General features: G+C 36.4%; 1 protein-coding gene and 3 non-coding genes across 9 annotated transcripts; all 4 read right to left on the bottom strand.

Annotated features, from left to right (window-relative positions):
• Positions 1–28065: 28065 nt before the first annotated feature.
• Trnat-agu (transfer RNA threonine (anticodon AGU)) lies at positions 28066–28139 on the bottom strand. The gene has a single exon. It is a non-coding gene; the product is annotated as a tRNA-Thr (tRNA).
• Positions 28140–46697: 18558 nt separating this feature from the next.
• On the bottom strand, positions 46698–141433 carry Ptbp3 (polypyrimidine tract binding protein 3). 6 transcript variants are annotated; one of them, XM_047524221.1, is made up of 16 exons: positions 141223–141433; positions 138340–138373; positions 105546–105630; positions 101959–101997; positions 91481–91650; positions 86138–86284; positions 77811–77975; positions 66336–66446; positions 64642–64816; positions 58060–58137; positions 55115–55254; positions 54653–54686; positions 51323–51415; positions 50289–50505; positions 47106–47183; positions 46698–46970 (listed from the first exon to the last, which is right to left on the bottom strand). In XM_047524221.1, exons 1-16 carry the CDS (start codon positions 141228–141230, stop codon positions 46838–46840), a joined length of 1707 nt encoding a protein of 568 aa, XP_047380177.1. In that variant the 5' UTR covers positions 141231–141433; the 3' UTR covers positions 46698–46837. The 6 variants fall into 6 exon arrangements, with proteins under 6 accessions (XP_047380177.1, XP_047380179.1, XP_047380180.1 ...); XM_047524223.1 differs by lacking the exon at positions 101959–101997; XM_047524224.1 differs by lacking the exon at positions 138340–138373.
• Positions 80935–81040, bottom strand: LOC124965083 (U6 spliceosomal RNA). Its single transcript, XR_007105091.1, has one exon. It is a non-coding gene; the product is annotated as a U6 spliceosomal RNA (small nuclear RNA).
• On the bottom strand, positions 100753–100831 carry Trnaa-ugc (transfer RNA alanine (anticodon UGC)). Its single transcript has one exon. It is a non-coding gene; the product is annotated as a tRNA-Ala (tRNA).
• Positions 141434–144179: the final 2746 nt, after the last annotated feature.

Raw genomic sequence — 144179 nt, 5'->3', positions numbered from 1 at the left:
GACGGGCCCATGGAATCGGGAATGTGCTGGGTCTTGTTCTCTTTCCTGTGAGCTCCAGGTGGTCAGCTAACTAGAAGTTCTTTGAACACAATCCTTCTCGTTTTTTATGGAGACTTCATTGCATGGTTACTAAAAGACTGGGTGGGCTCTGGGGGCCGGGGAGATACCTCAGTCAGTAGAGTGCTTGCCTTGTAAGCACAAGGCCCTGGGTTTGATCCCCAGTACCCAAAAAAAAAGACTGGGCGTGGAAACCTGCAAAGCCTGTCAGCTCAGATTCTTCAGCCCTCCTGGTGCATAGGGTGCAGGCACCCTCTGGAATGAGGAAGGTCTTGTGACCTACTATTGAAGGCAGGTTAGAGAAAGTGTTTATGTCTAGCTAAAGGCAGGGGAAATTAGAATTTCTTTGACTCATCTTGGGGAAGATAATTTTTTTTTCCAGTACTGGGAATTGAACCCAGGGGTGTTTTACCACTAAGCTACACCCCAGTCCTTTTTTATTTTTTATTTTGATACAGGGTCTAAGTTGCTGAGGCTGGCCTCGAACTTGCAATTCTCCTGCCTCAGCCTCCTGAGGCAACTATGAATTTTTACATACATACACACCACCTGTGCCAAGATACATAACATTTCATGCTCCCAAAAGCATCCTTTAATATTTTACCAGTCAGTCCCCTAATAGTAATCAAGGTTCTAACCTATATTGCTTTAGTTTTGCCTGCTTTTGAATTTCTCATAAAAGAAATTATATACTATTTACTTTTTTAAAAAAAATTTTAGTTGTAAATGAACATAATATTTTTATTCTACTTATTCATTTTTATGTGGTGCTGAGGATCCAACCCAGTGCCTGAGCCACAACCCCAGCCCAACAGTATTTACTTTCTTTTTTTTTTTAATTTATTTTTATTGTAAACAAATGGGATACATGTTGTTTCTGATTGTACATGGAATAACAGCATACCATTTGCATATTCATACATTTACATAGAGTAATGATGTTTGATTCATTCTGTTATTTTTTCCTTCCCCCCCAATCCTCCCACCTCTCTTTTCCCTCTATACAGTCCCTCCTTCCACCCCCCTCCCATCCCCCATTATGTGTCATCATTCACTTATCAGTGAGATCATTGGTCTTTTGGATTTTTGAGATTGGCTTATCTCACTTAGCATGATATTCTCCAATTTCATCCATTTGCCTGCAAATGCCATAATTTTATTTTTCTCTATAGCTTAGTAATATTCCATTGTATAATATATACCACAGTTTCTTTATCCATTCATCAATTGAAGGACATCTAGGTTGATTTCACAATCTGGCTATTGTGAATTGAGCAGCTATGAACATTGATGTGGCTGTATCTCTGTAGTATGCTGATTTAAGTCCTTTGGATATAGGCCAAGGAGTGGGATAGCTGGGTCAAATGGTGGTTCCATTCCAAGTTTTCTAAGGAATCTCCACACTGCTTTCCAGAGTGGCTGCACTAATTTGCAGCCCCACCAGCAATGTATGAGTGTACATTTTTCCCCACATCCTCTCCAACACCTATTGTTGCTTGTATTCTTGATAATCACCATTCTAATTGGGGTGAGATAGAATCTTAGTGTAGTTTTGATTTGCATTTCTCTTATTAATAAAGATGGTGAACATTTTTTCATATGTTTGTTGATTGCTTGTAGATCTTCTTCTGTGAAGCGTCTGTTCATATCCTTAACCCATTTGTTGATTGGGTTATTTGTATTCTTGGTGTAGAGTTTTTTGAGTTCTTTATATATTCTGGAAATTAGTGCTCTATCTGAAGTATGAGTGGCAAAGATATTCTCCCACTCTGTAGACTCTCTCTTCACATTACTGATAGTTTCCTTTGCTGAGAGAAAGCTATTTAGTTTGAATCTATCCCAGTTGTTGATTCTTGCTTTTATTTCTTGTGCTATGGGAGTCCTGTTAAGGAAGTCTGATCCTAAGCCAACAAGTTGAAGATTTGGACCTACTTTTTCTTCTATAAGATGCAAGGTCTCTGGTCTGATTTCGAGGTCCTTGATCCATTGTGAGTTGAGTTTTGTGCAGGGTGAGAGATAGGGATTTAGTTTCATTCTGTTGCATATGGATTTCCAGTTTTCCCAGCACCATTTGTTGAAGAGGCTATCTTTTCTCCATTGCGTATTTTTGGCACCTTTGTCTAGTATGAGAAAATTGTATTTATTTGGGTTTGTGTCCGTGTCCTCTATTCTGTACCATTGATCTACCTGTCTATTTTGGTGCCAATACCATGCCGTTTTTGTTATTATTGCTTTGTAGTATAGTTGAAGTTCTGGTATTGCAATACCCTCTGCTTCATTCTTCCTGCTAAGGATTTTTTTTAGCTATTCTGGGTTTCTTATTCTTCCAGATGAATTTCATGATTGCTTGCTCTATTTCTGTAAGGTACATCATTGGGATTTTAATTGGAATTGCATTGATGAATCTGTATAGCACTTTTGGTAGTATGGCCATTTTGACAATATTAATTCTGCCTATCCAAGAACATGGAAGATCTTTCCATCTTCTAAGGTCTTCCTCAATTTCTTTCTTAAATGTTTTGTAGTTTTCATTGTAGAGATCTTTTACCTCTTTGGTTAGATTGATGCCCAAGTATTTTATTTTTTTTGAGGCTATTGCAAATGGAGTTTTTTTCCTCATTTCCCTTTCAGCTGTTTCGTTGCTTGCGTATAAAAATGCTTTAGATTTATGCGTGTTGATTTTATAGCCTGCTATTTTGCTGAATTAATTGATGAGGTCTAGAAGTTTTCTGGAGGAGTTTTTTGGATCCTCTAAATATAGAATCATGTCATCAGCAAATAGTGACAGCTTAAGTTTCTCTTTTCCTATTCACATCCCTTTAATTTCGTTAGTCTGCCTAATTGCTCTGGCTAGAGTTTTGAGGACAATGTTGAATAGAAGTGGTGAAAGAGGACATCCCTGTCTTGTTCCCGTTTTTAAAGGAAATGGTTTCAGTTTTTCTCCATTAAGAATGATGTTGGCCATGGGCTTAGCATAAATAGCCTTTACAATGTTCAGGTATGTTCCTACTATCCCTATTTTTTCTAGTGTTTTGAGCATGAAAGGGTGTTGTATTTTGTTGAATGCTTTTTCTGCGTCAATTGAAATAACCATATGATTCTTATCCTTAAGTCTATTGACATGATGGATTATGTTTATTGATTTACAGATGTTAAACCATCCTTGCTTTCCAGGGATGAACCCCACTTGATCATGGTGCACGATTTTCTTAATATGCTTTTGGATACGGTTTGCCAATATTTTCTTAAGGATCTTTGCATCTATATTCATCAAGGATATTGGTCTAAAATTTTCTTTCCTTGATGTGTCTTTTCCTGGTTTGGGTATGAGGGTGATGTTAGCTTCATAGAATGAGTTTGGTAGGGTACACTCTTTTTCTATTTCCTGGAATACTTTGAGAAGTATTGGAATGAGATCTTCTTTGAAGGTCTTGTAGAACTCAGCTGAGAATCCGTCTGGTCCTGGGCTTTTCTTGGATGGTAGGTTTTTAATGGCTTCTTCTATTTCATTGCTTGATATTGATCTGTTAAAATTGTGTATGTCCTCCTGGTTCAGTTTGGGAAGAGCATATGTCTCTAGAAATTTGTCAATGTCTTCGGTAGATTCTATTTTGTTAGAATACAGATTTTCAAAGTAACTTCTAATTATGTTATGTATCTCAGTGGTGTCTGTCGTGATATTTCCTTTTTCATCACGAATTTTAGTAATTTGAGTCTTATCTCTCCTTCTCTTTGTTAGCGTGGCTAAGGGTTTGTCTATTTTGTTTACTTTCTTAACAAACTTTTAGTTTTGTCAATTTTTTAATTGTTTCTTTTGTTTCAATTTCACTGATTTCAGCTCTGATTTTAATTATTTCCTGTCTTCTACTACTTTTGCTGTTATTCTGTTCTTCTTTTTCTAGGGCTTTGAGCTGTAATGTTAGGTCATTTAGTTATTGACTTTTCATTCTTTTCTGGAATGCACTCCATGCAATGAATTTTCCTCGTAGTACCGCTTTCATAATGTCCCAGAGATTTTGATATGTTGTATTGTCATTCTCATTGACCTCTAAGAATTATTTTATCTCCTCCTTGATGTTTTCTGTTATCCATGTTTCATTCAATAGCATATTATTTAGTCTCCAGGTGTTGGAGTAATTTCTGTTTTTTATTTTGTCATTGATTTCTACTCTCAGTCCATTATGATCTGATAGAACACAAGGCAGTATCTCTATTTTTTTGCATTTCCTAAGGGCTGCTTTGTGGCATAACATATGGTCTATTTTCGAGAAGGTTCCATGTGCTGCTGAGAAGAAAGTGAATCCCCTCGTTGATGGATGGAATATTCTATATATGTCTATTAAGCCTAGGTTATTGATTGTGTTATTGAGTTCTATGGTTTCTTTGTTCAATTTTTGTTTGGAAGATCTATCTAGTGGTGACAGCGGTGTGTTAAAGTCACCCAGAATTATTGTGTTGTTGTCTATGTGATTCCTGAAATTGAGAAGGATTTGTTTGATGTACAGGGATGTACCATTGTTTGGGGCATAAATATTTACTATCGTTATGTCTTCCTGATTTATGGTTCCCTTAAGCAGTATAAAATGTCCTTCTTTATCCCTTCTGACTAACTTTGGCTTGAAGTCCACTTTATCTGATATAAGGATGGAAACCCCTGCTTTTTTACTGAGTCCACATGCGTGGTAGGTTTTTTCCCATCCTTTCACCTTTAGTCTGTCAATGTCTTTTTCTATGAGATGAGTCTCTTGCAGGCAGCATATTGTTGGGTCTTTCTTTTTAATCCATTCTGCCAGTCTATGTCTTTTGATTGATGAGTTTAGGCCATTAACGTTCAGGGTTATTATTGAGATATGATTTGTATTCCCAGTCATTTGGCTTATTTTTGTTTTTTAAGTTGGCTCGGTTTCTCCTTTGAGTGGTTTTTCTCTAAGGTAATTCCTCCCTTTGCTCCCTTTTCATTTCCTCCTCAAGGAATATTTTGTTGAGAACATTCTGTAGTGCAGGCTTTCTATTTGTAAATTCTTTTAACTTTTGTTTATCATGGAAGGATTTTATTTCATCTTCAAATCTGAAGGTGAGTTTTGCTGGGTATGGGATTCTTGGTTGGCAACCATGTTCTTTCAGAGTTTGAAATATATTGTTCCAGGCCCTTCTAGCTTTTAGAGTCTGGGTTGAGAAGTCTGCTGCTATCCGTATTGGTCTCCCCCTATATGTAATCTGATGCTTTTCTCTCGCACCCTTCAAAATCCTATCTTTATTTTGAATGTTAGGCATTTTCATTATAATGTACCTTGGTGTGGATCTGTTGTGATTTTGTGCATTTGGTGTTCTGCAAGCCTCTTGTATTTGATTTTCCATTTCATTCTTCAGGTTTGGGAAATTTTCTGATATTATTTCATTGAATAGGTTGTTCATTCCTTTGGTTTGTGTCTCTGTGCCTTCCTCAATCCCAATAATCCTTAAATTTGGTCTTTTCATGATGTCCCATAGTTCTTGGAGATTCTGTTCATGATTTCTTACCATCTTCTCTGTTTGGGCAACTTTATTTTCAAGATTAAATATTTTGTCTTCATTGTCTGAGGTTCTGTCTTCCAAGTGGTCTAGTCATTTGGTGATGCTTTCCATTGAGTTTTTTATTTGGTTTATTGTTTCCTTCATTTCAAGGATTTCTGTTTTTTTGTTTGTTTGTTTGTTTTTGTTTGTTTGTTTTTTGAGAATCTCTATCTCTTTGTTGAAATGATCTTCTGCTTCCTGCAGGTGCTCTTTCAGCTTATTGGTATTATCATTCATTGCCTGCATTTGCTCTCTTATCTCATCCTTTGCTTCGTGAATCATCTTAATCATGTATAATCTAAAGTCCTTTTCTGACATTTCTTCTAACATACTGTCATTGGATTCTATTACTATAGAATCTAGATTTGTTTGGATCATTTTCTTCCCTTGTTTTTTCATGTTGTTCATGTATCTTCCCCTCTAGCAGTGCCGATCTGGGGTATTGCAGATTTCCCCCTATAGGCTTATAGTGGCCCTATAGGTTTCCAAAGCCCTTTCTTTAAGGGGAGATCAATATTAGCAGTGCCCAATTCAGACACTATGCAATCCTAGGCCAAATAGCCCCTATGAGGACAATAACAAAATTGTCGTAATAAACAGAATGAGTTCAAATATTATCTTCAGTATAACAAACAGATTTGCAATAGGTCTGCAGTTTCTAATGGAGGACAAAGAGGATGCAGAGGAATGTAGAATGTGACTGTTAATGGGATAAGAAAAGATTATACAGAAGTTCTAGATAATAGAAAGGGTGAGAGTGTAATCAAAAGAAATTGGATGTTAGCATGCAAAAAAGGGAGAAAGAGACTCTGAGGGAACAGGTAAACAAAAGGAAAAGAGAGCAAGAAAAGTAAAGAAATAAAAACAAATTTTTTCTATAAGGAGAAAACAGAAAATCTACAGTATAACAGTCATAAAGTAATGAAACCTCCCAGAGTTCAGTAGCCTGATGCATGAGAGGTACCTGACAATGAGCTTCAAGCCTCCAGCAGGCGTCTCAGGATGGGATTTGCCCCACCTAAAGATCAGAGCTATGGCTTCCAGGATTATCCAAGATGGTCGCTCTGGCTTTGAAATGTGTTGGCAAATGGGGAGCTGCAGCTCAGGGTGTGGCCGTGGCCAGCTGGAGGTCCTGGAGATGGGATGCAGTTGGTCAGGCAGGGGTCCTGGAGGTCCAGTGTGTTTTGTGTGGTTGCAGGATCCTGGAGGCCGGGTGCAATCAGTCGGTCTGAGGCCCCGGTGATAGGGCGCAGTCAGTTGGTCTGGGGGTCCTGGCGGCAGGGAGTAGTCAGTTGATGAGGGCCCCCGAGGCAGGGAGAGATCAGTCGGGCTGAGGGATCCTGGAGACGGGGCTCGGTCAGTCCGGCCAGGGGTCCTACAGTGCCTGATTGTTGTCTCAAAATGGCAGTAGCCATGTGTAATCAAACCTGCAGGTACTGTGACAGAGAACTTCCAGGCAACAGCAGGCAGCTGGTGCTCCACTGGCGGTTGGCAATCAGTTTGCTGACTGTTGTCCGACGATGGGGAGGTGAACCTCATGCGTTGGGTGATGGATAGGTGTAAGGCAGGCGATGGACCGGCCAGAGGCAGGGAAATGGCAGATGATAGGCACCTGGCAGTGAGCAATCTGCACTCAAAAAAGGCGTCAATATGCTGGCAGACTGCAGGTGGTCACAGCAGACAAATGGGGTAAACAGCAGGGAATGGATAAGCAGCAAAAACTGCCTCACCAAGAAACAGATATCCTCTGCTTGAAACCGGAGTTACAGAGTGACAAGGAACGCAGCCTCCCTCTAGTCCACCACCTTGGATCCCCCAGTATTTACTTTCTTGATTGTGACTTTTTTAAACTCAGCATTATGTCCAGAAGAGTTATCTATGTTGTTACAACTTGAAGTTTATTTTCTTCTTTGATTCAAAATACTCCATTGTGTGAATATGCAACCATTTCCTTACCTATTTTATTGTGGATGAACATGTGGACCATTGTCAGGTTTTAACCCCAAATATAACTGCCATGAACATTCTTGTACATATTCTGGGGGGTTTTCATGGTGTTCATTCTGTTGGGTAAATAAATATCCAAGATCATGAGATTTATATATAGCTAGCTTCAGAAGTTCAGGTTTCCAAAGTGGTTTCCATTACTTCCATGACTGATGCCTGAGTCACTTCATATCCTTGTCAACACTTGGTTCTATCAGTCATTTTAATTTTAGCAATTCTGATGGGTGTGCAGGAGCATCTCATTGTGGTTTCAATGTTCAGTCTTAACATTATTGAAGGTATGACCCAAGTCCCCAAGGCAGACTCCCTTATCAGGCAGAACATTCCAAGGGCATAAAAATTAACTCCCAAAAGTCAACAACAAAAACTAGATCTTCTCTTTGGGGAAGGCCAAATTTCCTACATATTTCACTGTATGAATAGGCCACCTTTTATTTATCTGTTCATTTGTTGGTGAACACTTGGGTTGTTTCAACTTTTTGGTATTAATAAATAATTCTGCTGTGAACCTTCATGTAGAAGTTTTTATATGAATAGCATTTCTCAATTTTCACTAGTTTGTTATGCAACTGCCTCTTATTTTTATATTTTTCTGTCATTGCAATAAGAATTAGAAAGGGGGAGAGGTAAACACGTGTCCAATCATCCTTCTTAAGCTGGAAGTACTTAGCGATTTGCCTAATATATGAACCTGCTAATAAATCTTTTATTGCAAATATAGGCATCCCACTTGAACTAAATTAAGCAAAAGAAAGAATTCTTTATAAGAGGTTTTCATGAAACCTAAGGAAAGAAATACAGGACTCAGGGATAGATTGCAATATGGAATTGGAACACCATTAGGGCTGTCTTCTATCACTTTTTCCATTACATCTGTTTTATTCTTCTCTCTCTGTAAGTTCCTGGGTTTCCTATGCTTTACCCCTGCACCTGGCTGAAAAATATGGTCACCAGCAGCCTGTAAGATTTCCTATTGCAGACCCAGATACCTGGAAAAGACTGGTCTTTTTTTCACCATCTTTTTTTTTTTTTTTTTGCGGGGGGGGGATTGAACCCAGGGCTGCTCTACCACTGAGCTATATCACTAGCCTTTTTATTTTTTATTTTGACTCAGGTTTCACTAAATTGCTGAGACTAGCCTCAAACTTTCAAGCCCCCTGCCTCAACCTCCTGCATGGCTGGGATTACAGGTATGCACCTTTCTTGACCATCTTAACATGCTTATCCTTGACCAGGAGTAGACTGGGAGAGGGTCTTGTGAGGTCAGCTTTGATCAAATGAATATTAGAGAAGCATGAGTGACACAGAGTGACTGATGGGGACTCATCACTCCTGTAATGTAATTGGCAGGGAGGGCTCTCGGAGAGAGGGGGGTAAACCAACTGATAAACATCCTCTCCATTACATTTTGTTAAGCACTCCCCACCCCCCTTAATTTTTCCTGTGCTGAGAACTGAACCTGTAACGTTGCACATGCTAGGCAAGTGCTGAGCTACATACACCCCAGTCCTGCTACAACCCTTCTAGGACTCCTTTTACCCACCACCTACATTTCATCATCTCTAACAAGCCATACGAGACCCTTTGTGGTCTGCTCTCTGCTAAACTATCCACACAGTTCCTCCTTCCAAAGTCCCTTTTCAGTCACTTTTAGCACTATCTATACTGAATGTCCCTTCTTTGTCTATCTTTTGCATTAGAGTGTAAGTTTCACAAGGAGTATGCCATATTAACTAGCTATCCCTGCATCTGGCCAATTTCCTGGCACTCGGTAAATGTTCTACATACTAGGGGAAGGGAGAATTGGAGTCAGTTACTGTCAGTCCTGGGTTGCTAGCAGGTGTTCATATTCATCTGAGCTGTGCATGGTTGGAGCAAGCCCTGCTGAAAAGCTTAAGATTAGTCATCTCCCTACATGTCTCATTTCCTGTTCATTCAAAGACTCTGTGCTTCTCAGATGATATATCCCCAGGTGACTGGCTCCCACAGAACTGTCTCTAGGACTCAGATCAGTCCCACATTGTACCAACTTGCTCACACCCTTGTTTTACAATGGATATGAGTGAGAAACTTTGAATCTGTGCCAAAGTAGGTAATGGAAAAGGAAGCACATATTAGCCAGTTCAAAAGACTTCTTATGCTTTGATTTTCTCTGGCAGGTTTGTGGAATAAACCCTAAGTACTCACAGGAAATTTTAAAATCAAATTATTCTTTTGCATCATGGTAGCTACTTCATGAATACAATTTGCTAATATTGGCCACAATATTGGGATGGCAAGCCACAAAGCTTAGATCCTCACATCAAACATAGGTTGTCATGTGCTATTTAAATCAGTCACCTGCACCTGTCCAAACAGGCCTGCTCTCCATATTACCAACTTGCCAGGTGCTGTCAAAGTTCCTCTTTCCTGGATCCCTCTCCATCATTGCTCTGTTGGGCACTGCTCAGGGGAATTTTGGATCAAGTGACATAAAACAAGATCTGAAATCTTGAAATAAAACCTGGGGTTTATTGGTCCCCCTACCTCAAAATTTCAGTGACAGATTGAACTTGACCAGAGATTCAAAGCCACTAGAATCCAGTTCTTCCTCCCATTCCCAGGTTCTCCTTTCTAGATCATAAAATGGTTTCAGCAGCAGTTCTTACATCCTCTCAGCTTCAAATCCAGTGAACAGAGAAAGAGTGACACAAAAGCTTTGTAGCCTACCTCTCCCTGGGGCAAGTGTCCACGGTTAAACTAACACCACTATACTATATAACAGGAACAATAGTTAGCCTACCCCACCAGGGCACAACCTGTATGGGGGCAGCCTCCTCCAAACCGCCAGATTGGGCTGGGGAGAAGCAGTTCCTGATAGAAATTTGGGGTAATATTTCATCTGACAGGTAAAGGGTGCTAGACCGCAAATCAGCAGATCTCACTGTAGCTGTGAGCTTGCTGGCTCTTTAGGATCTCTCCCTTCCCAGTTTAACTAAGGTGCATTTTCATAAAGAATAACTTACTTGAATGGAAAGTGTTTAACCTCCTCTCTATGTGGTATTCTAGGACTTGGCTTTGGGTCTCTTCACATCATTCTAGGTAACTCCTTTTTGTTTGACCGGTACCATTGTTGTTTTTAACTACATCTACCAAAAGTTTATTTGTACCCCAAACTAAACACAACACTCTGGGAATAGTCTGGTCAGTGTGGAATCAAGTGGATCTTTTCCCACAGGTCCTGATATGTAAGCTCTAGAAATACACTCATTTTGTTATTGTTTAATTCAAGTACAGATCCTTAATGGCTACTGATTACGTTTTACATTATTTGATTGAATATAGTGCATCTTTCCTCTTTGAGCACACAATTATTCCAGAGTATACTTTAAATGGCTTTCTGGAGATCAATTCTGCACCTCAGTCAGGAATTATGACTTAATGCCACCACAAGCGAGCTTCCATGATCTTTCTGGGGCATCTCCATGTGAGAGGAAATGTTCTGGATGAGGTGATCCATAGCTCGCTGAAACCATGCACTACATTTATAACCTCTGCAAACATACAGGAAGGACTTTGCCTTCTAGGTCAATCTAGTTTCTCAGAAGCATTCCTGTCTGACTCAAATAAATGCCTGTGGAGCCTCGGAAAAAGGAAAGACCCTTTCAGTTCCTCTGCCTAGGAAGATGGGATTAAGGAGGAAGGCTTCAATTTTCAGTGAGTGAAATGGGAATCAGGAGAGAAACCAAGATAGAAAGAAAAGAATTTTTCTCTGAAATAACTGCATATGAAGACATTTTAGAGGAAGGATTTGTCATGGATACATAGAGAAAAAAATAGAGCTGAGGTTGTACCTTAGTGGTAGAGCACTTGCCTAGCATGTGTGAGGCACTGGGTTCTATCCTCAGCACCACATAAAATAAATAAATCATACATTTATTAATGCACAAAAATAGCACTTTCGGCTCATCATCTGACTCAAAAACAATGCAAGTGAATCATGGAACATTTTAATAGGAAAAAAAACATTTAAGAAAGATGACATAAACATAAAAAATTAATTTATCAAAAATCATATGAGCACCTTGTCACTCAAGATCTTATTCTTAGCATTCATGTATCCCTCCCATAACTGTAAATATCCACCCACATTACAGCCCCACCCCAGCCCAGGAAGTGCTTCTTCATGTCTCCTGCCCCACATTCTTAAAAAGTGATGGATTCCAAATGCCTAGAAAGTTTCTCATGGAATCACTGCCAACATTGGAAAGAAAGAAAGAGATGCTTCAAAGTGTAGGGAGGATGGAAAAGTAAAAATACATTAAAAAACAAGAGACAGGTTAATTAAATTATTCAACCCTTCTCTGACCCAGCAGGGATGTAACAGATTCTGGCATGATAAAATATTGGCTCCTGGTAGTGTTGGGTGTCTTCTTTTTCTTCCTCTTTGCATTCTAATTGGTGGCTCCAGAGGTACTCACAACTTGGCATAGTATTTGCAATTCTTGTTCTAGAACAGGCTGAGGAATTTTTGTAACAATAATTAGTTTTAATTTGCAATTTTATAGAATATATTCAAATTTTGTACTCTGTGAATAATACAATCACATTTTATTTTAAATCCTGAAAACCAAATCTAGTCAGTTACCTCTGTTTTTCTTTTCCTTTTCTTTTTTTCTTTTTTTTTTCTTTGTGATGTTGGGGATTGAACATCACAAATTAGCACTTACTTTATCATTGTGTTACATTCCCCAACATTTTTTAATTTTAATTTTTATGTGTAAGTTTGGTGCTGGGGATTGAACCCAGGGCCTTGTGCATTCGAGCTGAGCACTCTACCAACTGAGCTATCTCCCCAGCCCCTGTTTTTATTTTTTATCTTGAGACAGGGTCTCACTAAGTTGCCCAGGTTGACTTTGGATCTGTGATCCTCCTGCTTCAGCCTTCGAGTAACTAGTGTGTGCATCACCATGTCCAGATCCAGGTATGTTTTTGCAAATAAATTTTATTGGGAAACAGCTATGATGCTGCTCATTCATTTACATCTTATCTACAGATGTTTTCAAGTCCTGCTGGCAGAGTCGAATGACTTTCACAGAAAGCATACGGCTCACAAAATATAAAACTTCCTATCTGATGCTTTATAGAAAAGTTCGCCAACCTGTTTTTAGATGATTACTGCCAATAGAACACAAATTATGTGAGAACCCTTAGTTGTATCAACATAATTTTGCTGTAAGGAACACAGGAAAAACTAATTTTATGGAATACACATGTAATAGTTTATAATTTGTGTTTTTACCCATCCAAACATTCTCTGGCTTTTCAACAGAACACCCAGACATGTGCAAAGATAATTAAATTCCATCTTCTTTAATAGCCTGCCAACTTTTAGCCGTGTGAAAGTCAGAGTTTGCACATATTTTTCAATCTTGTATTTGTGAAGACGCAGTTTTCAATACAGGGTATGTTTAATTTACTCTTGTGCTAGGCTCTGAAAATCTGGAGGAGGCCTGCCAGAGTCTGCTCTGGAACATGCCACCTTCTGCTGCAGTGAGAGTGGGCTTGGTGCCGGAACTGAGCTGGTCATTTGTGAGCAGGGTACAGTCCAGAACAGTAACACACCTCCCTCTGTTTCAGCTTTGCTGGCCATCAGGACACAGACGCCATGCCTGGAAGGACTCCTCTACCTTCCTGTGACTAAGGAACAGCTGTGACCTCAGAAGTCCAGATGCATGGCTCTCTGGCCCTGGGAAAGGGCTACTCAGGCCAGAGACTACAATCCTGGTCACACCAGCAACCCTCCATGTCCTCTAACAGCTGTGGCCTATGTAATCATTATAGTTTAAAGAAATAAAGACTTGCTTGTCTGAAGTTCAAATTTAACAGGGAAGCCTACATTTTATCTGGCAACAATCATTTCAGATCAACTGGTCATACCGAGATGAGCTTAATCTATGCAGAAGTTTCAAGAATATGGTAAAGACATCCTCTATGGCCCACCTTAGCCCCATAGACACCTCTTCTGTCTTGTTGTAATTATCTGTGCTGTCAGTGAGTCCATCTCCCCACATGTCTGTGAGCTGCTAGGGAGCAGGACAATAGTGGAATCATATCTGGGCAGCTTAATGTGGCCCATTGTTCCCCTGTGGGCACTACTGATACTTGGGACTGAATAATTCCAAACATGTTCTGTGGGTGCTGATACTGTAGTGGGTAACTGATCGGAGCCTGTATATAAAGTAAACTAAGGTCACTGTCTGTAAGAATTAGTGTCCAGGAAAGGGAGAGTTCCCCTCCTGTTCCCGTCAGCTGGTTTTCAGGGAACCTAATTAGCACCATTCACTCCCAGCTTTTGGATTGTAAAGGATTTTCCCCAGCATCTAACCACGGCCCTTTGAAGTGTAAACGCCGCTGTGAAGGCTCCAGACCTCAAGGCTGGAGATTTACCGAAGGCCTTGTAAGAGGAGCCAGTCTCCCTTATCACGCTCTGTTAACACACCTCCCGCTTGAAAACCCCTACATACACTCATATATCGTGTTTTTTTTTTTTTAAACGTCGTGCCCAATTATGTATCATTTTAGACTAGAAAATTTATGACACTAGATAGCTTATAAATGTTGTGAAAACTGGTAAGGGGCGCTCAGAATTTGGAGTGCTGATCTCCTCTGGGCCCGCCATGTGTGAAATTAAGCGTGGTTTTTGCAGGTGCTTGTTTGATTCCCACAACAATACTATGGTCTAAAATTTTATGAATGGAACTTTTTTGTGTTGCCATCAGATGCACATTTGATCTCAGAAGACCAGGATCTGGGGCACTTTCTGTATGCCGAACACGTTACACATGTTAACTCATTTAATCTATATAACCATTTCATAATAGCTACTCTTGTCCTGATCTCCTAGTGGAGTAAACTAACAAGGAAGGAGGGTAACTTGCCCACACTCTCACTGGAAGCTGCAGAACTAGCATTATATCTGGGGCACCCCAAGCCCAGAATCAATTTTTCAACCACTCTGCTCTGACAGTTATCAGAAAGAGAAAGAGAGAGAACAGGCAGAGTCTAGAGACCAGGGACAGCTCAAAATGAGTCTTGCTGAAGGTCTACAGTGGCCCTGTGTTAGGAATGAGGACAGAAAGGGCCACGACAAAAGCTACTCATTGCTTGGGAGCAGTTCCAGAAGGTGAAGGCCTCATTTCTTGGTGTGGCTTTGCCTTGGCCAACTTCACCACCCCCAGTTCCCTCTTGAGGTCCAACCATTCTCTAACGTCCTACCTAGCATCTCTTCGTGGCTGCTGCCCAAGCCTCCCGCGCCCTTATTTCTCTTCCTTGACATATTTGGTCCCCCACCCCCATCCTCTTTAAGGTGAATTCCAACTTATCATCTGTATCACCAAACATTTGCTATTCCCCTCCTCCCCAGCCTCTCTAGACGTTAGGTTAGGGTTGGTGGACCTTGAGCAAAAGTAACATGTGCTACTTCTCAGACAAGGTATTTAAAAAGTGGAGGAATGAACCACTGCTACTGAGCGCAGTGGCCCATGTCTGTGACTCCAGCTACTCAGAAAACTGAGGCAGGAGGATCAAAAATTCAAGGCCAGGGGTTGGGGTTGTGGCTCAGTGGCAGAGCACTTGCCTAGCACATGTGAGGCACTGGGTTCAATTCTCAGCACCACATAAAAATAAATAAACAAATAAAGGTTAAACAACAAAAAAGAAGGCTTTAAAATATAAAATTCAAGGCCAGCCTCAGCGAATTAGCAAGACTGTCTCAAAATACAAAGTAAAATGAAACTGGGGATCGAATCCAGAGGCATTTCACCCTTGAGCTACATCCCCAGTTCTTTTTGTTTACTTGTTTGTTTGTTTTGAGATGCTCTCACTAACTTGCCAAGGCTGGCCTCAAACTTACAGCTCCTCCTGCCTCCACCTCCCAAATCAGGCACAGCAGTATATACTTGTAATCCTAGACTTGGGAGGCTGAAACAGGAGGATCACAAGACCCTTTCCAGACTCTTCTCTGGTTTCTTCCCCTTCCATTGAGTTCTGATGCTTAATAAACCCATTACACCTATTATATTTTATGTAGATTACAGATATATATATATATATATATACAGATATATATATATATATATATACTATAATGCCAACCCATCTCCAATTAGTTATCTTTCTTCCATTAACTAGGGCTCAGGAGCCTTGTCTTATTTGACTTTATGACCACAGGAAGTTACACAGTACTTTAGCTACTTTAGAGTGTGCTAAATGAATGAATGACCAATAATTTCCTGAGTCTAGAACCAGGAGTTATTTTGAAATTATTTCAAATCTAAAGATATTTGGCTACCCCTAAGTATGTTACCTCCCAAGATGCTCTCTCTACTCTTCCTTAAATTAAGGATCACCTCCCTTTAAATAGATCTGCAGTCTTCAGAAATTTAATTACCTGCAGTTGTGTTATTTATACAGCGACTGGTAATCAGAGGAGAAAGAGATTGTGGGTGACGACATTCATTCTTAGTCACAAATTAAAAGAGAAACATGACAGTGACATTTCCACTGAGAGAAAAAAAGGTCAGCTGGCATTGGGAGGCCCTAATTGCAAGGCTGTGTTTTGTTCTAATTGTCTGTACTTCCTGGGGATGTCATTGCTGCTGATGCAGAAAGACGGGCTGGATCCATGGTCCACTTAGGAGAAAGAAGGAATATTATTTCTCTAAAGTTTTACTGGCTAGCTCAGTGATTCTCCACCAGTGGGTAGAAGGACGCAGATCTGATTCTCAGATTGGGGAACAGCATAGAAAATATTTTGGTTTTATTTTAAGAACTTGTTTTTTCTGATGTGAAATACAGAGATCCAAATGAGATATGTGAGGCTGATGGGCATGTGGAGAAGGCAGGAGAAAGCATTCAAAACGAGCTGCCAGGCCCAGGTGGCATGCAGCACACATTTATCAGCTACAGGGTGTTGCTGGGTTGGCGTGTTCAATGCCATCTGGGCTACGATTTCCACTGAAAATACAGAGAGTGTTCTGTTTTTAGGGACTGTAGGTTTTTATTTGAAAGCAAATTCTGATTTTCAGTTGTTATGACATGGCAAAAAAAATTAGGGACTAGCCAGATGTGATGGTGCACACCTATAATGCCAGCTCCGGGGGCTGAGGCAGGAGGATCACAAGTTTGAGGCCAGCCTCAGCGACTTAGTGAGGTCCTAATCAACTTAGTAAGACTGTCTCAAAATAAAATTGAGAAAAGGGCTGGGGATATTGCTCAGTGGTTAAATGCTCCTGGGTTCAATAATTCCCAGTGCAAAAATAAACAACAACAACAACAAAAAGTGGATGCTTTAATGAATGCAGGAAGGTGAAGAAACAAGACAATTCTCTTTAGAAGTTTGTAGAGGGGAAGATGAGAAATAGAGAAGTGGGGGTTTACTTCTTTAAGATGGAAGAGACTTAAGATGTTTAAGAGGCTGGTAGGCGAATCTGGTCAAGCACAGGAGGTGGGCAGCAGGTGGGAATGGACAGCAGCTGTAACAGAAGACCCGAGATTGGGAAATGCATAGGAACAGAAATTTATTTTCTCACAGTTCTGGAGCCTGAAAAGTGTAAGATCAAGGTGCTGGCATCTGATGTGGGCCTTCTTGCAGTGTCCTCACGTAGCAGAAGGACAAGGGAGTTCTGCTGATCGCCGCAGGAAGCCTGTGGAGGGAGGAGCTGTCAGGGCCTGATAGCCTACTAGCTTCTTAAAGCCCCACCTCTTAATCTATCACCGAGAACTCTGCTAGATCATGGAGAATGTAAGTCTCTCACGTTCTGAGGAGGTAGGACATGAGAACCTGAACACAGGAAGGAAAGAAGGTGTTTTGGTCAGTTTTTTGGCTACTGTGACTAAATGACCAGCACAATTGCAGAGGAGGAGAGGTTTATTTGAGGGCTCACGGTTTTAGAGGTCCTACTCCACAGAAGGCCGGCTCCATTCCTTGGGGCTCCAGGTGAGGCAGAACCTCATGGCGGAAGAGCGTGGCAGAGGGAGGCAGCTCACATCATCAGGAAGCTGAGAGAGAGAGAGCGGTCTCCACTCTCCAGGTACAAATATACACCGCAAGGGCTGGGGATATAGTTCGGTTGGTAGAGTGCTTGCCTTACCAAGCACAGGCCCTGGGTTCAATACCCAGTACCACCAAAAAAAAAAAAAAAAAAAAAAAAAAAAAAAAAAAAAAAAAAATATATATATATATATATATATATATATATATATATATATATTAAGAACTTGTTTGGGGGATATATATATCCCCCAAAGCCACGCCCCAATTCCCACCTCCTCCTGCCACACCCTACCACTTCAATTATTCCCATCAGGGATTAATTCACTGATTGGGTTAAGACTCTTACCACCCAATCATTTCTCCTCTGAACCTTCCTGTGTTGTCTCACCTGTGAGCTTTTGGGGGACACCTCACATCCAAACCATAATAGAAGGGAAAGAGGAAAAAGAATCAGTGAGGCTCAGTAAGTCTAGAGTCTCTGGTGGTTTTTTTTTTTTTTTATTGTAAACAAATGGGATACATGTTGTTTCTATTTGTACATGGAGTAACAGCATACCATTTGTGAAATCATACATTTACATAGGGTAATGATGTTTGATTCATTCTGTTATTTTTTCCTTCCCCTCCACCCCTCCCACCCCTCTTTTCCCTCTATACAGTCCCTCCTTCCTCCATTCTCGCCCCCCTGCCACCCCCCATTGTGTGTCATCATCCGCTTATCAGCGAGATCATTCATCCTTTGGTTTTTTTGAGATTGGCTAATCTCACTTAGCATGATATTCTCCAATTTCATCCATTTGCTTGCAAATGCCATAATTTTATTATTCTTTATAGCTGAGTAATAGTCCATTGTATATATATACCACAGTTTCTTTATCCATTCATCAATCGAAGGGCATCTAGGTTGGTTCCACAGTCTGGCTATTGTGAATTGAGCAGCTATGAACATTGATGTGGCTGTATCTCTGTAGTATGCTGATTTTAAGTCCTTTGGGTATAGGCCAAGGAGTGAGATAGCTGGGTCAAATGGTGGGTCCATTCCAAGTTTTCTAAGGAATCTCCACACTGTTTTCCAAACTCTGGTGGGTTTTTGAGGAACTGAATGCAGACCATCAAGGCAATTAGGGGGCAGGGAGATAACACCAGATTTAATTTGCCTGCTTTTGTGAATACCTGAATGCCAATGCCAAATGTATAAACATTTCTGCAGTCCCATACTACATTTGTGGGTGGCTCAAGAAATAGTCACTTGGTTAAATTTAGAAACTATTGCCCTACTTTGGGACGAAGCTAACATTAACTTCAAAAAAGGCTAATTGAGCTTGTTTTATTTGTAATATGGAATTGAAGCTCTGAAGACATTAATCTGAAATACATAGGCTCAAATGCCAATCTTGTTCTTCCTTGTGATGTTTGTAACACAAATACATTTGAGGATGTTTCAAGTGGATGTTAACATGTCTTTTCAAATCCCTCATCATGATGATGCTGTAAAGGACAAGGATTTTGAGGTTAGTGACCAAGAAAAACAAAATCCAACCTCATTCAGTCCAGCTGCAGGCAAACCCGCTGCTATAACTTCTCCTTGTGTTGGGGAAAATTCCCTTTGCAAAACTCAAGGGGAAAAACCCTTTCTTCCTAATAGTCAGTCTTTGCCAGAAAAAGCTTCCAGAAGAGTTGAGGTTGATACAACTTTGACTCGGTTGCATAAGAAAAACATGTATAAAAGCACACTGGGGACTTCAGGGTTAAAGAAGAGAACTAGCGTTGTATGCCATTTAACCATTTCCCTTAAGGGACATTTGCTGATTTGTCTGCACCTCCCCCTACGAGAACCAAGGGTGACAGGGTTGGCTTTGAAAATACTGCACCTTCCATACTGCGTGGGGCTTAAGACAAACCTGTGGGCTTGGGGCTCAAGTTAACATCACACTAGGAAGGTTTTTAAATGTGTGCATTTGGGGCTGGGGAGATAGCTCAGCTGGTAGAGTGCTTGCCTCGCAAGCACGAGGCCCTGAGTTTGATCCCCAGCACTGCAAAAAAAAATAAATAAATAAAATAAATGTATGCATTTTAAAAAATTATAATTATGAATGCATATTAATTATACCAAAACATGAACTTAAAAAAAATACATCTATTCTCGAATATCGATATTGCTTTGTTTTTAGCCATGATGTTTATGCTATCTTGAACCTTCAAATAACTCTTATAGGGGGAATGTGAGATTTGTATGCTCGTCAAAGGAGAATAGAAGAGTCAAGAAAAACTTCTCTGAATGGGAAACACGTTGATGCTGAGAATAAGGACGCCAGCAGTGTGACAAGGGACAGCTGCCTGCAAAACGCCCCCCTGCCAGCAGCACAGTACTTAAATTAAATTTCTGCTCTTTACTGGGTGGCCTATTTGGCTTTCTGGGAAGGGTGACTTTAGTTTAGTTTTGGTATTTTGTGTGTGTGTGTGTGTGTGTGTGTGTGCGTGCTGGGAATTGAACTCAGGTCCTCACATGACACACTCAGCATTGAGCTACACCCCAGCCCCGAAGATGACTTGGATGAAAAACACTTCAGTGTACAGACTTTCTAGATCTCAGACTTTGGGTGTGAGGCAGGTTTTCTCCTCTCCACCCGACCCTTTATGATTCCTGATGACCTCATACACCCTCTGTGGACTAACTTTTGAAAAAATAATGCTAATGAAGACAAAGAAATAGCACAAAGTCATGTTCATGAAGATGAAAATGTGCAGTTTGGGTTCTGTGTCCAGACTGAGTGTGGAAGTAGATGGTTTCAGAGCTCAGTAACTGTAAGACAAACACTCCAGACAGTTTTTCAGACGAAATGATGGAACCTAAGAGGTGGGGCTAAGTGGGAGGTCTTACATCAGAGGGGCACATGCCCTCGGTGGGTGTAGAGGGAATCCAGCCCCTTCCATCTCTTTTCTCTTCCTGGCCACCATGAGATGAGCAGCTTTGCTCTACCATGGGCTCCCCTCCATGATGTGCTGCCTCATTACAGGCCCAGAAAGGAACACTCAATCATGGACTGAAGCCTCTGCAACTGTGAGTCAAAATAAGCCCTTCCTCTTTTTATGGTGATTTATCTCAGGCATTTGTTACAGTAACAGAAAGCTGACTAACAGAATTATAAGGAGTATCTTGTGCTTTCCTGTGGGCATGGGCAGACACAATTGACCACATCCCCTCTTCCTCCTTCTTGACTTGTATGTGCATGTATGTCAGGAACTGGGGCAGACTTTTGCAATCGGGAGGTGATAAGCCAAATGCTAAGGATGTGGAAGTGGTTCAATGAAAGGAGGTGAGTTCTTACTGTGGCATATCTCCAGCCTTGCTACCTCAGACTTTATGTGAATAAAAATGTCTTTATTGCTTACGCCACTGTTATTGGGTATTGGTGACTTGCAGCTAAAAGCATTTCTGATATGCTGTTTTTAATTACAGATTTTGTAGCCACTAGTTCCTGAAGGAGGAATAACCCTAGCAATGGGTATGACGGGTGCTGAATGTCTTGATTTTACCACATAATAATAAGAACCATTAAATAGTGGGCTGGTGGTGTCATTCACACGCAGTGAGTCTCTAAAGCTAATGTGAGGAAAGGGGAGAAACTAAAGGCAAAGCGTATGAATTGAGAATTATCCACTTGCTTGTTAGATCTGTACAACAGAAATGTTTGACACTAAAGTGAAGGTCAAACCAATGGGATGGACATGTTGCTGGCCATGGGATCTGCTTAGATCCCCTTGGATTCTCTGATTCTAGGCCATGAAGATAATGTTGGCTACCAGGATCAATTTTTTTTTTTTTTTTTTAATGTTGCTGGGGCTCAATGCAGGGCCTCCTGTGTGCTAGGCAAGCACTCAACCTCTGAGTTCCATCCCCAGCCTCCAGGATCTATTCTTTAACAGACAAATCTATTCAGGCATTAACATCCAGAAGCAGCCCGGGCTCAGTGGCTAGGAGACAGAGCCATAAAAACAGAGCTGTTTATAAATACAAATTGAAAAATTGTAAAATAAAATATGAAACATTTGTTCTCCTCAGAACAGAAAACCCTTTCCAGGGTTTCTGGGCTTTACAGGTTATAGTTATTGTTTCTTCCCTCCTCTCCATTTCATTGCCTCCATTGCTCCATTTATAAACTTGGTAATTCTTGTGAACTCTTATAGAAGTTATGGGTGGAAAAAACTGGAAACTGTGGGAAAGCACAAAAAAAATCCATAATCTCTTCAATCAGAGACAATCACTGGTAACATCTTTTAAAATGTCTGAATCAGCAACACACAAAGACACACACCTGCAATCCTAGGGGCTAGGGAGGCTGTGGCAGGAGGATTACAAGTTCGAGGTCAGCCTCAGCAATTTAGCAAGGCCTCAAGGAACTTAGTGAGATACTGTCTCAAAATAAAAACTAAAAAGGGCTGGGAATGTGGCTCAGTGGTTCTTCTTGGGTTCAATCCCTGGTGCCAAAAATAAATAAATAAATAGACAAATAAGTAAATAAATAAAATTAAAAGGAAGAAAAAAAGAAAAGAAAAAGAAAAATATCTGAATTATTTAGGATGCTTTTAACTGTCAGAAATGGAAAATTCAACTCAAAACGGTTCAAACAAACAATGGAACATTTTATTATCTCACATTACAAAGAGTGAGAAATAGGTCACTCCAAGATTGGTTAATTCAGCAGTTCACTGAAGTCATCAAGAGTCCAGGTTTTGAGCCCAGAGGCACATGCCTATAATCCCAGAGGCTCAGGAGGCTGAGGCAGGAGGATTTCAAGTTCAAGACCAGCCTCAGCAACTTAGTGAGGCCCTAAGCAACTTAAGGAGGCCCTGTATTAAAACAAAAACTAAAAGGGGCTGGGGTTGTAGCTCATTAGTAAAGCGCCTCTGGGTTCAATCTCCAGTTATGCCCCATCCCCCCAAAAAAGGAATCCAGGTCTTAGCTGTGGGAAGTGGTATATACCTGTGATCCTGGCAACTGGGGAGGCTGAGGCAGGAGAATGGCAAGTTCAAGGCCAGCCTGGAAAAATCAGAGAGACCCTGTCCCAAAACAAAACAAAAAAAAGGACTGGGGACATAATGTAGTGGTAGAGCACTTGCCTAGACTGCGAGGCCCTGGGCTCAATCCCTGAGAGCGGGAGTGGGGGGATTCCAGGTCTCCGCCTCCCTTCTCGGCATCTTCGAGGTTTAGCACAGCTGCCGACATTCCAGACTTCATCTCAATATTCAACATTCGTCTGAAGAGGGGCTGCTCCTTCCTTCCCCAGACTTCCTCACACATCGTTTGCCTATTCTTAAAGCAATCGCTAGTAGGAGGAAATGGGCCACCATATTTGGATTGGATGAATCAAATTTACCCCTTAAATTAAGGACACAGAGTCAATTTCTCTGAGGGCACTGCAGTGCAAAGGATAAGTATTCTGCCAACAAGGGAGAACATAAAAGGGTCTGGAATCAAAGATGGAGATGAATATTCAAGCACTAACCAATAATTCTGCTTTTTTAATGTTTTCTTTTTTTTTTTTTTTTAATCTTTTTTTTACTTGTAGATGCTAGGCAAGTGCTCTGCCACTGGGCCACAGCCTCAGCTCAATATTTTCTTTTTTAGAAACAAGATTTTTAGTTGTAGATGGACACAATACTTTTATTTTATTATTTATTTTTTTATGTGGTGCTGAGAATCAAACCAGAACTCCACCAGAAAACTTCTAGACCTTATAGATGAATTCAGCAAAATGGCAGGATATAAAAACAACATGCATAAATCTAAAGCATTTTTATTCATAAGCAATAAAACATCTGAAAGGGAAATGAGGAAAACAACTTCGTTCACAATAGCCTTAAAAAAAAAAAAAAATTGCTAACCAAAGAGGCGAAAGAGCTCTACAATGAAAACTACAGAACATAAAGAAAGAAATTGAAGAAGATCTTAGAAGATGGAAAGATCTCCCATGTTCTTGGATAGGCAGAATTAATATTATCAAAATGGCCATTCTACCAAAGGTGCTATACAGATTTAATGCAATTCCAATTAAAATCCCAATGACATTTCTTATAGAAATAGAGAAAGCAATCATGAAATTCATCGGGAAGAACAAAAGACCCAGAAGAGCCAAAGCAATCCTGGGCAGGAAGAGTGATGCAGGAGGTATCACAATACCAGATCTTAAACTCTACAATAGAGGAATAGTAACAAAAACGGTATGGTATTGGCACTAACATAGACAGGTAGACCCATGGTACAGGATAGAAGACACAGAGACATACCCACATAAGTACAGTTATCTCAAACTAGACAAAGGTGCCAAAAACTTGCAATGGAGAAAAGATAGCCTCTTCAACAAATGGTGCTGGCAAAACTGGAAATCCATATGCAGTACAATGAAATTAAACCCCTATTTCTCACCCTGTACAAAACTCAACTCAAAATGGATCAAGGATCTAGGAATTAGACCTGAGACCCTTCACCAAATAGAAGAAAAAGTAGGCCCGAATCTCTATCACGTTGGCCTAGGACCAGACTTCCTTAACAAGACTCCCAAAGCACAAGAAAGCAAAGCAAGAATCAATAAATGGGACAGATTCAAAATAAAAAGTTTTTTCTCAGCAAAGGAAACAATTAATAATGTGAAAAGAGAGCCTACAGAGTGGGAGAAAATCTTTTCCACACACTCTTCAGACAGAGCACTCATCTCCAAAGTTTATTAAGAACTTTAAAAACTATACCAAATATACAAAGAACACAATCAATAAATGGGCTAAGGAAATGGGCAGACACTTCACAGAAGAAGATATACAGGTAATCAACAAGTATATAAAAAAGTGCTCATTATCCCTAGTAAATTAGAGAAATGCAAATTAAAACCACCCTAAGATTTCATCTAACTCTAATTAGAATGGCTATTATCAAGAACACAAGCAATAATATATGTTGGCGTGGATCTGGGGAAAAAGGCACACTTGTATGTTGCTGGTGGTGTTGCAAATTGGTGCAGCCACTCTGGAAAGCAGTATGGGGATTCCTCAGAAAACTTGGAATGGACTCACCTTTTGACCCAGCTATCCCATTTCTCAGTTTATACTCCAAGGACTTAAAATCAGCACACTACAGTAAAACAACCACATCAATGTTTTTAGCAGCTCAATTCACAATAGCTAGATTGTGGAACCAACCTAGATGCCCTTCAATTGACGAATAGATAAAGAAACTATAGTATATATACACAATGGAATATTACTCAGCCATAAAGAATAAAATTATGACATTTGCTGGTAAATAGATGAAGTTGGAAAACATCATGCTAAGTGAAATAGGCCAAGCCCAAAAAACCAAAGGCCGAATGTTTTCTCTGATAAGTGGATGACAATATATGATGAGGTGGGTGGCAGGGGGAAGAGAAGAATGAAGGAGCTTTGGACGGTGTAGAGGAAAATGGGGTGGGAGGGGGTGCGGTACAGGAAGATAGTAGAATGAAAGAGACAGTATTACCCTATGTATATGTATGATTACATGAATGGTGTGGATCTACATTGTGTACAACCATAGAAATGAAAATTTGTACACAATTTGTGTATAATGAATCAAAATGAAGACTGTAAAAATTAAAAAAAATTTTTTTTTTGGTGCTGGGCATTGAACCCAGGGCCTCGTGCATGTGAGGCAAGCACTCTACCAACTGAGCTATTTCCCCAGCCCCAAAAAATTTTAATAAAAATACATTTTTAGTTGTAGATGGACACAATACCTTTATTTTTATTATTTATTTTTTTATGTGGTGCTGAGAATCAAACCCAGTGCCTTACACATGCTAGGCAAGTGCTCTACCACTGAGTAACAACCCCAACCCTTTTTCGAAATTTTCTATATATAAATATACACATATCTACCAAAAATTTAAACATAAAACTATGCATACTGACTTATAACCCTTTTCATTTAGCGATATACATCGTGGTAAACATTTCTCCAAGACAAGAAATATCCTCTTTTTAAAATTTTTTTTTTAAGTCGTCAATGGACTTTTATTTGATTTATTTACATGTGGTGCTGAGAATTGAACCCAGGGTCTCACACAGGCTAGGCAAGCGCTCTCCCACTGAGCTATGACCCCAACCCAGAAATATGCTTTCATAACACTTTTAAAAAGACTTTTAAGTTTTCCTTTATAGACACATAATTAAATTTTCAGTTTCCTCTTGCCTGATGAAATGGTTGTTGGACATTTAAAGTTGTTTCCAGTTTTCTATTATTAATTTCATTGTGCTGATAAATATTTTTTGGTTTTTGATATATATGGCCAAACTGCTTTCCAGAAATATTAAACCAGTGTTCATCCTTTTAGTGGAGTATGGCAATGTTTAGTTCACTTAATCCTTATTAATATTTTTTAATCTCTTTTTAAATCATCACTGTTAGATGCCATCTTTTTTTCCTGCCCCCCCCCACCCCCCAGTACTGGGGATTCAATGTCTTATGAATTCAAAGAATGAGATGCACAGAGAGCAACAGGGGAAAGCCAAGTATAAGAATTTATTAAAGCACAGTTCTGCAAACTTCCCACGGCTGGGAGCGGACCGGTGGGTGGCTATTGTCTAGGTGTTTATATGCATCTATTTAGGTTTAAGGAAGTCCGCCTCCAGCCCAATCCTGAGTAAGGTACTCAGTGCCCACTAGGCATTCTGCAGCCTTTAGGCCAATCAAAATATTGATCAGGTGTTTTCCTTCTTTGGAGAGGCTGTGGATTCCAGGTCACATGTGTCCCAAATTCCTGTGGATTCCAGGTCACCTGGATTCCAGGTCCTGATTTTTTCAAAATAACCTTTGAACTCTCAAGTGCTTTCTTCTTCCTCTCCTGGGGACAGTGTCTAGAGGCACTCAGAACCGTCCAGCATTGGCCATACTGTCCTAAGCTTTCCTACAATTCAGCCTCTAACGGAACTAGGCTGTCTCGAACCCCTGGTAATAGAATCCTTTACCTTTACACAAAGAAGGCTGGGAAAACACCAAAGTCTGCCTGTGTGCCCAGGCAGACTTCAAGGGGTTCTTGCTGTGAGACCTAAAGTCATTCTGAGATTAAACAAAAGACCATGTCAGAGCCTGTGGTGGTCTCATGTGTGTGAATGTTTCTGACAGGACCGAGCGTGCTTTCCTCACTGAGGAAAAGAAAATCATTGTGGAGTGTTGACTGCACAGTCAGAAAGCTAAAGTTAAAAAATGAAGCTTTTTCAGTAATAAGAAGTCAAAGGCTAAAAAAAATAGTAATACTAATAACCTTTTTGTAAACTTCTTGGCGAAAACCTGAAGCTACTATTTATGCTCTACTGCCCAGGAAGTTGCTCAGGGCCCCATTTCCCTATCTGCCTAGCCTTATCTCTTCCTTCTGATCTTGGTATTATTGCAAATTCAGTTTTGACCAATACATGTTTTTCTGATTCTGCGACCAAATGAATTCAAATCAGAAGGGTAAGCCAAGGTCTCCTTTCTTCAGGTTTTCAGAAGAGTAAAGATGCTTACTCCAGATGTATGACTACCTATTTTCTAATAAGAGGTCAGAGAAGATTTCTGCTTCCCTTGGAAACGGGGGTAAAGTGGTTGCTCTGCCTTTAAAATTTTTTATTATACTCTTTTTTTTTTAAGTCTAAATCAAGTTATAGATTACTTAGCAAACCATTTCTTTTGATTGGATGATTTAATCCATTTACATTTAATATTGAAAGTCAACATTAATTATTCATAATTCCTTACTTATAAATTTTCCTAATTATAAAAAGTTTCAATACACAAATTGTAAGGGAATTTCCAGGAAACCACACTGGACACAGGAAATCACATAAGGGAGTTTATTAAGCAAACAGAGTGTCTCCCTGCAGGGTAAGAGAGAAAATGAGAGGAAAAGAGAAAGGAAAGGGAAAGGGCATGCACTAGAAAGACTAGAAAGCCAGGAGGATAAAGAAAAGTGTGTAGGACAGACAGAAGAATGGAAAAGAAGGTGGGGAAGCTACAGTAAAACAGTTGAATTCCGCCGGGCTAACAGGGGACCAATATGGGAGAAGGATACTTGCAAGCTGACTGATGAACCAATAGCTAGTCAGGATGTTCACAGATTGACAAGTGGTTGGGAGGCGGGGAAAATTACTGCACCTGATGGGCGGGGGAGCAGCTTTATACATTACACTAATCAACATTCTTCATCATTCATGACATGTGCCCAGTGGCAAAAGTATTTGGGTTCCCTAACATATATGTTCCCAGACAAGGTTGAACAAGACACTCTGTCTTCTTGTTTCAGCTCTCATACTGTAAATGAGTGTCCTTCTTGGGGCCTACTTAGGGCTGTAATTTTGTATTTCTGTGCTTGTTGGTGGTGATTTCATAATTCTTTTTCTCTTTTTGGTGGTGCTGGGGATTGAACCCAGGGTCTTGTGCATACTAGGCAAGCACTCTACCAACTGAGCTACAATCCCCAGCACTCATGATTTATAATGGCCCCAAGATAGTGATGAAATGCCGCCTAGGATTCCTAAGAGGTCACATGCATTTAACTTGAAGAATTTCCTTCAGTGTTTCTTCTAAGGCAGGTCTGTCAAGATCAAATTATTTCATTTTCTGGGTAAGTCTTCATATTACCTTAATTTTGAACACTAGTTTTTGCTGTATATGGAATTCTTGGTTGATAATTATTTCCTTTGACACTTTTTTTTCCGTGGTGCCGGGGACAAAACCCAGGACCTTGAACATGCTAGGCCAGAGATCTACCCCTAAGCCATATCTCCAGCCCTCCTCTTGATACTTTTGAATATTTTATCCCACTGCCTTCTGACTGACATTGTTTTTGCTAAGTCAGTTGTTAATTTTATTGGGATTCCTTGTAAGTAACAAGTCATTTTTTCTTGCTGTTTAAAAATTTACTCCTTGTCTTTGACTTTCAAAATTTTTGCTATGATGTGTTCCATATTTCTTCATTCTTTTTTCTCTGTTCTTCAGCTATCATTCTTTCATCAGTTCAAATCTGTAAAAGCCCTCTATTGAATTTTTTCAGTTGTTTCAACTCTATACTTTTCCATTTGACTCATTTTTATAATTTTTGTTGTTGGTATTCGCTCTTTGATGCAACATTGTCATTGCATCTTCAATTACGTCATTAATTGTGGCTCCCTTTAGTTCTGTGAACATGTTCATACGCTATTCTAAAGTTTTTATTTTTTATTTTGCTGTCATCAGAAAAGGTATGAGGACGAAACTGGAGTTTTGAGATGAGATTTGATTCCCCACTTTGCCAAATTCCTTCTGGATTCTTGTCTCGCAAATTTGAAGAATAAAATCCATGGACAATTATGGAAGGGAAGAATAATGGAATAGGGTTTATTGAAGTGAGAAGAGAAGAGAGAATTCCTGCAATACAGAGGGGGCCTGATAGCAGGAAAATCCATTTTGGTATGCTAGATTAGGGGCTTACATGGTTTTTGGGGGTATGAACGTTGATCAAAATCTATGTTAAACAGGCTTTGAAAAAGCATCAAAGCTGTGCTGGGGAAATAGCTCAGTTGGTAGAGTGCTTCCCTCGCATGCAAAAGGACCTGGGTTCTAATCCCCAGCACCAAAAAAAAAGCACCAAAGCCATTGGTCAAAATCTATGTTAAACAGGTGGTATTGGAAAAATACCAAAGTCACTGGCTCTGGCCATTGACCTTTGCTTTAATTCTTCCTGTAACTCCCACTGGGGTTCATAACTACCTTCCATTTCCCACCTTGAAGGAATTGTCTGGAATGTTCCCACTCATGGTCTTTACATTTGAAAATGGTCTCATTGAGGTCTATTAATGTTTCTAGTTAGCATCAAGCTGTGGTCTTTACATATGAATAACAACTTATTTGGGGCCTATTACCCATTTTAGGACCATTATCTATTCTTATTCAAGGGTAAAAGGACCTTGACTCAGGACAAGTGGGGTCCTTGACTTACATGTGAGAGAAAAGAATTTAGCAAGTGTCACTCAGAGTCAGATTTATTTAGGAAAGTAGAGAAATGGTCATGGTTTAGATACTACATATCCCCCAAAAGCTCACAGGTGAAACAATGCAAGAAGGTTTAGATGTGAAATGATTGGGTTGTGAGAATATTAACCCAATTAGTACATTCATCCCTGATAGGGATTAACTAAGGTGGTGACTGTAGGCAGGTAGGCTGTGACTGGAGGAGGTGGGTCATTGTGGGCGTGCCTTTGGGGGATCTATTTTGTGAGCTGAGCTGAGTCTCTCTGCTTCTCCATGATCATGTCCTGAGCTGCTTTCCTCCACCATACCCTTCTGCCATGATGTTCTTCTGCTCCACCTCAAGCCCCGAGGAATGGAGGTAGCTATCTATGGACTAAGACCTCTGACACTGTGAGCCCCCAAATAAACTCTTCCTCCACGGGAGAAGAGAGAGAAAGGGGAGGAGGAAGGAGGTGGGAGGAGCAAGCCCTTGATCGGGAGTGTAAGTATCTATAGAGCCACAGAGGCTAGGAGGCTAGGCTGGGGGCAGAATTGGAGATGGGGTCAGGGCAGGGTTATATGATTCCACTGCAGTTTTTCTAGCATTGGTGCATTTACTCCACATCCTGTTACTTTTGCAGGCAAGACCGGTGGCCAAGGGTGAGGGCTGGGTTGCTCTTGAGTTGCTTGTTTTGCATTCCAATGGTTCACGGGCATTTCCTGTATTTCAACAGTTCCTGGACACTTCTTTCCTGAGACTCAGTGTATCTTTCTTTCTCGGTATCCCTAGATTCCTATCTCATGGCTTATCTCACAGGTAATTTCTGTTGTCTTTTTGCTGCTTGAACGCATAAACGATGAAGGCAGGGAAGCAAACCTTGGATCAGCAAACTTTTCTTTATTCAATAATCAGCAGTGGATCAATCAGTCGAACATTTTGGGGCAAAAAATGGCAGCAGGCTGAGGCAAGGGTCTGGGTTATACAGGCTTTGTTTAGGGTGGGACAGGAGGGCATTTCCTAGGGATCGCTGTATTGGGGGTGGGGGGCAGGACTGTGAATAGGGAAGTTCCTGGGGCTTACTGTATTGGGGTCAGCTGAGTTCCTTCTGTGTTCCTTCACTCTGGCTGAGGCCTGAGATTTTAAATGACAAAAGCTTCAATGTCACCCCTGACAAGGCTGATGGGGGAAAAGCTGTAGATAGGGAAAATGGATTTATTCTCCATATGCTTCACTGCTGTTTGGCTGGTTTTCTGTATATTAGGCTGTCTTATTTCTCTGTATAGCTTCTGATGTTTGGTTGAAAATTGGACATTTTAGAAAATACATGGCAGTGACTCTGGGTGCTGGTTCCCTTTTTTGCAGGCTTAGTATTATTTGCTCATTTATTCGTTTAATAAATGACTGGATTATTTTAGTGAAGTCCGTTCTCCCTGCAACATGGTCAGCCTCTAGTGTTGCTCCTTCAGGAGGCACAGCTTTGGGTGGCCCACAGTCACTCAGATAGGGCTTACTTCCTGTCTTCCCTGACCACGCCCAGCAGTTAAGCCACACTGTTGTCAGCAGCTTGCTCTTGAACAGTGCCCTAGGGCACAAATTGTTCTACAATTCATTCAGTCCAGTTCCGGCATCTTCCATTGAGCCATTTTTGAGATCAGTGTTTGGTTTTGGTTCTGACCCCAGGAGGGCTCCTTCCAGCTGTTTCATTCCCTTTTTTTCCCACAAATCAGGCACCATCTCCAGTTTAGCCTCTCACCATTTTCTTCCATACTGCTTTCTGTCTCACCTCCACTGTCCTTGAGAAGTCCTTTAGACTTGAACTTCTTCCCTCTTTGTAGCAAATGAAATTAGTTCCTTCTGGAAGAGATTAGGAGTTGTTTTATGGACTATTCTTCTCCCAAGGCACACTGAGCCTGGACACTGAAGCTGAAATGGGGACAAGAGTAGGCTTCTCTCTAAGTGACACTCCTGCTTTAGGAACCAGGCTCTTGATTGGGGAGGGAGGTTATAAAAGGGGAAAAAAAAAAAAAAAAAACAACTATACTGAACTTGCAAAAAAAAGAAAGACTATTCAGGACTATTCCAGTATGTATCAAGCTGATCAAAATAGGTGGAATTGGGCTTGACTCTGAATACAAGAGGAACAAGTGGGGATGCAAGGAGCAGTCTGGGGAGTGGTAGATGGGTGACATCAAAGATGGCAGAATTCTGAAGACAGAGCAGGGTGATCAAATATCAACAGTGTGTGGGTGGGTGAGGAACTTAATTAGATATTGAAAGCAATCACATATCACAAATCCTGAATTTATGTAGAATTCTTGCTAAGACAGAGCTCTTGAGGACAAGGTCCATTATGAGGCCTTGGGCTTACCTGATGGGCAGTGAACCACCACCTCACAAGCCAGGTGACGAGGGCCCCAGTATTCTGGATTACCAAGTTTAAGAACAGCCTCCATTCCATGAGTGGGGTCTAGGCTGAAGAAGGAAGCCCCTACCTCTTGACCACACTTGCGATTTAGCCTAAAATAACAGGTGGCTGGGGGCAGGATGAGAGAAGCAGTTGTCCTGCTTTCCCAGGAGAAAGTCCTCCGGGTGTTTGGGGATGTTCTTGGCTACCAGTCTGCCTGGGGGTGGGGGTGGGAGCTATCTTGGTTCAAACACACAGACTCTTGTCTTTCTCACCAAATTTTTGTAGATGTTCCTGAATAAATGGCTCTTTGTATGCTGTTTGACCTTAGGGCCATTTCCAGAGACTTCAGATGGTTGTTTTTATAGTTTTCACCAGTTTCCCTGGGAGAGGGGTCAGGGGAATTCCTTATGCTAGAAGTCATTTTCAGTTTTTTGTTTTGTTTGCCATATTGGGAATGGAACCCGGGGCCTTATGGATGCAAGGGAAGCACTCTACCACTGAGCTAGATCCCCAGTCCCTGGAACCATTTCTTTAAAATCCAGTGCCCGCAAAGTTGTTCAAGGAGACTCAAGTCATATGAAGGACTAAATATGTTTTAGCGAGCCCAAGTGGGGATTTTATTTTTTCGCTCGAAGTATCTAAAAACTGAAATGTGACTTATGGTCCTCTAATGTTAGAGGTTACTCTGAAGCAAGCTGTTAAGGGTGTCATTTTTAAAAATGTTCAGTAGTGAAGAGAACCCTAAACGTCATAGTTTAATTGGTTGCAGATTAACTGGTGTTATATCTAAGTTAGAAATCTTTCAGAATTCCTTTCCCCATTGATTACACACAATGTAGTTTAACAGTGGTCTACTTTATGCTTTGAATATAGCCCTTGCTGCTCTGCCACTGTAATTTATTTATTTTATTTTTTGTGGTGCTAGGGATTGAACCCAAGGCCTTGTGCATGTGAGGCAAGCACTCTACCAACTGAGCTATCTCCCCAGCCCTGTAATTAATTTTTTTAAATAGACAGGTTTCTTTCTCTTCCTCTCTCCCTGCTCCTCCCCCCTACATAATCTCAGGGGAAACTAGATTACCTTTCTTCCCCATCCTAGGCAGTTATCTGTCCTTGAGTACACACCCACCATGGGAATGAAGGAATCCAGACTTTGGGGATGGTAGCAGAATATCTCAGAAATGACTCCCAAATTAACAAGTAAATTACAACTCCAACAGAGAACACGTGAAATATAGGCTTTGAATCACCTCTTTAAAAGTCCCGTTCCTCCCAATGCGCAGAGTCACAACTTCTTGGGTCAGGAGTCCCCAGTGTTTCTCCTCTGCCAGCAAGGCAATAATTTTTATTTTCCCTTTTCTCAAAACTGTGTCCTTGTTATTGGACTGGCATAGGGAATAAGGACCGAGCTTTCGGTAACACTAGTTCTTCAAGTTTTCTATCCAGCTTTGTCATTTCTGCTAGTCCCTTTCTTAATGAATTAAATGAAACTTTTGACTCATGCTATCTTTTGTATAAGAATTATAACAGCTTAAGAATTTTGTTTTCAAATTTGTGGCGTCTCAATTCTCTGATTTTTTCCCCCCTCTACACAAAGAGCACAGACCCCAATCAGTAAGATGAAGAGACAGCTTTTCTCAGTTTGGCTCCAAAGGTCTTCAAGATTCTCTCAGGAGGGTTTCAGATTCCTAAGGGGAAAAGGTATATTATGAGCTGAATTGTGTCCTCTCAGACTTTAAATGCTGAAGTCTGTAATGGTTAATTTTAGGTGTCAACCTGACCCAATTAAAGGATACCTCAACAGCTGGTAAAGCATGATTTCTGGGTGTGTCTGTGAAGGTGTTCTCAGAGACTGGTGTGTAGTGAACTGAGGGATGAAGACCCACCTTCAGTATGGGTGGGCACCATCCAACTGGCTGAGGGATGGGTAGAACAAAAAGACAGAGGTAAGCAGATTCGCTTTCTCACACAATTGGGGCAAACTTTTACTCATGCCCTTGGACTTCAAAACCCCAAGTTCTTGGGCCTTTGGACTCTGGGACTTGCATCTCCCACCCCAGGTTCTCTGGCAGACCTTTGGCCTCTGACTGAGTTTCATCATTGGCTTCCCTGATTCTGAGGCCTTTAGACTCAGACTAAGTGACAGTATGGGCCTCTATAATAACATGTGAACCAACTTCCCCAATAAATTCTCTCTCATCTAGTCATCATCATTGGTTATTTCTGGAAAAACAAAATCTCAACCCACTATACCTAAAAATGTGACCATATTTTGCCAGGTCTGGTGGCAAAATTACCTGTAATCCCAGCTACCCTGGAGGTTGAGACAGGAAGATCACACATTTGAGGCCAGCCTCAGCAATTTAGCGAGGCCCCAAGCAACTTATGAGAATTATATAAGAATTTTGTTTTCAGCTAGGCGCAGTGGCACACATCTGTAATCATAGCAGCTCCAGATGTTGAGACTGAGGCAGGAGGATTGCAAGTTCAAGGCTAGCCTCAGCAACTTAGTAAGACCCTGTCTCAAAATAAAAAAGGCTGGGGATGTGGCTGGCTCAGTGGCTGGATGCCCCTAAGTACAGTCCCTGGTTTGGCTCAGGATTCTCTTAGCAGGTTCTGGACTCCTAAGAGAAACTGTATGTATCAAAGTATAAAATCAAAAAGGGTTGGGGATGTAGCTCAGTGGTAAAGCACTCCTGGGTTCAATCTCCAATACCAAAAAAATTAAAAAGAAAAGAAAGGGATTGTATTTGGAGACAGGGCCTTTTATAAAGAGGTAAAATCAAATGAGGTTACACGCGTGTGCCCTAGTCAGAAATAACTGGTGTCCTCAAAAGAGGACATTTGGACACAGACATATACACGTAAGACCATCTGGTGAGAACACGGGAAGGTGGCCATCCACAAGCCAAGGAGGAAGGCCTCAGAAGAAATCAAACCTGCTGACATTTTGATCTCAGACTTAAGAACCTCTAGAACTATGAGGAAATTTTTCCTTTTTTGTTTTTAATTTGTGGTGCTGGGGATCAGACCCAGCATGCACTCTACACCACTGCATCCTTAACTCATTAACTGCTATTCTTTAAGCCATCCAGTTGGTGGCATTTTGTTATGACAGTCCTAGCAAACCAAAAGGGAATATTTTGGCCTTCTTGAAATTGTCCGTATCTGGGAAATCTATGCTTCTGGGACTACCACTGAAGTTATGGCTAACCCCCACAAAATGTGAAGGTCAGAGGCGATAGTTTCAGTGAGGGTATGGATGAGCAGATTAAAAAATATTTTTGCTGGAGCCCCCTCCCCATTTTTAAATGGGGGAGTTTTTGGTTTTTGCCAAATTCCCAAAGGCCGAAGAAAGTAGCTGTTCTTGTAGGTTGAAACAAGAGGTTCCATTCCTTCTCTGAGTATCCACTCAGCTATCTAGTTTTAATTGGTTGCAGATTAACTGGTGTTATATCTAAGTTAGAAATCTTTCAGAATTCCTTTCCCCATTGATTACACACAACCTAGTTTAACAGTGGTCTACTTTATGCTTTGAATATAGCCCTTGCTGCTCTGCCACTGTAATTTATTTTATTTTTTTGTGGTGCTAGGGATTGAACCCAAGGCCTTGTGCATATCTCCCCAGCCCTGTAATTTATTTTTTTAAATAGACAGGTTTCTTTCTTTCAAGGTGGCTTAGACAAGGTGCTGGTCAATAGCAACATGCTTATGTCCACATAGTTCACGAGCTCAGTGGTTTTGCTTCAGGAGTAGAGGACGGGGACTTCCATGTTCAGAACTCAGGGCTTCTGCCATCAGGTATTCTACAAACTCAAAAAAAATGGCAAACCCTATTGTATTTATTCAATAGATCACTTGCTGCATGTAGGTCTCTGCATGGATGCTTTTATTTCTTCTTTACTTTTCCAGTTCTGAAAATTGAACCCAGGGGCATTTTGCCACTGAGTCACATCCCCAGTCCTTTTTATTTCTTATTTTGAGGCAAGGTTTTGATAAGTTGCTGAGGCTGGCCTTGAACTTGCAATCCTTCTGCCTCAGTTTCCAGAGTCACTGGGATTATAGGCAAGCACCACGATACCCAGCAACCATGGTGGTGCCTGGCTGGATGCTTTATTTCCTAAAAGAAAGATCCTGCTTCTCCCAGGTGAGAGGTGGGTGGGGTAAAGAATATAAAATATTGAATACAAATTGAATGATGGAAATAAAGTTTAATTATACTAGTCTTATTTTATAAGGGTTTGAAATTTGCCATAAAAATACATGCTTTAAAAAAGGGGAATGCGGGCTGGGTTGATAGCTCAGTCGGTAGAGTGCTTGCCTTGCATGCACAAGGCCCTGGGTTCAATCCCCAGCAACGCAAATAAATAAAAAATAAAAAAAAATAAAAAAGGGGAATGCGAAGAAAAAAAAAAATGGCTAAAGATGTGGCTCAGTGGTTAAGTGACCCTGGATCCAATGTCTAATACCCACCATAAGGTGGGGGATGATAGGAACCAAAATAATTTGCAAACAAAGAAAAAAAGAAAGTCCAAGTGTTTATCTTGTCTTTGCTACAGAAATTGTACCTCATGATACCAAACAGATGATATTGGGAAACTTCTCTTATATAGGTGCAATCAAATTAACACAAGAAAAAGGTAAGATAAAATTAGAGCTTCTTTATTTTAAGACCCCTAGAAAATAATGCATCTTGGGCTGGGGATGTAGTTCAGGAGTAGTGATGATGACTTAGCGTTCCCAAGGTCCTGGGTTTAATCCGCAGCACAGAAGATATAAATGAACCTAGGAAACGATCATCAATGGCTACTGCTATTACAAGACAAGACGCATTGTGGAAGTACCCAATGCCACCTAGGAAGTATTCTCTCCTCTCCTCAAAACAGAGAGTGGCAGGTAGGAAGGAAAGAAGAAATGAGAATCTGAATGAAGTCTCATTTACAGAAAATTTGAAGGGGGAGACATATTGAAGAAATAACTCCACTGGGATATAATAATCAAAAAATCCAGATGGTTAGAAGTTTTACAGAAGGGCTCAGTTTCTTCAATAAATTGTTAAGAAAAAAAAGGGATGGAAAGAAAAGCTATAAAAGACTACCAACAATCCCAGTTTAAGCATGGACTTAAACATACTGAAATATTTAGATGAAACGATATGATTAGAATTTGTTTAAAAATAATCCTGGGGGTGGAGTGAAAGAAATGGAATGAGCTTGGCCACTAGTTGCAGTTGGGTATTAGGTACACGGGGTTTTATCACACTACACTTATTTGCAATTAAAAAAAAATTAGTTGTAGATGGACACAATACCTTTATTTTACTTATTTTTATGTGTTGCTGAGAATCAAACCCAGTGCCTCACAAGTGGTAGGCAAATGCTCTACCACTAAGTGACAACTCCAGCCCCTTATTTGCAAATTTTTTTTCTTTCTTTTTTTTGTGGTGCTGAGGATTGAACGCAGGGCCTTGTGCTTGCAAGGTAAGCACTCTGTCACTGAGCTATCTCCCCAGCCACCCCAAGCAAATCTTAATGACAAATCTAGTTAAACCTTTTGAATAAAGTTTCTTCTTGGAATGCCAGAGGTTCTGTACATCTTCCCAGCTTTGCTTGTTACAAATATAGTAGGGGTTAGGCATTAAGGTAGCCAACCAGATCAAGCTTCTAGTTGCAAAAACAAAGCCAAAATGCATTAATTACATGTTTGCTGAACCTACTCGGGTGTAAAACTGTTTGGAAGGTAAAGTTTACATGGACACATTGTTTTGTGTTTTTTGTCAGTGAAATGTTTTTCCTATAGGTTTGCCATGGTCAAGGAGGGAGTTTCACAGTGAAATGCAGGCCATGTTATCTTGGGGTCTGTTATAGAGGGTCTTACTTTCCTCTGATCTAGTAAGACTGGGAATATGTTTATAGTCCCTTGATCAATTATAATCATCTTAAAATCCCATTAAAATATAATGTAAATACATAAATCCTAAGTGTACAACCTCAATTTATCAGAAAGTAAATACTTCAGGTAACTGGTACAAAGATTATTAATAATCCAGTAACCAGACACCAGAACCCCTCTTTCTCAATAGTCCTACTCAAAGGTAACTATTCTTTTTCTGAATTTGATGTAAATAAAATTATACATTAGGGGCTGGGGCAATAGCTCAGTCGGTAGAGTGCTTGCCTTGTAAGCACAAGGCCCTGGGTTCAATCCCCAGCACCCAAAAAAAAAAAAAATTATACATTACGTATTACTGTGTATGATTTCCTTTGTTCAAGCACATCTGAGATTCTTTCATGTCATTTTAATCAGATTTTGTTCATTTACATTACTAGTTTTCCATTATTCCTTTATCTTTAAAATGCCCCTTGTCCTGAAGTGTACTCTAATATTTACAGTTAATACCAATTTTATTTTGGTTAAACACAACGTCTTAACAGATTAGAATCTGACATTTGTGGGGCTGGGGTTGTAGCTCAGTGGTAGTGCACTTGCCTAGCATGTGTGAGGCACTGGGCTGGATCCTTAGCACTACATTAAAATAAATAAATAAAATAATGGTGTTGTGTTCATCTACAACTAAAAAGTATATGTTAAAAAAAAAGAATTTGACATTTGTATTCTACACATTCAGGAACTCAGCAGAAAACTCCATAACCTTAGGCACAGAACAGTGTTATACAGGTGCTTATACAATCTAACAGAGGGCAATTTATTCCTGTTACCTTGTCTATATTCTTTGAACAAATATAAGGACAGAAGAAATGCATCTTCATCAAACATTAGAATCATTAACTTTTCTAGTTACTTATACTGTCTAGCAGACTTGGGAATTATACATTAAAATCCAGTGGCTCAAAGAAAGCTGTAGTTCCACAGAGCTGTTGCTAGAATTTTATCACTTTAAATTCTTTTAATAAGCTCAAAAAGAATATAGTAACAAATTTTCATTAGAAGGTTAAATAGACAATAGAAGAAAAGAAAGTTCTGATGCGAGTTAAACATTTTTCATGATACTTAACCCAGTATCCCAAATTAATGTCGGGCATTAAAAACTGCACGCAGGCAGGTGTGGTGATGCACGCCTATAATCCCAGCTACTTGGAAGGCTGAGGCCAAAAGATTGCAAACTCAAGGCCAGCCTGGACAATTTTCCTGGAACCCTGTCTCAAAATAAAATAAGGTCTGGGGACATAGCTCACAGGGCATGTCTCAGGGCTCAACCCCCAATATCCCACACCCCACAAAAAAAGGGCATAACTTGTTTGTGCCCAATTAACTTGATCCATTTCTGTAACTTGTTCAAGTAATGGCATATGTCTTAGAAATAATCACTGTTCTAGAATGGCTTTTTTTTTTTTTTTTTTTTTTTTTCCCCCCCCGGTATGGGGGATTAAACCCAGGGGTGCTTTACCACTGAGATACATCCCCAACCCTTTTTATTTTCAGAGACAGGGTCTTGCAATGTTGCTTATGGTCTCAGCATGTTGCTGAGGCTGGTCTTGAACTTGCAGCCCTCCTGCCTCAGCAGAGATTTTGCATAGCTGAGATTACAGGCCTATACCACCTGCCTGTCTTGGAATGACTTATTTTTAAGAGCAAAAAGTATATGACTAGTACAAGATATGTATTTCTATATTCATAACTATCTGTAGGATCATTTCAGCTAGATGTATGATGGCTGGAAGACAGAGACCTCATGATTGACTTTTGGGGCTTCCTACTGAAAGCAGGAATTCACAATTATTTATGAATTTAAAAAGTTAACAGTATTTCCACTACATTACACATTCTTAAAAGTCACCACATCCTTAACTCTTTGTATTTTCCCCAGGATCTAGCTCAATTGCTGGAACAATCAGTATCTGATGATCTGAATATCTTCTATTAAACAGGGAATGGGCTCAGCTGTGTGCCTCCCACCCCAACCCATATGTTGAAGTCTCACCCCCGGTGTCTCAGAACGTGAATACACTGGACACTGGGCCTTTAAAGAGGTAAAATGAGATCTGGGTGGGCCATATATATATGATGACTATTGTCCTTGTAAGAAGAGATCAGGACAAAGACACACAGGAAAGATCACACGAAGACAGAAGACAGATCTCCGGAGAAGACAGAGATCTACAAAGCAAGGAAAGAGGCACTAGAAGAAATTAAAAATGCTTACGCCTTGATTCTGAATTCATTGGATCTGGAGCTGTGAGAAATACATTTAAATTAAAGAGTCAATTTTCTTAAATTTGTAATGTAAAGCTACATTCTCAATTAAAAAATGTTCAGAAATAAGTAAGCATTTTACACTTCAGCAGAAACTCTCCTTATTCAAGATCTTTAAATTGGTTTTGGTAGTTTTCAGAATACATAAGCATTCCAAGGTACAGACCTTCAAGATCATAACATTAGCAGCATTTGGTAGTATAGGACTGCCAACTCCTGGGTGCAACAGAGGACACTGAGCACTGGATAAGGTCAAGGAGACCTGGGTTCAAGTTTAGACACTGAAATTAACAGAAAATTGAACTAGATGTTCTCTTAGGTCCTTTATATCCACAATTGCATGACTCAGTGATGGTCATAAGCTCTCTGTGATGTAAATAAGTATCTCACAATCTACTTAATAAAAGTCTCATTTGGACACATAGTTATTTTATCTTCTTTATAAAATGCTTCTTATGCCAAAATATTTACTTATTTCTCTAGTGACATTTATGGAAGTAACAGAATTGATAAGTAAGCCAGCAAAGATCAATAGTGATCACCTAATTTTCTATTCCATTAACAAATTTCCATTTCTAAGAGATCCTTGGGTAAAAGATTAAAATAAATTCCTGCAATCAAAAATTCTTTTTTAAAACATTTGTGTAAGGAAAAGCAATTCATAGTCTGTTGGTAAGTGTTAACCTTTAATTCAAAAGAACACCAACTCTGGGTTTGAGATCTGAGATTACATTTCACATCTCCAAGTATGTAATATAAACCCTATTAGAAGCCAAAAATTGAAACAAACTGGGAATAGTGTTTAACTATAATTTGGCATTGTACATACAGCAGGAGAGACGAGGGGTGAGGCCAGGAAAGAGAGAGGATGGGAAAAGCTTGGGTGAGCAAGCATGCTAACACACATTCATGTACCTGCACTTAAGGGGAAGATTAGAAAAGCACTTCACTCCTCAAAATGAGAACTAAATTCCTAAATTAAAAGAGAAGTGGTTAGTAGATTTTTGTGTTTTAAATTTTTTTTCAGTTTTAAAGTTGTCTGATATGTATTTGCTATTGTCTAACTAAGACAAGTTGAGATGGATGGCTATGGGAGAAAAAAAGAAAATATGACATCATCAAATTACAGGTAAGACAAGGGGAAACCCAGAGTATAGACAAGAACACAGAAAATTTTTAAGAGAGTACAGATGTCATGACATTTATTAAAAGGCATGCTACAATGCTATACTTGTTAGGAAAAGAGATTGGAAATATCAAGTAATAGCAAATATACAAACTGAAGGAAAACGGAATATACTGTAGTGTACAGAAGCTTGAATTAACCATGCACTACGTATTTAGAAAATATGTTTTTAATATTTTATCTTCTCTTTGCATTTATAACATAATTCACTTCAACAATCACAGAATCCTTTTCTTCCAATGCCACAAACTGTATTACAAATGAAAGCTGGTACTGCTGCTTATCAAAATATACAAGACAATTGATGTTTTTATATAAAACCACTTTATATGTTAACTTGTTCCCAAAACCCTTTTATTCTTTTTTGGCCTGGTTAAAAAAAAAATTGTTGTTACAAATATTTACAGCATTTTCTTCTTGTTAGATGAACATTCTTGTGAACTGAAAAAGGGAATTTCATGAACAGACCACATAAAACACAAGACAATGTCAGAGGCTCCTAGCTGTGCTATTTTTTTTTTCTTAAATACAGTACTGAAAATGCCCATCAAACCCTTGTCATCCTAATCCATTCTGTTCACATTAGAACTCCCATTTTCTCTTAAGTAGTCTATTTACCAATAGGAAATACAAAGTAAAGGCCGCTCTGCACCGGGTCTTTTAGAAAGGAGCTTGGGGGAAATGCTTCACAGAAGAGTTAAAACCAGAACACTCAGTCTTTGGTCAGAGCAATGAGGTGACATTTGATGCAAAACTCTGCTTGGTAAGCAATCTTTATAATTAGTAAATTTTGGATGTGGGATGAATTTTTAAAAGATCTGGATAACAATGAATGGTAAAGGAAAAAGGCCAGAGTATGTTTCTTTTTAATGACACTAAAAATAGCTATTTAAATATATGTTATTATAACTACTACACAGATCCAAGAACTGAAAAGTACAACAGAAATATCTGCTGAGAGTGTTGAGTTAAACTTGCCATAAGCAGCTTTCAATCATGAGTATTATCACCAAGGTCATTGGACCAGACAAATATCCTTTTTCTCTGGAACATATGCCTCAGGTTGCAAAAACTAGGGTGACTACCACAAAGATTTAGAGCAGCTCTGTTCTTGAACCAGCATAATGCTCTATAATGAAGGTTATGTGATAAGACAAAAGTGTAACTGAGACTTCATACAGTTACAATTATTTGCTTGTATGACTAGTTTGTGGGACAACATTCTTTTAAAACTCTATATTACATATTTCCTGAAAACCAGAATACTGATACTATCTTAGTCTCCAACAGGAAGAAAAGGTCATTTAAGACTACTGAAGAAGGCACATAAACTTTGGTCCTGTTTTACTTTTCTCCCTTTATAAAACCCTCAAAATTAAGATTTAGTAGTTTTTCTATCTTATAAGCCATTCACAACTAGCTGTTAGAATTTGCTCTGAAAAAAGACTGCAAATAGTCTTACAGGTAACAACACAACTCTTTTAAGACAGCTGAGTTATACTTTTTAAGTTTTGTGCGATCTAAACTGTGTTTTAGCACAATAGAGTATTTTAAATCTGGCAGGTTTATTAACAGATAACAAGATAACATTAACAACAGAGCAAGACAAAGGAAAGGCTAAGAAAAATACTTTACACATAATTATGCTGCTTTTTTTTTTTTTTTTTTTTTTTTTTTGGTTTTAAAAATAGCAGTACACATTAGTTTTTCCAAGAAATAAACTGATAGTTTGGCAAATTTTGGACTTTTAAGTGACTTAATGGGGAGAAAAAGATATGCTTTGAGTTTGTCATTTTTTTTGTCCAAAAATATTTATGGGAACAGAAGTTCAGAATCCACATGACAAGGGCTGGGGATCTGGCTCAGTTGGTAGAGTGCCTGCCTTGCAAGCACAAGGCCCTGGGTTCAATCCCCAGCATAGCAAAAAAAAAAAAAAAAAAAAAAAAAAACTACATGACAATACACTCAAATATAAAAATCATTAACTAATGACCTGAAGACTCTGAACAAAGTTTAAGTTTCTGAGCTGAAAAGAGAGATTCATAGGAGCTAATTCTTTTAAATTAAAGTAGAACTGATGATTACAATAGCAGGTGGACAGAGAAGGCCTCGTTCCCATAAAGAATTAGGCAGACAGAAATTAGGGCTATAAAATCTGAGTTCAAATATTACTACAAATAACTGATAATAATATTAAGTTCTGAAGAATTTATGGCATTCGCTGTCGGAGCTACTGGGTAATTTTGATACTCTCCAGTAAAGTTGCAAATTAAGATAATGCATCATTTTTCTGTTTGTACATTATATGAGACACATTTTACTGCTATGTAATTTATTCAAATCTCAAAGTAAAATGTTTTGGCATAAATTGCTAATGTTAAATGTGTACTGCTAATTTTTAAAGTTCTGAATATGTGTATGTGTGTGTGTGTGTGTGTGTGTGTGTGTGTGTAAAGATCAAGATACTTTGAAAAGTGATATGAAGTATACCTTAAAATAAATAAACTTAAGAATAGGATACTATGATAGATCAACAGTGAAAAAAAACTATTGCTTAGAAGATACTGAATAAATGCATGCCAAAACAAAAACACAGATCTACTTTTTCCACCACCCTGATAATTTTTAGTCTTTTTACAAAAACTATGCCAACACAAATACTGTAGACCTCTATAATTCTAACAGCAAAGAGTTCAATATGGACAACATAATCCATGTGCCCTACAGCTAATTTTAGACACAAACTGATGGCTTCAAACATGCTCTTTTAAAACAATATCCCACTTCTCCAAATTTTAATTTGGTTAATTTTCTTTGTCAATAAATTAAAATGTATGTAATGTGCATATGTATATACATTAGAAGTGTATGTATGTATATACATGAATCTATACACACACACACACACACACACACACACACACACACAGAAATGACACGCGCACACACACATACCTACATAAATCCCTGAAAAGGATTCAAATGTTCTCTCTGATTTAAAGGCCATCCCCCACTTCAAAATTACATTCAACACCATTATTTCCCTTCTGCTATCAGTAACTTGCTACACTTAATGCTGGATGTTATGAGAATTATGAATTAATAAATTACATAGTCATCCCAAAGCAAACAAAGTAACCCAATTTAACAATGTCACTGAAATTTGCTTGTGTAGAAGAAGAAAAAAAAATTGGGGAGATTTTCCAATTTTTTCCCTTTCTCTTCTACTTGCATGTTTAGGGTAAAAATGTACTTCTTAAGTGGGGGAAAAAATAATAGATAAATGATTATACCTATCTATTCAACCATTTCAAAGATCTCAATTTAGTGTCCTTCCTATTCTACCAACTAACTGTTACTCAGTGTTGAGTTAGAATCTGTAATCTCGAAAGCTTCTGCATTTTATGTAAAATTTCTTTTGTAAAAAAACCTATGTTCAAATTAATGGTTGGCATAGAGCAAAATAATTAAGATATTCTTTGAAAAGTTAAGATGAGCCATTCTTAGAATATGAAACTTGTGAACAGGGACAAAATCAATTCCTTTGAATAATTCTGCTTTTTAAAAAAATCTGATCAAGCATTGAAGGAATAATTAACAAAGCAGTATCTTGTTAAAAAAACAATTTTACATAATACAATCACTGAAGCAACATTAAAATGTACTCTTACATTCAACCAGAAAGAGAAGGAGAGTATGTGAAATAATTTGTTTTCTCATACTCCTATGTGGGCAATTCAGAAATGAAGTTACATCAACAAAGAAAAGTAAGTTCTCACTTGAGTACTGAGAAGAACCAAGTAATCCTGAGACAAATTCTGATGGGTAATAGATTAGACAAGATCCAGAAACTGAGATTGCATTCTATAGCCCCAGATTGGTGTATGATAACTGGCAATAACTGCTACGAGTCACAATGTAAAGAAGCCTACAAAAGTGTACTGAGTTATTCCCAAAACCATTCACCCTTCCCCACCCCATCTCTGCACCAAAGCACCAAAGATTTGAATAAAAACTATTACTTATTGAAAACCCACTTAAAATTGTAATGAAAAAAACAAAACAAAACAAAAAAAACCCAAATTTTAAAATCCTCACCAAACCAGAGAAAACAAAAACAAAATGCTCACCAAGCCCACAATATAGCTTTCAAGATATTTAGATAAAACTCTAACCTATTATATCTTAAGCACATAATAAGGCACATAAGAAGAAATTAAGTAAATACACAGTAATTCTGAATAAGTATTAGAGATTATAGTGGTACAAAAAACCCTTGAGATTTTTTTTTTCTAAAAGAAGACCTTACCAAAAATAACTTCTAAAAAATCTGTCAAACCATATGATAGACCTGAATATTTTCCTTAAGACTGTAAACTTTTTTCCTGAAAACAATTATAAAAAAGTAGTTTATAAGTAAGATTATTTTCTTTTAAAATTTTCCAAGATCATATTATATAACTTGACAAATCAGTGTCCTTTTGAAATTTAAAACATGATTTTTCTAATAAAATTATTAATTATTCTGACATCTTAATAGATACTGGTTGGATTCTTAATTTCCCTGGGGACAGTTGAGACAATTTTTTCCAGATAGTCTTAAAAAGGTAAGATGTACATATTCAAAGGAGTGTCATACAGTGGGGAAAAAAAAGAAATCATTGAAAGAAAACATGCACATTTATAAGTCTGCTTCCAATACAACTCAATGTGTTTATATATAATAACCATCAATATATATGGCAAACATTTGACATAATTTATAAGTGAACATAATTTCCTACAAGGGTCAAACTTCTGAATCACAAAGTTAAAAACTTGGTTGCAAGTGATTTAAATTACTTACATCAAGTAATTTTATTTTATTTTATTTATTTATTTTTTGTTGTGCTGGGGATCGAACCCAGGGCCTTGTGCTTGCAAGGCAAGCACTCTACCAACTGAGCTATCTCCCCAGCCCTCAAGTAATTTTAAAAGTCCACGTTTAAATTTCTCAAAGCTCAAAGGAGTTTATAAATGTTGTATAAGGCTGATCTGGACCCAAACTAGAAAAAAGCCTGTTCTCTTGAAATCTAATTTAACATAGGGAATTAAATTACTGAAAAAATATTTCTCCTGATTTTTTTCCTGAAGGTTATTTTTATAGAAACCATGGTATAAAGGAATAACAAACTTTCCATCATACACTGGCAGCGGAAAAAATGGGGGGCGGGGGAAGACCATTCCTTGTTTTGAATATACTTGGATATGAAACTCAGAAAGAGTTGTTTTTTTTTTTTTTTTTGAAAGAGGCAGAATTGGTCTAGAGCTACTTCAGTCTATGTCTGAAGGTTTTACTGATATTATGGTCCAGTTTTGGAGGAGAAAAATTCACAGAAAAGTCAGATTGTAGATTTTGAGAAGGAAACTCTGAGGTGGTGATTTTCTCCAAGATCATGGTTATGAAGCTCAATGAGGGCCTGGATTGCTTCTTCTACAGATGCCAACTGAATGAGCGCCATTTTACGATCTTTCCTGAAAATGGCATAAGAAATATAGAAAGGTATTTAGAATTGTTTCCAAACCTTCTTCCACCACAAGACTTTTACTGGACTCTTAAAAATTTGCATGCCATGTTAAAAAATGTATTTCTTAAAAGCAAAGACTTACTGAAAGAATTTAAAAGCCTTCACTGAACATCCCGCTTCTGTGAAAAGGTTCTTCAAATCATCCATTGTAACAGAAGGGCTGTGAAAACATTACAGAATGTCAACTACATTAGCTCCACTTCTCATATGAAGCACAGATTAACTCTGGTAACCATCAATTCTCTCGAGTATTTTATATTTCAAACAGAATTAGTGAGGCAGGCAACAAAGACATGATTTGGAATTGTCCAGGAAGATATTCAAGACTGACACATAAATGTCTTCAAACAATGGAATTTTGTTTCAATCTTTGCTGAAAACGCTAGCATGTATATAAAGGTCAAAAAAAAAAATCTTCTGTATATATTCTATCAAAGTGATTATTGTGGTAGCTAGGCTTTGAGATGGTCCTCAGTTACTTTTGCTTTCTAATATTCACACCCCTGGGGATGGGGTATTCCCCTTTTATCCTGAATAGAGATGACCTCTGTAGTCCTTAGGATATAATAGAAATAATGATATGCTCCTTCAAATAACTGCACCCTTGCCCAGTTTATTGTTTTTGGTGCTGGGAATTAAACCCAGGACTTTGCACATGCTAAGCACATGCTCTGCCACTGAGCTATGCTCTCCACCCTGCAACCTGAAGAAAGATACTCAGTTAAAACTACCCAGCTAAGTCACCCTGGGATTCTTGATTCACTGTAACAATATGAGATAATGAGTATGTGATTATTTATTTCTGTGCCAAGCTGTTAAGTTCTGCAGTGATCTGTTATGCAACAGTAGATAACATTATGATACAGTGATCTATTACATGAGAGTCAACAGATGAAAAGCAGACTCCTCATCTCATGACTGCTAGTAAGAACAAGGTAGAATAATCACTGGCTCTGTAGGGAGGCAGATCTGAACTCACATTCTATTCCTCACTCACTTGGTATATAATTTTGAGTGAAATTACTTATCCTGAATCTCAGTTCCATCAACAAAATGAAACTAATGACCTAACTTCAAAAATAACAGGGACTGAATCCAGGGGTGCTTAATCACTGAGCTACATCCTCAGTACATTTTATTTTTCATTGAGACAGGGTCTTGCTAATTTGTTCAGGGCTTTGCTAAATTGCTGAGGCTGGCTTTGAACTTGTAATCCTCCTGCCTCAGCCTCCCGAGCTGCTGGGATTACACGTGTGACACTGCAAAGGGCTTCAAAGGTTATTACAGAAAAATTGACAAAGACAGAACATGGAACAGTGGTTACCAGGGGCTAGGACTTAGGGAGAAATGGGGAGTTATAGTTTAGTGAATATAGTTTTAATTTGGGATGATGAAAAGTTTCTGCAGCTAAAAGTGATGCATGTATGCACAATAATGTGAATGTATTTATTTGAATGTACTCTGTATTGTACATTTAAAAGCAGCCAAAATGGAAAATGTAATGTTATATAAATCTTACAATTTTTTTAAACAAAAGATTGTTGGGGCTTCCCCTCAAAAAGGGATTTTAGGGAGATGAAATGAGGCAACATGTAAAGCACAAACTTGGAGGACAATTCATATATGTTAACATCTTTCTTTTTCTATGGACATGTCCTATGCCGGCTCCAACTGTTGACTAGCTTCTGCATAATTTGTTGTATTTTAAAAAGCTAACAATGAAAGGACCATGTAGCTATTCAGTAATGAGCTATTAAACTTCTAGATCCATGTATTCTAGCACTCTAGATTTTTTTTTTTCCTTGAATGCCTCCTCCACAATTTCCTAGCTGGCATGAGATCTGATCCACTGCCCAAATCAGATTAAACGTTTCTCCTCATAGCCTAACTGTAGACCAGCAGGGAGGCTGGCATTCAACATTATTTTGAGTAATTATTTTCCTTTCCTATTAGATCTGTGTGTGTGTGTGTATGTGTGTGTGTGTGTGTGTGTGTGTGTTGTGGGGTGAGGTGGGTGGTGGATGGGGATGCTAGACATCTAACCCAGGTCTTTGAGCATGGCAGGAAAGCAATGTACCACTGAACAACATTCCTCGCCCTTAGTTTGCCTTCTTATTCTTAATAATGTCCCAGAACTTTAACCCTGTCTACCCCTTCAGTCTTTAACCCAATCTGTCCCATCATCTCACCTATAAAAACTTAAATATAGTACACAGTATGTAATTATATAAGAATATATTATAATGTTAATTACTGTAATACTATAAACTTGGGATTATTATTTCCGACTTACTTTAATGCACCTATGTCAATATGGCTGAAATAATCACAGAACTCACAACTTGGGACTTAAAAATATGTTAAATTTTTGCACGCTCATATACAAATACACTCCCCACAGTTTTTACTCCTCTTTCCAAAGCTTATCCCACTTGATAAATTAGTTTAAAATATACAAAACTGACATTTCTGTAAATCTAGGATTTCAAGAATTAGAACAGGGGTAGCCAAATGTTTTCCTTAAAGGGTCAAATAGTAAAAATCTTAGGCTTGGTGGGCCATATAATCTCTACTGCAGCTACTCAACTTTGCTGTTGTAGCTCAAAGGAAGTCATAGATATTATGTAAATGAATGAGCATAGCCAAAACTTACTTTATGACTTACACCAAATTTTAAGAGGAAATCTGAATTTCTATCATATCACAATTTTTTCTCCCCTACCCCAACTATTTTAAAATATAAAAATCATTCTTTGCCCACATAAAAACAGACATGGGCTACAGCTGTTAATCCCTGAGTTAGAAGATAACTGAAGAATATATCCAATAAAATACTAATAGAGATCTCCCTAAGGTGGTTACAGGAAAATAAACTTTTATAGTTTTAAGTAATACATACATGTTACATACTGATATACATGCCTTTGTAGTCTGTAGACAAAAAGTACAGAATTCATTTTTACCAAATTCTTAGATACATAGTTGCTTTTGCTATATTATTTAAAAGTTGTTACTTCTACAAAGAAAAGGACAGGTATGTACCAAGGAAATATCTCCACTTACATTTATTTTTAGGTCCTTTTATTACTGAACAGCCATTAATTGTTCATTTTCTATTTGAAAGAAAAATTAACATTGGATCCTTCACTTTTGGAGAGTATGACTGGAGATATGGTTAGAATAGCTTCCCTATTTTACCTCTCCCAGATCACATATTGTAGATTATCAATCACCTAAACAAGTAACTTATTAGGTAGGTACATACGGAATGTTGGAAAGATGCAGAGTGGCTGATGGTGGAAAGATATTCTGGAAGTTCTTAGAGCCAGGCTTTTTAAAGCGATGCAAAGGGCTATTGCTGAAATCCTTAGTTAGACCTTGGTCTTCTTGACCCTCTCGAGGAAGCTGAACTGCCTGGTGTTTGGACAGTGTAGCACGAAGCACTTTTCCATAAAGTCTCTGACCACTTAAATGGTTCATTGCTAGTGTATAGGAGGAAAGGGAAGTTTCAGTATTAAGACAGACTCTCAGTAATATATGCTAAGTTATCATTAATTATTTTTATTTGGTCATTTAAAATTACAGTTAGTTTGAGCATTAAGAGTTTTAAATCCAAAATATTTTAGGGAAATGTGTTAAATAACCTCATTTTATTATAATGAAAGCAATTTAAAACAAGCAAAAAATACTGCCTTCCAAGCAGAGTGCTAGGAAGTTTCAGAATGCCTGGAACATATACTAATGAAACAGTTACTGAATATATTAGTTTTATTTAAAGCAAAGCACATATTGTTATTTTTTCCTTTTGCAGTGTTGTGAACAGAACCCAGGACCTTAGACATTCTGGACAAGGTAGAAGCTGCTCTACCTGAGTTAAATTCCCTAGTGCCTGAGTAGTAATATTTTAATAGACCCCATTACGAATATGGCCTTAGAATGACACTTTCTTTCACCATCATTGGGAAGTTTGCCCAAACTTTTAAGTCACTCAACAGTTTCAGAGAACTTAATTCAGCAGGAAAAGACACCAAATAAAATGAAACAAAACAAGTCAAGATTATTAGTTTAAACTTAATGGAAGATCAAACAGATAAATGAACCTCAGACAAAAAGAGTAATTCATACAATTCAGACAAAAGAATATCTTTTAAAGTATAGGCAAGTACAAACAACAATGAAGACATTACCACCAGGAAGTACTTTTGTAATATTATATTTCTAGTAGCTGCACATTTGTTTACATTGAAGGAAAATTCAGAAGTAGGTTATCATCATCACATTACTATTAATAATTAATACCTAGCTGAGCTTGACTTGCATCCGCCATCTGAACCAAGGCATTTTCTTTCTTATTAAACATAATCTTCACTCTATGTACATCACCATACACTCCTAATTAAAATAAAGCAAAACAAGATGCTATTTAGTGCCTGATTATATAGTATTTAATTAATTTTACTAATATATTTAAAGAAGATATCTTTTCTCATACTATATACCATTATATGGCAATTCCATGCATATTCACCCAAGTTCCAGATCTATTTATCTACTCAATCTACTCAATTTTCACTTGGATGTCCCATAAACATTTCAAATGTAATAAGCTCCAAACAGATTCAATCCCACTTGGCTCTCCACATTTTCAGTGCTGAATAACTGTGGATAAACAGTACCGTCATCCACATACTTACTCTAGTCAGACACCTGGAAGTCATCTTTTAACATCTCCCATTCCTTAAACCCTTACATCCAATACATCACTAGTACCCATTGATTCTATGGCCTAAATGTCTCTTACATTTGTCCACTTCTCACGATCCTCCCTACCACCATAGCTATCACCATTTCCCATGAGACCATGGGAACTACCACATTGGTCTCTTAATTCATCTCATTACACTAAATTTTTTCTTAATTAGGAGTTTCTCAAAGTGGGTTCCACATCCCAAAGAATGAAGAAAATGATTCGTTGAGATGTGGGAAGAAAATAATTTTTCTTTTTTTGAGACTGGGACTTGCTATATTGCCCAAGCTGGTCTGAAACTCATGAAGCTCAAACAAGTATCCCTCCTCAGCCTCCTGAGTAGCTGGGACGGTAGGCATGCACTGCCACACCCAGTTTCAAACATTTTTTTTTGTTCTGGGGTGAATCCAGGGGTGCTCTACCACTGAGTGACACATTCAACCCTTTTATTTTTTATTTTGAGATGTGGTCTTGCTAAGTAACTTAGAGCCTACGTTATGACACTGTCTTTGAACTTGTGATCTTCCTGCCCCACCTCCAAAGCAGCTAGTATTACAGGTGTGCACCACCACACCTAGCTTCAAACTCTCATTTATACTAATTTGTTTATATAAACCAATATGAAAAAAACTACATTTTATGAATTTTCAATCTATAGATGAAATGAAAAGGTTCTGTGATATAAATAGCATTTTCTCATTTTTCCCATCCAGTGTATATATTACAGTTCATGCATTAAAGAGTATCACTGATATTATAAAATTAAGATCTTTAAATAGTAGCATTATTATCATACTTTGCAATGCAATAAAAATATGCCTAAGACAACCTCCAAGGAACACAAAGGACAGCTGGTTATCTTGTCAAGCACCTAAAGGCAACGGAACACCTAGAGATGAATTGTACTTTTCAAATCTAAAAAAAAAGACCAGCATTCCAAATTTGCTGCCCTTGTCAGCAATGACAAGTGGCTGAAGTAGATAGTCTTTAAAAACTAAACATACACAATACATCCTTCAAGGCATGGGTGATTTTTTTTTTAAATGAGCAAGTTTACTTTTTAAAAATTTTTTTAGTTGTAGACAGACACAATACTTTTATTTTTATTTATTTATTTATTTATGATGCTGAGGATCAAATGCAGTACCTCACACATGCTAGGCGAGAGCTCTACCACTGAATCACAATCCCATCCCATACTTACTTTTATTTTTAATACTTTAGTTGTTAATGAACTATTTATTTATTTATTTATATGTGGCGCTGAGAATCAAACCCAGTGCCTTACACACGCCAGGGAAGTGCTCTACCACTGAGCTACAACTCGTGCCCAAGTAAGTTTACTTTTAAAGAATCATATGAAGGGCTGGGGAGATAGCCTAGTTGGTAGAGTACTTGCCTTGCAAGCACAAGGCCCTGGGTTCAATTTCAATCCCCAGCACCGCAAAAAAAAAAAGAATCATATGAAAATGTATTATTAATTAATTTTCAGGATTTTATTACTGAAAATTACCTAAACTTGCATTATTAAAAACTTTTACATGGGCTGGAGTTGTGGCTCCGTGGAAGAGTTTGCCTAGCATGTGTGAGGCACTGGGTTTGATCCTCAACTCCACATAAAAACAAATAAAAAATAAAGGTCTATCAACACTAAAAAAAATAAAAAAACTTACAGTGACTGCAAATGAAAACAAGTGATATCTTTTTCTTTTTTATTTTTGAATGAGGTTTTCTAAGTGGGGAGGAAAAGTTCTAAATTGGACTGTGATGATGACTGTATAACTATATTTACTTAAAAAAAATCAATGAAAGCAGATAAATTGTATGGTTTAAATTATATCTCAAAAATGCTGATTAAGGGGCTGGGGAGATAGCTCAATCAGTAGAGTGTTTGCCTTGTAAGCACAAGGCCCTGGGTTCAATCCCCAGCACCGCAAAAAAAATTTTAAAAAGCTGATTAAAAAACCCTATCAATGCACAAAGAATTTAGAAACAAATTTTTATCATTTTAAGAAAAAAATCTTACAAATGAAGAATATCAGAGTTGCAACCCAGTTTTTGAACACATTCAAAATAATACCTTCATTCAAGATGTACTGATTTAACAGGAAAAAGAATGTTTCTAGATGAAGTGCAACAAATATTAGTGGATTAGGCTGAAAAAGCTAGTAAAATAATTAATGAAGTACATCAACAATGAAACACAAAACACTTCCATTAGATTGCATGTTTTATCCTTGGAATATTGAGCCAAAATGAAAAACAAAATCTTTCTTATATAAAATAAAGCATACTAAATTGTATTCCTCACTAAATATTCTTTAATGCAAAAGGTTTTGTCATTAAGAAAACTTCTTAAAACAGTAAATATTGATCATTTCGTTGCTCTCATATTTCTATCTATGCTTGTGTACTCACACTATATATAATGAGCACAGTTAAAGACAGATACAATTTATACATATTTTAATCCTCCATTAACAGGTATACTTAACTTTCTTTTTAAACCAAGAAGGGAAAATTGTTAGAAAGTTTATCTTCTATGTACTAGGAAATCTCACCTATATCTGTGAAAAGAGATTTACCCTCCTCATTTCTTCCTGGCTAACTTGTTCTAATTTTTCATAAGTAAGCTTAACCTATCACTCATACTGATTCCCTCAGCTAAGTTAGGTCTCTTTGTTCTATGAACCCATTACAACCATTATTTCCCCTATTATAAAACTTTATTGTGATTACTTAAGTCTTATTCACTGCTCTACCCTTGGTGTCAAGTACACTACTTGGCACATAGAGATAATCAAGAAACATTATTAAATGAATCAAATGTACTCAATTCATATCTATATAGGTAACATTAAAAACAATAAAAATGAACTTACCAAATAGGATAAAAAGCCCATGTGGTGTGATAAGCTGTTTAAAAAGAATACAAAATATTAAGTGTCTTAATTAAATAATCTAAGGTAAATTTTTTAAATGATTTTATTTATAACGTAATAAAGAGGTGATTTTGCTTAAAGCATTATTTTATATGTTTCTCTATATACTCATGATGCATTTTAGTAAAAATTCTTAAAACAAACTTAAGCTTTTTTGGGGGGATGGGAGGTGTGAACCCACGGCCTCAGACATGCTAGGCAAGTACTAAGATACATCTCCAGCCCTTTTATTTTTGTTTTGAGATAAGGTCTCACTAAACTACCCAGGCTGTCCTTGAACTTGTTATTCTCCTTGTCTAGGCTTTCCAACTAGCATGCATAGCCAAACTTAAAGCATTTTAATCTAAATACAACCCTAGCTCTTCTTGAAAGGCTATTTACATACAGTACTTCTCAACTCACATCAGGATTGAGATTGGTGACAAGTAGAACAGAATTTCCTGGTATACCACTTGCTCCAGGAATGGCCATCCTTCCAGTGACAGCAGACGAGGTGAGGGTGAGAGGACCAAGAGCTCCAGGAACAGCTGGGACTGATAGACCTTTTAAAAACATCAAAAAGCATTTCATACTCTAGTTATTTGAAGAAATTATGATATAATGAAGTATATAAATGAAGTAAATTTATGAAGCAAATTCTATAAATAAATGAAATAGATAAATGAAGACAAAAAGCAAACACATGGAAGAAAGTGTGTCAAGGCTAACATAAAGGATATTCAAGGCCAGTTTTCTGCCCCATGGAGTCTGTCTAGAAGTGGAGTTCCTTATTTGTTGAAACCACTTACTCAGTACTTTACCACACTTGGCAGAGCAACTGAAATCACTGGTCTTAAAAAAAAAAAAGCTATTAGACTTCTCAGAAGGTCTATCAACTACAAGCACTTCTGTTCTCCTGAAATAAATATATTCCAAAGCACCTTTCTATTAAAGGCGTGTAATTTTCACATTGACATCTACTATAAAATCAGGGAATTTTTAAAAGTCCTTCAGCAGAAATCACAAACATGTGCTGGTTAGTTATATATGCCAGTCTAAATTTTAGCACTTGTTAAGTGCTAAATAAATATTAAGGTAATAGATTTACAGAATTCAATATTCTGTAGAATTTTTTTCAGAGCTCTCTACTCTCCTAGATATTCTGAAATCATTGAATGTTTTATAATACTATAATACTGACATTATACTTGAACCAATTCCTTAATTTGTTGATTTTTTAAAATCTTTTGGTGGTACTGGGATCAAACCTAGGGCTTTGTGCATGCTAGGCAACTCTCAACCACTGAACTATATCCCCAGCCCAATTTGTTGATTCTTTAAGTTCTACCAGCTCAACTGGTAGAGTGCTTGCCTCTTAAGCACAAGGCCCTGGGTTCGATCCCCAGCACCAAAAAAAAAAAAAAAATCTTTGTAATAGTCTGACCACTAATTTATTACTAATGCTGTGCAATTAAATTGCAATATATTTTACATTTAGCCTATTCTGCTTGAGAATCTAAGGTCACTACCACCATTATCCATTCTGACTGTGCAACTACATTCTCAGGTTGACTCTTTTTCATGAAATTCACACATATAACCCTTTTTCCATCCCCTCTAATTCAATACTGCAACTTTTGCTACTGTCAATAGGTCTATTATATATTAGTTAAGAGTATAGCTTAGCACCACTGTGTGTGCATTATCTACCAGACTTTAAAAGTCTTAGGTCAGGAGCCCTCTTAACTCACTTATCTTTCTTAATATCTATTACTGTGTTTTATACATACAGCATCTCTAAAAGAAATACCGAAAATGAGGGAAAACACATTGCTGCTTCCGAATGTTTACTAATTAAAATCTGGGGACCTTCAAATAAATAAAAACTATGTTTTCAACAGATCATGTAGAACAGTCACTTAGATATATTTAGACGTATTTAAAACCAACAAAAAACTAAACTTAGGGGCTGAGGTTTAGCTCAGCGGTAAAGTGTTTGCCTGGCATGTGTGAGGCCCTGAGTTCAAGTCTCAGCACCACATATAAATACAATAAAAAAGATCATTGACAACCAAAGAAAAATATTTTTTAAAAAAACTAAATTTAAACCTCAAACTTCATATCACTCTTTCTATTTTTAGTTAACTCTACCCTCTCCATCAGAGAGACAATAGTTCAAATTTCCAGAATTAAAATGTTAGGGTATAAATTTTAAGTGTAGCTACCTTCATGAATTAGCTGGGATCTGGAAATATGATGTATGAAATTGGCTTCATAGGATATCATTCCCCTAAATTACCAACTTCCATGTTTTCTTTACAGAGATAAAACCATATAGCACTTTTTTTCATTTTCCTTAAGTTGTGATCAAATTCATTGTTTACTATTTAGAAAAGAACAGGAATTCATATCAAAGTACTAATCAACTTCCATTTCTTAATTATTTCCATTAGCTAAAGAGGAAAAAAAAAAAAGATCTTTATAAAGATCTTTGAAATAAATAACATGCATATCCTGAGTGGTAATCTTCTAAATCATCCATCGATGAGGGCTAGGAATTTAGCTCAGAGGTACAGCAGTTGCCTAGCATGTGCAAGGCACTGTATTCAATCCCCAGCGCCGCAAAAAAAAATAAAAAACCAAACAACAATAGGAAAAAAACCAAAACACTAAGCACATCAGTGAAAGGAGATTTTTCAAGTTGAATAGTAAATGTTTATTAAATACAATATTTACTGATTGCATACTGTGTATTCAATGATTTCAAAGGAACAAAGACACAAAGATAAATAAAGTTCAGGTCTATCCAACACATAATCAATAAGCCTATCACTAAAGACTGAAGCAGTTCATAAATTTTATGTAACAATTTGATTAAAAAACATTTAAGGTAGTCAACCTACAGTTATCTGTGCCAATGGCAAGTGTAAGTGATACAGAGCATATAATGAAATGACTGAAATTCAGATTGGAGCCAGAGAAAATCATTTAAAAATAGCAAGATGCTGTGTACCATACAAATCACTTCTGTGGTCAATATGCCTAATGCCTGTTTTTTTTCCCCCCACCCCTAGTACTGGGGATTGAACCCAGGGGTACTTAACCCACTGAGTCACATCCCCATCTCCATTTTTATATTTTATTTAGAGACAGGGTCTGATTAAATCCTGAGACTGGCTTTCAATTTGTCATCCTCCTGCCTCCACCTCCCGAGTTGCTGGGATTAGAGGTGTGCACAGCCACACGACCAGTTGCCCAATACTTTTATTCTATGTTCTTCAAAATTTTCAGTTTTTAATCTTGATAAGTTCCTAGAAAATAAAAAACTTCATTTAAAAATTATTTCAAAATCAAATTTAAAAATTCACCTGTAGCTTGAGGAAATCCAATGGCTGGGGCAAATCCAGCAGCCCCTGCATATGGTGAAGAAATTATACCTGGTGCACCTAGTGAGGAAGAAAGAGAAGCTAAAATAAATATACTACCTTCTATGAATATGCTAACCAAAGCAATATAAAATGGCTATATTAGAGTATATTACAAAAAAAAGAGAAAAGAAATATTATAGAATAAATATTTGTTCAATAGGTGATCTTTACGGTATAAAGAGCCTCTGCCGTCTTTACAGCCTAACCGCTTTCAACTGGGTTCAACAGTTTAGCTGTTCATTAATTTTGGACTAGGTTGAGATTTCTGGTCCTTACTTAAAGCATTTTTTTCTGTATGAATAGTCATCAAATACTCATTAAAATGTACTCTTATTGGTGGGGTACTGTGCTGATGAAAAGAGGTATGAGATTAAATCCTTGTCTGAGAGGCTTACAAAATATACATATGAATTACAGAAGATTAATATGATGAGGGTCATCTAGTGGTGTAAATGGAAATATACTACAAGAGGACTAGGAAGAAGTCACAAGGGATTCACTATGATCAGTTAGAAAAGGTTTCTTTGGAGGTAAGGGAAAGTTTGAGCTGGACATCATGTAACAATGTGTACCAGAAGATAAAACAAATACTGGTCTTTTTCCTCTAAGAAGTCTGGTGACTGTGTATCATCAACAAAAACAGGAGATAATTTCAATGAATGAGTCAGTTCTTGAGTATAAGACCATTTAAATAAAGACCATTAAGAGTATGTACTATAAAAAAAAAATCACATTAAAGATTTTGTTCAACTCAAAGAAATGCTAATTATTCTATTTGATTATGCATTAGTATATTGAATTTTCACACTATTCCATAAATATGGACATTATATGTTAATTTTACAAAGGACTATGTAGTAGATAATACTATTGTATAGTAGATATTAATTTGCTGATTTTGATAACTGGCATTAAGGTAGCATGATATTCTCCAATATCATCCATTTATCTGCAAATGCCATAATTTTATTCTTCTTTATGGCTGAATAATATTCCATTGTGTAAATATACCACAGTTTCTTTATCCATTCATCTGTTAGAGGGTATCTAGGTTGCTTTCATAATCTAGCCATTGTGAATTGAACTGCTATAAACATTGCTGTAGCTGCATTACTGTAGTATGCTAATTTTAAGTCCTTTGAGTATAAACAGGAGAGTGGGATAACTGGGTCAAAAGGTGGGTTCATCCCAAGTTTTCTGAGGAATCCCCGTACTGCTTTCCAGAGTGGCTGCACCAATTTGCAACTCCACCAGCAATGTACAAGTGTGCCTTTTTCCCCACATCCACGCCAACATCTATTATTGCTTGTGTTCTTGATAATAGCCATTCTAATTGGAGTAAGATGAAATCTTAAGAGTTGTTTTAACTTGTATTTCTGTAATTACTAGAGATGTTCAACACTTTTTCATATATTTGTTAACTGCCTGTATATCTTCTTCTGTAAAGTGTCTGTCCAGTTCCTTGGCCCATTTATTGATTGAGTTCATTGTATTTTTGGTGTGAAATTTTATAAGTTCTTTATAAATTTTGGAGATTAGCGCTCTATCTGAAGTGCATGTGGAAAAGATTTTCTCTCACTCTGTAGGCTCTCTTTTTATTGATTATATCCTTTGCTGAGAAAAAGCATTTTAGTTTGAATCCGTTCCATTTACTGATTCTTCCTTTGATTTCTTGTATTTTGGGAGTCTTGTTAAGGAAGTCTGGTCCTAAGTCAACATGATGAAGATTTGGGCCTACTTTTTCTTCTATTTGGTGCAGGATCTTTGGTCTAATTCCTAGGTTCTTGATCCATTTTAAGTTGAGTTTTGTACAGGGTGAGAGATAGAGGTTTATTCTTTCTATCTATCTATCTATCTATCTATCTATCTATCTATCTATCTATCTATTTATTGTGGTCCTGGGGATTGAACCCAGGGCCTTGGGCTTTCAAGGCAAGCACTCTACCAACTGAGCTATATCCCCAGCCCGAGATAGAGGTTTAATTTTATTTTACTACCTATGGATTTCCAGTTTTCCCAGCACCATTTGTTGGACAGACTATCTTTTCTCCTTGTAAGTTTTTGGCTCCTTTGTCGAGCATGAGGTAACTGTACTTGTGTGGGTATGTCTCTTTGTCTTCTGTACCACTGGTCTGTCTATTTTGGTGCCAATACCATGCCATTTTTGTTACTATTGCTCTGTAGTAGAGTTTAAGGTCTGGTATCGTGATACCTCCTGCTTCACTCTTTCCGCTCAGGATTGCTTTGGCTATTCGAGGTCTCTTATTCTTCCAGATGAAGTTCATGATAGTTTTCTCTATTTCTATGAGGAACATCAGTGGGATTTTAATTGAAATTGCACTGAATCTGTTTAGCACCTTTGGTAGAATGGCCATTTTGATAATATTAATTCTGCCTATCCAAGAACATGGGAGATCTTTCCATCTTCTAAGGTCTTCTTCAATTTCTTTCTTTATGTTCTGTAGTTTTCATTGTAGAGATCTTTCACCTCTTTGGTTAGATTGATTCCCAAGTATTTTATTTTTTTTGAGGCTATTGTGAATGGAGTGGTTTTCCTAATTTCTCTCCCCATCCTCATATCAGATAAAGTGGACTTCAAACATAAGTTAGTCAGAAGGGATAAAGAAGGACATTTCATACTGCTTAAGGGAATCATAAACCAGCAAGACACAATGATTTTAAATATTTATGCCCCAAACAATGGAGCATCTACATACATCAAACAAACCCTTCTCAATTTCAAGATATCAAAATCTCTGGGACACTCTGAAAGCAGTTTTAAGAGGAAAGTTCATTGCATTGAGCACATATGATAAAAGAATAAAAAGTCAACAACTAAATGACTTAACATTACATCTCAAAGTCCTAGAAAAAGAAGAACAAATCAACACCAAAAGTAGAAGACAGAAAATAATTAAAATCAGAGTTGAAATCAATGAAACTGAAACGAGAAAAACAATTAAAAAATTGACAAAATAAAATAAAAAAACCCGATAAACCCTTAGTCACACTAAGAGAAGGAGAGAGAAAACTCAAATTACTAGAATTTGTGATGAAAAAGGAAAGATCACGACAGATACTATTGAAATACATAATTACAAGCTACAAATTTTTAGAGACATGATTCTCCCAAAATGAACTAGAAGGACATATACAATTTAAATAGATCAATATAAAGCAATGAAATAGAAGAAGCCATCAAAAGCCTACCAACCAAGAAAAGCCCAGGACCAGATGGATTCTCAGTTGAATTCTACAAGACCTTTAAAGAAGGACTAATACCAATACTCCTCAAAGTATTCCAGGAAATAGAAAAGGAGGGAAACCTTCCAAATGCATTATACGAAGCTAGTATCACCAAAGCTAGACAAAGATGCATCGAGGAAAGAAAACTTTAGACCAATATCTCTGATGAACACAGATGCAAAAATCCTTAAAAAAAATTCTGGCAAATCACGTAGAAAAACATATTAAAAGGTAGTGCACCATAATGAAGTGGGGTTTATCGTAGGGATGCAAAGTTGGTTCAACATCTGAAAATTAATAAACGTAATTCATCACATCAAGACTTAAAGTTAAGAATCACATGATTATTTCAAAAGATGCTGAGAAAGCATTTGACAAAATACAGCACCCCTTCATGCTCAAAACACTAGAAAAAATAGGGATAGTATGACCATACCTCAACATTATAAAGGCTATCTATTCTAAACCCAAGCCCAACATCATTCTAAGTGGAGAAAAACTGAAAGCATTCCCTATAAAAAGTGGAATAAGGCAGGGATGCCCTCTTTCACCACTTCTATTCAATATTGTCCTTGAAACACTAGCCAAAGCAATTAGACACAAAGAAATTAAAGGGATATGAACAGGAAAAGAAAAACTCAAGCTATCACTATTTGCTGATGACATGATTCTATATTTAGAGGATCAAAGAAACTCCACCAGAAAACTTCTAGAACTAATAAATGAATTCAGCAAAGAAGCAGGATATAAAATCAATACCTATAAATCTAATGCATTTCTATTCATAAGTGATAAAAAAGTATTTTATGGGAATGCAGCTCTGGTAGAGTACCCCTGGGTTCAATCCCCAGTACCACCAAAAAGAAAAAACAATGTTTTTGTTCTTAATAAATACACAATGAGTATTTAGAAGAAAAGAGCATCATGCCTGTAACTTACTCTCAAATGGTTTGGAGATGGGGAAAATAAATAAACACAACTCTGAGAGATGATAAAGTAAATGTGGTATGATGCTAAAAACTGTGGACTCTGAATGAAGGTGTTCTTAGTGCTATTCTTGCAGCTTAAATGATTTCAAAACAAAGTTACTAAAATACTAATAATTTCAGAACATAAATAGGTATCTTTACAACCTCATAATAGCAAAAGATTTCTTTAAAAAGTCCCAAAAAAGAACAAATACAAAAGGAAATAATATATAAACTTAACTATATAAATCAGTAAGCCTAAACATGTAGAAACTATAACATACAATCTACAAATGACAGATATCTGGAATACATAAACAATTCCTACCAACTAATAAGAAAAAAACACAAGTAAGAAACCAAACACAAAAACAGACAAAAGAATCAAAATTTATTAAGGGAGGATGGCAAATAAACAAAAATATATTCAACTTCATTGGAATCAGGAAAATGTAGTGAAAACTAAAATGTTAAGATATCATTTCACATACACCAGAATAGTAAAAATTAAAACACCCCCCAATGCAAGTATATATGGGTAGGATCCTTTCAAAACAATGCATTATGTAAAAGAACTGAAAAAATTCATACTCTGCATGACTCAATAATTCCTTACAGATACATGTTCTCTACAGAAAATTCTTGTCCAGAAGACACATACAAGAATGTTTAAAGTAGCATTATTCACAATAACCTCAAATTAAAAACAACTCAAATATCTATCAATAATAAAGTGGATTAACAAACTGGTATATTCATCCAATGGGACAATATACACTTGACTATCTTGAGTATGAATGAGCCATAGTTCCATGTATAAATATGGATGAATCACAAATGCCTAATGTGAAATAAGTGACAAAAGAAAAACAGCATGATTCCATTTATGTAAATTTCTAAATATAGGTGAAGAAATAAAGTAGCATTTAGGGCTACATAATAAAAGTACTAAAAAAAATAGGAAAAACAAAAGAAAAATAATAATCATTAAATTTGGGGCATCATTATCTTGGGGCAGGGGAAGTGGGAGAACAATCCATGAAGAAGAGCGGCAGGGGTGATTCTTCAATATGCACACATGTGTTATATCTTAACCTGGTAGTCAATGGTGTGGGTATTTTAAAATATGTTTACTTGCTTAATAAGTTATTTTATAGGTATATATCACCAAAAACAGGGACTGAAGGTTTATGACTCATTCCTAGAAACTTTAGGGTAACCTTTAAAAGAAAACAGGAAGTGAGGAAGGAACAAAGTAGGGAGAAGATGGGGTTATAGAAGCCAAGAGAGGAAAGGAGGGAATAGTGAACTGGGTCAAAAATTAGTGATAGGCAGAGAGAAACTTTCACACAATACATGAAATGCATTTTTCTCTGATGAATCACTTAGGATGGAGACATATTCTGCAATGACTAAAGATTTATTAACAACATAATGAAAAAGAATGTAAATATTGATACTTTATATTCAGAAAGCAAAATTCTTAACCATATTTTTCAAATGTCCTACTTCTAAAATATAGAACATTATATACCAAGAGTATATATTTAAGTTATTAGAAAAAACACATTTCTGCATTTGATAGCCCAGTTTTGGCAAACAGGAATTTGCCCTAACTACAATCATTTGTTATTAAAATGGTAATGACAAAGACCTTTGATTCTGCTAAATCAGGCATAAAAATATCAAAAGTTTTTATTTAAGTCATAGAATGTTTTCTAGAAAATTATGGATAATTTTTTTTTTTAGTTATTTAATTTTTTCAGCTACAAAAGAAGATGGATTCAATACTACTTAAGGTCTCAATTGGCCATATTGCTTGTATTTTTATTAATGCAAAATGCAACATCACATGAACTTAAAGATGTAAGTTCTAGTGTTTAAAAAGCAAGACAAATACTCTTCTTTGAATAAAGGAACAACATAGGATTAATTTAGGTCACTGATTTAAAGTATCACTATTTAAAAAGGAAAAATAATTTTCAAGAGCACTTATGGCAAAATTCTGTTGACTATAAACCATTATATTTAAATCAGGTTAATTTTTAAAAATTAATTCGAAGCAAATAATTGCATGGCTTATGAGTAATACTAATGTTAGAAAATAAATCTTTAATTCAATTTGAGATATCTTCTTGTTTAGACAACTAACAAAACTTTATAATATTAAGATTTAATTAATGGTCACATTTGTTGCTTTCCTTTAGAAATCCTGAAAAAACCTAAGAAGGTTAACTTAACACAGATTAATAAATGAAACTTATAACTTCAGAAAACTTGCTTTGTGACCCAAAAAGGAACTACTCACCAAAAGCAGCAGCCATAGGGGGTTCAAGAGATGGCTGGCCATCACCGGTAGGAAGATCTAAGCGAGTGAAGTCTCTGCTTTTGTCATTATTATATTTCACATTAAGGCTGGTGAGCTTGGAGAAGTCAATACGTAGAGTACAGCATGCATTATAGATATTCTGGCCATCCAGAGCCTAAAGCATGTGAGAAAGGGACCAATGTTTTTGCAAGATAATACCACTGATGAATCAAACAGCCTCTATCTACTGTGATATGAGTGGCAATCAGGTATAAAACAGAGCAATGGACAAAATGCCAAAGAACTAGGTTTACTTTCACTTATGAATCTAAGAAAGAAAAAGAGAAGCTCTGAGCTTCAATTTTTATTTGTATAAGGATAATAACATCTATCTTATCTATAATAGGATCAAATGAAAGAAAAGAAATGTAAAGGCTCAGAAAACTATTGTACATTAATACAGAAATACTAAGCTGTTACTATGACAATTTTGCCTACAACAAACTCTAAGCATGACAAACAGAAATAAGTGTTTAAAAATATGACTATTTCACATTTCATCTTAATTTATTTTACTATAGATTATACAGGTTAAGATGAAACTAAGCCTTTGTAAATGGTACTTGTCAGAGACACAACATGTAATATATTACCTATCACTTATTTTTTTTTTTTTTTTGTAAATTGATCTTGTAATACTTTGAATAATGAGCTGAGTAAAATTTGGAGTTAACTGTGACCAAAGATCAGTAATCCCTCCCTTAGCAAGAATAAAATTTTACCAATAGGATATCTATCACTGCTTGTGATTTCTGTAACTTGAATTTATAAAAAGATATCAAAAATCAAAAGCACATACAAATGAAACAAACACATGAAAAACTAATTTACAATACAAAAATCATTGACAAATATGTCATTAAAATGGCACAAAATAATATATGCAAGGTTATATTCCTAATTGAGTGCCATACAGTGCACAGTATACAAAAGTACTATAAACCTTAGTGTCTCTGAGCAGAAATTAGCAATGATTCAACAATTATTAGTATTAGTGACAGATCTCAACAGATATATGTAATGTAACCAAATTAATGTGAAATTTATATCTCATCAAAAGTTAAGTATTGGGTTGAGGCTGTAGCTCAGTGGTGGAGTGCTTGCCTCGCACATGTGAGGCAATGAGTTTGATTCTCAGCATCACATAAAAACAAATTAAGGTATTGTGTCCACCTACAACTAAAAATATTTTTTAAAAAAGTTAAGTATGTATGTACTTAAAAAAATGGAATTGACAACAGTGTAATTATTGAGGCTTCAACAGGAATGAATGCTGAATATGGTTGCAAAAGTAGTAGAATCAATCTTTAGCTGATCTAACAGGACTAAATGAAGAGCAAAAAGCTACTCTCTTAGACTACATCAAACTCTAAACATAACAAACAGGAATGAGTCTTAGGAGACCTGAGAGGTGATAAGAAACCATTTCCTTTGAGGAAAATAATAATTTTTAGCTGAGGGGAAAAAAATACATGAGATTATACAGTTAAAAATGGTTAAAATGGTAAATATTATATATATTTTATCACAAAATTTAAAATCATACACAGTAAACTAGAAAGAGAGAACACATGATGGTTTCCTTTAGAAAGTGAGTAATTAACTATTGAAAAATAAAAAATAATTATAATTACCATTTTGGCATAATGTGCATTCACTGGGTCAGCATACTGAAGCAAGGCTTGAAATTGATTATTCTTTGTAAAGGTGATAATCTTCAAGACTGTTCCAAATTTAGAAAATATCTGGAAAAAAGTTTATATTAGGTTAAACCTAAGAAAAATATTAAACTAATGTACCTTTGTAAATACAATCTGGCTCACAAATTCCATTTTTAAATGAAAATAATTCTGTTTTATTAAAACTATTGGTGTGCCCCCCCAAAAAAAGCCAAGCCTAAGATGTTAATGTTTTAATACCCATGCATGTCTTAGAAGAGTATGTTGCACACAACAAAACTCACACTACTACATACTACTACATAACATGTATAAATGATACAATACTAAAATAGAAAGTGACAACAGAAATTGATAGTATAATGATGTTACAAAGCACATGAATGAAAGTAAGAGAATCAAACCGATCGACTATTTTACCCTGTGAATCAGCATATACTTCTGCAGGTTTTTTTTAAACTTGTAAATTTAAAAACAAAATTTATTTTTATGGCATATTAGATAATATAGATAACAGTGGCATTCATTATACCATATTCATACATGCACATAATTTGACCAATCTCATTTGCCAGTACCATCCCTTTCCCTCCTCTCTTCCCTATCCCTGACCCACTTGCTCAACTCTACTGATCTCCCTTCTATTATTATTTTAGTTAATGCATTACAATTATATATAAGTATATACAATGATATATATATATCATTGTATTATGTTCATACAAGGACATAGCATAATTTGGTAGATTTCATTCCTGTGTCCTCTGCTCCGCCCTCCTTGATATCCTTCCTCTACTCTATTGGTCTCCTTTCTATCTTCATGAGATCCTTTTTATCCCTTTCTTACCTTAGCTTCTTCAGTTCCATCCATTTACCAGAAAATGACATAATTTCTTTTTCTTTATGGCTGAATAAAACTTCATTGTGTATATACACCACATTTCCTTATTCCAATCTGTTGAAGATACCTATGCTCATTCCTTAACCTAGTTATTGTGAATTGCACTGATATAAATACTGGTATGCATGTATCACTAGAGTATGCCAATTTTAGTTCTTTTGGATAAATACTGCTACAGTTTAGATTATGTGCCCCCCAAAAGTTCATGTGTGAGGCAATGCAAGAAAGTTTGTAGGTGAAGTGATTGGGCTGCAAGAGTTTTGACATAATCAGCAAACTGATTCCCTGCTAAAAGACATTAACTGGTGATAACCATAGGCAGGTAGGGTGTGGCTGGAGGTGGGTATATATTTTGTTTTTGGTTGGGCTGGGGAGATAGCTCAGTTGGTAGAGTGCTCGCCTCGCAAGCACAATGCCCTGAGTTCAATCCCCAGCACCGCAAAAAAAAAAAAAAAAAGAAACAATTTATGTTTTTGGTGAGTGGAGCTCTCTCTCTGCTTCCTGGTATAATTTTCTGGGCTGCTTTCCTCTGCAACACCCTTCTGTCATGATGTTCTGCCTCAACTTGAACCCTGAGAAACGGGGTCAGCTGTTTTTGGACTAAGACCTCTGAAATCGTGAGCCCCAAGTAAGATTTTCCTCCCCTAAAATTGTTCTTGTCAGGTCTTTTGGTCGTAGCAGTGAAAAAGCTGACTAAAACAAATACCAAGGAATGGAATAGCTGAGTCATATGGTTGTTCCATTCCTAGTCTTTTGAGGAATCTCTATACTGCTTTCCAAAGTGGATATAATAATTTTTGTTCTACCAGAAATGTACCCTTTCCCCCACACCCTTGTTCTAGAAGGTTCTATGGACAGAAAATTTAGAAGATGTTCAACTAGAGGTTGTTCTGTGCCAAATATTCACAGGGCACTGTTCTAAGCACTGGGAAGACAGCAGTGAACAAAACAGAGACAAGTTTCTGCCTTTATGAAGAAACAGACTATAAAGAAATAAACAAATGTCATGATGTCTGATCATACAAAAATGTTACAAATAAAAATAAAAGAGGGGAAGCAATGAGACTGAACCAGCATGCAAGCTGGGATAGTGCAAGAGTGGTCAAGAAAGAGCTTCCTTAAGTGTCTTCTGAGAAATGGAATAAATAGGTCTTCCTGACCGATCCCTAGTTACCAATGTTCTTATAAAACTTGTTCTGCCTCAGTAGCACTGAGTCAGGACTAGGGCTACTACTGACTCATTCTGAAAGCTTATCTAGTTAGTATAAAACAATAATACATTTTGTTTTCCTTTGTCAATCCATTTTAAAATTGGATCTTTTTTTTTTTGTGGTGCTGGGGATTGAACCCAGGGCCTTGTGCTTGCGAGGCAAGTACTCTACCAACTGAGCTATATCCCCAGCCCAAAACTGGATCTTAATGAGCAAGAAATTTGTCTTTCTGTGAGAATAAAAAGGTTAAGCATTTCATATGCTAATAAGATTTTGCCATCACTAAGCATTATGATAAGTGTCCTGAATAAGCAATTAGCCCTGCTTTATAATTATCAGAAAGAATGCTCAGGAGAAATTATTCTAAAACATAAGCAACAAAATTAACAAATAAAAAATAAAACTGGACTACCCCAAAATTTTGGGCATCAAAGGATACCATGAACAGAGTGAAAAAACAACCCATAGAATGTGATATAACATTTGCAAATACTATTTCTGATAACAGGTCAATACCCAAGATATATAAAGAATTCCTACAACAAGAAAGAAATCCAATTTAAAAGCAGGCAAAGGACTTAAGTAGATATTTCTCCAAAGAAGATAATCAAATGACCAATAAGCAAGGAAAAGATGGTGAAGATCACTAACTACTAAGAAAATGCAAATCAAAACTACATGAGATAGCTGGGTACAGTAGCACACACCTTTAATTTCAGCTACCAGGAGGCAGAGACAGGGGGACTGTTGAAGGTCATTCTCAGAAACTCAGAAAGACGTTTTCTCAAAGTTAAAAGGGGGAAGAATGGAAGGTTAAGGATGTAGCTCAGAGGTACAGCACCTAGTACTGCAAACACACACACCATGAGATACCACTGACACACTATAGAATAATGTGTTTGCATCTATAAAATAATGAAGTGTTAGGGAAGGATGTGGAGAAAGCAGAACCTTGTAAGCTGTAGGAGGGTATGTCAAATATTGCAGCCACTATGGCAACAATATGGCAGTGCCTCAAAAAATTAAAAATTACCATGTGAACCAGAAATTTACACTTCTAGGCATACAACCAAATAACTGAAAGCAGGGACTGAAAGAGATACTGGTACACCCAAGCTCACAGTAGTATAATACTACTGTGATAACCAAAAGGAAGAAAAGGAAGAAAAAAAAAATCAAGAAAAGGAAGAAAAAAAAAAAATCAAGTGTCCATTAACAGATGAATGGATAAACAAAAGGTGATATACACACACATAGAGGAATGGAATGTTACTGATTCTTAAAAAGGAAGGAAATCCTGATATATGCTACAACATCTTCAAGACAATATGCCAAGTGAAATACGTAGTCAAAAAAAAAAAAAGACAAATACTGCAAGATTCTTATATGAGAAACACAGAATAGTCAAATTCATTTAGAAAGTGAAATGTTGGTTGCCAGGAACCGGACAGAGAGAAAATTGGTGAGTTATTGTTTAATGGGTACAGGAGTTTCAGTGTGAGAAGTCAAAAAGAATTGGGGAAACATGTTGTTTGGCAATGGTTGCAAAAAATGTGTTAGTCGACTTTTCATTACCGTGACTGACATACCCAACATGAATAAGTTAAAGGAGGGTTATTGACAAATTAAAGGAGGTTTATTTTGGCTCACAGTTACAGAGGCTTCAGTCCATGGACATCTGGCTCCATTACCCTGGGCCTGAGATGAGGTAGAACATTATGGCAGAAGGATGTGACAGAAGAAAGCTGCTCAGATTATGGCAGCTAAAGAGAGGGAAGAAGGGAGAGAGAAAAGGAAGGAGAGGCCAAGGTCAAGAGATATCCTTTACAGGGCAGCAACTCAGTGAGACCACTGTCTCAAAATAAAGTTAAAACAAAAAACAAACAAACAAACAGGACCCCCAGTGATTTGCTTCCTCCAACTACAGTTTCCATCACCTCCAAATTATTCATTCATCCATCAAATGATCAATTCACATGAGGGATAGAGCCCTCATGACCCAATCATTTCTTGAAAGTCCCACCTCTGAACACTGCTGCACTGTGGACCAAATCTACAACACAGGAATTTTTTTGTTTTGTTTTCTGGGTTTTTTGTTTGTTTGTTTGTTTGTTTTGGTACTAAGGATTGAATCCGGGGGCCCTTAACCACTAAGCCACATGGGCCCCAGTCCTTTTTTTACTTACAGACAGGGTCTCTCTGAGTTGCTGAGGCTGGCTTTGAACTCACCATCCTCCTGCCTAAGCCTCCCAACTTGCTGGGATTACAGGTGTGCGCCACCAGGCCCATAAACACAGGAATTTTTGCCACTTCATACCCAAACAGTAACAAATGTGAATATACTTAATTCCACTGAACTGTTTACTCAAAATGCTAAAATGGTAAACTTTATGTTATATATATGTAATCACTTTGGGGAAGGTGTCTATAAGTATATATATTATACATGTATCAACTGGGTGTTTTTCCCCCAGTAAAAAAGCAACATTACACTTGTTTTTTAAAGTGAAAAGGGGAGAATGAATGTAAGGAGTGTTGAATCTACCTCCTTTATACTGCAGTCCAGGTACTATCCTAAACTATAAACCAGATTACATATAACCCTACTTAAAATCCTTTACTGTTCTCTCATAAACAGTAGGATAAAATCCACACATAAATTTGCTTTGGTTTACCTCTTCAACCTGACATTTCTTATATCACAGAATTGACATCAACAGTGTCAACTGGCTATGCTTCTCCAAGTGATTTCAGACTTCTATGCCTATATTTATGAATTTTCAACTTTCCTAGAACCCTGTGTCTAAAATCTTCATTAAAAAACTTGCTTTAGAGAGCAATGGAACCAGAGAATTCTGTTTCCCCCAAATCCCAATGAGTTAATTCTCTTTTCTAAGTATTGTCCCTTTCTTGGTCTCGTAAATTTATTTATCTTGCTTTTGTACTTATATTCTACTATATGTGTATTTATTTACCTGTCTCCTTTAGACTCAAGCTCCTTGGAGGAACAGATTTTATCTTTTTATTAAAAATATTTTTTTTTAATTGTAGATCGACACAATACCTTTATTTTATTTATTTGTGTGGTGCTGAGGATCAAACCCAGTGCCTCACATACATGAGGCAGGCACTCCACCACTGAGCTACAACCCCAGTTCTCAGATTTTATTTTAATCATTTCTGTATCATTAAGGAAAGTTCTTGGCATAAAAGAGTACAGAGTAAAGTGCTTATTATTAATTGATAAAGAGTACTTGTCTAGCTTGCATGAAACACTGCCTGATCCCCAGTATGATAAAAAAAAAATCATACTCTTGAGAATTCCTAGCTGGAGAATTATGATGGTATGCAAATTGTAAATGATAATATTCTTCATGTAAAATATCTCATTAATAAAGTAATAAGAACATAATTTGCTCTAAAACTTGGGATACTTACATAGTAAATTATGCTACAAAGCCTAGTTAATTTCCACTTAACTTTCAGATCTTGTTAATATTTTGATTCACTGAATTTAACAATTAATCACCTGATACTTATCTTCACTGACAGCTTACATTTGGTTGTGTGATTTATTATTATTATTTAGGTTTGGGGATAGAGCCAGGCATTGACCCTCACATATGCTAGTTAAGTGCTCTACCACTGAGCTAGATCTCCGGCCCCTGGGTTGTGTGATTTTTATCTGAATGTGCAAGGAACAGAACTGAACTGGTTAGCTATGGATAATGCTGTAATGCTCCATGGACTGTATTCACCAAGGAAGAAGGTACTAAGATCCATCTGATAATTTGTGAATTAAATAAGGAGTACCAATATCAGGGAATTCAGGAATGCCTGAAGTGGGATTTTCATAATTATCAAAATAGTAGAGCTGGGGCTATAGCTCAGTTGGTAGAGTGCTTGCCTTGCACAAGGTCCTGGGTTCAATCCCGAGCACCACATGCACACAAAATAATAATAAAAATTAAAGGTGCTGGGGTCATGGTTCAGTGGCAGAGCACTTGCCTATCATGTGTGAGGCACCACATATAAACAAATAAAAGGTCCATTGAAAACTAAAAAAAAAATTTTTAAATAGTAAAATTTTGAACAGATATAATCTAAAACAAAAATTCATAAAAGTTTAATATATGCTAATTTGTTTTTAGTAATTATAAGATCATTGACTCTATTTCCCTAATATGCTTATTTTGCTGTTATAGATAAACGATTCCATTCTAGAGGTCTCCTGTGCATCTTAATCTTTTCAGACTATAAAATGGAACTAAGAAGATATCAAAGGTCAAATTTTGATAAAAATTATTCTTCAGGTTGTTTTTTTTGAGATGAGTGTTTTGCTATGTTACCCAGGCTGGCCCCAAACTCCTGGGCTCAAGTGATCTACCTAACTCCCTCCCCAGTTGCTGGCATATACTACTGCACCCAGTTGTTATTATTATTACTGTGCTAGGGATTGAACCCAGGGCCTAATGTATGCTATGTAAGTCCTCTACCACTGAGCTATATCCCCAGCCCTTAGGGTTTTTTTTTTTTGTGGTACTGGGGATCGAACTCAGGACCTTGTGCTTGTAAGGCAAGCACTCTACCAGCTGAGCTATCTCCCCAGCCCAGGGTTAATTTTTATAAAGACAGAATTTGCCAGAAATTGAAAATGTTCAACAGTATTCACTTGTAAAAATAATATTCATATTAGAACTTTTATTGTTTGTTTATACTTTCTAATACTGGGATGGAACCCAGGGCCTCAAGCACTAAGCTACAACTCCAGTCCTTTATTTTTTATTTTAAATTCTGAGATGGGGTCTCACCAAGTTTCCCAGGGTAACCTTGAATTTGAAATCCTTCTTCCTCGGCTTCCTAAGAGATTGGGATTATAGGTGTGTACCACCACATGCAACACAGAACATTTTATTTTAATATTAAACTCATGAGTCACAACTTGTTTATAATAGTGTTTATAGTCAACAAAACAGGAAAAATTAGGAAACATTATTTTACATTAGTGTGCATTCTTTTATTCAGTACCATGATAACTTGCTTTCTCAAGCTACATATCTTTATTACAATTAAAAAGATTAGTCCTTTCTCTTAAAGTGATCTGAAATTCATAAAATATTCCCTTATATACAGTGTTTGAAGGGATAAATTATATGAGAACACTGTTGTGAGCTACTTTTTTAGTATACCAAGAAACTTTTTAGTATACAAGGTTAAGCATTTACATAAGGGATCAGCTGATGAATTTCCTCTCTACCTACAAATATTCTCTAGGTAATGCTGTCTAGTCCAGTGGCTTTAATTACCTGTACACACACACACACACATATATATTTTTTTTGCGGTGCTGGGGATTGTGTTTGCGAAGCAGGCACTCTACCAACTGAGCTATATCCCCAGCCCACCTATACATATTTTGATGATTATCAAGTCTCCAGAATGGAATTCTTCCTCTGAATCCAGATTTACCTCCAAACTGTCTCAGTATCTCTCATGTGGATATCTAACAGATACCTAAAACTTAACATGTCTAAAACAAACTGATTCCTGCCCTACCTCCAAACCCTGCACCAATTTTTCCTTCCTTAATCTATCTCAGTTTAGAGTAGTTTCATTTTATCAGAGTTTCAGATCCAAAATCAGGAGGCATTCTTGATTACTCCCTTTCTCATTATAATCCACAACTAATTCATCAGAATAACCTTCAAATTATATCCATAATCACCACTTCCAGTGCCACACCCTTACCCAGGTCATTATCATCTCACATGGACCACGACAAGAACTTCTGTATGACAGTGTATGGTTAACACAACAATAAGAGTGATTCTGTTAAAACATTAAATGATAACATCTCACTGCTGTATTCAAATCTCCCAAGCATTTCCCATTTTATTCAATGTAAAATGATATAAAAATTTTGTACTGCCTGGCTCCTAACCCCTTCCCCGATTCTATTCCTCATAGCTTTCCTAGTCTCTCTACTCTAGTAGCCTGATACTAAACACATCAAACATACTTCCATCTTAGGGACTTGCTATTCTTCTGACTGGATCACTATTCTACCACATATACATAACTTATATCCTCACATTCTTCAAGGTTCTGTTCAAAGGCTCTGCTCAAATGTCATACTAGAAAAATCTTCTCTAACTTCGCTCATCTAAAACAGCACTCCTCCCATCTCAGTTTCTCTCAATCCCCTTACCATGAGCTAGAAGAAGAGCATTAGCTTCTATAGATATTATTCAGTTTAACTAAAGCCAACTTTTCAGCAAATAATATATTAAAACAATTAGCTTAGTTATAATAGATACAACCAACTCCTTACTTTTATATATTCCCCATTACAATGTTCACTATATTTTACACCATTATTTACAAAATTGCTATTACCCACAAGACTACAACAGCAAGGAACAGTATCTTACATTGCAATTTTCTAGTATCTGATTATTAATGTTTCTAGAGGAATTAATATGTACCAGCACTGGTACATATTAATTAAGTACATGAATTAATGTACTTAAAGCAGGTAGAACTCACGATGAAGGTATAAATACTATCAATTGCATCTTCATTATAAAAGCAAGAAAATAAACTGGTGCAGTGGCCCACCCTGTAATTCTAGAGGCTCAGGAGGCTGAGGCAGGAAGATTGTAAGTTGAAAGCCAGCCTCGGCAACCTGCTGAGACCCTTAGCAACTCAGAGAGACCCTGTCTCAAAAATAAAATATAAAAAGACCTGGGGATGTTATTCAGTGGTTAAGCATGGTTAAGCACCCCTGGGTTCAATCCCTGGAACCAAAAAAAAAAAAAAAGAAGAAGAAGAAGAAGAAGAAGAGGAGGAAAATAGACATAAAAGTTGGGTAAGTTGCTTGCCTAAGATTGGTAGTGGTAGAGGCAGGATTCCTACCAACTGTGGACCCTGTATCCTTAATTATTATGCTATACTATCTCTTGGTTGACTTATAGAGTGTTCTGGGACAGGGTTTAGTTACTGTAATTAGAAAAAGACTCCTCAAAGAGGTTAATATCTGAGGTGAAGACCGAATGATGTACCTATAGCCAAGTGGCCCTGGATAAAGAGTCTCCCAGGCCTAAGAAATAGGGAAGTAAGAAAGGACTAAGCTGGGGGAACAGAGGAAGAGATATAGGGGTAAAAAGGACACGGTGTTCAACAAGTAGACAAGTGATGGATAAAGAGGTAAAAGAGATAGTGTTTGCATGTGGAGGCCTTAATAAATGCTTTAGTATGGAGCTGGTTTTACTCCAATGGCCCTGGGAAGGAGCGTTAAATGAGGGACTGCTGAAACTGAAAGACTGAGAAACCAGCGGTTTCTATTGAGGACTCTCAGAATTAGTTCTCTTCACCTTAAGGATCCCACGATTTTGGGGGTCTTGATTTGGGGTGTTACCGCTTTCAGGGATATGATAAATGGAATGATAGGACAAGAGCTTGTGATAGTGACTAAGCTCACTGATGGATATTGGCACTGTTGAGTCACAGGTATAAACACCTTTTAGGGCTGTAGCTCAGTGGTAGAGCACTTGCCTAGTATGTGTGATGCACTGGGTTCGATCCTCAGCAGCACATAAAATGAATAAATAAAATAAAGATCTTAAAAATACAACAGCATTTAAAAAAAATTTTTTTAAAAAGAATGTAGGTTAGCAAGCTACAGTGTTATAGTAGCAAATGCAAACATGACAGCTGATGGATCCCATAGTGTGTTCAATGCTACTCTGTGGGATAAAATAAAAAAAAGAAAATTCACCAAAACAATGAAATCAATCACTTAAGCAATTGTTAAATCTCTCTAAGGAACAGTGACGATTATGGACATCATTGTCAAAGTCCTCTCTAGGACATGTTTCACCAATGCATTTATTCTGAAAATGATACTCAGAAAACTATCAAAGGGAACACAGCAAGCCTACTAACTGGTATATTTAATATTTATACTCATGGCATAGACTATATTGGGAAATGTGGCTGCGCACTATCACCAAGTGGTATAATGACTATGGAAGAGTATATGGGACTCCAGCTTTCCTTATTTGTAAAATGTCGGAATAGAATACTATGCATTTCAATTATTAAAACACATATGCACACATACCCCCTACAATTCTTCATTTGGTGGTACAAATACAAAGATATAAAAATGTTAAATAAAAGTTTAATATTTTTGTATTATAATATATAGGTTGATAAGTATAATGAAATGTAATCAAGAGTTAGCTAAAGGGGATAAAAACTAAAGTTTTGAAGCTAGATGTCAATATTTATGTACAAAGATTATCAAATAATTATTACATTTCGAGGATATGTATATATGGAATATAAAACAAAATACTGGACTTTATATATAAATAAAACACTGGACTTGAGTTTTAACTGGATTTTTAATGATTCTCTATAATAGTCAATACTCACCAAGTATCTTTGTTTTATTCATTATAAAATTATGTACATAGGAGACCTTCCTGTTCTTAAATTCCAAATATTATTAGCCATGATTTGGTGGAATACCTTGTATCAAGACAGCTTGAATGTATAAATTGGGTTACATTTGGGATCAGCTGGTATTTAACATGATGCATAAGATAAGTCCATGTTACATAAGATTTATTACTTAGCTTCCCTTCAGAATTTTTAAAATGAGTATTCAAATGTAAGAAGAGGTCAATAGAAATAAATCAGTTGTATTCTATGGTGAGACTACTTTCTAAGACACAACCACTACTTGGGCTTTGTAGGATTCTATGCTTTGCTCATTTTCACATGTAGTTATTTAAAAAGTTGAATTTCTAAAAAAAAAAAAAAAAAATTTCATTTCTTACACACCCTTTAGTGTTGGGATTTGTTGTTCTTTGTTTATGTGTAGGGGACTGAACCAAGGGTTTCATGCATCATGTTAAGAACATGCATTGAGCTCTGCCCTAGTCCCTCTTATTTTAAAATCAATATTCAAGTTAGAAACAGGAGGTCATCAAAAATTATCTCTAATTGAAAAGACTTCTTTTCTGGTACTGGGAATTGAATCCAGAGACACTTTATCACTGAGATACATTCCCCAGGACCTTTTTATTTTGACACAGGGTTGCTGAGTCTGAGTCCTGCCTCAGACTCTCAAGTGCACCACTGTGGTACCCAGCTTGATAAAACTTCTTTTGTGAAATCGAATGACAAACATTTTTTCATTACTGAAACAAAAATATCAACCAAAATATCAATCTAAAGAACATAGATAATAAACATCAAAAGTTAGAGATGTCACATTTGACTGTTTTCCAAAAGAGTAATCCTCCTTACCTGATGAAGAACTTCCAGAGTAACAGGGTAAAAGAGGTTTTCAATTATTATTCGGAGCACAGGGCTCTGCCCAGGTAGGACTGTGCCTTCACTGGAAGGAGCTCCAGGAAGGGCCAAGTTTCCTGACTGGACAGCACTGACGGCCTGCAATGCAGCTTGGGCTCTCTAGAGAACAATCCAAAATCAGGGCTTTTGATTATATAAAAGCATTTAAATGAATCTTAAAAGTCAGCTGATAACGAAACAATATGAAGACAGTTAAGTTTAAAAAAACACCCCCCTTTATCTAGATGCATATATCCTAAGTTCTTAATCAGTCAAAAATCCAACAAAGACACACCTTATCACACTAATATAGTACTTTAAAAAGTTGCTTACGTTTACTTGAAAAGATGAAAAAAAGGAAAAAAGAATTTGATACAATTTTATTTCCTAATTTTTAAAAGACAATGAGGAAGAAAAGACAACATGCAAAGAGCAAAGATCATGTAATAATCACTCAAGTCCCTCTTTTTCACTCTCTTCCTTTCTATTCTCAAACAATTCAGTTCTAAAGCCTCTGAGTGGCATAAAAGAAGTGTAAACAAGAAGAAGAGGTGTGGCGGTTCAGAGTTGGGGAAAGGAGGTCATCCATATAGGTAGGCATCCTCGTATGGGGCATCAGAGCCTAAGCAAAGTGAGGAAAGCATCCGTGTGGCAGAGCAACCTGGTAAGGAGAATCTTAGCCCAAAAGTAAGGAAGGTATCTGTGTGGGGAATGGTTCAGTGTTAAATATCAGAACCTGAGGAGCATGAGTAAAGAAAGGCATACAGAGAGGAAGGGGTACCTGGTCAAGAACACCAGAGCCCAAGAGGAGAGCTGAGAGGGAATCCATGTGGTATAGGTGGTCAAGATGTGAAGAGAGCCTAAGCAGGGGGAAGAGGAGGTTCATTGGAAGTGAGTGAGCTAGTATGAAACGTCAAGAGCCTAAAGAGGTTAAGAAAATCATTCAATGGAAGGACGACCTTGCAAAGGGGTGATAGTGTCCAAGCAAGGAAAGGCAGACAAGTTTCTAGATATCATTCTCCATTAAAAAGAATGGCTACTGATTCCAGAGCTAGGGCAGGAAAAGAACAAAATAAATGTGAAATGTTTTGTTTTTATGATGTTTTTCTTGTTTTTGTTTTTGCCAGAATATAAAGTATAGAAAAAATACATGTCAAAAGGTTATAGAGGTCAACATGAAGGGGCTCCTACTGGCAAAATGTGGGACATTTTGAGGATCCAAAAAGTAATAATTATAACAAAAAATAATTCATGACACAAAACAGGAATTCCATAGACCATGATAAAAATTGACAGTTAATGAACAGTATGTTTACAAAGTCTTAAAATATCTGCTTACAAAATCCTATTCCTCCCCCACTGTTTTTTTTTTCAGTGCTGAGGATGGAATCCACAACCTTGTGCATATCAGGCAAGTGCTTCACCACTAAGCTACACCTCCAGCCCCATTCCTCCCTCTTTTTAAATACAGCTGGTCTTCTGTATCTGTGGGTTCCATGTCCAACTATGAATTGAAAAATACTCAGAAAAAACAACTGTACCTGTACTGAACATGTACAGGTTTTCCTTGTCATTATTCCTTGAACAGTACAATGTAACAACTATTTATATAGCATTTATATTGTATAAAATATAGCAATCTACAGGTGATTTCAAGAATCTGGGAGTACGCGTGGAAGTAAGAAACTTGAGCATCCTTGAATGCTGGTACTGGGAGGGGTTCCTGGAAACATTCCCTGAATACTGAGGGGCAACTATAATAACTCGACATCAGAGAAGCCTGTCAAACACCAGCCTAATTGAGTGATTGAAGAGTACATGGTCAGTAAAAGAACAAACTGAAAATGCATGCTACCTGAGATTATAGAATAAGAAAAGAGTATTACTTCTGTGATACACCTGTTAAAGATACTCAACCTGAATAAAATCATGAAGAAACATCAGACAAACTCAAACTGAGACACAAAATAAATTGCCTATAATTTTCAACACTATCAAGGACATGAAAGCCAAAAGCAAAATCAAGGAACTGTTTCAGACTAAAGGAGGCTGAAAGGATATAATTACTAAATGAAACATGACTCTGAACTGAATTCTTTTGATACAAACATTAATGGGACAAATGGAGAAACATAAATGAGGTCAGAGGTTTTGCATAATTGATCAAAGTTAACTTCTTGGTATTGACTGTTTTATTCTGGTTGGTAGACAATAATAAAGAACGAGGTTGATAACATATTCACAATGTTTAGTTGAAAAACTGAAACCTATTTAAACTACACCTCCAACTTTTTTCTAATATTCTGACTCGCTCAAAATTAAAAAACAAAAATTTAAAAAATGAAGTAGGAGCTGGGCATGTTGGCACATGCCTATAATCCCAGCGGCTCAGGAGGCTGACTCAGGAGGATCTCGAGTTCAAAGCCAGCCTCAGCAAAAGCAAGGTACTAAGCAACTCAGTGAGACCCTGTCTCTAAATAAAGTACAAAACAGAACTGGGGATGAGGTACAGTGGTCAAGTGCAACAAAAAACAAGAGAAATAGGACAAAGGAGGCAAAATTAAAGAAAAAAGCAGTTAGTGATTACTAAAATAAAAGGATGCATTTAATCAACCTTTTGTTCCATATTTATCATTTTTTAAGGTGAAAATATCTGAATGACAAAATAAAAAACTCTACCACTTTAATGTTGCTACTTTCATTTTACATATCTGTTAGTTGCAATTTTAAACATCACAGTACTTTTTCGTATGTAAATCACAAATTCAAACTGAAGGACATTCAAGAAAGTAAACTGCATATAATTTCCAACAGTGTCAAGGACATGACATTTCTCGTTTTGTTTTCATGACTGTAATTTTTAGTTACTGTTTACTATTTATCATATGACTTTAATGTGAGATCTTTGAGTTTTTACCATTTTAAGTAATAAGTACCTGTCTGAAAATGGTTAGTCTTTCATTTTCTATATTCTCAACATTTAAACAAATTTCATTTTTATACTTGTATATATTCTTTTTTCCCTTTTAAAACATGTACTTTACTATGAGGTTTCTCAGAAATTAGGAAAATCTTGTCTAAAAATATGGAATACTTCATGAATTTATGCATCATTCTTGGGCATGGGTATACTTATCTTCTCTGTATTGTTTCAATTTTAGTGTATGTGCTATGGAAGTGAGCACCATACTTTTTAAAAATACTTGCATAGAAACATTTTTTAACACATAGATTTTTATACAATGTACAGATTTTTAGGTACCAGATGATAAACAAACTGCTAAATGTTCAGTTTCCAAAGCAGGAGCATCTTTGAGAAAGTATAAATAATTATTTGAATATTTTGTATCATTAATTCTCAAAATGTACTTTTAATACAGACAACTGTAATGGGATATTGGACACCTCAATCTCATTTCAATGCAAACATGGCAGTTTATCTTACCCATTTCACACTGGTCTCCCCAGTAATATTTTATTGAAAAGCAAGGGTGGTCCTCCTTTTAACAGTTTGAAAACTGATTCAGACTTCCATTTTGAGTCTGCAATTGATGATGGTGTTACGGTTTAGATAGGAGGTGTCCTCCAAATCCTCATGTGTTCGACAATGCAGGAATGTTCAGAGGTAAAATGATTCAATTATGAAAGCTGAAAACTAATCAGTGAGTTAATCCATTTGATAGATTAATAATTTAAGAGGACTAACATACTAGGTAACTGTGGGCAGGTAGGGTGTGGCTGGAGGAAATAGGTCATTGAGAACATGCCTTTGGAGTTTATATTTTGTCCCTTGTGCCCCAACCTCTCTCTTCTTCCTGGCTGCCATGAACTAAACAGCTTCCCACAACCACATCCTTCTGCCTTCTGCCTCACCTCCAACTCAGAATAATGGGGTCAGTCAACCATGGACTGAACCTCTGAAACCATAAGTCAAAACAAACTTTTTCTTCTCCAAATTGTTCTGGTCAGGTATTTGGTAACAGTAACAAAAAGTTGACCGATAGTACTGGCAGAGGGAAATGAATCAATCAATTCAAAAACACCAAGAACTGACATAGGGGTTAGAATTAGGAGTCAAAGCAATGGAATAAGTTTTTATAACTGGATTTCACACAGTCCAAAAGTTACACAGAGTGCTTGTCTGGTATGCACAAGACCCTGGGTTTAATCCCCAGCTCTGCCAAAGGAAAACAAAGAATCGGAAAGATATAAAAACAGTGCTATCCAACAGAAAGTGATTGTAAAAATGTTTGATGTCTACATTGTTCTATGACAGCTACTAGCTACAAGAGGCTAGTGAGCATCTGATACATAGCTATCACAACTGAGAAACTGAATTTTTAAATTTAGTCACATGTAGCTACTGGTTGCCATGTTGGACATCACAGTTCTAGAACAGCTCTAGGAAAAACATCATCAAAGTGAGGTTTTAAGTATAATAATTGCCGCTATTCCTCTTAGATTAAAATGATTACTTTATTCTTTTCCTTTCCCCCTTGACCACCCCCTCCCCTGGTACTGACAACTGGACTCGGAGCCCCACATATGCTAGGCAAGCACTTTGCCACTGAATACATTCCCAGTCCTTTTTAAATTTTATTTTGAGACAGGGTCTCACCAAGTTAACTCTACTGACCTAGAACTTGTGATCCTCCTGCCTCAGCCTCCCAAGTTGCTGAGATTACTATACCTAGCTAATGGGAAATCATTTTTTAAAAATTGGAAAACAAATTCTCTAGAACAATTATACTAATTACTACAAAAGGAAACAGTAATATAAATGGAAAAGTACCAAAGATTTTATTAAGTTAGAATAGGGAGACATACTACATGTAAAATTTAAAGAAGCCTAGATAATGTGAAGAAGACATTTCTAGAGTCAAGAAGATGAAATTAACATATAGTAAGTGTACAAAGTCAAGTGTTTGGTTTAATGATTTTTTTAGGGCAAACTTTCCTAAGGTTATCTCTTTGAAGATTTATATACTTCTACCCACATGATTGAAAAATATATAAACTATCTATTATGACTGCCATTAACATAATCACCTCTCAAATGTTATACCACAGGACATGATCTGAATATTATAATTTTAGTTTAAATAAAGGACACCAAATCATCTGATATTCACCTGACTATCTGACAAGTATGTCCATGAGCTGGAAATGAAGTCATGTGCATGTTTTGAAATATTCTGCAGTTTGGAGAACAATAATGAAAGAAACACTGATCTATTAACTTCCTGGGACTGTCAGAATAAAACGAAATATGGTACATTTTACACATGTAAACAGGTACCATCTCAACTTCAGATTTGGTGTAGGACTTTCAAAAAAGAAATCTTAATTATATTTTATCAAACACCAGTGCACGAAAATTACACAAAAGTAACATAATGGAAAAGGTATTAGGAAGAAATCAAAGCTATCTAAGAATAAAGTAGGTCATTTGGGCAGCTCTGGTTGCCAAGCAACTGGAATTTCTCACTGTTTCCCTTTGGAATAATTTAATCATTAAAGAGTTTTACTAAATTATTTTTCTTCTTCAAGATTTATACTAAGATACTCAGGAATCACACTAATGGGAAAACTGTAAGACTTAACAGAAAACTTGAAACTCTATTGAAAAATGTAGAAGTACAAACAGAGAAACAACATGTATCCCATTTGTTTACAATAAAAAAAAAAGAAAAATGTAGAAGTAAACAATGTAACATCTTCCTCTAAATGATCAGAGAGAAATATAAATGTTAATTATTCCCAAATTAATCTACAAACTCTATCCAATTCCAATTGTGTGTTTTAGGGAGCAGGTGTTACCAAATAATTCTGAGATATATCTGGAGAAATAAGAAATGTTGATACTAATTTCTGAAGAAAGGGTGTACTGCCTTACAATATACTAAGTTATAGTATGTGCTGAAGCAGAAATGAAACAGAATGGACTACAGAAGCTAGTCTAGTTGCACATAGAGTACATGCCATGCAAGCAGAATCCAGTCATGTCTAATGAGTGTGTCTGTATACATGTGTATATGTAAGCACAGCATGTGGATGAAAAAACTAGAATACCATAAAGAGCAAGTTTCATATCAGAGATTAGTTAACAATGTTGCCCTTATTCCCTACATCAGAAAACTTTCCAATAGAACAAAGATTTAACATCAAAATAAAAGGAAGCAAAACATAAAAAAGTATTCACATATTGCTTGTTTGTTTAAATCTTAGTACGCTAGGTTTTTCTGAGCATGGTACCAAAGTCAGATTGCATCATGACAATCTTAACAGAGTTTTATTACACATACAAAACAGTATTTTTAAAACTACATAAGCAGAAACATTCATAGAGACAGAAAGTAGAATGGGAATGGTAGTTGAGAAGGTGACTGGAAGAAGTGGAAGTTATTATTTAATAGATAGGAAATTTCAGTTTAGGATGATCAAAGTTCTGAAGATGGATGATGGTAGTGGGTTGTACAATAATGTGAATGTGCTTAATGCCACTAAAATGCACACTTAAAAATGGTTGAAAGTTTTGATGTTAGGTATATTTTGATAGAATTTTAAAAATGGGAGGAAATGGTATTAACAGAAATCACTATAAATAAGTATATTAAAATTATCAAATACAGGTAAAACAGTAAGATATAACTTCTCACCTATTGTATTAACGAAGATAAGAAAACCACTTGCTTATACATTATCAAGAGCACCCTAAATTGGCATATAATCTTTATAGCAAACATTCATGTAATAGATATCAAAATAAAAATATGCATATGCTTTGTCCCAACAATTTCATTGTCAGAAATATTGACAATGTTGGAAGTGTGCTAAAATGTGTTCTAGGAGTACCATTTGTAAAAGTATAAAATAGGAAAAAACTTCAATGTCTATGAGAAAGTAGATATATTACAGCTTTCCTATATGGGGGAATAATATGCAATCATTGAAAAATTATGAAGTAACTCTGACTTGTTATAAGACCATGAGCATAACATATAGAGAAAAAAAATAAAAGGCTTCAAAACATCAGAATTCCATTTGTATAAAATAGATAAACAGACACCAGGAAAGGGAAGGGCACATACCAAAATGTTAGCCCTACTTATTAGTTATCTCTGGGCAACTAGATGATTTCTTTTTTTTCTTTAACTTTTCTAGATTGAGTGTTTTACCATGTGTACATATTGAATCTATAATTTATAAGGTAATTTTTTTCATTTTACAAAATCAATTCTAAGCCCTGGGGATACAGCTCAGTGATAAAGATAATGCAAAGGCAAGGCCACAGGTTCAATTTCCATATGGGTGCGCACACATGCGCGTGACAGGCAATATGAAAATAAAGGAAGTCTATTCTATTTAAAAATATCAAATGCTGCAAGATGCCATGGTGCCCTCTGTAATGCCAGGTACTCAGGAGGCTGAGCCAGGAGACTCTCAAGTTCAAGATCAGCCTCAGAAACTTGGGAAGAACTGTCTCGAAGTAAGAAATAAAAAGGACCTAGGATATAGCTCAGTGGTAAAGCACCCCTGAATTCAATCTGAGAGAGAGAGAGAGAAAGAAAGAGAAAGAGGGAGGGAGGGAGGAAGGAAGAGAAAAAGAAAGATCAAATACTGCTTATTCTAGGTTTATACTTTATTATATACCCTATCTCTTAAAATAAGGATTATGTATAGGAAATGCCCATTGTGAACAATGTGGAAAACTAAAACTCAATAAATTTAAATACAGTTTGCATTGTAATATCTTTCAACACAGAATTAAATATCTGAAGTTCTTTACACAGAGAATACAGAGGCCAAACATGTTCTTTCCATAATAAAAATCCAGTTTCTTAAAATGTACTTGCTTTATAGATAAAGTTTTCCTATCTTTAAGTAACTTCAAATTACTACTTTTACTATTTAAAAATTGACCTGGAAGGACACAAAAGACTCAACATGAAGTACATCAAAATAAAACCAGAAAAGTAAGGTAATAAACACTGATAGACTACATTCCACATTCATCTTAAGGAGTCAAAAATCACTTAACAATTCTAAATACATTCTCATTAACATCTTAAATAAGTTAACTCAACATTACAATATAAGCATCACTCAAATTTTCAAAGCCCTTGCTATAAATTCTGTAAAAAGAAAGGATTAAAATGAATGACTTCTAAAGTTCTTTTCAGATTTGAAATTTTAAGAGGCTCATAACTATAGAAAATTAATTTTAAGTTATGATATCATATATTCTTACACCTATTTTTAAAGATGCCTTAAATACTTACGGCTTGATTAGGCAGATTGTCAGTCTTAAGTTCTCTGTGATTGGAATACTGAATATAAACTGGCTGGCTTCGAAGATGAGGAGTAACAGGAGTGTAATAATTCACCATAGTAACTGCAGCTTCCTCAGAAGCCATTTCTAAGAAAGCCTGCAATAAGCATAAGAAGAGGAAAGCTCATCTTTTTTTGTAAGACAGTCAACTATTTTGTCAGTCTAGCTTGCTCTAAAACTCATGCATTCTCAACAGAAATAATATTGCCCCAAAAAGATGAAAAATCTTTTGCTTCAAAGTTTATCATGGATGCTGATTGGAAATATGCTGAAAAAGGTGGGTTGAAGAAATGTTTGGACTTGAGAAACTGTCAGTTGATTAAATGATTTCATGTGTTTTATTTTCCTATTATTTTTGTTTCTTATAAAATTTAAAAATAATTAAAAGGGCTAAAATAAATATCTGTGTCACCATTATAAATAGATGTTTTCAGAGACCAGAATTTAAGTTTTCTGTTAAAAGCTTTGGGGCTAATGGGCTATAATCTACATCAGAGGTATTGAAATTTCATGATGCAATAAGGGAAATTTTTTTTTTTAAAGTCCCAAACACCATTTTAGAGGGAAAAAAGAGAAAGGGAAGGAGAGAGGAATTTTGGAAAATGAAGGTTTAGAAATACTGTATTAACTATTCAAATTCTCTGTTTTTATCTTTTCTTTTGGTGCTGATTGTGAAACAGCACAAATAAAATTAAACTGAGCATTCATTTTTCAGTAAGTTATTATTTCATACTTTGCCAACTAGAAACCAACTAATCTGATATGACAGCAAGGAATGAGAGTTATTAAGACTGGTGGAAAGGCAACCTGATTTACATCTGTATTTAGCTATGACAATTTAGGCAACTTAGAGGTCATTAACACCTCTGAGCCTTAGTTTCCTCATCTCAAATATGAAGTGCTACCTAATATGATCCTTAAGTCTCCTCACATTTTAGGTAGAGTTCCTGTTAGGTGATCGGTCTAAAATTTTACAGGAAAGAACTATTAAAAAGCATCTTTTTCAAGTGGTGGTGCCCAGAATTAGTTTTTACTTACTTTTCAAATAAGTCCTCAATCAACACCCATGTTACACTTTGAAGCAAAAGTTACATGTAAGTATACAGAGTACTTTTCCCTATTTTATATATTTCTATTATATGCTTATACACATGCACACTATAGCTACACACATGTTAAATATATTTCTTGTGTGGCATCACAATAAATTATTACTGATCAAAAACACAAAATTCTGGTTAGATAATCCAACTATGTTTTTACTATAAAACATTTAATTAGCAAGCACATAGCAACCACTTCAACTTATGTATAAAACACTTAAAATTTATAAAATATACATTTATTAACAACAAAATTCACTGAATACAGAAAATGGCAAATATCTATAAATCCAACTATTCCTTTGTTTATAGTTATCTTAACTGTCAGATGTTTCCACATGAAGTCCAGAAAATGAATATCAACTACACAAATGTTAAATATGATGTATAATGGTATCAACCCAAATGTTACAACTGAACCATTAAATGCTTCAAATGAACAATTTCCTATAAAGTAGTTATGTTAGCCCATGAAAGTGAATCAAATATCACAAGTCAAGGAATCAACTCACAATAAACAAAAGAATCCCATTATCTTAAAGGGACAATGGCTTCAAATCATTATACATCTAAAAGGTATAAATGTCCATGATATACTTTAAAGTATCAGTAATATATTTTTTCTAATTTTTTCAAGATAAGAGTATAAAAACAGTTAAGGCAAGAAAAATAGCTATGGCAACAGTCTCTACCTGATTTTTAATCATCATTCAATAAAGAATTTGTAAACATTATTCTAGTAATATTCACAATAAAGGGAGACACTATATTTTTACTAATTCTTTGCTAAGTGTAAAGAACTAATTCAATTTCTAACATCAGTCACATAAAGGAAAAGTTAAACAATGTCTTTGGAATACATAATTCTTGTCATAGGATTTTTTTTTTAAATATACAGAATCTAGAATTTCATATATAAAAATAAATTTCCCACATGAAATCCAGTAAAGAAATTATTTATAATTTTCCAAAGTATCTAGTCAAACAATTCAGTCTTTATCATGTGGGGTAGAGAGATGACCAAAAGTCATTGTCCAGAGGACTTAAAATAATCCATTCTTCCCACATCATTCCACCTCCAAATGCTCTGGGAAAGGTTATAACCCATAATTGGTTCAGTGATCATGATGTATATTACTAAATAGATATTTTCTAAACAGGATTTATGATTAAAAAAAAAAGCAGTAATATTAACAGGTACAGTTAGTTTACAGATAAACCCAGAATAAACATTAAAGACAAGAAAAGAAAAAAATAAAGAAATTATGACCTTGCCTACTGCCTATCACAATCAATATTAGAGATGATCATGCTGACTTTTTTCAAATCACACAGACTACAGGATTCCCAGCAGTAGCAACTCTTACAATAAAGATCTAAGTCCCATGTACCAGTCTCCAATAGATGTAAGAAATGTGCACAGAGAATAAATATTAGAGCATGTTTTCAACCTCTCTGGATTTAGTAACCTTGTCTGAATTAAATGGGGATATTAATTAAGCAGTTTAATAAAGAAGGGAAAATGAATCAGACATCATCCAATCACTGTCATGCCCACACTTATCTAATATTTTTTTGAAATCTTTTATTTTTTTGGAACTGGAAATTGAACCCAGGACGCTTAACACATCCCCAGCCTTTTTATATTTTATTTAGAGACAGGGGCTTGCTAAGTTGCTTAGGCTCATTAAATTGCTGAGGTTGGCTTTGAAACTCGTAATCTTCCTGCCTCAGCCTTCCAAGTCACTGGGATTACAGGCACATGCTGCTGCACCTGACTTTATTAATCAGAATAGTCATAACATGTTTCTGAAATTTATTATTCACAAAAAGAAATAAGTGGGCTGGGGAGATAGCTCAGTCGGTAGAGTGCTTGCCTTGCAAGCACAAGGCCCTGGGTTCGATCCCCAATACCGAAAAAAAAAAAAAAAAAAAAGTAAGTGATATATCATAATGTACTATAAATTTTATAGGGTCTAGATTCCATGTCCTCTTCTTTATAATGCTCAGCACAAAAGATTTTCAGGATAATCAAAAACTTGGAAAGAACTAAAGATTTCATTCCAGGGCGGTCTCATTTGGAACAAGGAAGCACACAATCATCTAAATCCACATAACAAGGATGTTTTTGTTATGGTCAAGTTTCCTTAGTCATCTTAAGAAAAACTTAATTTTCAGGACACTGAAATAGGCAAAAAAATTTTGGTTATAACCCAAAAAAGCAAAAATCAGACAAATGAGATTACATCCAACTTTCAAAAAGCATCTGCATAGCAAAGGAAATAATCAACAATCCACAATATATAAGGAACTCCAAAAACGCAACAGTAAAAAAAAAAAAAAAAAAAAAAAACCCCAAACAATAGACAATATACCTAAATAGACATATCCAAAAGGAGACATATGAATGGCCAAAGGTATATAAAAATGTTCAACATCAAGGAAATGCAAGAATGCTGGCAAGAATGTGGAGAAAAGAGAACACTCGCACACTTGTTGGTAGAGAATGTAAATTAGCACAGTCATTATGGAAATCAGTATAGAGAATACTTTAAAAATTAGAAACAGAACAGAACTACATATGATCTAGCAATCCCACAACTGAGTATATAGTCAAAGGAAAGGAAAGGAAAGGAAACCCATGTGTCAAAGACATTTGTACTTCCATGTTTATTGCAGCATTATTCACAACAGCCAAAATAAAAGCATCCATCAAAGGATGGATATATAAAGAAAATGTGATATATAAACATAATGGAATACCATCTAGCCATAAAAAGAGAATGAAATTCTGTCATTTGTGACAGCACAGATGGAACTGGAAATCATTATGTTAAGTGAAATACACCAGGCACAGAAAACAAGTACTAAATGATCTTGTGGAATCTAATGATCTTCTGATCTCACAGATTTTGAGTGGAACAGTGGTTAATAGAGGGTGGGAAGAGAATCAGAAGAAGGTATGGGGAAAGGCTGATCAGTACTAAGTTATTGTAAGATAGAAATAAGAAGTTCTGGTGTGCTGTACTGCATAGTAGGGTGACTACAGATAATGATAATGTGCAGTGTATTTCAAAAACCTAAAAGAAATGATTTTAAATACTTTCATCATAAATGATGAGGAAATATCAATCTGATTTAAACATCACAAAGTATATACATGTAAAAAATCACATGGTACACCATAAATATATTATATATAGACTATATATATATCATATACACATTTTTTTAATTGCAGGGTTAGGAATCAAAACTCACAGCTTTTGCACATGCTAGGCAAGCCACTCTCTCACTGAGCTACATACACTTCCAGTGCCAATTTCTGTATTATTGTGTATCAGTTAAAATATAACTTTAATTAAAAAAAGAAAAGACTGTTAACTTATAAAATGAAGTCTCTCTTATATCTCCCTCAAATTATTAAGGAAATTACATATTAATTCTACAATTAAATATACATACTGTTAAGTGAGTTTACAGGAGGTAATTTTTTATACTAGCCTCCTACATGAGGCCCAGGAGAAATGGAGTCAACTTATGTTAGGCAGGTAATTTCCAAAATAATGGAAGTTTCAACAGAAGATTCACAGGAACCCATAACAATGAGCCCAGTCTACCTGAACATGTATAAGGAAGTATCCTCTGCTTTAACTCTTAAAAGAATCCACTTTTAAGAAATTGTTGTTTCCCTCTTAAAAATGCTAACCATTCTATCATGTCCAGCTGAACATTCATTCTATTTTATAGAATGAAGTATTGATCAATTCTAACATCTCACATAAAAGCCAATTAGATTTTAAAAATTGTAATTTTGTCTTATGACAATACTACACATTTCTATGTAGATTTTGGGAAACTTAACTGTTCTTTGTCAAAGGTGGTATATCCTCTCTATCAGGGTCTTCTAGTAATCACAGGATATTTTCATAAACCATCTTGTAAGTAAAATATAAAAATATCTCTTGTTAGGAAGGAAAATGCTCATAAATCAACAGGTAATAAATAATATATTTTTTGTGTTACTATTTGCTTGTTGCCTCCTGTTATACCAAAAAAAAAAAAAACCTTCTACTTTTAAAATTAATGATCATAAAATTTAGAAAATAGGAAAGTTTAAAAAATAAAAATTATCTGTAATACTAACACCCAGAAATAATCATTCATGGCGATCTTTAAGTATTACATACCTGGCTTTTTCCTTTCAACATCAAAAGATTAGTTACTTTGCCAAATGGTAGACCTAATGATATGACCTCTGCTTCGGTGACATCACATGGAATTTTGCGAAGATGGAGAACACGGGAAGGTGAACAGGGAGGTCTATCTCCTTTAAATTTCTTGTTGTCATTCCCATTAGCTAAAAAACAAGATTTTTAAAAATTACTAAAACTAATATGGGTTGATATACTATATCAACTATAATGTCACAATTGATCCTCTAGAGGTTCAGAATGTGCAATTCAGATAACTACAGGCATTGATGGGGGAAAAAAGAGAATGGGAAACAAAACCAACAACATTTCTATGAACCTTTTTTCTAGTTTTTCACTGAACATTAAGCCTTTTTAAACACTGGCCTGGTTTTGTTTTTGGTTTTGGTTTTTTTGGCGGTACTAGAGACTGAACCCCAGGGACTCATACATGCTAGACCAACACTGTATCACTGAGCTATACCCCCAGCCCTAGTTATTTATTTTTCCATCTCTTTTTATCTTAAGACAAGGTCTAACTAAGTTGCCCTAACCAGTCTAGAACTTTCAATTCTCTTGCCTCAGCCACTTGAGTAGCTAGGTTTACAGGTGTGCTCCCTGACTTGATCTTTAACTTCAAGGAAAAGTATTAGGGTAAATGAAATACATTTTTCAAATACAGTCATGCACCACATTGTCGCGCTCCCTGCCCGCAGAGAGACACGACACCTCGTTCTTTTCGGCCCTTTTATTGCGCGCCCCCCCATCCTCCCAGTTCTTCCTTTGTTCCTCCTTTTTGAGGAACTTATACTCCAATATATACAGTACTTGTAACCAATCAGCATTTTCGCACGAGGGGAGAGCATTAACAGATACAGGCAGCGAAGGCAGGCATATAGTGGACCTGTACTGTCCATCAGGGAGCTTAGCCAATCCCTGGAACTTCCTCAATATAATGTCAGTTGTTTGTGCAAAAGTTAACTGCTCTGGCTCACTGCCAGGCGCCATCTTAGCCTTGCCACACCTAGGGCCAGGGGTCCGGCCGAAACCCCGACACCACATAATGATGACTTTTCTGTCAAGAAATGGACCACATACAGGCCTATGATCACATAAGATTATAGGTAGCTAGTGACATTGTAGCACAATCCATTTTTCATGTTTGTGGTGATGCTGGTGTAAACAAACCTATTGTGTTTCCAGTCATATAAAAGTATATCACACACTATTACATACCATAGATAATACTTAATAACAACAATAAATGACTTACTGATTTATGTATTTAGTAGACTATAATTTTATCATCATTTTGAAGTATACTCTTTTTTTTTTTTTTTTTTTTTTGCGGTGCTGGGGATTGAACCCAGGGCCTTGTGCTTGTGAGGCAGGCACTCTACCAAGAGAGCCATATCCCCATCCCGAAGTATACTCTTTATACTTATAAAACAAAACAAAACAAAACAAAAAGTTAACTGTAAAACAGTCACAGGCAGGTCCTTTAGAAAGTATTCCAGAAGAAGACACTGTTATCATGAGATGATGGTTCCATGTTACTGCCCATGAAGTCCTTCCAGTGGGACAAGATATGGAGGTGGAAGACAATGAAATTGATGATCCTGACCCTCACATTAATAAGTAAAATAAAAAGAAAAATTTTTAAAAATATAAAAAAGTCCATCAAGTAAGTATATTAAGAAAAATTTTTGTACGGGTATATAATGAGACTGTTATTACAAGAGTCAGAAGCTTGAAAACAAATCTAAAGTTTATAAAGAAAATGTTATAGTAAGCTAAGATTAATTTATTTTTTAAATATATATTTTTAGATGTTAATAGTCCTTTTATTGTATTCATTTATTTATATGTGGTGCTGAGAATCAAACACAGTGAGAATCGAACACATGCTAGGCAAGCACTCCACCACTGAGTCACAACCCCAGTCCTAATTTGTTATTTAAAAAAAATTTTTTTTACATATTTAGTATACCCTAAATGTACAATGTTTACAAAGGCTACAGTAGTATACATTGATGCCTAGGCCTTTACTTTCACTTTTCACTCACTGACTCTGAGCACCTTTCAGACCTGCAACCTCCATTCAGGATAAGTGCCCTAAACACCTTTTCTATGTTTAGAAACAGAAATACCATTGTGTTACAAATGCCTATAGTATTCAGTACAGTAATGGGTGCTAAACACATTTGAAGCTGAAGGCAGGAACTATTTCCGCTGGCAGGTGTTACTGCTCTTAATGGCAGGATATGCCCTCCATGTTGAAACAGACCCCAGCAGCTCATTGTCAATTTCTTCTTTTTAAGTTCTGCTCTTGTGAATTTGAAGAATGAAATTCACAGACAAGGATGAGTGAGTGTAAGTGTAGAATTTATTCAAGGGTGCACAGAAACATAACTCCTGCAGCACGAAAGAGGACCAGAGAGGGGTTGCCACCTAAGTGTTCTAGACTAGGGGTTTATACAGCACTTAGGTGAATGCTATTGGTCCAAACTTATGCTAATTAAGTTTTGGAAAAATATTAATGCTTTTGGTTAGCTACTGGTTAACTCTTGGGTCAAAACTTCCATTCACGCCTGTCCCACTTCCACTTTCTCAGAGTTCATCTGCAATCCCAATTTCCAAGGAGGTTGCAATCAGTGGAAGATGCAAGCTCAGGGGTCCAGAGGGGATGACAGGTGGGCATGTCATGGCTTGCCCCAACCTTCCCTTGCTGGCTTCAGGCTCCAAATGGTTTGGCAGTCTCCACACAGCACAGCCAGGGCCTGTGCTTGCCTCCCACACTGCAGCCCAATCTCTACCACCAATTCTCACAAAGATTATTGGGCTGACTGTACGGCTAGGCAGTTTGGAGCCATGTCACAATCTCCACTCAGGATAAGTGCCCTATACAAGTGTACCTTTTCTGTGTTCAGGTACACAAATACCATTGTGTTACAAATGCCTACAGTATTCAGTACAGTAGTGTGCTATACATATTTGTATCTGAAGATAGTGAGCTATACCATACACCCTAGGTATGTAGTAAGTAAACTATACCATCTAGGTTTGTGTAAGTATACACTATGATGTTCCCTTAATAATGATGAAATACCCTCTAATGCATTTCTCTGAAAGCATACCCATCATTAATTTAGGTACCTATAAATATTCAATTTTTGTTATGGATAAAAGAAAAATATTTATGTCTTCAAGAACTTTTTTTTTTTTTTTTTTTCTTTGCGGTGCTGGGGATCGAACCCAGGGTTTTGTGCTTGCAAGGCAAGCACTCTATCGACTGAGCTATCTCCCCAGCCCCAAGAACTTTTTATAATTTGTTCAATAATTATAAACAAATAAATAGAAAACAAATTTTAGGAAAGATCATGAAAAAATGTTATATTTATCACATCTAAGAGTTGAATTTGAATGTTTATGAAAATTAAACTCATTTCTTAGACATTAAAGGTTTTATTAATTTATTATTTAATTAAGTTATTAATATATAATGATAATCCTATTCATTATTACACTAGTTCTTTTATTTTATTTTTTGGTACTGGGGATTGAACTCAGGAGTGCTTAACCACAGAGTTAAGTCCCCAGCCCTTTTTATTTTGAGACAGGATCTTCCTAACTTGCTAAATTGTTGAGGCTAGTCTTAAACTTGTGACACTCATGCCTCAATCTTCCAAGTTGCTGGGATTACAAGAATGTGACACCACACTGGACTCATTAGTATAGTAAATCTTAACATAAGTACCACCTTGTTAAAGATGCAATTTTTCAACACCAACCCAGACCTACTTAATCAGAAACTTCGGGGCTGGCATCCAGCTTTCTACATTTTAACATGTCCTCCATGTGATTCTGATTTACCCTGAAATTTGAGAGCTGCTGCTATGAAATAAATTCATTATCCTAGCACACGGCTACATTTTGTTTAAATCCTATTTAGTTTGAACATTGACAATAACTAGAACTGACAAGCCTGTAAGGAATACTCAAGTTTATGTAAATAAGATTCAGAATTTTCCCCCAGAAATAGCACCATGTAAGCCTGCATATAAATTATTTAAAAGTCGCAATGCTTTATAACATAAATACCATATTTGCTACTATTTGGAGAAAAAACACAATCTTTTCAAACTCCTGAAAATATCTTTTTTCTAATGAAAGAGTAATATCTGTGATCCTAAATTTAAAAATTTCATAAGAAGTACGTATAAATCATATATGAAAGGTTATACCCACATGTGTGGCACAGAACTCAACATGTTCATAGCTGAATAGGTTGATTTAATACCCAAGAGCACTTGCTCCCAAATTCTTTCTGTAAATGTTGGAAGCATCTTACCACCAATACTATTTATTCTTAGTAGGCCATACAGTCTTTATACAGTAAATGCTGCAGATTATGAATAAGTGACACTCAAATATTTATTAGATTAATTAATCTGGGAAGCAAAGTAGTCCTTCTCCTCTGTTTCATTAATTACCAAGAAATATAGCTTTTTCCCCTCAAAAATCACCACTGATTACATACTTCCAGTTCCACTCTCAATATCACCAACATCACCTTTTGATCTTGACCTTTTTAGCTCTCTTCCTCTAGTCTCACTTCCTGTGAGCCTAGTCCCATATTCCTAGGATTCAGTATCAGATCAACCTAATTCAAAGAGTTTATCATGTCATTATCCTGTTCTAAAAATTGTGACAAGTATCCCAATATCGATTTATGTCCTTTAGTTTGTAGTTTTTAAAAACTGCCTCAGTTGAGTCTCCAAAATATCATTATAGACTAAAGTTAATCTTTAAAGCCACAAAAATCTCAAAAGTTTGTCTTAAAATTCCTAGAAAAGACTAAGCAACTTGATACCAACTGAAAATTGTTATAGTATGAACAGGTTTATATGGACTAACAATAAGAAATGGTAACACTGTCATTAGACTACACCAAACATCAACTACTCAGACAAGTGTTACAAGTTGTACCTTTTTGCAACCTGTGTTAAGTATTAAAGAAACATACTAAAGGAGTAAGACTTCTATCAGCTTACTTAAACTATTCCAAAAATAACAAAAGAATAATGTGGAAGTTATTTCTTTAAATTCTAAGTTTGAGAAAATACGAATGCCAAAATCCAAGTTATTTGAGCTCCCACTTGTGTTGCACTATCAGATGAAGACCAACTACAAAAAAAAATGCTACTGCAAATCATCATTTTAGGTTAATTGATCTGTATGATTGAAGTACCTGGGCTATGTTAAGGAAGGAGAAGCAAAGAGGGAAGCATAGCACTTGGGCTGGCTATGAAACCAGATACCTATTCTGGACAAGTTACCTGACATTACTGGACCTCAAGATTCTTCTTCCATAAAATGAGTTTAACAACAGAACTGCTACAAAAATTAGTTTAATTTTCAGTTACCTTTCAAATATTTGGCATAATGTCTAGTACAACATTATTAATAAGTGTCTTGCTATTCTTAAGGAAAGCTGTTTTACTTGTTAATTAATTACATTCTTTTGTTTTTTCCCCCAGTAACTGAGGACTGAACCCAGGGGCATTCTACCATCAAGTTATATCTCTAGCCCTTTTAATTTTTTATTTTGAAACAGAGTCTTACTAAATTGTCAAAGTTGGCCTCGAACTTATGATCCTCCTGCTTCAGTTTCTTAAGTATAACTGGGATTACAGGTGTGTACCACAACAGCCCACTTCCTTCTACTTTTTTGATGTCAAAATGATGACTGTATTTTTTCTCCTGATGTCCTTACTTGGCAAAATTAAGAAAATGCCCAAAATTAACTGAAAATGTTATCATATGAAATCTAAAAGTCTAAATCATTAAAATGATCAGAAAGTTTGTATCTGAAGATTTGATAAATGATTTGAAAAGAGAATGTATGTATACATAGCCATAATTTAAGAAAAGTCAACATGAAACAAGTAAATTTTAATGCACCAAACAAATAAATTTGAAGAATTATTCTCTGTACAAAAGATAGAGACTATGGAGTTTCTGAAAATTTTAATATGAAAGTAAGCATTTGAAAAACTTGTAAAAATTTTGTTGCATTCTATCAGAAAACATGTTGGAAACTATCAAATGCTTACCACATATTAGTCACGTTCTGAAAGAGGTATGTGGAAATGGCTTTTTAAAAAAAATCATACATTATTTCAAAACTGGAGGAATTTTTCAGGAAAACTACCTTAGGAGTTATGGATTTTTTCTTTTTTTTTTTTTAACAATTAACTTTATCAGGATATACTTTTAAGATATAATAAAATCCATCAACATCTTAAGTGCAGATTTTGATGAGTTTGGACACATGTGCGTACCCAATTTGACAACCACAAAAATTAAAGATACAGAACATTACCATCAATCATCCCAAAATGTTTTCTAATGACCCTTTGCAATTTGTAGGCCCTCCAAAGTCCCCAGACCCAGGCAATCTGAACTCTACTATGTTTAAGTAATCTAAATGTCCATCACTTGCCACTATCACATTGTCTTGATTATCAAAGTTTTATAGCAATTCTTGAAATCGTGTACTTATTTTGGGAGAACTCGCAAAACTCACACCTTAACAATTTTAGTCATCCAAACCCACAAATATCCTGATATTTCTGCTTTCCAAACAGCTGGGATTATAGGCCTATCCTACCACACCCAACATAAGAAATTAGTACTAACTCCTAACAGCATATAATATTACAAGACTAATAAAGACACTTTCACCCTCATCATCTGAGATGAAAGCTAGAACTCAGTGTTAACTGGAGCAGAATACCTCAAAAAACATAAAGGAGCCAAGATTTATTTTAGTTTCTGATTTAAGAGGTTTCAGTCCATGGTCAGCTGGCCCCATTGCTATGGGCCTGTGGTAACACAGAATATCATAGTGGGTAGGGTATAGTGGAACAAAGCTGTTCACTTCATGTTGGCTGGGAAACAAAGAGAAAGAGAAGAGGCCAGGGACAAGATACAGCCTTCAAAGGCATGCTCCTAAAGATCTACTTTCTCCAAGTAGGTCTTGCTACCTACAGTTTCACTCCTAATAAACCATTCAGCTATGAATTTATCAATGAATTACTCCACTAATGACATTAAAGCCCTCATGATTCAATCACTTCCCAAAGTCCCATATCTGAACATCACTGCATTAGGCACAGAGCCTTCAACAAATGAACCTTTGAGGGACATTATAGACCCAAATCATAACAAACTACTTCAGGCAGCAGGATAGAAGAAAGGAAAAACATGCAGGGATGCCCATGTAATACATCTACTTTTATCTCATTAACCAGGACTTAATAATCATATAACCACATCAAACTACAAGACTCAAAAGTAGTTGTTTAATCTGGGAGGCAATGTATCCAAAGAAAAATTAGAATTCTTTTTTTTTTTTTTTTTTTTTTTTTTTGGTGGGGTTGGGGATTTGAATCCAGGGCCTTGTGCTTGTGAGGCAAGCACTCTATCAACTGAGCTATATCCCCAACTCCTAAAATTAGGATTCTGTTACTAAACAGAATAGAAATAATAATATGGGGATATAATATAAACCATCTCTGCTGTTAATTCCTAAGATTAAATTTAAAAGGACAGCATATGGATTTATCAAGTATGAAACTTTTTCATAGTTGTCAAAGGACTTAAAATAACATCTAAAAATGTGGACTCACATATCATTTTCCTACATGGAAAACAATACTACAAAAAGATCAACATTTTACATTAATATAGAAATTAACCTAAATCAAATCAGAATCCCTAAGAATCTATGGGTAAATGTTGAGGGAACAGGAATTCTATTTCAGAACAACATGAAATAATTTAAAGCTCATTGGGAAGATGAGTCCACAATAAGCTAAGACACATTTTTAAAAGAGTATAAACAACACCTAAATAGAATAACCATAGGTCCTAGTTTGCCCGGAAGAGTCACTCCTTGGCACCAATGTTCTATCACCCTGTACAGCTTAAAGTGCAATTTTTATTTTAAGCGTCCAATTTTTGCCATAGCCTCCTCTATTAGTTTATAAACCACACATAGAAAAGTTAAATCTGAAATTCAACCACTGACAAGCTAAATCTTTCCACAACTCTCTCATGGACAATATACAGGTCTCTGAAGTTGCTCTACTGTTAACTCAATTAATAGACTTTGCAAACAGTTATATTATATAGGTTTTATCATCATCTACTAATTAGAGTATCAGTTATTGCCCAATACTGGCTTAATTTTGGATCCTTTGGAAGGAATCAAAATTAGGCTTCTGAGGGTTGATTCTATCTAAAGTAAAATATCTGACATTAATGAAAATTCAGTTTAAAAGTTCAACATTAAAGACATTTTATTTTTGGAGATAATAATATAAATTTTGGTGCAACTACAGTGTAGATATGTATTTGCAACTACTTTGGTGCACACCTAATTCCTCTTTCCAAACAACCAGTATTCTACCACATGAAACAGAAACTTCAGTTGTCAAATTTTACAAAATACTTTTAAATTGGTACTTAGATTAACTGTAAAATTTCTGTGATGAAGACTAAACTAAATACAAAAAAGACCCTTCTCTAAGGTATTATATACATGGCTCTCATTTTGCTATGACATCTTTAAAGTGTTTGTGTCTTTGAAGAATTAAGTATCTTACAAAGGCATTAAACTCTTATTAAAAAAAAAACTTATAGGGGCTGGGGATATACCTTGGTTGGTAGAGTGCTTGCCTTGCAAGCACAAGGCCCTGGGTTTAATTCCCAACACCACCAAAAAAAAAAAAAGGAAAAAAGAAAAAAGCCTTGTAACTTCTGTTATTTGCTCAAAGTAAATTATAAATCTTTATTGAAAGTGGTCAATAATGGAATGCCAAAATCATTTTTTAAGCTTTTAGGAAATTATAAATATTAGAAAATATTACAAAGATATTTTAAACTACACTAAAAATTATGTAAAAAAAATTTTTTTTCAGATGTCAAAAGTCAATAGGGAACTGAAAGAGTGGTAGGCCCAAGAGCCAACAATATAATAGCCAAAAATAAGCACTTCAAGTTTTAAAGCTTTGGGTCTATTACAGTCAAGAAGATGGACTCTTCATCTGAAAAAAAAGAGAGAGAGAGAGAGAGAGAAAACTTCATAAAAGTGAGTCCCTCAGCAGGCTATATCCCCAGTAGAAGGTGAAGTAAAATCAGAATTCCATATACCAAATGTATTTAACAAGGAAGTCTATTTTTTCTTGTTGTTGTTGTTGCGGTGCTGGGGGTGCTGGGGATCGAACCCAGGGCCTTGTGCTTGCAAGGCAAGCACTCTACCGACTGAGCTATCTCCCCAGCCCAGGAAGTCTATTTTGATGGTAAAATTATAAATGTTTGGATTGTGAATTTTCTCTACTTTCTTGGAGGGGAATCCCCAAGGAAACAAACATACATTAGAAGATGTTAGATGCTGATGATACAGTGACTAACCTAGCAAAGTAAACAAAATTACCTGAGAATCTCACAGAAGAAAAAAAAAAAAAATCAGCTGAAGACTCTCACAACCAAAAACTATGATTCATACAAAGAAAAAGAACACAGCATCAACAAATATTAGCATATATTAAACAGAAAACAGTAATTTTAGTACCCCTAAGAACTCCATATAATTGTAAAATCTGAAGCTTTAAAAAGTTTAAAGTTATATGTTTGGGGATAGGAATGCAGCTCACTGGTACAGCTCTTGCCTCTGGAACGCACAAGGCCCTGGGTTGATACCCAGTACCAGTACCTCCACTTCCCCTCTCAAAAAAAAGTTTTAAATGATTAAAAAATTAAGTGGGAAAAAGAAGTATCATAGGAAAAAAATAGGGTACCACTAAAGTAAAAAAAAAAAAAAAAACCCTAAGAAGACCTTAAAATGAATCAAATAGACATAAGAGAAATGAAAAATACAAGCCCTAAAATCAAATACTCAATGGAAGAATTAAACAACAAATTAGAGAAAGGTAAACAGATTATGAGTGAATCAGAAAACCATTTAAAGGAAATTATCTAAAACAAAGGACATTAAGGAGAAAGAGATTACAAAATATGTAGGAGAGATAAGACAAATCAGGACAGAAAGAGGTGGCCCTATACAAGTTTAACTAGAATTCCAGAAGGAGGTAACTGGAAGGACGTAAGATTTTTCATTAATTAGTATTTTCCAGTTTTTCAAACTGACTCATTGTTTACAAATGTTCTGGTATTCATTCTTTATAGCGAATTGTTAATACATCATATCTGATAAATTTTAGCAAATCAGCATATTTCTATATTTAATTATAAAATTAACTTAGTTTAAAATTTTTATTTGCAACTACACTTTTTCCATTTGGCACTATGGTTTGTTACCTACCTAGCTGAATATATAGTATCAGCTTATCCTAAGGCTGCCCACATCCTTCATTTACTTAAGTATTCATTTCAACTAAAGTACTCACTGTGTATAGGAATTTGTATTTTGGAGGTGCTTGATCTATCTACAAAGAAAAATTAGGAATTACTTTATTATAAAATGCTCCTAGAAGTCTTAATTGTGTTTATTTTTAAAAATACTGTAATGTTAAACTTGTGTGCATGGAAGTAATTAAGGTACATCATTACTGTAGTTTAAAAGTTGTACATGATAAGATATTTTTTTGTTTTTACTGTGTTTTTACCAAATGATCTAGTCCCCATCCCAAAGCAAGCCTGAATAAACTTAGGTTAAATGTAGAAAACAAAAAAAAGACTCCAGTAATGGTCCTCAACCCTTGCTGTATCTTAGAAGCATCATCTAAGCTTTAAAAACAAAAAGTGCTTGCCTTGCAAGCTCGATCCCCAGCACCAAAAACAAAAACAAAACAAAAAAAACAGTACTTAGGTCCCCACCCTCAGAGATTTTGGAATTGGTGTGAGGTAGGTCAAGCATCTGTTTTTTTCAATGTTTCCAAATTATTTTCAGGAACATACAAAGTTTTGAGAACCAGGGATCCATATCTAGGTATAACTAGTGAAACCACAGAACAAAAACAGAAAAATGTTAAAAATAACTAGAGAAGATAAATAGAATGAATTTAACAAAAATCATATTATATTCTTTTATAAAGACATCAAAAGAAATTTCACTTTTAAGTATATGCAGAAGAAAAGAAATTTAATAGAGTAGAGGAGGGAGAAATAGGGGTAGGGAGAAAGGGTAGAAAAAACAGGGAAAGGGGCTTAAAATCAAATTCCCTGAATGTATAATTTTATCAAAATGAACCCAATTACTATGTACAATTATGATGCTCTAATAAAAAATTTTTAAATAACACTACCTATACAGTAACAAACTGAGACTAAAGTAGGCTGATTGCTCAACAAGAGCCAAAAGATAAACAGAATAGTACATTCAACAGGAAAATAACTGTCAACCTAAATAGTCAACTATCATTCAATATCATTCAATAGTGGTAATGAAATAGACACTTACAGTCAAAATCTGAGAAAGGTTACCACTTATAGAATTCTACTGAAGCTAGAGACACAATGAATCTAAAGTGAAATAGGGAATATAAGAAGAAATCCAAAACAAAACAAAACTGTTGATTCACATCCACACCTTGTTTTTCTTTTCCTAAATCATTACCCAAAATATAAGTCTTTCTGGTCATCTATCCCAATAGTTCACAAACGTGACTAGACAAAATAACCAGAGGTGTCCAGACCAGTAGCACACACCTATAATCCCAGCAACTTGGGAGGCTGAGGCAGGTGGATCAAGAGTTCAAAGCTAGGCTCAGCAACTTAGCAAGACCCTTTCTCTAAATGAAATACATAAAGAGTTGGGAATTTGGCTCAGTGGATAAGCGACCCTGGGTTCAATCCCCAGTACCAATAAATAAATAAATAACCAAGTAGAGGTTTTAAAATAAGAACAAATACATGGCCTTACCTGGGTTGTAGTGTAACTCTAATGAATAAGAGCAAAAAAGTGGGCTGGGGTTGTGGCTCAGTGGTTGAGTGCTTGCCTAGCATGTGTGAGGCTCTGGGTTTGATCCTCAGCACCACATTAAAAAAATAAATAATATAAAGATATTGTGTCCATCTACAACAAAAAAATATTTAAATAATTTTTTTTAAAAAGAGCAAAAAAGTTTTTAAAAGTTCACTAGATCAAAAGGATTATCAGGTTTAAGAACAGGTTCCAAACTTTCTTTCATCATGTAGTTCTCAAAGTGGGTTCCTCAAATGGCAATATTAGCATTAAGCAGATTCTCAAGATGTATTCCAGACATTCTGAATTAGAAATTCTCAGGGTGAATTCAGCAGTTGTCTTAACAGCACCTTGAACAATTCTAATGTGAGCTCAATTTTTAAGAAGTCTGCTTTAGTCTCAATATCCATATTATTATTCTGTTCACACACGAACAAATCCACTGCTGCCACCCTGCCTACAAAATCATTCCATTCAGTCCTTTAGAAGGCTGTACTATAAGCCCAGTGACTTAAGGCTGAGGCAGGAGGATTCCAAGTTCAAAGCTGCCTCAGTAACCTTTTTTTTTTCTTAGGCGAACCAGGTATTGAACCCAGAGGTGCTTAACCCTGAACCACATACCCAATCCTTTTTTATATTTTATTTAGAGACAAGGTCTCACCAAGTTACTTAGGGTCTCACTGAGTTGCTGAGTCTGGCTTTGAACTTGCGATTCTCTCATGCCTCAGCCTTCCAAGCCACTGGGATTACAGTCGTGTGCCACTATGCCCAGCTGCCTCAGCAACTTTTAACAAGGTCCTAAGCAACTTAGCAAGACCCTGTCTTAAAATTTAAAAAACTGCAGGGGAGGGGGAAGCTGAGGATGTGGTTCAGTGGTTAAGTGCCCAGGGATTCAATCCCTGGTATCCAAAAAAAGGTGGGGAGGGTGCTATATCACAGCTCATCAACTCCCAAGCATTCTTAAGTTCTCTTCCATTTTTTTTGCTGATTAAAAATTTACCACTTCTCTTACAGAGCCCTCAAGTAGAGGCCGTTCATTCTCCCAAACACCATGTAAGCTCAGAAAAGAGACATCTATCCATTCGCTATATTATTCCAAAAAGATCCAGATAAAAATTCCACCTTTAATGAATTTATTCATTCCCATGGTTTCCACTGTCAATTGCATGATAACAAGTACCTAATTTCTCTTGTGATGTTGAGATCAGGAAACCACTGCCCATATGACATTTTCATTTGATGTTCCACAGGAATCTCAAACTCAATATATACAAATCTGAACTTATGTTCTTCCTATATTCTCTGACAGAAATAAATGGCATCACCACTCATATAATTATCAAAGTATAAGCCCAAAAACCTGGAAGTCATTGTCAGAATCCCCTGAATATTCAATTAATTACCAATTACTGTCAATTTTACCTTCTACAAGATCTCCAATTCTCTCCATCACAACTGTCACTGCCACAGTGAAGTTACCATCCCTTATTAGTATTACAGCAATGGCCTCTTAATTGTTCACTCTCCTTCCAGTATTGCACTCTTTCAATCCATTTTGTAGCCTTCACATTTCAAAAGCAGTTGTTTTAAAATCAAGTGGTACCCTGTAGTATGTAGATTACGTGGGGCTGAGGGTATATATAGCTCAGTGGTGGAGCACATCCTGGGTGTTCGATCCTCGGCACGCCCCACCAAACAAAAAAGTCTCACAGTTTTAATACTTCTATTCCAAGTCCATCATCATTCAACACAGATTTTAAATCTAGCTCTTTCACTCAATAGTTGAGGGGGTCACAAACTTAATGACAGTAGTTTTATCACAACTATATAACATAAAGAAAGCAAAAAGAAATCATCAAATTAGATTCAAAGGAATTCTTAAAACTTAAGAGAGCTGTAACTGGTGATTTCATCTACATAAACAGTACAGTACCTTACTACAACAAACTTCAGTTTTTATTATAAATAGTATCACTTCAACATATGTTCATAAGATGAGCAAAATAAGAACACTATAAAAAATGTTAAAACTCACAGAAAGAAAACATCTGGAAAAATATTAAAACTTACCATACACGCCTGTAGAAGGAGTCGAACTGTTCATGGTAGAAGATCCGTTAATAACACCAGAAGAAAGAAGCTCATCAGACCCCCGCTGAAAAGCAAAACCAATCATCAGTTATTGAAACAGGTTTTAAATAATGGTTCACATTTACTACTAAAAATACTAAAAGCTAATTAGCTTAATATTTTAGTATGAAAACATTTAAGGGAAGTTCTTGAGAATCACAAAATCTAAAGGTTAGAAGTGAACTGTATGATAAGGAAAAATTATAACACATTCACATGACTAGTAGTTTTCAAAAAAAAATGCCATTGCAAAAATGGAAGCATAATCTTACAACCAATCCCCTCTCCAAATCCAGTTCCTCAAGATGTATTACTCAAGTACTTAACTGTATTTAGAGGGTTGCAATCTGACACTCATTTTATAATACATATCTATATGCAAGTAATTCTTTTTCCCCTCTTAGAATCCTGATTTTTCAATACCTATATATTTTTAAAAATTAGCACTCAAAATACAATGTATTTCTATACTGGGCAAATTCTAATCAGTGATTTTTCATCTATTAATTCTAATGTGTAATGTGTCTTAAATATTTTATTCAGAAAACTGAAAAATCTCAATTCCACAAAAGATTAGGCTTCACTTAAAGAATAGGTTTTCCTATTGAGTTTTGCAGCCTGATAATTAACAGACAATATAGTTCACTGGCTACCGGCAGATAAAGGTAAAAGTTTTTTCAATTTTAAATATAGTAAAAATCTAAATGTAACCAACATGGTTACATTTATGAGGAATTACATATATGAGGAATTTGGTAAAGTATGTGTTACTAAGAGATGTATTTACTACATATATGTGAGTTTAGGATCAATGTTTCATCTGAAAATCAAGTTAGTTTGGTATTAGAAACCATCTGCACTCTTTCTGGCAAGAGTATGTTAAAATGTCAACAAAACATTGTAGATTAAAATGTAAAAGGTGGGTGGGAGGCTGGGGTTGTAGCTCAGTGGTAAAGCCACTTGCCTAGCATGTGTGAGGCACAGGGTTAGATCCTCAGCACCAATAAAAAAATGAATAAATAAAGGTATTGTGTCCATCTACAACTAAAAACATATTTAAAAAAAAAAAGGCGGGTAGGACTGTAGCTCAGTGGCAGTCTTTAGCACATGTGAGGCACCATCTTTAGCACCACATAAAAACAAACAAATAAGGCATTCTTCCCATCTGTAGCTACAAAAAAAAAAAAAAAAAAAGTAGAAGGCAAAATAAAAGACAATTCTAGAAGATAATGTAAAAGAATAGCTTCATATTATTGGAGGAGGAAAAGATTTCTTAACCAAAAAACAAAAAGCAAAACTATAAAGGTAAAATATTGACAAACTAGACAATAGAAGATTTTTATTTAACAAAGACATCATGAAGAGAGTAACAAGGGCCAGGTGTCCTGGGTACAGTGGCACAAACCTATAATCCCATCCATTTGGGGGTCTAAGGCAGGAGAATGACAAGTTTGAGGCCAACCTTGGCAACTCAGCAAGACCCCATCTCAGAATGAAATTTTTAAAAAGTAAAAATGGTTGGGGATGTAGGCCAGTGATAAAGTACTCTGGGTTCAATGTTCAGTATCACAAAAACAAATTAAAAAAAAAAAACCCACTTTGAATAAAAATTAAGGGGTGTGGGGATATAACTCAGTTGGTAGAATGCTTGCCTATCATGCACAAGGCCCTGGGCTCAATCCCCAGCACTGCATCCCCACCACCAATTAAGACCATGAGTCTGCATGAATATGTATAACTATAATGCACCAATTTTAAAAATATGAAAAAAAAAAAGACCCTATCACCACACACCTATCTAAACTAAAATAGAACATAGTGACAAACTCTGACAAGGATGTAGAAGAATCTGGTTCTTTGAATACACTGCTGGTAAAAATGTAAAACAGTATATTTTGAGATTTTCTGAAAAACACTAAACATAAATTTTTATCTTAAAAGATGATATCCTCTTGGAAGGCTCAGAGATCATAGATCAGTGGTAGAGTGTTTGCCTAGCATGTTGTATGAGACCTGGTTTTGAGACCCAGGACTTAAAAAAAAAAGAGAGAAAGAAAGAAAAGAAAAAGAAAAAAGACAGTCCTTAAAAAATCCCATTATTTCACTCATACCACAATCTCAAAGTGACAAAATTATAGAAATGAAAAACAGATTGGCCATTTGCAGTGGGTAGAGACAATTGGGGAGAGGAGGTGGGTATGATTATAAAAGGGTACCATAAGGGAGATCTTTATGGTGAAAGACTAGTTCTGTATCTTGATTTTGGTGGTAGTTACATGAATCTGTACATGCCATAAAATGAAACAGAAAAATAGATACGGAAATAATGCCACATAAAGGCATTTTATGAATATCACCATCTTTGTTTTAATGATATACTATAATTATGCAAGACATAAGCATTCAGAAACTTGGTGAAGTGTTCACAGGTCCTTTCTATGGTATTTTTAAAATTTGCTGTGAATCTCTAATTGTTTAAAAATTTAAAAGAAAAATAAAAACAATAATCTATGATGAGAGATACTTCATTCTGAGCCAGAAAACTCCTACTGGCTTGAGAGGCTTCTTCCTAGACTAGTCATTACTACCTAACCCGTGCTTAATCCTCCCACGATTCACTGTCACCGCTCATCCCCCACACTATGCTTTAAAGATGAACAATATTCAAAACAGAACCACATGGATTCCTTATGGGAATCTATTTGTAAGGTTAAAAAAAAAAAGAAGAGAAACTATAATTATAAAAGAGAGACTACATACACCAGAAAAATTAAACAATTTTAAATTTTGAGCAAATATCTCTTCATATAGTAACCTCTCCTAAATACAAAGGGATATAATATTCAAGGAAGAGGCAAATAAGAAATTGACCAAAGGAATAAATGCGAGATTGGTGCAAAAATAAATAATTCAAAAGTCGAACATATCCAGGGAAGGATTAGAAAGTAAAAAATGCAAACACCTTTCTACCATCCAAACACATTACCTGCTGTAAGGAACTATTTCTATAATTTTGATATTAAAAAAAAAAAAAAACTCGAAGAAGGAAATGTTCAAGAAAGCACTCTCTTGGATACACCTGATTACCTGAAAGACTTCTAGAAAAGTCATTTAACTGTGAACACAGGTTACAGCCACAGCTTGCCAGCTAAGAATTCAAAAAGTTCATGGCAGTCTTCACAATGCACACATGCCATTTCAGTTTTAATTTGAGAGAAAGTGCTGGGTATTGTGGGTGCACATCTGTAATCCCAGCAGGCATCTGTAATCCCAGCAGCCAGGAGGCTCAGGCAGGGGATCAAGAGTTCAAAGTCAGCCTCAGTAACTTAGCAAGTACCTAAGCAACTGGGCAAGACCCTATCTCTAAATAAAACATAACAAAGGACTGGGGACATGGCTCAGTGGTTAAATGCCCCTGGGATCAATCCCTGGTACCACCAAAATAATACATTTTTTTTGAGAGAGTAATTCACTCATGTTTGTTCTACTACTATGTCATTCAATAAATGGTTACCCAATTTCCTACCAAATAAATCTCCAACATTAAAATGAAATTATTTTCTGTTGTTTACTGAATCAAGTTTAAATGTACTGTGATAGCAATTAAAGGTTCTGATCTAGATCCCCTTCTCAGTCATATAATTTTCCTAAACACATCAGTATTTATGCTGCCTGTTTTTATCCTCCTCTGCTGCCTCAAACACTACCTCTTCACTACATATCCAGTCCTATGTACTGGTCACAGACAACAGTAATACATTCTTGAAAATGTTTTCATCCCAAAAGTAAAAAAGTTCAACTTAATTTGTTTTTCAACATTACAGTGCATGTAGTTCTAGAACTTTAGTACAGTTCATATAATATATTCTTTCCATATGTATAACCATCAGTTTCAATTTTTTTCAAATGTGTATACAAAATTTTTTCTCAGCTACTTTGAGCTCTATTATTGTACCTTATACTAGACTGTATTCCATCATTAACCTATGGTGTCAGCTTTAACATGTCTCTGCCTTGACTGTGCATTATAATCCTATGTCCAGCTTAAAAATAAATGCTATATACCGGTCCCGCCCCAGAGATTCTTAACCCACAGGTCTAGGATGGAGCCTAGACACCTAGACACTTCCAAATTTCCATAGATGATTGTAACATGTAACCAACTGAGAACCACCATAACAGATTCTGTACTGAACATAGAGCAGAATAGTAATGCAATTAAAAATGTAGTCTTCTAGAATAAATCAAATCTAGGTTTGAATTTAGGCTCCACAAACTTAAATTACCTTTTAACCTCTTTAAGACTCAGTTTGCTCATTTATAAAACATGAATCATTATGGTACCCACTCTAATGGGTTTCTCTGAAGATCATTATTTCTAATATATAGGTTTCATTAAATACTGGCAATAAGTTTAACGATTACTTGGTCCTTTTCAAAGTTATATATACCAGTTACTTATATTCAATGCAATACTGGAAAGTAATCACCTAAAAATGTGAATTTTTCTTTCAATAAGGAAAACTTGCAGGCTGGGATTGTGGCTCAGTGATGGAGTGCTTATGCCGCATGTGTGAGGCACTGGGTTCCATCCTCAGCACCACATAAAATGAATGAAAAAAAAGGTACTGTGTCTATCTACAACTAAAAAAAGTTTTTTTAAAATAAAACTTTCCAAAATTTCAAAAGGAAATATTTCCTTACTATTTTTTTAAAAAGTTCCTTCTCTCGGATAAATTATAAAAGACTTGATTTTGATAAAATATTGTGATATTTAAGGGGGAAAATGTCCTTTTTATGTAATTATCCTTATTTAAACACCTATGCATACTTATCCAATTACCTCAGAATCATTTGTCATTTTGATAATTCATTCATCTCTTTTTTGTTGTTTTTTTTAATTTATTTTTATTGTAAACAAATGGGATACATGTTGCTTCTGTTTATACATGGAGTTAACAGCATACCATTTGTGTAATCATACATTTACATAGGGTAATGGTGTTTGATTCATTCTGTTATTTTTTCCTTCCCCCCCCACCCCTCCCACCCCTTTTCCCTCTATACAGTCCCTCCTTCCTCCATTCTTGCCCCCCTCCAACCCCCCATTATGTGTCATCATCCGCTTATCAGTGAGATCATTTGTCCTTTGGTTTTTTGAGATTGGCTTATCTCACTTAGCATGATATTCTCCAATTTCATCCATTTGCCTGCAAATGCCATAATTTTATTATTCTTTATAGCTGAGTAATATTCCATTGTGTATATATACCACAGTTTCTTTATCCATTCATCAACTGAAGGACATCTAGGTTGATTCCACAATCTGGCTATTGTGAATTGAGCAGCTATGAACATTGATGTAGCTGTATCTCTGTAGTATGCTGATTTTAAGTCCTTTGGGTATAGGCCGAGGAGTGGCATAGCTGGGTCAAATGGTGGGTCCAAGTTTTCTAAGGAATCCCCACACTGCTTTCCAGAGTGGCTGCACTAATTTGCAGCCCCACCAGCAATGTATGAGTGTATCTTTTTCCCCACATCCTCTCCAACACCTATTCATTCATCTTAATATGCATTTTATGAAGTTACAATGTTAATCTGAGTCTATAACCCGTTCAACTGATAAGTTTTTTCAAGTTGGTACTTTACCATTATTTTTAAAATTGTCACCCATAATTACTTTCCTATTATTAAGTAACTGTGCTTCCAATTATCACTATAAATTATGCTGCAATAATTCTTTTAGGACAGCATTTTTTTCCCCTGTATTTTTATCTGTAGAATGGGAGGAATTTTTGCTAGCTACTCTTCTGACAGAGGATTAATATTTAGAACACATAAAGCTCAAAAAACTTCACATCAAAAAAATCAAATAATCTAATTTATAAATGGGCTGATGAATTAGACACTTCTCAAAAGAATACAAATGGCCAATAAATAAAAGAAAAAATGTTCAATATCATTAACGGTTAAGGAAATACAAATCAAAACTACACTGAGATTTCATCTCACACCAGTCAAAACACAGCAGTCACCAAGTATACAAATAATAAATGCTGCAGAGGATGTGGAAGAAAAGGAACATTTTTTTACACCATTGTTGGGACTGTAAATTACTATGACTACTATGGAAATCAGCAGGGAGGTTCCTCAAAAGACTAGGAAAGAAACCATAACATGACGCAGCTATGCCACTCATCAGTATTTTACCCTGAAGAATTAAAGTTGTCTTACCACAGTTATACAGGCATACTCATGTTTACAACAGCACAATTCATGATTCGAACTATAGAACCAGTCCAGGTGTCCATCAGTGGATGAATGGATAAAGAAAACCTGGTATATACACACAATGGAATTTTATTCAGCCATAAAGAAAAATAAAACTATGTCATTTGCAGGAAAATGTATGGAACTAGAGGACCATCATGTTAAGTGAAATAAATCAAACTGAGGTCAAGGGTCCTATGTTTTCTCTCATTTGCACAAGCTAGAGAAGTAAAAGGAAAAGAAAGGTGGGGTGGACCTCCTAAAAAATCAAAGGGAGACTAGTAGAGGAAAGCAACCAAGGGGTGGCAGATAGGGAGGGATGAGGAGTGATACTGTGCTGGGGAGTGATACTGGCTAAATTATATTGTTATATTGTGTGCATGTATGAATATGTAACAACAAATCCTTACGTACAACTATAATGTACCAATTAAAAATGCGGGGAAAAACAGCATTTTTTTTCCTGGATTTTGTATTTTATCTGTAGAATAATGTTCAGAAGTAAAACAGATAATTTTTGATTATACAAAAAGTAAAGCTGCAGTTTTAGTCAGCTTTTTTATTGCTGGGACCAAAAGACCTGACAAGAACAATTAGAGGAGGAATAGTTACTTGAGGGCTCACAGTTTCAGAGGTCTCAGTCCATAGATAGCTCGCAGTTCAAATGTAAAGCTGAACATCATGATGGAGGAGTATATAGTCAAGTGGCTCAAGATATCACACAAGGAAGCAGAGAAAGACTAAGTTCAGCTCAACAACTATACACCCCGAAGGTACGCCCCCAGTGACCCACCTCCTTCAGTCACACCCTACCAGCCTACAGTTACTACTCAGTTAATCCCTATCAGGGGATTATGGGTTAAAGTTCTCATAAAGCAATCACTTCACCTCTAAACCTTCTTGAGTTGCCTCATACACAAGCTTTAGGGGGGAACACCTCAATATCTAAACTGTAACAGCTGCAAAAAAAACTCCAATTCCCATAGAACAATGTAGAATAATTTCAAGTTACTACTACACTGAGTGACTACTAAGAAGCATTGTATTTCTGCAGGAGGTCTTCCAAATACTGTTAAATTAGCACATAATTGTCTCATTTTAATATGACTCAGTGTTTGAGTAACAAAGAATTTAACCTTGCCCAAAGAGAGGTGTAGCTTTTCTTTTGTCCTCTCCTGGAAAGCAATCTCTAAGCTCTTGGAATGTCATGTCTAAGAGGGCTGCCTTTTGGGCCACCAGACAGTCCTTAGTATGGGAGCTGACTACACATCATTTAGGTTAGGGGCCTGTGGGTCATGCCTGGAGCAGCTGGGGATGTTAGATGGAGATAATCCTTGTGGGAAACCAATTATTCTCACATAATGGAGCCCCGATATAAACTGTAAATACCAAAGCTCTTGTGAGCTTTCCTGGTTGACAACGCACCACACCTACTGCCACACACTGAAGCTAAGAAAGTAATGTATTCATGGGGAGAACACTATGGAAGCTCCAAGTTTGGTTATTTGCCTGGACTCTACCTTATATGATGCTTCTCCTGGTTGATTTTAATCTGTATCCTTTCAATGTAGTAAACCAGTTTACTAGCTTTCAAGTGTGTTGTGTGTCCTAGTAAATTATCAGACTTGAGGGTAACAGTTTGGAGAACTACCTAGACTCACAAGTGGTGTCAGAAATAAAAACAAGACTTTCGTGAACTGTCTCATGATTTCACAAGTGACCTAACTCTTCACAGGGTTAAATGATGAATCATTAAATATAATAAAATTATTCATTTAATGAAACTTTTAAAACTTTATTCTAGAACCTTTGAATTACCACTGAACTTCTAACTGTAAAAAAAATTAGATGGAAAATGTGATAATAATATTCAAGCATAGAAAAATCAGAAAATTAAATTTCTGTATCTTAAATTAACATAACATCTTAACTGTCACATTCAAAATATCCACACAAAATATCAATTAAATAAGGAAATGGTGAACACTGCAAGATTCCTCAAAATAAACAACAAAGTTGGATAATTCAACTAGCTCTTTCAATAATACAAAGAGCTTTTAAAAATGGAATAAAACATACCTTAAATAATGCATAAGGAAACCCTATAGTAAGTATCAAGTGATATACTGAGACAGATATTTTAATTGTCTTATTACACAATAAAGACAAAAAGCTCTGACTTTTTATATCTGGAAACCTGTTCATTAGTGATAGGGTTTATCACTCATCACACAGAATAAACAAGACTCTAATAATTATGATACGGGCTGGGGTTGTAGCTCAGTGGTAGAGCGCTTGCCTCAAATGTGTGAGACACCGGGTTTGACCCTCAGCACCACATAAGGATAAATAAATTACAGTACTATGCCCATCTACAACTAAAAATATTTTTTAAATAATAATAATATTTTTTTATGATAGTGGTTACATGTGTTTACCCTAGTAATTTCAGAATATGATAAAGAAAAGAATAAAAAGAGCTTACATTTGTAAATGCAATCATAAAACATTTTTTTTTTTTTTTTTTGCGGAGCTGGGGATTGAACCCAGGGCCTTGTGCTTGCAAGTGCAAGGCAAGCACTCTACCAACTGAGCTATATCCCCAGTTCCCTAAAACATTTTTTTTTTTTTTTTTTTTGCGGTACTGGGGATTTGAACCCAGGGCCTTGGGCTTGAGAGGCAAGCACTCAACCAACTGAACTATATCACCAGCCCAAAACATTCTTAAACTACAATTTACTGGCCAAGTTTCTCCCCCCAAGAATTCATTTTCAAGTTACAGAAAACAAAACTTTCATATTATAAAGCTTAAATCCCAAGTTTTGTTACTTTGTAAACATGATAAAAAATAATTTGTTCTATATTCCTTTTAATAAAGAAATAAAACCTTTCTTTTCTAGACATAAATTTTCTCCTAAAAACATACCCATGTATGATTACAGGCTACTTTGGTATGATTTTTTTTCTGAAAATTACACTTAATATTTATACCCTAAACGTCTGTCAGCAATTGTCCTTAATAGTAGAGGAGAAATAATGCAGACCTAAGTAAAATCGAATATTTCTCTCATTAGGTTCAACTGCTATAACAAATACAGGTTAAGGGAAGAATGCAAAATATTCCAGCACAATGAAAGACTTAAAAAATGAAAGACAACTTGGCAAGATGAGTGATTATAGACTACCAAGAAAACAAAATTGTTTAAAAGGAGAAGAGGGGGGACTTTGTATCAACAATTAATAGTACACAAAGGTGGCCTTAACAGGCCAAATAATGAAGATATCACAGGGAGGGAGAACAGACACTAGTGGATCAACAGTCTCCTTAGAAACACACAGTAAATTTACATTAAGTCCAGCAGTTTCCTGTGGACTTGTTAGCTCTCTGGCTGTATCAACACACCAATCAGCTTCACTTCCCTCAAGTATCAATTATTGAAGATCTTTCCTGATTGAAGAGGAAAAAAATACACAGGCTCAACAAGGCAAAGGAATAATGTAATTAGGCAGCACAAATATAAAGTGTTTCATTATCAAATTTGATGGGAATTGGTTTTATTTAGCATTAAAGTGAGAGTATTAATATGATAAAAGGCAACCCACGCAACTGAAAAACAGACACTGAAATAAAATGTAAGATTCTGAAAATAAATCATTAACTCACGCTTAACTTCAGATCACAGCTAAAGTACGTGTGAAATTCAAGAATAAGCTATGATTCATTTTAGCCTATCAGATAAGAGTGGGGAGGTCAAGGAGGAGGACAGGGGGAGCAGGAGCAGCATTAACAGCAGTAGTATCACTAGGTTCAATTTATTTTTCAACCCAGAAACCTGTTTGTCATCATTTCATACAAATTTCCCCTCAATTTTACACCAACCCTGTGATTTATTTATTCTACACGTTGACATCATATCAGAACTTAAGTGACAATACATGGCGATAGTTACCCTTTCTAAGAGCAAAAGAAACAAAATACAATGATAACTAGTATGGATTGCTTAGTATATGCCACAAACTATTCAAAATACTTTTTATAGTACTATTTTATGTAAGCTAAGAAGTCTTTGATTTGAAGAACCCATCATTTTATCTAACATCTAAAAGGAAAAAGTGCTGCCAATTAAATTATATCTATCAACTTTAGGATGCATCCTGATGTCAGAAATTGTATGGAAAAAAAAAGGGGGGCCTTAAAATCAATGTATTGAATCTTTACAAAATTCCAAGAATTAAATACTGACCAGCACTGGTACAAATTGTTAAAAATACTAGCTCTACCCCTTTTCCTTCTACATTTACATTCTGGATCTCTCTGAAGAGTCTTTTCACAAGGTGATAACTAACAGAATATAAGTGTTTAACTCTGAAACCATATGACCATATTAATTCCATGTGAAAGAAATCTCTGTAAGATAATTTTAAAATTTCTCAGTTAGGTGATGTGGCACAAACCTGTCATCTCAGCAACTAGGAAGACTGAGGCAGAAGGATCACAAGTTTTGGGGCAGCCTGAGCAACTCAGTCAGACCCTGTCTCAAAAAAAATAAAAATAAAAAGGGCTGTGGGTATAGCTCAGTGGTAGAGCACCCCTGCGTTCAATTCCCAGTACTAAAGGAAAAAAAAAACCCAAGTTTTCTACCATACTTGTAGAAAAACAAAGACAACTGTCATAAAACTATTTACAAATGCTATTTCTTTGTTTTTTTCCTTAAAACATTTTTTTAGTTGTCAAAGGACCTTTATTTTATTTATTTTTATTTTTATGTGGTGCTGAGGATTGAATCTAGTGCCTCACACATGCTAGGCAAGTGTTCTACCACTGAGCTACAACCCCAGCTCCACAATGCTATTTCTAACAAATAAATATAACATGTATTATAGTTTTTAGCCCCCTACCCTTTTTGGGTACTGGGGGCGATTTAATCCAGGGATGCTATAATATTTTCCACTTCTATAAAAATTAGTAAATAAAAATACATACGCTATGTGCATACATGTAAAGGTTTCAAAGCAAATTCACTTAAATGTCAGCAGAGATTATTGTATCTAGCTTTTTACTTTCTCATATTTATCACATTTAAAAATTAACTGATTAGAGGGAAAGGGGCTATTTTCACTTGGCAAAAAAAATTAACCTTAAAAATTTTGATATTTGTCTCAAGTCCAACTGATGGATCATCCAACTACATACATATCATGAGGCTCTAGGTCAATTCTACTACTGATCATTACTGAAAATACTACAATCCCAAAAATTATGTACAAAAATTAAATTTTAAAATATTTCTTATATCATTTAGTGATTTGCAAATACCTCCGAATTTTATAATAGCTATACCTAATGACCTTAGGATTCATGTTTAATTCAAGAAAGAAATTAAGAAATCAGAGTGAACTGTAATGAGACCCAACAGATGAAATTCTAATGTGTGACAAAAGGAAGTTCTCCAACTGCCTCTTAAATTTGGTGAAACTAGAAATATACTTTACTATTTTAGTAGACTGGAAGTTATGCTTTCATCTCCAATTCTATGATACAGAATAAACCAATTTCCAAAAAATGGAACCATTAACCAAATACCATCTGGGACATTAATTACTCCAAAGCCAAACACACACCATGGCATAGAAAACAAAGAAAAAGCTTTGGAAATAAACCTTTGAGTCCAGCCTGTCACTTATTCCCTGTGTGACCTAAGGTACTAGGCTAGGAAAACATAGAGAACATTTGTTAAATTTGGTATCCTTTTTATAAAATTGATCTAACATTTTAATAGATATGCAAGATTCCTTTTTAAAAGAACTTCTTGTATACTGCTACCTAGCAAGACAAGGGTTAATGCCTTTTTTTTTTTTTTTAAACTAAGGGAGGAGAATGAGTAGGACTGGTAAGAATACTGGCGTTCTACCAATCTATTGATAATTTATAGAGGTGCTGAAATATATGACTATGGGTTTGGCTACATAGTTCATTGGAAACTGGTATCCAACTCTTCAAGAAAATATCTCATATTCTTGGGCAGGAGTCTTATCCTAAAAGATAAATTCTTTTTTCCTTTTACTTGTGTGTGTGTATAGTACTGGAACTGAACCCAGGCCTTATGTATGCTAGGTAAATGCCTTACCACTGAGCTACACCCATAGTTCAAAAGATAAATTCTAAAACCTCAAGAGTACTTGCTCAGTCTAAAGGGGTGATTCTCTTGGGGTACTATTGCTCCATGGCGGTTGTTGCTGTTATTGCTCCAATATGTCGTCACTAGCTGTAAGGTTGTTAAATGTGAAGTTCCTATATGAACTTGTAATTGAGCACAAATGAGTTAATCTTCCAGAATTCTAACTTAAGGAAAGGTTCAAAACAATGTAGGATCTGTTTACCAGTCAGGTTCCCAAGCACCAGTCATGGGTCAACCTTACCAGCAACCTTTGGCTTTTTCTCCTGGGGTCAGGGGTATACCCGGGATTAAACTCAGGGGCACTTGACCACTGAGCCATATCCCCAGCCCTATTTTTCATATTTTATTTAGACACAGGGTCTCACTGAGTTGCTTAGCTCCTTGGTTTTGTGGAGGCTGGTTCTGAACTCACACTTCTCCAGCCTCAGCCTCCCAAACTGTTGGGATTACAGGCATGTGCCATCCCGCCCCCTGCACAAATAACCTTTCTAAGGAAAGCAACCTCAGTCCTGCTATATAACATGCTATCTGCCAAGCCTAAATAACCAAGTTTTAACTTTTTTTTTAAAGAGTTCTCTCCTAACAATGGAACCCACGCTTCTTCAAAATTAAAGTTCTATTTCCATTAGCAATGGATTTGGAAGAGGAAGACTCTAAAAGACTACAATGCCAACAAAAAATCAGAGACAGATACAACATCATAGGGGTTAAATAATACAGGCTAGGGAGGTCAGGCACTTGGATTCAATTCCTAGCTCCACTAATTGTGTGATGGATAAGTTATTTGGTATATTTTCACCTCAGTTTCCAACCTGAAATAGGGAAAATAAAAAATTATTTTCTTCAGTGTTGCTGGTAAGGATTACACACAAAAGTGCACAAAGGCCTTAACCGCTATAATTTAAAAGAAGTTCCACTCCTCACCCAGTCCTAATTGAAGTCATTCTGAGGTTAAATGACAATCAGAACAGCAAGGGTCTTATACCAATGGTCATGACATGCAATCATGATATACAACTGTTTAGCAACAGTTAAATACCAAAATATATCATTAATTTACAGAGGAGAAAATGGACTTTATTATAAATGACAACTGAGGAACCATCTGAAGATAATAATGACTCCATCCATATCTTAAATCCTCACTAGAAGTCCAAATGCATCAAGATCTAAATGTTTAAAAAAAAAAATCAGACAAGTATTAGAAGAAAATATAAGTCCTTTATAGCCCTCAAACAGGAAAAGCCTAACTATGACTTAAAATCCAGAGCTAAAGAACAACAATAAATTCAGTTATCCAAAAATAAAAAGCTTTGATATGACAGAAAACTTCATAAGCAAATCAAATGATACTGAGAAAAATATTTACAGTTCATTATAGGCAAAGGGTTTACCTCTCTATTTTACAAGGAGCTTCTAGAACTTGAGAAGAAAAAAGACTATGCCAATAGAAATAAAGGATGAAAACCAACATCTCAGACAAAATAGAAATGGACCTTAAAAATAAAAAATGTGCTCTACCTTATTCATAAAAAAAAAAACTAAATTAAAATAGTATTTCTCACCTGTAACACTGGCAAAAATACAACTTTGACAGAACAATTTTTTGGTCGGAATTGGAAGTACAAAATTGTACAACCACAGTAGAGGTGAATCTGGTAATATTTTCCTAGAGACACAGAAGTAATCCAAATGTCTGGATTCTATTTCACAAACACATATGTATGTCATGTAATGACATAAACAAGAATTATTCATAAGTAATTGCTTAATGGAGTACAATACTAGAGAGAAGAATCCATCAATAAGGATCCTTATCATTGCTGTTTGCAGCTGTTAAAAAATGACCACTGGGACTGGGGTTGTGGCTCCGTGGTACCGAGCTCACCTAGAATGTGTGAGGCCCTGGGTTCGATCCTCAGCACCACATAAAAATAAAATAAAGGTATTGCATCCACCTACAAGTAAAACAACATTTTTTTTTTTTAAATGACAACTGGTCAGGTGTGGTGGTACATGCCTTAATTCCAGGCACTCAGGAGGCTAATGCAGGAGGATCACAAATACAAAGACAGTCTGGGCAACCTAACAAGACCCCCATATTAAAATAAAATTTAAAAAAGGTGCCAGGTACAATAGCACATGCCTACAATCCCAGAGACTCAGGAGGTTAAGGCTGGAAGATCCCAAGTTTGAGGCCAGGTTTGGCAATTTAGCAAAACCCTGTTTCAAAATAAAAAATTAAAATGACTGGGGATATAGCTCAGTGGTAGAAAGTCCATATATGCAATCCCCAATACCATTAAGACTTGATATTAATCTGTTCCAGTTTTCTGGGTCCTCAAGGTTCAATTCTGGCAGGTTATGTGTTCAGAAATACATCCATTTGTCCTAAATTTTCCAATCTGCTGGCATATATGCAGTCATAATGGTCCCTAATGATCCTTTGTATTTCTGTGGTATCAGCTCTAATGCCTCCTTTTTAATTTTATTTGCGTCTTCTCTTTTGTCTTGGTTAGTATCACTAAAGGTTTTTAAATTTTGCTCATTTTCAAAATAAACCAGCTCTTGTTCTACTGGAGTTTCATTTTGGGGAGCTTGGTTTTGGTTTTCATTTTTTGTTTTCCCCCAACTCTCTATTTCATTCATTTCTGCTCTGATCTCTATTATTTCTTTTCTTCTACAAATAGAGGGTTTGGCTTGTTGTTTTTCTAGTTATCTTGAGTTGCACTGTTATATTGTTGATCTGAAATCTTTTTTAACATAGGCATTTATTGCTATAAAGTTCCCTCTAAGTATAGATTTTACTATAATCCATAGGTTTTGACAAGGTGTTTTCATTTTCACTTGTTTCAAGAATTTTTAAAAATTTCCTTTTGAGTTGTTTGACCCATTGGTTGTTAAAGAGAACACTGTTTCACTTCTGTACATCTGTACAATTTTTAAAGTTTCTGTTGTTGATTCTACTTTATTCCACTATAGACAAAGAAGACACAAGTAATGATTTCAATTTTTTCTGAATTCAATTTTGTGGCCTATGGTCTATTCAGGAGAATGTTCCATGTGCTTAGGAGAATAATTTGTACTTTAAAACTGTTGGATGAAATGTCATGTAAATGCATATTAGGTCCTTTGGGTCTATAATATAGTTTATCTTTAATGTTTCTTTGTTGATTTGTCTGAATGTGTCCACTGATGAACCTGAGATTGTGAAGTCCCCAACTACAACTGTATTAGTCTATCTCTTCTTTTAGATCTAATGTTACTTTATAAAACTGGAAACACCAGCACTGAATGCATACATATTTACAACTGTTATCCCCTTCTGCTGAATTATCCCTTTTATCATTACATAGTGATTTTCATCAACTCTTTAGGTTTTTTTTTATCTGAAGTCTGTTTTATGTAAGAGCTACTGTTTTATATTTTAGAGTTACTTGTGCTCACTTTTGGTTTCCATATACTGGTGTATGTTTTCTCATCCCTTAGCTTTCAGTTTGGGTCTTTACTGTTGAAGTCAGTTTATCAGGGACAGCATATTATTGTATGTGTAATTTTTATTCCTTCAGTCGGTCTATATCTTTTAATTGATGGAATTTAACCTGCTTGCATTCAAGATGGTAATTATAAGAAAAGAATCCCTATTATTCTGCTAGTTTAGTTCTGTATACCCCTTTGCTTCTTTCTTCTTGTTCATCTTTGTAAGTTTGGTGGTTTTCTGTATTGGTATGGTTTGATTTTCTTCACTTTCTCTTTTGGTGTATGTGGTCTACTGCTGAGTTTGGTGCCTTCCCATATTCTCACAATGGCAGTTATCATTCCTCCACTTCTAATGCAGGAACCTTTAAGTATTTCTTACAGAGCCAGCCTGGCAGTGATAAACTATCTTGGAAAATATTTCTTCATCATTTTTGAAGGATATCTCTGCTTGGTATAGTATTCTTGGTTGGCAAGAACTTCTTTTGTTTTTGTTGACGTTTTTTTCTCTTTCAAGACTTTGAAAGTATCATCCATCCCACTCTCTTCTGCCTATAAAGTTTCTGCTAAGACATCATTCGTGGGTCTTTTCTAAATGATCTAACACTTTTTTCCTGATGCTTTTAGAATTCTGTCTTGTACTTTTGACAGGTCAATTATAAGTCTCACAGAGAATCCTTTTTGGTTTCCTCTATTACAGGGGTTCTTTGAGCTTCCTGGACTTGCATATCTATATCTTCCCAGAATTTAGAAAGTTTTCAATAATTATTCACCTAACAGGTTTTTTTTTTAATGGCTTTTCCCTTCTCTTCTTCTAGAACACTCATAATTTGAAAGTTTGTTCAAAGGTGTCCCATAAGTCTCCTCTACTGCTGCTGCTGCTTCTTTTTTTCCTTGCCTGGTTTATTTCAAAAACCCTTTGTTCAAGCCCAGAAATTCTTCCTTCTCTTTGATCAATTCCACAGCTGAGGTCCTTAAGTGTATTTTCTATTTCAGCTATACAGTTCTCTGATTCCAAGATTTGACTACTTTTATAATCTCTTTTTGATAAATTTCCTCAAGCATATCATAAACTGCCTGTATTCTCTCATCTATCATTAAGTTTCTTTTAAATCATTGTTTTTCTTTTTTTGGCGGTGCTGAGGATCGAACTCAGAGACTTGTGCTTGCAAGGCGAGCACTCTACCAACTGAGCTATCTCCCCAGCCCTAAATCATTGTTTTGATGGCTGGGTTGTAGTTCAGTATTAGAGCACTTGCCTAGCATGCAGACGGCCCAGGGTTCAATACCCATCATGGAAAAAAAAAGAAAAATCAACTTTTGAATTCTTTTCAGGTCATTCATTTATTTCCTTTGCTTTGGAGTTTTGCTAGAGAGTCACTGTGTTCCTTTGGAGGCATAATGTTCACCATTGTTTTTTCATGTTTCTTATGTCATTATGTTAACATTTGTGCATCTGGTAGGTTAGTTGCCTTTACCAATTTCAAAGGATGGCTTTTATATTAAAAGATTTTTTCCTGTATAGATTGCATTGGCTCTGCTTCCAGATGAGCATTTTAGGGCAGTGTCCATAAAGCTTCTTCAGCTATAATGAAGGTCAGTAATGTCTGCAGGTGTCTCACTGGCCTCAGCTGCAGGACTGTGGGACTGCACTGTGAACTGGAATGTAGGTCTCTTACGGTGGTTGGGTTCACTGGCAACTCTGGGAACTGTGTGTCCAGCTGTGGGAAATGTGAATACACATCAGTTTCCTTGGATAGTGCAGGGGCAGGATTGTTCTGGTGGGCCAGTGCAGGTGAGATATGGCTGATGTGGCAGCAAAGGTATGGCCCAGATAGAGCACCTGTCAATATTTGAGGTTCAGGAAGCTCACACAGATTGACTTCACAGAACCTCTGAGCACCAAGCTGCTCAGAGCATCTTCTTCCTGGGACCAAGAGTAGGGAGCAATCCATTTGTTTCTCAAGTCTCAGCTGCCTGAACTTCTGAGAATTACCCAGCTGCTTCTTGAGATGACAGGATGGGCCACCCAGTTGCATTCCAGAAACCTTAGGGGCCAAGCTGCATAGGACAAATTGGTGGCTGAACAGGGTCAGGAGGAAGTAGGTGGTGCCACCCATCTCCTGCATTTTATATTTGAAGAAGAAAAAAATTATGTATTTACCTTTATTTGCATTAAAAAGGTATCAAAAGGGTAAAAAAAAAAAAAAAACAGTAACAAGTTTACCTTTGGGTGGGGGGAAAGAAAATGTAGACAAGGCTGAGAATGAGAGCTAGCCACATACACACAGTTGAATTTCATTTCTGTTGTATTACTTCTACTATTTTTACCTTTATTAATGAGTTTAATTTCATCAAAACATGCTCCAAGTTGGGCGTGGTAGGACATGCCTGTAATCCCAGTGGCTCGAGAGGCCAAGAGTCTGAGGCATGAGAATCTCAAGTTAAAAGCCAGCCTCAGCAAGGTGAGGTGCTAAGCAACTCAGTGAGACGCTGTCTCTAAATAAAATACACAATAGGGTTGGAGATGTGACTCAGTGATTGAGTGCCTCTGAGTTCAATGCCCAGTACCCAAGGAAAATAAATAAACATGCACAGTATCAAATATTATAGAAGCAAATCTCTCCACTCCAATTCCAACAGTTCTCATTTATTCTAATAGTTGTACCAATAACCCAGAATAACATGTTTACAGCACTATTTTTAAATTATCAACTTTAAAGGTAAACCATCTGATGTCTAAAACAAAAATATAACGATTTATGTTCCTTTTCCCATACTATCAATGTCTAAAACATATTCTAACTTTAATTCTTCTGTAAATACCTGTAAACTTTAATAATAATTGCTATATGAATAACAATAATGAAATTATACCTTAACTGCTTATTTGGTTAATTTAACATTATTTCTTAATTCATCATTCTGAAATACAAACTTAGTGCTAGTACTTTCTTATCACCCTCCCTCCTTCTGCCAATTTACCCTCTTTGTTGTTAACAACTATTTCATTCTGCTCTGCAAGAACAGCATTTTGAGCTCTGTTCATTCATATGGTATCAGAAGGTTGACTCAAAAGCTGAAAACTGCAGGCATGATGGTACACACCTGTAATACCAGTGGCTCAGGAGGATTGCAAGTTTGAGGCCAGCCTCAGCAACTTGACAAGTCCCTAAGCAACTCAGCAAGACCCTGTCTCAAAATAAAAGATAAAATGGGTTAGGGATGTGGCTCTGTGGTAATGCAATTCCCAGTAACTCCCAACAAAAGGTTGAAAATAAAAAAACAGTAAATACACTTTTATAACTATGCAAATATTATTTAAGGAAACAATCCTGGCACACTTCATTTTTTACTCCTATGGTCCAACATGACAACCTTAGGGACTACTTGAAAAACACTGTTCTGAGATTCAAGGTCAAATAGATTCATTATATTATTCCCATATTGCTTAACATCATGGCATATCCTAATCTGATTCATATAACCAGCATTTTCTTATCCAGTTTATTAGCTTTCCATAGTATCTTTAAGTGCCTTTTAAATTTTTTATTCATACTACTCTTTTATCATAGCACTAATTTTGTCCCAAACTTTCCATGACACTCTTCATTATATCCAGTCCCCATTTTTCCCCCAAAGATCTTCCTAAAACCCTCTTCTGTCTTTCTGCTCTAACCTAGAATAAATGCTTTCTCTGGGTCTTCTGAATGGCTGCTGTCAACCTACATCACCTTTTCACCTTCTCTTTCTAGGAATGGCTCAGTTTTCTTAAATCAGTATCTTCCTTGTTCTTTTTTTCCCCCTTGTTCTTATTTCATCATTTAGATTGAGTACATCCTTAAATAACTACCTAAATGACGATAAACAAAGTAGTTTTTAGATCTAGCCCATATATGAGAACTCTGTTCTCACAACTGATCATTTGACTTAGTAGAGAATCTTGGTTAAAAATTATTTTTCCCAAGAAAATGATAAACAGTGTCCCATTTTCACCCAAGAGTAGTGTGACTGGTAAGATACCAGTCTGATATTCATTTCTTTGAAACTGACTTATTCCTCCCTGGAAGCTATGGGAATCATTTCTTCATCCATGAAATTTTGCAATAATATAACAACATATCTAGGCGATGGATCTTTGTATTCACTGTCCTAAGTAACTAGTGGATCTTTCAATCTGAACTGTTAAATTTGTATGAATTGCTAACCCATCTCCAAATTCATCTGTAGAAACCTGTAGAACCTCGAAGAATGTGTGGATTTAAAAAACTAATCAAAATAATGAAAGAAACACCCTAAAGAAGCTGAAACTTAACTTCAACTAATATGTGGGAGTGATAGAGATGAGTGGCTATAGACTGGAGTTGAGGACTTGAAGGTTTCAGTGAGAATACAAGTTGGAAGGAAGTTTTTTTTTTTTTTTTAAAGGAAAAAAATGCATTCTAACCAGGCATGCAGTAGCATGCCTATAATCCCAGCAACTCAGGAGGCTGAGGCAGGTGGATAGCAATTTGAAGCCAGCCTCGGCAACTTAGCAAGACCCTGTCACAATATAAAAAATTAAAAAATAAATTTTTTTAAAATTACATTTTTGTTTTAAAATATCCTCAGGGACACAAACCCTCAGCAGATCTGTCACACAAATGCACATGATAACTTTTCGGGGAAAGTACTCAAATCAGTAGCAAAACAAACCCAAGAGATGATTTAAAAAAAAAAAAAAAGGATATAGAAATAAAAGTGATCAGGTATCTTAATGAAACATACACTGGGAGAAAACAAACAAAAAACAAACCACTAAGGTCCAGAGAAAATGATAAAGTACGTCTATAATAATCCAAAACTAAAATTCTAGATCTTCATCAGCATGATGAAATACAAACCAAAAAAAAAAAAAAAAAAGATGAATCAACAGTTGAGTGAAAGTCTTACTACATCCCTCTTAAAAATAAACAAACTAATCATACAAAATATGACCAGGGAACCCAAACAGTACAATCAATAACTTGAGCTAATAGATACACTGAATGTAGAACCAGATACCCAGCTAAGAGGATATATTTACAAAACAGACATTTGGGCTAGGTGTGCAAGCTCAGTGGTAGAGTGCTTGCCTCATATGCAAAAAGTCCTGGGTTTAGCTGGGCACAGTGGCACATGTCTGTAATCTCAGAAACTCAGGAGGCTGAGGCAGGAGGATCACCAATTCAAATCCAGCCTTAGCAACTCGGCAAGACCCTGTCTCTCTAAATAAAATATAAAAAAAACAGTTGGGTATGTGGCTCAGTGGTTAAGTGCCCCTGGGTTAAATCTCCAATACCAAAATAAAAAAAAAAAAAGCAAGCCCTGGGTTTGATTCCCAGCAGTGGGACGGGGAGAAACAGGGCACAGACACTGCCTCAGGTTAGCAAATAGCAAATTTATCTGAAAAGGGACAGATAGTACTTTAGGCTTTATGGCCTATATAGTCCGTCCCCAACTATCAACTCTGCTGCTGCAGGAACAAAAGCAACCATAGCACAGAAATGAGCATGGCTGTGTTCCAATAAAACTTATAGACAAGATGTAAGATGTACAAAAACAAATAACAGTGAGCTCAATTTAACCCTTGGGTCATAATTTGCCAACTCCTATATTATAGTTCATAAAAGAATATCATCCAAAGGAATACACTAAAGAGACCATGTTCTCTACAATAAAATAAAAACAATAACAAAACAGCACATTATGTTTGGAAACTAAATTCTAAAAACTACTAGATAATCTTTGGGGTAAAAAGGAAATTAGAGCCAGGCACCATGGTGCACACTTATAATCCCAGCAACCTGGGAGGATGAGGCAGGAGGATAGATCACAAGTGCAAAGTCAGCCTCAGCAACTTAGTGAGGTCCTAAGCAACTTAGTGACGCCTTGTCTCAAAATAAAAAATAAACTGGGCTGGGGATGTGGCTCAGTGGTTAAGTGCCCCTAGGTTCAACCCCTGGTCCAAAAAAAAAGGAAATTAGGGGGGAAAAGTCATAGGAAAAATATAGAAACACTTTGAAATAATAAAAATAAGCATTAATCAAACTTGTAAATCACAGTTTATGTAATACTTTAAAGTAATTTAAAAATACACATCAGAAAATAAGGAATTTGAAAGTTATAATTTTAAAAAAGTTAATAGCTGGGGTGGTAATGCATGCCTGTAATCCCAATTTAGGAGGCTGAGGCAAGAGGATTACAAAATCAAGGCCAGTCAGAGCAACTTAAGTGAGATTCTATTTTTTTTTTTTTTAAGTTTTTTTAGATGTTGATGGACGTTTATTTTATTCATTCATTTATATGTGGTGCTGAGAATTGAACCCAGTGCCTCACACATGCTAGGCAAGTGCTCTACCACAGAGACACAACCCCAGCCCAAGATTCTATTTCAAAATAAAAAATTAAAAAAAAAATTTTTTTTTAAAGATCCAGGAATAGTGGCATATGCCTGTAATCCCAGCAACTCAGGAGGCTGAGGCAAGAGGATCACAAGTTTGAGGCCAACTGAGCAACTTGGTAAGACCATACACAACTTGGCAAGACACTGTCGCAAAAAAAAAAATAAATAAAGGGCTAGGTATACAGCTCAGTGGTAAAGCACCCATGGGTTCAATCTCCACTACCAAAAAGAAAAAAGAAAAAAGATTCTCCTTAGCCCTATCTATAAAAGTTAAAACTATGACGGCTTCTTGAAGCAAATAAAGAGCAATAACTTCTTTCATGTCCTTGGTAATAAGAAGATTTCTAAGTTAAACACAGAAAAAGCCATAACCAAAAATTAAGAAGGAAAAGAAAATATATTTATGAAAATCAAATTTTTCTCTTTACCAAAACACACAATTAAATACAGAAGTCATGCAATGAGAGAAAAATGTATCTGACAATATACAAATATATATGTATATATATATCCAATATATATTTATGTGTAGACACATAAATCCATCTGAAAAAAAGGTAAGACTTCCAGTTTAGTAAGGAGCTTGAAAACTGCCATCTTTCCATTTTACAAAAAGAAAAATACCAAACTAAAAAATCATCAGCTATTTTTGGACCTAGCAGAGAAATATGGCTACTGGGCAAACCACCACACCTCAATATCTAGAGAGATGGACAACCCAGAGTCACAGTCAACATACATACATCCTTACTTGAAGCAGAAGCTAGAATCACAAATTAGATGCAAAACTTACTTGGGAATTTTGACAAGCTGCTGGTGGCTAAGTATGAACTTGCATAAGATAAATCTCCGCAGTCTACAATATTAGGGGTCCCAACACATTCCTGGGTTTTACCTCTAATAAATTCACCGAGTTCTCAAGGTAAAGACACAAGAAAGATTCTTTCTAGCCTCTAGCTGGAAGAGGGGGACATAACCATTGTGAAATACAATTTCATGTTTCTTCAAAACAAAGTCCTACTCTATCCAATCCAAGGGAAGAGCATTTCCTCAACTCCAGCCCCTCTAGGCTTCCTGGCTTACCTAAGAGGGGTAGAGGGGCTGCCAACAAACACGTGTGATAGTCACAGCCCAGGTCACAGGCCTATCAAAAGCTTAAATTTAAGCTGGGCATGGAGATCACATCTGTAATCCCAGCTACTACTAGGGAGGCAATGACAGGAGAATCACTAGTTCAAGGCCAAACAGGATAACTTCGCAAGATCCTGTATTAAAATAAAATGAAAAGGGTTGGGAATATAGCTTCATTGCAGAACACTTACCTACCATGCACAAGCCCTGGGTTCAATTCTCAACACACACACACACACACACACACACACACACACAGTTGAGTAGAGAATAGAATGCCTCTTCTTCCCAATGCCTTATCACATCACAGGGCTTTACCTTAATAGCAATGGATTTCAGCTGAAAGAGTTGCAAGAGTCAGACTCCAAAGGAGAATACAAAAACAAGGACATTAGGGAATTTGCAGCTTCCACACCTACAGCAAATCTACAGCCCAACTTACTAGCCAGATTAATATAAAACTCTCACTGAAGGCCTTTTACTATTCAATTTCTATTGTCTGATACTCTGGCTTTCAGCCAAAAATCACCTTATGGTAAAAAGCAAGAAAAGGGCTGGGGATATAGCTCAGTGGTAGAGTAACTGCCTCACAAGCACAAAGACCTGGGTTCAATCCCCAGCACCACCAAAAAAAAAAATAAAAAGGGAAAAAGTAGATAGCATGCAGTAAAGATAATGTAAGCAGAGGAAAACTCTAAAAAAGCAAAACAAAATGCTAGAAATGAAAAACACTATAACAAAAATGAAGAAATCTTTGATACACTCATCAGTAGACTAGACGTAGCTGAAGAATAAATGAGTTTAAAGATATTTCAATAGATACTTACCAAACTGAAATGCAGAGTAAAAAGAACATCCAAAAACTGTGGGACAACTTCAAACATGTAACACAGACATAAATGGAATATCAGGAAGAGAAGAGAGGACTGAGAATGTACCTTAGTTGGTAGCTTAGGCATGTGCAAGGCCCTGTATTTAACCTCCAGCACCACAAAAGAAAAAGAGAACACAACAAACATTTAAAATAACAGTTCCTAATAATTTTTCTTAACTAGTGATAGACATTAAAAGTACAGATCCAGGAAGCTCAAAGATCACCAAGCAGAATAAATACCATAGACATCCATACTTTACAGAAAACCAAAGATAAATAAAATCATGAAAGAAATCAGGAAAAACAGATATATACAAAGAAACAAAAAATAATAGTTTCAATAGACACTGTGCAAGGAAAACTGAAAATATTTTAAGTATTAAAAGTTTCTGAATGTTTTTTCAATAAAGAAATGATAAATGACAAGATTCTGTTTAACCTGTTTTAAATATTATACAATGGGCGCATGTATTAACGCATCACATGGTACCCCCCCAAAATGCTTACAATTATGATGTTTTAATGTACAACTGTAATTTAAATTTAAAAAATATCAAAAAGAACAAAAGGCCAACTCAATATTCCTAGCACCACAAAAAAAGTTTTGTCAGACAATAAACATCAAGAGAATTCACTATCAGTAAATCCGCTTTGCAAGAAGTTATTTGAGCTGGGGAGGAGGCACACACCTGCAATCCCAGCAGCTTGGAAGGCTGAGGCAGGAGGATCAGAAGTTCAAGTTCAAAGGCAGCCTCAGCAATTCAGCAAGGCCCTAAGTAACTTAGTGAGAACATGTATCAAAAAAGGACTGGGGATGTGGCTCAGTAGTTAAGAACCCCTGGGTTCAATCCCTGATACCAAAAAAAAAAAAAAAAAAAAAAAAGTTATTTGAGGAATCACAAATCCTTTATTATAGATCAAAGATCTTTTTTATTTATACATCAATATAAAGGAAGGCTATTGAAAAAGTAATAAGTGAAGACAAAATAAAATCTTTAAACTTAATTGGGCTATAAGGTATCTAATGAAATGAAAACCAGTAATGTCACAAAGGACAGGACGAAGAACTGAAAATGTTGCATTATAATTTGTACCCACAGTACATATCATGTAAGGCAACAGAGTGTCATTTGATTACTTACTTAAATGAGCTGTAAATATACGTGGTAGAAGTACAGGATAACCATAAAGAAAAATGTTTAGAGGAAGTATTAATTAATATGCAGAGGGAAACAATCATAAAATGCTCAATTAAAACCAGAGAAGGCAAAAAATGAACAGAGAAATAAGAAGTAACAAGTGTAACAAACAAAAAAGTTATGAACATGGCAGATATTTATCCAACTCTATTAATCATCATTTGAAATGTGATTTATTTACACCAATTTAAAAAAGATTAGCTGGGTGTGGTGTGGTAGGCCTGTAATCCCAGCAATTTGGGATACTAAGGCAGGATCATTATAAATTTGAGCTCAGCATCAGCAACTTAGCCAGACACAGTCTAAATACATAAAACATAAAGGGTTGGGAGTTTGGCTCACTGGAAGAGCATTCCTGGGTTCAATTCCCAGTAAAACACACACACACACACACACACACACACACATTCTCAAGAGTGGACTAAGAAAAAACAACTATATTTTATCTACAAGAAATGCTTTAAAGACTTGACAGTCACAAAACAAAATTTAAATGAATGCTGAAAAACACACAGATTACTAAAGAATACTGACTACTACCAGTCATCAATTCAGTAATGCAAATTAAAACTAAAATGAGATTATACTAATGCTAATCATTCAATTATGCCCACTAGAACATCTAAAAGAAAAGACCGGCAACACCAAGAGGTAGGATCTTAGGCAGTCTAAAATCTAAAACTTGTTAGTGGGGCTGGGGCAGTAGCTCAGTGACTAAGGTGCTTGCCTAGCACATGTGAGGCACTGGGTTCAATTCTTAGTACTACACACAGAAATAACCAAACAAAAGTACGCTGTCCATCTCAACTACAAAAAAATTTTTAATAAAAACTTGTTAGTGTGAAGTAGTACATTTTGGAAAACAGTTCAACAGTGTTTATTAGTCAGCTTTCCATCACTATAATAAATACCTGAGACAATTAATTTATAAGAGAAAAGGTTTATTGAGCTTCCACTTCTTTCTGTAGGTTCCAGCTGAAGACTGAACAGACTACTGCTTTGGGCCTCAGATGGGCCTGATGGGTGGAAATGGTGGAAAATATGTGGTAGAATGAACGGTTCATTTCTCAGCCAGGAAGCAAAGGGAAAGAAGAAGGAGCGAGGGTCCCAGAATCCCCTTTAAGAGCATGCCCTAATAACCTAAGGAGCTCCTGTAATATCCCATCCTCAAAAAAGTTTTCAAACTAATCATCACTTGAAGTGTGAATGGTCTATTTACAACAATTAAAAGAAATTGTCAAAAATGGATTTTCTTAGAAAGTTGTATTTTATCTTACAAGAAAAACACTTTTAAGACTTAACAGACATCTCGCGCATGCATACATACACACACACATACACACACACACACACACATTCACAGAGATATAAGGGAATGGCTAGAAAGGATACTAAAGGCTACTTACCACAGTGGCACAACCCTGGGGACCAGTGCTTAACATATAATAGGCCTTTGGGGGAACATTCAGGATCCAAACAGTTTCCAATAAAGTTAAATATACACATATCCTATCAGTCAGCAATTCTACTTTCTAGGCATGGGATGGAATGAAATATATATATCATATACCCAGATTTGTACATAAATGTTCACAGTTGTTTTATTCCTACTGTCCTAAAACTGAAAAGAACAAAAATGTCCATCAACATGAGCACAGATTTTAAACTACTGTATTCACACAATGGAGTAGTCATACAATGGAATACTCATACAGATTTAAAAAAAAAAAAAAAAAACTATGGCTATGAGAAACAATATGGATGAATCTCAACATCACTGTGTTTAAAAAAAAAAAAAAAAAAAAAAAAAAAAGCCAAACATCGAAGAGCTTAAGTTCTCCAATTCCATTTATATAAGGTTAAACAATGGAAAAATAGACTGAGTCTGAGAACAGGGAACTTTCTGGAGTGCTGTTCAATTGTTTTGATTGGGGTGTGTCAAAATGTACTGAATTGGCCAGATATAGTGGCACACACCTATAATCCCAGTGATTTAGGACGCTAAGGCTCAAATCCCAAGTTTGAGGCTAGTTTCAAAACTTACTGAGACCCTGCCTCAAAATAAAGAAATTAAAAGGGCTGGGATGCAGTGCAATGGTGAAGCACCCTGGGTCAATTCCTGATACATGAAAAAAAAAAAAAAAAAAGAAACTTATTGAACTGTACCCTGAAGCCTGTGTTCTTCACTCTATAAATTACAGCTCAATTTTAAAGGAAAAGAATTTGCAACAAAGGCCTTCTGCACTTCCTATAGAACAAGCACAAAAGCAGGCAAACTTCTTCTGAAAGGGTCCTGAAATAAATGATTTAGGCTTTGTCACCTCTACTATAACTACTAATTCTGTTATTAGAGTGTGAAAGTAGCCACAGACAATAGGGAAGCAAATAAGCATAACTGTGTTCCAATAAAACTATTTACAAAAATAGGTGGCAAGTTGGATTTGGCCCATGGGCTGTAATATGCGACCCCTCGTATCAAGCAAATAGAAAACTGATCTCTAAAAATAAACATTTTTTTATTGTTCTGTATGCAGTGGCAGGCATAATAATTATTGGAAGCCAATTAGGCTCCTTCCTAAGCACATGAGTTTTCTATATTTAACTACTCGTTTAAAATAAGATGATAGGCAGGGCAAATACCTGGAATTCCAGTGACTAGAGAGGCTGAGGCAGGAGGATTTAAAGCCAGCCTCAGCAACTTAGCAAGTCCCTGTCTCAAAATTAAAAAATAATAATAATAATAATAAAAAGGGCTAGGGACATGATTCAGTGGTTAAGTACCCCTGGTACCAAAAAAAAAAAAAAAAAAAAAAAAAAGCCAAACATCGAAGAGCTTAAGTTCTCCAATTCCATTTATATAAGGTTAAACAATGGAAAAATAGACTGAGTCTGAGAACAGGGAACTTTCTGGAGTGCTGTTCAATTGTTTTGATTGGGGTGTGTCAAAATGTACTGAATTGGCCAGATATAGTGGCACACACCTATAATCCCAGTGATTTAGGACGCTAAGGCTCAAATCCCAAGTTTGAGGCTAGTTTCAAAACTTACTGAGACCCTGCCTCAAAATAAAGAAATTAAAAGGGCTGGGATGCAGTGCAATGGTGAAGCACCCTGGGTCAATTCCTGATACATGAAAAAAAAAAAAAAAAAAGAAACTTATTGAACTGTACCCTGAAGCCTGTGTTCTTCACTCTATAAATTACAGCTCAATTTTAAAGGAAAAGAATTTGCAACAAAGGCCTTCTGCACTTCCTATAGAACAAGCACAAAAGCAGGCAAACTTCTTCTGAAAGGGTCCTGAAATAAATGATTTAGGCTTTGTCACCTCTACTATAACTACTAATTCTGTTATTAGAGTGTGAAAGTAGCCACAGACAATAGGGAAGCAAATAAGCATAACTGTGTTCCAATAAAACTATTTACAAAAATAGGTGGCAAGTTGGATTTGGCCCATGGGCTGTAATATGCGACCCCTCGTATCAAGCAAATAGAAAACTGATCTCTAAAAATAAACATTTTTTTATTGTTCTGTATGCAGTGGCAGGCATAATAATTATTGGAAGCCAATTAGGCTCCTTCCTAAGCACATGAGTTTTCTATATTTAACTACTCGTTTAAAATAAGATGATAGGCAGGGCAAATACCTGGAATTCCAGTGACTAGAGAGGCTGAGGCAGGAGGATTTAAAGCCAGCCTCAGCAACTTAGCAAGTCCCTGTCTCAAAATTAAAAAATAATAATAATAATAATAAAAAGGGCTAGGGACATGATTCAGTGGTTAAGTACCCCTGGTACCAAAAAAAAAAAAAAAAAAAAAAAAATGAAGAAGATGACAACCCAGAAACTGAAACATTTAAATAGAAGACCAACTTAAACAGGAATGTGGTAATAGATGAATTTAAGATAAGCCAGCTAGTTATAAAGTATACGCTGAAAATTGTACATATACTTTGGGTTTGGGGATATGGTTCAGTGGTAGAGAATGCTTGTCCAGCATGTGTGAGGCCCTGGGTTTGAGCCCCAAATTACTTATTTACTATTCAATTATTTAATATACTTTGTTACACACACACACACAAAAAAAAAAACCTGTTAACTTACAATGTTGACACTTTGATTTAGCTGGCATAATAAAATTCTTGGAACATGCACAGCTCACTCAATCACCTGGTTGGTCCTTTACTCAGAAGAATTCAAAATTAAGGATGGCAGTTACTTCTCACTGTTTCTCAATAAGCATTTCAAAATACAAAAACATAAAGAAATAAAACAAATATTTTATAAGTAATCAATAGATAATTTTCTTAGTTTGGGCAAGGCTCAAAAATTACATGAAACAGCTAGGCACGGCAGCGCACGCCTGCAATCCCAGCAGCTCAGGAGGCTGAGGCAGGAGCATTGCGAGTTCAACACTATTCTCAGCAACTTAGTGAGTCCCTAAGACACCTAGCGAGACCCTGTCTCTAAATAAAATATAAAAAGGTTTGGGGATGTGGCTCAGTGGTCAAGAGCCCCTGGGTTAATCCCCAGAACCGGAAAAAAAAAAAAAAAATTACATAAAACATCCCAGGTACACAAGTATATATAACATGGTATTGCCCTAAACTTCCTGAAAATGTTTACCTGCCTTCAATAAAGTTCCAATCTAAAAAATGAAATGAATTCTTTCTCACTATGATATATAACCAATAGAAGAAATACTAGCAAAATTGGAAAGCCTGGGTTCCAGTATAAGTTTGCCATCTAACTAGCTTTGTGACAATGTGGCATTCATCCATTCATTCATCATTTTTGAGAGATTATGCACCAGACACAGTAGTAAATATCAAAAATCCCTGTCTTTATGACATATTCTAAATCACTAAATCTCTAAAAACAACTGTTTTCTTCCTTAATGAAAATAATGGATTTTATATTTTTGTTTCAATTCGTTAAAAAAAAAATCTAGTATTACTCTTCTGAATTCAGGAAAGTAAATTTAATATAACCTGAAATCCACTCTTGCCACTAGCTTAAACCATGTGTTGTGTTATCATATTCAGACAGCAAACAGAGGAAATAACTGTTGGTATATCTTTCAATCTGAAGCTTACTGGCCTATTATTTCATAACTAAACTTCCTTGGATGGGATCAAAGAAAGAACAGTTTTATGAGAAATTCCATATAACTTTACACACACTTCCAGTATTTAAATCTATAAAAATACAAACTGTTGCTGGGTGCAGTGGTGCACACCTGTAATCCCAGCATCTTAGAAGGCTGAAGCAGGAGGATCAAGAGTTCAAAGCCAGCCTCAGCAACAGTGAAGCACTAAGCAACTCAGTGAGACCCTGTCTCTAAATAAAATACAAAATAGGGCTGGAGATATGGCTCAGTGGTTAAGTGCCCTTGAGTTCAATCCCCAGTACCCAAAAAAAAAAAAAAAACAGATTTTTACTGAATCAACTAGTCAGTTTATCTTCCCTTCAGAGTAGTTATGTTTTCAAAGCGCTTGCTGTAAAACATGTAGTCAGAAAAGCTCAGTTCTGTATTCACACATGGTTCCTGAAAAGTCCAATTCTGTATCCACATATGGTTCCTGTGCCTAACAAATTTTCTTTCAGATGGATATATATTTTCCCCACAATAAAACAATATATTTTCCCCAAGCATGACAGTCCTTCAAGCATATTCCTTAGCTCCTAAATGTTAAGTTTTTTAAATGTCTTCTGTATTCATTTTTGCCTGATAAAACTCTAGAATAACAAATTACATTTCTGGTAAGACAAAAACAGCATTCACATTAAATAGTCTTTCCCCACAGGAACCAAGAGACAACAAAAGTAATCTCAGAAATGATTAAGCCTGTAGTTTCTAACCTAAGTGTCATTCCTAAATGAGAAAGTGATTTAACATATTTACCAAAAAAATATTCCAACAAGAGACCTTTCCATTTATTTCTAACTAATAAATACATTCAAAGTTTGTCAAAGCAGGTCAATTCCACCCGACTCCAAAACACTGTAAGGTGTGGTTCTTCCCAATAGTGCTAGTCTTGAACATGGTATTTTTAGTGTTAAATGCTGCTTATTGTATTTAAGCTTATTTTTAAAGTTGTCTTTAAGAATATGACCACCACCATCAGATACAATAAATGTAAATGAAGTAAAAGCATGGAAATTGCTAGCAAGATGATATATAGAAATGGGCAGTAGTGAAATCAAGTGCTCTCTTTAGCAGCATTTATACTAGAAAGGGGTGAACCAATTTACATAAATGTATCTAAAATATTTAAAACACATACAATACAAACACAAATTACTTCTTTCTGCTTTCTACCATAATCTGAACTGTAAGTGACTTCTTGAACTAGATTCCCAACTCAGCTATATCAAATACCAAATTACAAAAGGAAACCTGAGAACAGCTATATTTTAAAAGTCTCATATTGACGAGTATTGTTTACTTGACTTATATTTTTAAATCAAATGACAAGACTTCGATAAAACAAATAATTTATAACAGAAAAATCATTATTATAAAATAGTAATAACCCAGTTCTCTAGCTGTTCACCTTTAGCTAGAAACCTGGTTGCTGGCATCTAAGGCATAATATAAAAAAAGGTCAAACTTTGGAACCAGGAAGTCATGGATTTGAACACCAGTGTACCACTTCTTGGACATACTTTCTGAACTCACTTTTTCATCTCTAAAATGGGAGTATGAATTACCTACCTTTAAGGTTTGTTAGAATGATTGATGAAAAAATGCATATATAAAGTATTTGGTATATAGTAGGTACTAAAGATATATCAGCTATCATTATTTTATTATTCATAAGCACATCCATGAAAAGAGAGGATATAAGAAAGGACATGATAGGAAGATAATCAGAATCTGGTACATTTAACAGCCAAAAAAAAAAAAAAAAAAAACCAAAACACCTTTAATATTTCAAGTTAAACTTTGGGCTCAATTTTCTGTTCACACTTTGTTTACATGCTAGTATTATAGCTCCTCCTTAAAAGTATATAAAATCCAAAATTAGCTACCAGTCTATTTATTTTGGAGCTAAGTAAAAATGAAAGATGACTCTCACAAAACAGATAATTTCATGAACAGAAGAGATGGTTTTATCATTTTAAAAATGCCAAAACTAAATTACAAAAATGATTACAAAAGGATAGTAAAAGATTCCTACCTTTAAACCGACTGCTATAAGATCTGTAACAACACTGTATGGAAAAAGTAAAAAGAGAAAATGGAAAACAAAGTTAGAGAACAAGTTTTTTAAAAAGACAGAGATAATAAGGTTAAAGAAAAAAGAAAAAGCATTCAACAAATAATGAAAATAAAAATGTAATGAGTTGTGAAATGTTAATAAAAACAAAAATGGTGGAATAGTCTAGCAACAGCAGAGTGTAAAAGCAAAGCCTCAATAGCAAAGTAAGAAATTAAAAATTATCTTTTAGTACTATAGTGGTGCATCAAAACAATGTGTTCATTTAATCATTTACCTTTGTTTAACAAATTCAGACCAAAACTTAAAATCACCAAAGTTCATTCCTTTATATCACTGGCATGATCACATTTAAAGTTTTAAGTAAAAGAAAACCAGTGCTTGTGTTTTACAGAAATAGAAAGCATTTTGCAAATCTGCATTTACACCAAAAACTGCTCACCAAAATACAATTCAGACAGTCTCCCAGAACTAAAATAAGTACAAACATCATATTTCGGACATCAAATTTTTCAAAAAAATTTGCTTTAAAAAAAATTCTACCATGTGAAAACTGTGCAAGTATAAAATCATTCCCCTTAGGAAAAAATGCACACACACACACACACACACACACACACTCTGGATGGGATCTGAAGAGTCACTATAAAGATAATTTTGACTTGTGGTCTGTTATTTGTTTTTCTAACAAAATTAAGGAAAAGGAGCTTTTTCAGGCTGTGGGAAAATAAAGAAATTTAATTAAGTTCCTGAGGGTGAAATTCTCCCCTTAAGACCGGGATGTAAAAATTCCTATAAAGTCCTGTTATACAAAAAAAAAAAATTCACTCTTCTACACCTTCAATGAATATGGAGCCTTCCATATTTCCTAAAAGAAACCTACAAATAAGTTCTATATCCTATTTTATAACCTATGTCATCTTTACTACATGAAAACAAATGTATGGCTCTGAACTGTTAAGTAACATGAATTTAATTGTTTTAAACTACAAGGTTGTAGATTTTATCTTTCCTTATAGACTTCTGAAACTGGAAATACGTTTTTCTAAAATTTAAACATGACAACTAATGTTTTCTGCATAAGTGTGTAATACTATCATTACTGGTCCTGATGCAGAGCAAATGATATTCCTACCTGAACTCCCAAATGAACTTACCTTCTGTATCACTACCCTAGATATTTAAACCAATAAAACTCATTCTAAGCTTTAAAACCACAAATAAGGCAAAAGAAGAGTTAACGTCTTAAACATTATCAAAAAAGAGTAACTCTGCACTTCACAGCTATCCAAGAGTTTAAGAGCCAAGACACAAAATTCAGGAGTTATCTTTTACTATAAATTTTACAACTCAAAAAGCTAGCCTGCTTCCATACATAAAATCAAACCTTTTAAGGACAATTCACTACACATAATGAAATACTAATTTTACAGGCTTCCTGAATTAAAATATCGTCATAATGACATAAATCATTAGATTAACAAAACTCTGCACGTATATAAAATATAACTGAATAAGGTAGTGTGAAATAAGTCTTCAATGATGCCCAGAGAAGTTTCAATTAAACAAACAGCTTCAATTAAACAAAAATAATACTTTAAAGAACATCACAACCATACAATCTAAAATTGCACTTAAATAAATTAATCCATTTATCACACTTAATACTGCAAAACTAAAATAAATGAAATCTAATAAGGACAAAAATTGTTAAAAGATTCTAGTGTCTTCACATAGCATGCAACAATCATCAACTATATGGCGACACGTAAAATGGCTTTTACTTTTCAAGCAAGTTGTATTTATACCACAACCAGGAATCTTACAGAAATCTTGTCATAACCTCAAATGCATTAATGGGGATAAATAAATAGATTTGGAATCCCTAAAAGAGTTGGGAATTTAAAAAAAAATCTTGATGTAGACATGACCTTCGACTAATTCAAAAAGATTCTTCAATTAACGCTTTAATCAATAAAATATATCTGAATTCCACAACATATCCCTGAGTTCTCAGAGAAATATTTATACGGTATAGGCGATTCTAAATCTTTTCGTTTTGATCACGAACCCCATTTAATTTTTGAGTATTTGAAAACTCCCCGGAAATTGCACTTACACAATTTCTTACACACTTAGCAACGAATTCACGAAGTTTCGTGGCGGTGCGGGGAGAAGGGGAAGCGCCCATGGTCACGAAGTCCAGACGCCCGCTACACAGAAATCGTTCACAAGTCTCGCAGCCCAAGTCGGGAGACCTCGGCGGGCCCCGGGCAGCCGCGCTGGGCCGCGGTTCGGGACCCGGTCGCCGCCCAGACGTGTACCGACGCGCGCACTGGCCGTTCGCCACCCGGCGGCCACTCGCCTCTCCGCCGGGGAGAGCTCCACGGCTCCACCCCGCCGGTAAACAGCAACTCCCCGAGCGGAGGACGCCCGCCCGCCTCGAGCGCCGCCTCCGCCTCCCCCAGCGCCGCGCACCATTTTCTGAGAGGAAGTGTCGGGAGGCCGGCCGGGTTCCCCAGACTCCGGGCGCCGAGGGCGGACCCAGGCACGGGCTCCGAGCTGGGCTCTCCTCCGCTTCCCGGTTTGCGCTGTTAGGGTGCGAAGGGGCGGACATTACCCGGGCGCCGCGTGCAAGGAGGAGACGCTGCGGTGGACGGCGCCTCCGCCGATCCGGGAGCTCCACCGAGGCGCCCGGAAGCGCCGCCGTCGGGCTCTGCCCGGGCCGCTCCTCGGGCCGCCGGCGCCGCGCCCCGCTCCCCGGCCTCGGCGCGTCCCGCCGAGAGCAGAGAGGAAGCGGGTCCACCGCAGCCCCGCGCGGCCGCCGTGCCGCCTAGCACTTACCCATCCATGGCCCAGACGGAGGAGCGCACCGTGTGAGGACTGACGGGTTGGCCGCGAACGGAGGGGGGTAGGCGGCCGCTCTAGGGCGGCTCCGGGGACCAGAAAGCGGCGCCTCTCCGAGCCCCGGCGGGTCGGAGGTGGAAGCGAGTGGGAAACAGGGGCGGGGACCGGGCACGCTCCCGCCACCGCCGCGCCCCCGCCTTCCCAGCCCGCGAGCGCGCCCCCGCCTCGCCTGACCCCGCCCCCTCGGCGTCGACGCCCTCCCCCCGGGGCCCGCCCCTACGCTCGCGCCCACCCTCGGCCCGACTCCAGGGCGCCCTCTTCCCGCCGTCGCCTCTCGGCCCCGCCTTCCGAACCCCATCCGGGCACGCGCGCGCGTCCCCAGCCTCGCTCCTGCGTTCGCGGGGGCGCGCGCCTTGTGCTTCCCGCGCCGCGGCGCTCCCTCCTGCGCCCGGCCAGCCTTCCGGCTTCTCGGACCTGGGCGGCCAGGTCAGAATGCCTCCCCCTGCTGGCAGAAAAAGCCTTGGGACCCAACTCCCGAGAGTAGGAAGCAGTGTGCGCGAGGACCGGTGAATTCCAGCCGAACTACCGGAGCTGGGCGAGGCTGTCGGCGGCACGGCCGAGCCAGGCATGATGGCCGGGAGCCAGGCGCGGTTGTGGTCTTCGGAGGCCTGGACCCTCCTGTTCAAGGAAGCCTCGGCTGGAGCCCCCGAGGGGGCGACCTCTGGCCTCTGCCGGACCCGCCCGTCGACCGCCGGCCACGGAGAGTTGACCAGTGGGAGCCGCCCCAGGGGCGCTGATCCCCCGGATTACATCCCCAGCGCTTTTTAGTTTTTATTTTGAGACGGCGTCTTGCTACATTTCTTAGGCTAATTTCCGATCTTCCCGCCTCGGCCCCTTGAGCGCTGAGATTACAGGCGTGCACCACTGTGTCGGCGCATTTTATTTTTATTTTACTTGGTTTTGGTACCAGTGCCCCCTACCACTGAGCTACACCCCCAACCCTTTTTATTTTGAGACAGGATTTTGCTGAGTTGCTGAGTCTGGCCTCAAACTTGTGATCCTCCTACCTCAACCTCCCGAGTCTCTGGGACTATAGGCCTATGCCACTACACCCAACCACATTTTCATTTTTGTATAATTTTAGTCTTAAGTTCTTTTCTACCCAACGGTCTGGTATTTAATTTACATTAAACTTTCGTTGCACATGTATAGTATGGTCATTATAGTACCAGCATTTTATGAGATTACTCATTCATACTTCCCAAAGCAGGGAAGGGGGAGACTTCTGGGAAGGAATCATTACTGTTTTTCAGATGAAAGTATAAACAGTAGTGATATCACAATTTCCCAGCCAGGAAACGTTTGCACCGAATATTTTTCCTCTAGTCTGAGCAAAAATAAATATAGGTGTGTGTATGTATATAATAGCTATATGGTATATATACACACATATATAATATAATGTAACATGACACCTTGCTTGCTTTTTTTCCCTTTTTGTCTGGTTCTAAAATTGAATGAGTTTTCAATTCACCTGTTAACAAAATGTGAATCACCTAAGCCCTGTCTTCAACCAAGATTGCAACCTCCCTGAGCATAAAGAGGGTGCTCTCTCTCCCCATTTGAAAAGCAAGTAATAGGACCCTCAACCATCTAACCCTACTTATGTTCTGCTTTTAAATAAGTGGGTGTTACTAAAAAGATTTAAACTGAAGATTCATCCAATCAGTATTTATTGAGTATTTACTATGTGCCAGATACTGTAATGATATGTAAAATCAGTTCCAGCATTCATGGTTGAATGGCTTACTGAGTCAGTTTTTATGGGTTTTTGTTTTTTGTTTTGATAGGAAACACTTTTCAAATAGGTAAGGCATCTAATTCAGTGCAGTCATTTTTAAAGTACTATACCTAACCAAAATGTCAAATATATTTTGCTTTATATGTTAAGTCCAAATATTGTTACATTTGTAAACATAGCAATTGTATGCTGTTAAAATTTTAAAGCAGCAAGATAAGTAGTCGATGCAGTCGTGCTATTGTATTTGGGATATATTCAGTTGACATTTACTTAACTTTTTTAAAGCTACACAAGTAATGTAAGTGTAGATGCTCATTTTGGAAAATTCAAACAATATTAAATATTAAAAAGTGTTTTCTTTCCAAACCACCCCCTGCCCTTGATAACCAATGTAATGGTTTTGTGTACATCCTTCTAGATCTTTACTGTTTTTTATTTCAATACTTTCGATCAACTTATACTATATAGAATTTCATAATTTAATGAATCATAATTTATTTAACCTTTTTCAATGTACTGGAAATTCACATTGCTTCTAGTTACTTAATATAACTAACAGTGTTGCAAAAAAATCACATATGAATGAACATCAACTGCACAATTAAGATTACATCTAAGGAATAGATTGCTAGAAGTAAAATTGTAAAAATAGGATATAAGCACTTCAAATCTGACAAATAGTGCCAAAAGGATTCCAAAAAGTCCATATCAATTTACAGTTTATTAAGAAAGAAAGGAGGGCTGGGGAAATAGCTCAGTTGGTAAAGTGCTTGCCTTGCAAGCACAGGACCCTGGTTCGATCCCCAGCACAGGAAAAAAAAAAAAAAAAAAAAAAAGGAGTCTCTTTCAACCCCATGCCTTAAAATAGCAAATTTTAAAAAAACTATAAACATTCAACAAGTCCATCTTTACAACAGAGGCCTATATAAAAGAAAATAGTAAACAAGGTGAAATCTTGACCTTGACCTTGGTCTTTGTCTTAAATTCAAAGGCTTTATGAATTTAGCCTGTGAGTTTGTGAGTCACTCTGATTCAAAAAACAGTAGAGTTTAGCTCTTCAGGGCCCACATTTAGAATGGTAGTTACTCCCATAGCATACATGACATGGAATAACATTGACTTTCTATAATCTCAGAAACTTCTAGTTTTCTGG

This window comes from Sciurus carolinensis, chromosome 14 (assembly GCF_902686445.1).
Source record: "Sciurus carolinensis chromosome 14, mSciCar1.2, whole genome shotgun sequence".
NCBI classification, from domain to species: domain Eukaryota; kingdom Metazoa; phylum Chordata; class Mammalia; order Rodentia; family Sciuridae; genus Sciurus; species Sciurus carolinensis.
The sequence above is the reverse complement of the archived record's forward strand: the minus strand, read 5'-3'. Positions and strand labels throughout refer to the sequence as shown.

Bases quoted from the DNA above. Each gene is read 5' to 3' on its own strand.
- Ptbp3 (XM_047524220.1), bottom strand. From the start codon at position 140,569: ATGGGCGCTTCCCCTTCTCCCCGCACCGCCACGAAACTTCGTGAATTC. The intron at 86,285-91,480 runs GTATGTAATACT...TGCTTATTGCAG, and splicing joins TGTTGAAAGGAAAAAGCCAG to GCTTTCTTAGAAATGGCTTC. The intron at 77,976-86,137 runs GTAAGTATTTAA...ATTGTTCTCTAG, and splicing joins ACAATCTGCCTAATCAAGCC to AGAGCCCAAGCTGCATTGCA.